Source organism: Xenopus tropicalis, chromosome 1 (genome assembly GCF_000004195.4).
Source record: "Xenopus tropicalis strain Nigerian chromosome 1, UCB_Xtro_10.0, whole genome shotgun sequence".
Lineage (NCBI taxonomy): Eukaryota > Metazoa > Chordata > Amphibia > Anura > Pipidae > Xenopus > Xenopus tropicalis.
This window is the reverse complement of record NC_030677.2, coordinates 51,502,588-51,612,248: the sequence shown is the minus strand read 5'-3', so window position 1 is coordinate 51,612,248 and position 109,661 is coordinate 51,502,588. Positions and strand designations below refer to the sequence as shown.

Here is a 109,661-nt window from a genome sequence, read left to right as displayed (position 1 = left end):
AACCATGTGTTGGAGGTAAAGGTGCTAATTGTGATGTCATATTGATATCATATTGATTTATAGCCTCTCTTTCTGTATGTGTCAAATTAGGGCTAGAAGTAATAACCTTAGGTGTCTGAACTTCATCTATGATGAGCCAGGTAAAGGCTTGAATTGATTTTGTAGTATTGGGATCAAACGTGCTTTTGTCCCTAAAGGGAGTAATCCCTGCTAATTTTCAGTACAAAAATATTCCCTTAGAGAGGACAGTCATGTTAGTATCAGTCAGCTCACAATCGCTGTTGTGTGGACTTTGTGGTGTGGGTGCTTAGTTTCCCCCAGCCTCTTGTGTGGTCATCCCTGCTTCTGAAGCAGGTAGTTGGTCCTAAAAGGAAGATTAGCATTAATGGTTGTGTGCGCCATAAATAATTGGCAGGGGTGTAATGAGGCTGTGACCACAAAATTCATTGCAGAAAATTCATGCAGAAAGCAACAAGAGGTCCCTATGTTGTTGATGTCTCTCTCTCTAGACATATATATATAGATATATTATATTACATATATATTTGCAATGGGGGTCATTTAGAGAGGTTAAACTTGATTAGCTTTTTATTGTTCTATATTTTTGTACAGGCAAAACATAACCTCTTTTTCAGCTTTAAACTTATTTCTCTTCATTGCTAATTTTACTTCTATAGCTTGTTATGTTTTGGAATTAAGGAATCTCTCAAGGGACCAATATGTATGATTTCTTTCAAGTAGTTATTTCTGTTCTTCCAGCAACGTTGATAGACACTCTAACTGGCAGTCACTCAGGACTTACTCTAAAACCACCTAGAGTATGCTATACACTATAATGGAACATTCACTTGCCAAGCGAAAGTCATTTGTTAAATTCTGAGAATGTTGTACTGCACCTATATATATATATATATATATATATACTCATTAATTCATTCAGCCACACTTTGACGGCATGTCAGGGCTCCCTTGAGATCACTTTAAGTGCATTTCTCTTTAGAACTATTGTAAAGAGGGTGGAGTGTATGAGAAAAATGGGCTTTGCATGTTCTGAGTATTATTTTGTACTGATATTAATACAAGGTATATGGGTAAGTCTTCCTAAGAGTGACTGCAGACCTGCAGAGTGCAGTATGCTAGTGCCAAAGCACAGGTTAGAACATTAAACATTACTAGTTGGTGTTAAGATGGTAGAATTGGGTTACATTGCCCTAGTAGAGTTTCAGACTCCACACAAAGGTATAAAGTATAATACACACAAAGGTGTTTTTGAATTTGTTCTGTTGGGGTACTATCATGTTTTTCCTCGAATCGTGAACAAATCTCAAAGTCCCTGAATAGTAATTTAACCACATAAAACACCTTTTGGTTTTATAATTTGCATATGCAAATTAGGATAAGGAAGGGTTAAAGATAACTGCAGTGAACATTTTTTAGCCTCCATGACAAAAAGTCACATGATTTTTAGGATTCAGATTTGGTTTGGCCAGAAGCATGGATTCGCTTGAATCCTGCAGAAAAGGGCTGAATCTTGGCCAAATCCTGGATTTGGTGCACCCCTAATAATGTTTATCCACACTATGATGTTTAGCAAATGATTATGGGTGCATCCACCAGTCTTGCTGTATGACACCTATTTTATAATTTATTGGGAATAAAGCTCTTACTTTTATGAAAGATCCAGGAGTGGCCGCTCATCTTCCTTTCTTGTATTCTTTGTTTATATTTACTATCTTAAAAGGCTATAGGACAATAAGCATAGGTGCTAAACAAAAGTCCAGTTACTAATAGCAACCAAATTGCTTTTTGCTTCATTTTTTAACTGCCCCTATATTAACTAATAACTTTCTTTAGTATATATTTCAGAATATTTAAACCTTTTATATGCAAATTGTTTTTTCTGTCTCTTTGTAAGCCTGAGGAAAAAAATATCCTAGCAGTTTTAGCCAATTATTTAGAAATGAATGCACCATCACGAAGAGCTTTATAAATACTGAAAAAGCCATTTCTGATTAGATTTATCAGCCCAGTTATTTTTAGTAGACACATATACCATGCTGCAAGTCTAGTTAGAAATTCATTTAGATGCATGTCACTGAAAGATTGCTGCTAGAACAACAATGGTAGGGTTTATACCATTCTGAAATTTTCTTAATGACTGGGGGACGGTGATATAAATGTGGCAGGGTCATGACGCAAGGGGCGGAATTAAGGGCCAATTAAGAGAAGAGAAAAAGTCAAATTGGGGCAGATCAGGGGCCTAAGTGGACGGGATAGTTTTGTCTTAAAGGAGAAGGAAAGGTAAAAATTAAGTAAGCTTTATCTATGTAAATACAGCCATAAGCACTTACAGTAATGCTGCACTTAGTCCTCTAGTGGGACTGCACTAGGCAAATCTATAATGGAGGGTTATGGGAGATAGCTCTCAGTACAAGTGAAGGAATACAGGGTTATGGGAGATAGCTCTTAGTACAAGTTGATCCAGGGACTGGTCCGATTGCCATCTTGGAGTCAGGAAGGAATTTTTTCCCCTCTGCGGCAAATTAGAGAGGCTTCAGATGGGGTTTTTTTGCCTTCCTCTGGATCAACTAGTAGTTAAGCAGGTTATATATAGGCATTATGGTTAAACGTGATGGACGTATGTCTTTTTTCAACCCAACTTACTATGTAAAAGAAACACAGGATTTCTTGTCTCTTTTTTTGTAAACATGATATTCCAGTGTCTGACTCTCTCAGAAACATCCTTAATTCCCGTGGCCAGAGTCAGCGCAGTTCTCTCCTCTCTCCCCTATCCTGCTCCCCCTCCCATAAGAATGCTAAGAACTCCCTCCTCCCTTCCTTAGAAATGTATGATCTGAGCTATAACAGCTAGACTGCAGGCAGGAATCTACTTAAAATGGCAGCTGCTATCTTAAGCAAACAGAGAAAGCTTCTAAAGCTGTTTACTCAGGTATGGTAATGATTTCTGCAGAATAAATATAGCGTTCTAGGTGGCACTAATGTGGCAAATCTATTGGCAGTAAAATGCCAAAATGACTTTTCCTTTTAAATAACATTCCAGCAGTTGTTATACCAACTGGGCCAGGAAAATACCGCCTGAGTGGCAACCCTCTATGCATGCTTAGTAGAGTATAAAGCCGGCGTTCCACAAATATGCATCTGGCCTGTGTCTACGAAGAGAAAAAAGATGGCTAATACTTAGTAGTTAGGGCCAATGCTTTTTTTTTTTTTTTTAAGCAAACTGGCCCACCTGCAGTGATGATGGATTGCCTTTTTAAGGTGTTCTCAAAATTACTAGATACATTTGTAGTCATGAATCCAAGTATTTTGTCTGTTTTTCTTTGTCTTGTTTTACTAGGGTTAGAACTTTTCTGCCTACACCCCATTGCAATCTTTTTTTTTTTTCAGCATACAGATATTTGATCTTCATTTCAACATTATTGATATATGTGATATAATATTTTGTTGGATGCAGATGCAGCACGAACTGTTCCCTTCTGACAGACATGTTGCTTGGAAAGTCTTGTAGTTTATACACCCCATAACTTTTTTACCCCATGCAACTACATCTGACTTGTAGGATGCAATCTGTTGATCTGACACCATTCTACAAATATCTCCAATGTATTGTACCCTAAGGTGTAATTTAATAAACATATATGCAAATTGTCTATGAAGATTTTCATTCATCCAGGTCATGGTATATCTAGTATAAATAAATTTAAAGCAACTGGACTTTCAATGATTACCAAACAAGTCCAGTTGCTTTAAATTTATTTATACTAGATATATATATTCACTTCTGGTGCCAGTATCTTTTTATATGCCTAATATGAGAATCCGGTGGTCCAGATCAGGTACAAATGTTTAAAAGAGAACCTTGCAATATGACAGTGAATGAAAAAATGGAGGGTTTTGAATTAACCCAGCCCTTCCATACATCCAGAGAACTTTGCGCCTTGTCAAACCTGTTTTAAAAGGCATGTAGCAAGCAATCTCACACAGACTAAATAAATGGCTAGAGTTGGTGTTAAATTTGTTTCTAATTTTTTTTTTTATAGAGCTTTAGAAATTTTCCACTAAAACACTTTGCCTCATTGTGTAGTAGTATTTGTTCAGGGAATTAACTGCAGGGTTGCATTTAGGTACCGGTAGATCCAGGGCAAAGATTTCATTGGTGTGCCCCCAGATCTGTTGTAGTACTACATACTACAATCAAGCACATAAACTTAAATATAGTAAAGCAGCTAATCAAGAATACCCCCCAGCAGAATATGTCTCCAATGGTATATGCTCCCCTTTCCCTCTTCTCCTTGTCTTTTTTACACCTATCTTCATCTCTTTCCCACCCTTCCATCCTCACACCCTTCCTCTTTCTTTCTCTTTCCTTTCTTTATCCTTCTTGGTGATAACCTATAATGCAAACAACTTGTTTATTTTATGGTTTTCCTACTCCTACTCTTGTAATACAAATTGAATGCTTATTGATTGTTTAAAAGAGGTTGTGTTTGACTTTTCTCAAACCTTGTAAAAAGTATTATGAAAAAGACTTTTTTTCCCCCACGACAAATTGTGACTATAACTATTCTGTACAGGTAATATATACTGGATGTACTCAACATTAAGGAATTGCTCCCTACGAGCAAAACCTTACAACCCACCTCTATAAGAAATAAGTATTTTTCTGTTAACATGGAAGAGCCCTTTCCATTGATTAAATTGAGGAGTGTGCAATTTCCGATGAAAGCTTAATGGAAAAGCTATAGCAGACAAAAGGTCTGATGGTAACTATCCCTGAGAATATGCCCATTTATTAAAATGCCCTGACGAAGTGGAACTGCATTTTGTTTCAGCTGGAAACTCCCCCTTGTTGAGCAGAAATGAATTACTTTGCGGAAATAATTCCTTTGTATGTATACTTAAATCTGTATATTATTTTTGATCTAGCGATTTTCCTCAGGTGAAATAACCTTTTTATCCAGGCTTTCGACACAGACATACCAATATTTATAGATTTCTGGTTAAGTCAGGGCAGTTTTGTTGTGAGATTTTTGTGAAGGCCCTTTTAATGTGAAGCTATGAACACAATGTTTCTTTAATGCCTGCCCACAGGATCAGTTGAGACAAAAAAATGTGACCTTTGAGGTGACTGGTCTTCTCGCTCCGTGTCAAGCAGAGGCAGCTAATTAGAAGAATTATAGTGAGTAAGTCATTGTTGAGAGTGGGATTCATTTTGTTCTCTAATGAGAGTATTCAAAGAGTTGCCTGCTCTGCTGTAGCATTCAGAACACAAAGTTTAAAAAGAATTGAATAGTTGCTCCATTGCAGGGAATCCTTTTACGTTATGGCGCTTATGGATACACTGCCTGTGTGGACCCATAAATGCAGATTCTGTGTGTTTGTTGCATTGTTTCCCATGGCTTGATAAAGGAGTGTTATTGCTCTGAAACATTGCAATTAGGGCTATGCACTTCATATAATATGTATTTTTTATTCTTTTTTTTATACCACAAAAGCTTTAGTTGGACACTTGCACCACAGAAGTTGCTTAGAAAAAAAAATATCAATATAGAAAGCAAAAACAACCTTGCCTTGATCCAGTGCATTGTTTACATCCTCATAAAAGTTAATCAGATTTATTTGGCACAAGTGATTCTTCATAAGACTGGCCTGATGTATTGCCTGTAATACATCCTTGAATAACAATACACTACTAGGACAATATCCCCACTATTAATGTAAGTCATTTCCAAGGTGATAATAAAGGTCAGAACATTATGCACTGGAATTCAGGTTTCAAGACTACATGCAGCACACTGAAGACTTTTAATGATACTGCATAAAAACAGCAATAGTTTATTAACCTGTAAATCACTTTTTTTAATAGAAGCACATTAGGGGTAAAATACAAAAGAAGCTCTGTTGCACTAAAATTGCCACAATTGTGTGTTTTCTTTAGTGGGCCTTTTGTCCAAACACGCTTCTTGCACTTTTGCATACCATGGGGTATATGTATTAACATTAGAGACAAACGTCATTGGCGATGTTGCCCATAGCAACCAATCAGATCTATACTAATTGTAGATTTTAGTATCACAATAGCCTTGGATATTATGCTTGTAGTAGATGCAACTCTCTGAATGGTGTCAATTTATGTATTTTTTCAAATATTTAGATTGCGTTTGTGAGTAGGCTTATAATGTTTTGGTGCACAACAAAACTTTCATTTAATTGCCTTAGAATTATATCATAACATTTTACATTTATAATATATGTTCTGTTTTTCAAACTCCACTTTGGAGTTTACAATGTTATCCAGTTGTTAGGGCCTTAGTGAGCCTAGCAACTGCGCAGAGGCATAAATATCAGGCTGGAAGATAAATAAGAAAATCTGAACAGAAAGAGACTTAATCAAAGAAAATAATATACTAAGTTAGAGGTAGAACAGTAAGGGCAATAATTTAAAACATAAAGGCCATACTAAAATTCATTGCTAAATGAACTTCTTAATGAATGAACATTTTGTCTATATTTATTCATCTTATGTTTGTGCTGGTATTTTATTTCCATTGCTCTGTGCTTTTATTTTAGATAGTTCTACTGATTTAACTTGATTCCTCTAGTTGCACACAATGACTTGTGCTGCTATATAGAATTCCTATATGCTTTAGGCAACTACAATTTAGATGAAAGAAGAAATACAATTTTATCGGATGGTTTTTTGAGCCTCCCATGACATAGAAAGTAGCCATATAACTGTTTGAGGCAAACATCTGACAGAAAACCAATATTAGGGCTTTACTTTGTGCACAAGTACCCCCTGACTTATGGGCACTTACATTTGAACTGCAGGTAATTTCATAGGAGAAAAGTGATCATCTTTTTCGAATTCTGTAATGATGCTGTCACTGAATCATAAAAAGAATCAAAAGACAATGTATTGTAAGAAACTAAAGCCATGTTGTACTGTGCTGAAGTGATCCGAAAAATACCAGATACTATTACCCCTTCTATCTTATCTAATCTAATATATACAGGTATGGGATCCCTTATTCGGAAACCTGTTATCCAGAAAGTTCTGAATTAGGCAAAGGCTATCGTCCATAGACTTCATTATAAGCAAACAATTCTAATTTTTATAAATGATTTCCTTTTTCTCTGTAATAATAAAACAGTACCTTGTATTTGATCCCAACTAATATATAATTAATCCTTATTGGGGCAAAATAAACCTATTGGGTTTATTCAATATTTAAGTAATGTTTAGCAGATTTAACTTATGGAGATCCAAATTACAGAAAGATCCCTTATTCAGAAAACCCCAGGTCCCGAGCATTCTGGATAATAGGTTCCATACTTGTACATTTTAAAATGTGCTTTATTTACCATAGTGCTCTATTGGTGAACAACTACTAAGACCAATGAATAAATCTAGGTAACCTTTAGCCTGAAGTCACACAGGAGCTCAGAAATCGTACGTAATTGCTCAGACTTTTTCACTAAATATGACCTTAATGGATCGAGTTACTATAACCTTAACTACTTGTCTGCTTTCTTTGCTAAATTACCATTTCAAATGCTGTGTCCTGCCCCATTGGTGACTAGGGTGAACCTTTTAAGACAAGACCTGTGAATATATAAAAGCAACCTCTGACCGGAAGTCACACTGGAGCTCAGATGTTATACATACAGTTGCATGATTTTTCATTTTCACTATATCTGGCTGGAATAAATGGTGTTGTATTAGCATAAAGTACTTGTTTGCTTGATTACCATGTTGAGTGCTTGCTCCCTGTCCCACCACGGACTGTAGGGTGAGCCTTTAAAAATCTGGTTGTTTGTAGTGAGTTGTTTGAGCTTAATGAGGCCATAAGCAATAACATGGAGGGACTCTAAAGAAGCAATAAACTAAAGGGGTCACTGGGTGCACTGCGGAGACCCTGGATAAATATACAATGTACTGGAGCTGAAACTTCCCCATAACACAGCATAACATAGAAACCACAATAGATAAAAATAAAATCTAAGTCCAGATTGGTAAAACAAATAATAATATATTTCAATCTTTTTTTGATATTAAGGCCTACAATACCTTATTTTTTGTACGGTGTAGACTATCATGAATATTTCTGTTTATGTCTATTCAGATTCTTTTCTATTCATTTTTTTGTCTGCTGTTCAAAACCACTACCTGTTCTGTAATATCAGGTAAAATGCCTCATTTGGAGGTAGGCTGGCCCTTTAATAGCTGTAAAGTGTCTGCACAAACTTGGTTTTACTCTTTCTAAAGGGATAAAGCTATATGAACAATAGGTGGCTGGTTTGGTTTTCCTACAGGGCCCAACAAAACCTACTTTTTTTAACATGTGTCTATAGTTTTTTGTTTTTTTTGCACACTGCGTGGGGCATTGTAAAAAATGCCCTAATTTGTAGCAATTCTAACATGTGTTTATTAAGCTTTATTTCCCCTTTAAATAAAGGGCATTCATTAAACAGTTTAAGCTTGCCATACACACCTCGTTTCGTACAATATTCGGTGCCTATATGGCGGATCGACGAGACGACCGATATCGCCAAGGCTGCGGCTATCGTTCGTCTTGTTGATCGGGCAGGTTAAAAGATTTTGATCAGCCAAGCAAAATCTACGTTTAAGACTGAATCAACAGATAGGGGTAGAATTCCTATTGTTTCTACCTCAATATCTGACGATTCAGCCCTGAACGTCAGTTGGGGGAAATGAAAGATCTATCATAATTGCCATGTGTATGGCCACCTTAACTCAGCTAATTTTACGCCAGGGATCTAAATTCTTAAAGCCATGTGGGCCTCTTGGGGTGAAAAAATATATAAAAAAGAAAAATGGAGATTTAGCTTTCTCTATTGATAGGAGCTCCTCTTCTCTAACTCTGCCCCTTATTTTACATTGTCTTTTTCCCCTTAAATAGCCACATCTGCTCTTCTGTACTTCTTTATACACTTTCCCTGGCCTAAGCCACCAGCCTAAAGAGACTGATTTGAACCAATTAATTTGCCTTTCTTGGCACTATATCACTGCAAATGTTATATTAATGTATTTTGTTGTTATTGATATTGCACAAGAAAAGAAATGGGGGGGGGAGGGTGAGATGCAGAAGCCTGCTCTGAAGTAATAAGTCATCTGTATGATAAAAAATAAAACAAAAAATCTAAATAAATTAGTTCATGTTAGAAAAGTGAGAAAATTATAGGCTATATTAGTCATTTCACTATACTTTATACTTATATGCTTCATACTTACACTTTGGGGAGAAATAAGAGCAATTTTTCTGTGTGTGTGTCACTATTCATTAGATTTCAATCTGAAATTTGTATAAATAACTTTTGTTTTTTTCCTAGTGTTCCTTTCATCACTTAAATTATCACACAATTACTGATAATTTATTTCTGCCTGAAATTAAAGTCTGTGAAAATCAAGGCGTAACACATGATGAATAATGAATTTTGTGTTCTTAGGCAGACAGATTTCATCTATCATATTGCACTTTAGGGAATAATATGAGAAACTCAAATATCTTCAGCCTTATAATAGAGTATTCGTTTTAATGTTACATCAACAGCAATTATTCTCGTCTCATTAGGAATCTCTTTGTGAGGCTTAACTACAGTATTGGCGTTTTTCCTCTACTGTGGACATAAATTTGTAGTATGTATATCTTTATTTATAAAACGCTACTTATGTACGCAGCGATGTACTGTAGAACAATAGATTAATATAACAGGGTTATTAAAATAATAATAGATAGATACAAAGTATACCAATAAATGCAAGGTACAATTGCAATAAGTTAAGAATCAAAGAGAGAAGAAGATAGAGGTCCCTGCCCCGTAGAGCTTACAATCTATATGGGAGGGTAACTTACAGACACAAATAGGCAAATATAAGTGCTGTAGGTTACAGTGGGTGCTAGTTTGTGCATTTATTGTGCTTTAATGTAAGTAGATTTTAAATGCGTATATATTTTCAAAATTTTTCTTGTATGTTGTGCTAAACCTTTCTTTGAAATCTTTATTTTGGGTTTTAAACCAAAGTAAAGATATGTAGCAGAATAATGGCAAGCTCCACACCAATGAAAATATTGTGCTAACTCCATCTACTCTTCCACATTCTTATAAACCTTTGGAATTCTCAGTCCTGTAGGAGTTATGGTGCACTTCAGAACTGCTGCACCTAAGCATCAAAGAGGCAAGTCAGAAGCTAAAGCTGGCAAATACAGGGCAAAGACCATACATTCATAGGTATCCTGTCACTTCTACCTGGGTTTGGATCATTCTTATGCAAGGTGTAAGTGGAGACCAGTTTGATGCCTATATTCCATAAGGAGAAAAACACAGAAAATAAGATTAGTGATGAGCAAAATTTTTAGCAAGGCATGAAATCGCTGTGAAATTGGCAATTTCTTTTTGCAAAATGGCCGTAAAAATTCACCAAAACAATAATTCGCAGAGTGAGGGAAAAAGTTGCGTCCCCTTCAAATAAATTGTGGGTGTGTCAAACAAGTTGCCATCATGTCAAATACATCACGTCAAAAAACATGTTGTGTGACTGTTACGCATTACGCTAATTTTTCATTGTTTTGCAAATTTTTTTTAGCAGTTTCACAAATTTTTCAGCAAGGCAAAACGGGACAGACTCGCCCATCACTAAATAAGATGGGAGATGGTTTATTAATTGAAATTATATAGAATGAAATAAGCATTATGTAAACCAAACTAATAACACAGTTACATGCAGTCCAATATAATTCTTTTAATATGCATAGTACAGCATGCCTGCGTCAGCACCACAATAAATCAAATCCAAAAAACTAGTCTGTGCTCATAACTCCTAGCAACTGTATTGAACTATCCAGTACAGGTACAGAATGTGTTATTTATATTGCTTGGGACTTGGGGTTTCTCTGTTATGATTAGAAACCTCGGATAACCTTTTCATGTTGTTCCTATACTGAGCAACATAAGGACGGTTCTCTGTTTTCCTTTGAACATATGCCTATCTGACCATACAGTCAGAGGAACTGACCAATAGGTGGAGCTGTTGTTACAAAATTCATGATATTAGCAGTTAATAAACAGCTTAATAGCTTTAAAACAAGAAAAAATACTGTACATGTAAACTGCAGAATGGCTCAGAAAAGCAACCTGTGCAATTCATTTTTTAAAGGTTTGCATATCCTTTAATAAATCTGCCCTGAGTATATTTTTAATGTGTCTGTTGTCAATTAATCTCGTTATTTGATTAATTGTAGCAATTAGGCATATTCACTACCTTTTATTTTTTATTTTGTTAAATCTCAGACGGAGTGATATTGATATTCATTGATATATTTTGTTATAAAACAAAAGTCGGAGATGCCTATTGAGTCTTTTTTGCAGCATTTCAACTCTTCCGACATTTCCATGGGAACAAGCAGCCCTGTGGAAATAAAGAAAAAACAGCACTGCAGACTACTGGCCTAGATTTCTTGACTTTTTTTAAACACTCAAATTAACATACTGTCGCTGTTATTTAACAGTTTTTAAAGCAAAGTAGTTTTATTCGCCAAAATTTGTTATGCATAAATGTATTATGATGGATTAGCTATGTGTTACATAATGCTACACATGAAATAACTGTCAGTGTCCAAAAATAAAAGTTAATTGGTTCATATTGATGACAAAAATGCTTTCAAGTGTTTTCACACGACAGGGATTTAACAACGGTCTATTTAAAGTAGTTTGCCTTTAAATTACCTTTTAGTATGGTGTAATGACTGATAATCGGAGACAGTGTGCAATTGTGGGTTTTGAATTATTTAGCTTTATGTTTAGCAGCTCTCCATCATTAAAATGTCCTGCTTTATATATTATGTTGTTTTGAAGCTAATACAGGTATGGGATGTGTTATCTACAATGCTTTAGACCTGGGGGGTGGGGTTATAATTTTTGTCACAATAAATTAAGACTGCTAAAAAACATTAAATCATTAAATAAACCCAATTAGATTTATACTGTCTTAGGTACAATCAAGCACATATTGAAATTTCTGTATATATAACTTTGGTTAAGATGGATTCTGCAAGAGATGGCCTTCCCGTAATTTGGAGATTTCTGGATATTTTGTTTCTTGACAAAAGATCTCATACCTACTACACTATAGGACCTGTTATCCAGAATGCTAGGGACCTGTGGTTTTCTGAATAAGGGGTATTACTATTATTTGGATCTCCATACCTCAAGTCTACTGAAAAGTAATTTAAACATTAGATAAACCTAATATGATAGTTTTGCCTCCAATAAGGATTCATTATATGTCTATGGGAGATGATCATCCCATAATTCTAAGCTTTCTGGATAATGGGATTCCATAATGGATCTCTTACCTGTGCCTAAAACTGGAGTCAGGTAATAAGAAATAGTGGATGGAGCAGGGAAGAGGTCACAGAGATCAAGGAAGGAACAGAGAGGAATGGGTGTGCTTTGCTCTAACCAGGTCATGTCACACCCAATAACATTGTGTTAGGTTGTCAGTATATAAATATAATGTATAATCTTATTGGTGTGTAACATGACCTGGAGTGAGCCAATACCTCCCTAGCACCTTGGTAATTTCTTAGCAATGTCAGACCTGCAAAAAACATATAATTAGAGTTGTGATCTCTTGCTCTAAAGTAGATGTGTTTCTTCCTATTTCCCATTGCAAAACACTGACACCTCTATAATATGTACAGGATATAGAGCAATGTGGAGACTGGATCCTGAAATACTGACTTTACCTCCATGTTTCATATGATTACATTGCTCAAGTCACTCAGCTCCACGATATAGGGGACATAATGACATTTTGATGGTATCAGAAACTGCATTGTGTCAATTTTCCTTTGCTAAAATGATGTGCTATGCATCACCCCTTTCCCCAAAAAGATGCTTTAGTTAAATGGCCTCGGCACTCAGCTTCACTTTAAAGCGTGAATTCCTAAAACTCTTTGAAGTGTTACTGTTTAGTAACTTGCTCTCAGTCACAAGTAGCCGTAAGTATTGTAAGAAAGTTGTGGTAATTTTTATAGGCTCATTGCCCATTGCAGCCAACTGTGTTCTACGCTTGGCACATGGGAAATGAAAATGACTTGCAAATTAAATGCGCACCCCGGGTGACTTTTAATAGCATAGCTACCTAATCTAACCCACTATGATAAAAGAAAATCAAATTAGTGCCATTCAAAGGTGAGCCCAGTGGCATTAAATTCTCTGACTCCCACTGAAGTGATTAACGTCACCATTCTGACTCACACCTGCCGACCACAAACTGACAGAGACATCTCTGCACTCCGAGCTGAGGTACATACCAGCGCAGCTGATTTGATTTGCTTCTTCCATACTAATAGGATATTTGACTTCTTATAGAACTAACCCTAGTGTGTGCATGCATTCCTATGACAGTGCTAAGGATAATAGGCTGCAAGCTCTGCTGGGGCACGTACTGATGGGAATGACCGAATCATACTATGTTATGGGCAGCATAAAAAAAGGGATAAAATCACAAATAGTTAAAAGTGAATTAAATTCATATGAAAGCTTTGCACTTTACAGTACAGTAACGATTAATAAGATTGGCATAAAGTCAATAAAATGACTATTACTGCCTCAGTTCCAACCGCCCAGTGTTTTATTGCTCCATTTTTTATTGCATTTGTTTTTCGTTGTTTACAGAAGAACAATACTACCGAATGTATTTTCACTTGCTCATTATGAGAAGGCCATTACTCCAGCTTATCCTGTGTAAACTCTTTGCTGAAAAGCTAAAATGAACTAATTTGCCATCAAAATCATTTAAAAGGATTCTGTCATGATTTTATGGTGTAGATTTTATTACTAGATTACACTGTGTACATTGTAAATAATTCATCCTACCATTTTAAATATAATCTTGAACCAATAAATGTATTTTTTTTATCTGTAATATCAGTGTGTAGGCATCCATCAGCACTACACAATAGAACAATAGAAAAGCTATTGTTTCTCCTACTCAATGTAACTATAGGAGTCATAACTGGACTTGGGTGTTTTACTATTAAGTGCTATTCTCATATTTACCACTATGTGGGGCATGGGAGCATTTTTATCAATGCAGGTTTCAGGAAGCTGTTATCTTGCTACCCTTCCATTGCTTTGCTGGGGGGTGGGGGGGGGGATGGAAAGGATGTTGATATCATTCCAGTGGAGAAGAAAGAGTGACTGACGTTTATCAGAGCACAAGTTGCAGGGTTAAGGGGACCTGGGAAACTAAGAATATGTCTAGCTCCACATCGAAGTTCAAAATTAAATGTATGTATGTATATCTTTAATTATAAAGCGCTACTTATGTACGCAGCGCTGTAAAGTAGAATAGATTAATAAAAACGGGGTTATTAAAATAATAATAACAATAAATACAAATAAATACACGGTACAGTTGCAATAAGTTAAGAATCAAAGAGACAAGAGGATAGAGGTCCCTGCCCTGTAGAGCTTACAATCTAAATGAATATAAAATATGTTTGCTCTTTTAAGAAATGGATTTCAATGCAGGATTCTGTAGGAGGATTGCTATTAACTGATGCTATTTGAAAAAAAAAATAAAGTTTTTCCATGACAGAATCTCTTTAACTTTTTAACTACAATGAGAAATAAGAATGGGATACAGTCTGCAAATCCAACAGTGGAGATTATGTTTTAATTCTGTACTTATAGCAGCCCTGTTAATACTTTTTACTGTAATACTTACTGTAAATTATGGCCAGGAGGCACTTTTATTAACCAAGCATCCTTTGTGCCTCAGGCACCTCATGGGCAAGGTGCGCGTTTCTTAAACTGATCCCAGTGGAGAGGGGGTGCAGAAGAGCTATCCTGTGGATGGATTGTCCTGTCCATCTGGTCTGCACTTTGAAATAACAATTATTTGCATTTTTTATTTGCCAATTCTTCCATTTACAAAATTGATTTTATTAGTTAAATTCTGTGGCTCCATGTACCAGAAGGATCAATACAACTGGAACCTTGCAAAACAAACCTTAAATATTATGTTGGTGGGGATGTTATGTTGATGTGGACATACCTGCAACAAGCACAACAGCCAGGAACATGGCATATCTTCTTTGACTTTTCTGTGATGTCAAAATGTCATTGATCTATTGATTTTGTGCTCTCTTTTATTTTTGTTGCACTGTAAGATTATACGCTAATTATTTCATTAGCCACTAAAAATTTGAGTTTAATACATAAAAAAACACCAACTCACCCTTGTTTTATTGATTCCTATGGGATTTTTAGAAGTGTATTTTTTATCAGTTGGTGAAAGTTAGAACTCACCATTTCATTAATACTCTTCTAAAAATGTTGATAAATTACCCTCTAAGTAAATGCGTCCTTAAGTGTTAAATATTTACCACTGGTCATGTTTTTCATAAACAGCTTGATTGCATTTCTTGGCAAAAGTATCTCTTGACCAAAGTTTTGGCCATAGGCTGATCTTCCCCTGCTGTAACATATAGGGATGAAATTTTGGGGTGCTACAACCACACAAGAGTTTGGCCTTCCTTTCTGCAGGCATACACTGCTAAAAAACAAAAAATACATGGCACTGAATAATAAAAACAAAACATTAACAAAATGTAAATCTTATTCTTTCTGAAGAAGAAATAATTGACACCAGTCTTGTTTCATATGTAGCAGCCATTTGGGAATTGTGGATCCTCTTGCTGTGAAATGAGAAACAGTCATTTAAGGGAGAATTCAGCTCTCGTGGCTAGTTCTGCTGCCTGAGTGTAATCAGCTGTGCGTACATTAGCCCTAATTCCCATGGCTCTAGAGTCCTCATTATAAAATCAGAAATATCCAATGGAGAATAAAGTTTGTACTGATTGCCTCCCAGAGGAGGTTGTAAATGCTTCTCTTTAAACAGGATTTAATGAAGAAGACAGCAGTCTTGAGAATAACACCCTTCTATTTTGAGGTGAGATACACATAGCAGTGATTGTAGCACGCAGTCAAACACGTGCAGCAACAACAAAGGAATAAATTGCTCTCTATGCAAATCCCATTACAGTGATCGTGCTGGAGTTGTTCAAATTGTTTGCAATCATCCAGCATTTTATCTCCATCATAGTCAAGGACAATGATTTGAGTGGTAGTTAGGTGGTAGAGGCAGTGTTGATACCATCCCTTAGGAAAACCTATTCTGAGAGCATACACATTCAGCTATGATAAATGTGTCACTTCATTAAAAACATTCCTGATTGTCAAGAAAGTTTTGATAAATCGGAAAAAAGATCGAACTTCTGGGAATCTTTCTGGGTTCTGCAAAATCCACAGATTTGCCCCTTTCTAGGTTATTGTTTTAATGCAATGGCTGTTATATCCAAAGAAACATTATCGTATGTAGACATTATTTGACACATAAAAGACATCAGAGCTGTGTTCTATTATTATCTCCTGCTGTTTTTAGATAGCTAGGCATTAGGGCAAAGACACACGGAGCTACTTAGTAGCAGCTACCTGTCACGGCTGCAAAATACAAAATAAGAAAATGCCCTGCCATAGACAAAACTGAGAAATGCCCCTGCAAAAACAGACGTAGAGACAATTATCAGTATTATACACATATGATACACTGTCTGTTTTAGCAGCTGTTTCAAGTAGCTGCTACTAGTAGCTCCATGTGTCTTCACCCTTAGTACTTTTTGGTGCTTATTAAAACAATATTATATACAAGCATAGACGACTACAAGAATAATGGCACTGTTGATAACTTGAAAACTAGCTCTATTACAAACACAAAATCAGCCATTGTTGCTATTATCATGAACAACTGCTGTGCAAACATAGTGGAAGCCTACATAGACTGCAGTACTTTTAAGGCATTTAGGCACTGCTGGAGTTCTCTGATCTGGGATATCTAAAACTATTGCTTTCCACAGACATAAAATAAATCAGCTTGATAAGACATACAAGACAAATTGATGAGATAGAGTTTATTTAATGTATATTTTCAATCCACAAGTACAGGGACAAAACCTTTACATTTTGGTTTGTGGAGAAGGGAAGGTTTTTGGAGAAAAGAAGTAGGGCAGAAATGTTGTACATTATGTTTGGGTCTCATGTACCAGCCCAAGGCAACCACAGCCCTTTAGCAGGAAGATCTGTGCCTCCAAAGATGCCCAGTAGCTCCCCGTCTTCTTTTCTGCTGATTCACTGAACATGCTCTGTGCTCAGAAACCAGTGCAATTAAGATCAGAATTTAATAATCAGACTTGTAGCATCAGCTTAAATGACAGACAAACCTCATTTTCTGCTTGATAATTAGCGATGACCCCTAAGCTCAGCTTCTCAGCAGCTGCTCAGAGCACAGTTCAGTATATAAAATTTGGCAATTTTAGCCAAATTCATTTTTAGGGATTAGGTGGGCATACAAGTGCCAATAAAAGCTCCCAACAGACTCAGATAAGTGGATAAGTGGATCTTTTATCTACATACAAGACAACCTGATGGATGATTGTAATTCAGCCTGTGATTAAGTACCCTTTTTGTACCCTATCTAAGGTACATCTGGGATGCACCCGGATGTGTCTGTGTCTGTGAACCAGTAGGTTCTGGCCTGGCTTTTTACTTGTAACAATTGAGGTTGGAGTTTTTTGGGGGTTATATTTTGGTTTTAAATAATTTTACTTTTATTACATACCTTTTTAATATGAATAATAAAGATGATAAAGATAATAACGATGATTAATTTTTGATTTGAGTGTACATACATACAGGTTCTTGGCTTAATTTCCAGCATTTTTCTTTGCATGTTGATGCTAATTTCTATTCAAGACATATCTTTTCACCCAGGTATTTTTTTTAATACAATAAGAAACATCTCTTCAATTTGTAATGTATTAAGCACTTTGAGTCCAATCAGTGAAAAGCACTATAAAAATGGTATTATTATTATTATTATTATTATTATTAACCTTATATTACATAAGCCTTTTAAGATTTGTATATTTATGCTTTCTTAGCTAGCTATCGGGTACATTTATCTGAATGCAGGAGGTATAAGTATGTATGCTGTGAGAAATGATATACCCCATACTGTAGATGTAAGCTTAAAATTCCATTTCCTGTATAAAGGCCTTGGGGTTTCCCCCACTACTACTGGGTGCATTGGCTGGGGGAGTCCAGCCTTAAGGCCACTTAGGTTGAGAGTTGAAGTAAAAGCCCAGATAGTACTGGATTATCTAGTCATTTAGAGTGAAAGTTGGGGTTATCGCTTATTTTCTCATTATAACTAATTCAAAAATGTCCAATAACCACTACTCTTAAAGAGAAAGAGATAAAGCAGGGCACGAGAGGCTTAAATATAACTTGAAGGCTTTAAATATTCCATTGGACCACTGTTGAGTAAACTAGAACTTTGAACAATATATATGTTGCCATACTTCCAGCAATGCAATGTTGTTCTGGTGCCACCCTAGGCACGGGGCTTCAGCGAGCCCCATTGGGCACTTCAATCTGCCATGAATCATACCAGTATAAAGGCTATTGCAGTACAGGTATGGGATCTGTAATTTTGAAACCCTTTATCCGAATTATGGGAAGGCCATTTTCATACACTCCATCTTAATCAAATTATTAGTATTTTTATAAATGATTTCCTTTTTCTGTGCAATAATAAAACATTATCTTGTACTTGATCCCAACTAAGATATAGTTAATCCTTAGTGGAGGCAAAACAACTCTATTGGGTTCATTAAATGTTTTAATTGTTTTTTTAGTTGACTTAAGGTATCAAGATCCAAATTACAGAACAAACCCTTATATGAAAAACCCCAGCAGGTCCCTAGCATTCTGGATAACAGATCCCATATCTGTAGCATGCTTTAGCCGAGGAAGGAAAAACTAAGAAGCCCTCTCATATTATCTGGGTTTCACACTCATTTTCAACTGATGAAAAGAACCAAGAGCTAAAATGTTGTATTTGGTGCTTGGTTGGACATTTTTTATTTATTCAAAAAAGACTGTGCAAAACATGTCATTTACCACATACTTTAAATTGCACTAGAATGTCCCCCTAAAGCTCTAATTATAAAAGACATATAAGAAATATATCGATTTGTGGGCCATTTTATTGGTTCAGGGAAAAGCTGATCACGTGCCAGTCTGTTTGTTCAGTGTTGCTCTTGTCTGAAAGTCATCCATTATTATGGTCTCCTCTCATTCACACTCTTCATCTACAGCCAAGGGAGTAACAGAGGGGACTGGGTAGAGGTGGTGGGGGTGGGCCAGACTGGAGGAAGAACAAATGTTTTGGGGGGCCCTAAATTTGTTTTGCTATGGTAGGACCCATTAATATCAAGTTCCACTGGTGGTCACATCAGCAACTATAAATACTGCTCCTGTAATTGTCATTGGTCTTTGATATCAACCAATCTTTGTTATGTTCAGGTTTAGACTTTTCTTTGGATATCACACAACTAATACCTCTTTTCATACCTTTTTCCCATTTTTGCATCATTGCTTTGTTCAATAACATGGTGACAGCAATTGAAAAACTGGCCTTTGTAAGAGGCAACACTGTATAATTCAGTTTAATCTGATATCTGTGATATCCAAAGTAAGAACTTTTATTCTTTCTTATTTTTATGCTTCCCTAAGAACACTGAATCCCATTAATGACAAGCTGAAAGCCCTTTCCTTTGCTCCTACTTGAAGTGTTAAAATAACTTTGCATCTATTAACACATTTGTGTAGTGTGTCAGCTGGGAACCAAAATAACTTACGATGCAGCATTTGGGCACCTATTTTGAAGTGAAATTACCCACAATACTCTCTCATCACACAGCCATACTGCCAGATGCAACTGCAGTGGAGCATGACTGCATGATAGCTGATGTCTGTAAAACAGGGACAGCCACAGACTCCTTAAGGTTTGTGTTCTGGTTGCTTGTAGAGTCTTTCTCTTCTAACTTTTTTGATGTGTTTGGGCAGTTCTGGACAAAAATAACCCTGTTGTAAGCTTTAAGTCTTCTCCACAACTGAATGTAGACTTTGCACTGAACATACATGAAGATCAAACCGCCAGTAAATCCAATAGCCACAACCACTAATTTTGTCCAAAAAGGCCATTCAAGAACACCTAGAAAAGAAAATATAAATCTGAATCACAATAAGGTACTAAAGAAAGAATGCAGACCAGCAGTCCAAATGGTTATAGACAGAACATTTTAACATAATACCTGTACTTAAGTATTGTGTTTAGGCAGTCTAAAGCTGGCCATACATTAAAATGTCTGCTTGTTTGGCAAGGTCGACAGGTTGGCAGTGACAGAGATACCGGCCATTGGGGCAAGGACTGCATCAATCAGCTGATATGGTCCTCAATGCCACAGGAAAATCAAACCTGAACAATCATCATCTGCCTGATTTTGGGTCATATATGGGCCAGGTAGGCCTGTTGGAGGGCCCCACTCAGGGGCAGGTGTGCTGCTAAATTGGTCTGATGGGCCCAAGTCAGCAGTTTAAATCTTCCCATGTATGGCCACCTTTACAGTGCTAACCACTTGTTTAAGATTTATTAACAATTACAAGGTTCTACTTGTATATGCATAACAGCAGTGATCCCCAACCAGTGGCTCGTCAGTAACATGTTGCTCACAACCCCTTGGATGTTGTATCCACTGGCCTCAAAGCAGGCACTTATTTTGCAGTTTCTGACCTGAAGGCAAGTTTTGGTTGCATATAAAGCAGGTGTAATGCCAAACAGAGCCTCATTTAGGCTACCAATCCACATAGGGAATACCAAATAACCAATCATAGCCCCAGGAACATTTTTCATGTTTGTGTTGCTCCCAAATCTTTTTACATTTGAATGTGGCTCACGGGTAAAAAAGGTTTGGGAACCCTGCATAACAGGATGAAAAATGTACTCTTGATGAAAAGGGAAAGTCATCTTGATTCCTATTTATTGTCATTGTGGAACATTATAATATATAGAAATGCATCCTTGACAGCTCCCATATGAACATTCTCATTAAAAAGACAGCATACTGGAAGCACAAGCTACTAAACGTGACCACTGTAAAGAAACTGAATGCTTAATGTTCTGAGCTGTTACATATATGGAATCACAGCAGAAAATACAAGGAGCTATCAGAGCAAAGAAAATAACCCAATATCTGAAACAAATGTTAGAACAAAAAAATCTATTTTTGTTATTTTTTCCAACAAACAGGGAGACCGAAGCTACCTTGCGAGGTAGATAATTAGAATACCAGTATACAACCCACTCCCTTTCCCTTTTGTTGTGACTGTTTTGTTAGCAGGAGCCCATTATGCCAGGGGATTATCTGTGCACTGTTAGTCTAATTATGCTTTCAAATGCAAAACTAGATGCTAACAGAACAAAAAAAGGTGAGCATGGGTAAACAGCTATTACATTTGTACTGTACTAAGGGACTAATGAAGAGCTGCCAATGTTTAGTAATTCTTCCAAAGAATTTTGTAACGGCAAAACATAAGTGAAGGATAAACCATAAATAATCAGAATCTTTTGGCCTGCATTTGGTGCCATGACCTGTAGTTCTGCTTTACACTGGCCATACATGGAACGATAAACGTTGCTGACTTGGTCCCTCCGGATTGAGTTGCTTGCTTACCAGTCTATTTATGTGGCCCCTACAAAAGCATGCCTGACAGATATATGACTGCAAATCATCCCAATATCTCTCTGGCAGGTTGTTCGTTGTTAATGAGGTCCTCGTCTGACAGGTATCCCTAGGCCTTTGTTATGATCCAATCATTTGGGGCTGAACAGTTGGGTCACTCCAAATTAGCCAAGCATGTTGCCAGCCAAACCAAATTAGGTGACCAAACAAGCAGGTCTTGCCCAGCATTAGTCTTAGCTGCTTACTTTCACAAGAAAGGAGTGCATTGCATATATACAAATGAATGTGACACTGGTATTGCTGATATTGCTATATATACAAAGTTTTCAAATTAAGGATTTTTGACCAAACCGGGATAATTAAAACTAAGGTATACTAATGTATAAATAAAGGAGAGTAATAAAAAAGAAAGTTTTGTTAGAGATGTGTATAGAAATGATTTTGCTTCTGTAATGCAGCAGAAAAAAAACCCCGATCCCATGCGACAATGGTGTTTTAATCTGCTGAATGCTCTAAACTGAAATAACACATAAATGCTCTGCGGATGACTGATATATTCAGAGCACATAAAACGAACTTCCTCAAGAGAAATGTTGTCCCTGCAATAGGACTGTGTTGGTGTCAAGCACAATTTGAAATGCGCCAGTAAAGATAATAGAGTTGTAGGAAATGTATTGTGCTGTAGAGAAATCATCGAAGATGGAAAATCTTTCTTTCGATGATCCTTGCTATTGTGCTTCAACTAATTATGCCACTGTGCACAAGAAGGATTACTAGCAAAATGACATTTTATCAATGAGTATTGAGTCAAGTTGCAAAAAAGTGTTTCTCACGAGAGCTGGCTATTAGACAATCTCAGAGGACTGGTGAATAAAAGGTTGTTAAAGAGCTTTTCCATCTGTATAACACTTTCCATCTCTTATCTACTTCTCTCCTTTTATCTTCTATATGTTCTTTTTTCTTGCACTTCATAATCTCATTTTATTTGCATGCAGAGCAAAAGAATGCTCCTGTATTATAATAATAATAATAATAATAAAGTTCCAGCATTCAAAACTCTTGCTTCCCCCCCGAGGGGATGCATTTTCAGCACTGCTTGAGGGTATAGTTACCATGAGTTCTCATTTTAGGATCTCTCTGAGGAAAAGTTGTTCTGGACTTGTCTCAAAATGGTGTAGACCAGCTTCTTAAGCTCCATTTTTGTTTTTATTACATATGCCCTAGTTTGTATCGAACTATGCGTTTGTGTTGGGATTTAAACATTGTGTTTTCGTAACCCATTTTCCAACCCCCTCAATATGCTTTCTACCATTGCATGTTTTATAGCACAAAAAGGAAAATCTTCAATGTACAGTAGTTAAATGAATGAATTCCTAAAAAAAAGACCTTGGCACAGAAACATAAATCTGCAACTGTATGTGAAACTTGTATTATGCTTTAGACTGGTGCAGCAAGGGCCACATCTGAACAAACTGCAGTGATAGGTGAAAATGAAACCAGCAATGTAAAATATATCAAAAAATCCATCCACTGGCCCTTCTATACATAGCTCAAGTCAGTTCTTTATTTTATTACCTTATTTACGTCACACAGCAAAACCAAATAGTTTCAACAGTTAGAAGCAAAGAAAGTGGAATATCAGAGAATTCTGTAACCTGGCTTTATGTTTATATAATGCACAAGAGCCATGAACATCCTGTAAATCATATGTTTATAAATGGTGCTTAGTGATATAGTTTGTTGCATGACTAACTGAAACTTGTCTATTATAATAAATAATGTACCACTCTTGTAAAATATGAGGATATTAGTAGTCACCTCAGCCTCATACCTATATATGGTGTGTGATTTAGAATATCCAATACAATAGGGGCTACATTATTCCCTAGATACTGTCTGTTTATAGATGTTGTTATCACTGGTATTCATTTGATTGTCATATAAATGCCAATATTTCTACCAACAGAATGAACATTTACAAGGAGCATTTGCTTCACCCAGTGCAGTTCTGCTCTGGTGCAAAGGAGTTATCTTGTGGGAGCTATTCAGTAAATCAGCACAATAAATTAAAATGATAGTTTATGGACACATTATCACCAAATAGGAGAGTCACCATGGGTTAAATTATGTCTCCTTGGTCCTTTTTACACATGACATCACAGGCAAAGGGGAAGTCCGCCTTACAGCACTTGCTGCAGTTCGTACATATTAGGTTTAATATAGGGCCCAGAGGGACCTAAAACGTTGCTTGGCTATGTACGTATTGGGCCAACTGGTAATCTATTAGTGTGCTACTGGTTTATTTTTGATGCTGTGTGTTGACCCCTATGCAAGGTAGGGTTCTTCCAGTATTGGCACCTGATATCTTTTCAGTTGAATTTATAGTGAATTGAGCTCTCCTTTTGTAGTTTAGATTTTTATTGCTTCTGTCCAAAAAGCAAAGTGCAACATAATGAAATAGTATTTTAGGCTTAAATGAGAGGACAAATCATACTTGAAAAGACTTTCTTTTCTCTGTGTTAAATGGAGATATGCATCAGAGTATCATCAGAGTATCATCAGAGTAAACAAAATGTCTGCCTCCATTTATAGAATAAACACACATGTGCAGGGAAATAAGGGTAATTCTGTATAATACTCTAAAATAATATATTTCATGAAATATGTGAAGATAAATAAATCTGCAGGGAATACTGCCAGTTTGAAGACATCAGTTCACCTGTCCTGGAATTAAAATCCCCTTTTATTGATTCTATTACTAAGCTGTCCTTCACAAATCACATGAAAATGGACTTCAGAAGCTCTATTAATCTTAGCCCTGTATGCAAATACTAATTAGCACATTATCCTCAGTTCTCTAGCCCTTTGAATCTTAATTTAGACAGTTTTGTTATTAAATATTATTGATCTTTATCTGCTGAGTTTATCCTTCACCTGGCACTTTGGCTTAAACAACATTCATCTGGCATTTGTTGAAGTCATGGTTACTAGACGAGCTACAAAACTCACTTTAATTGAAATGGTGCTATGACAGCAATACAAAGCAACTCATTTAGACACAGAAATCAAATTGTGTTCTTAAAAGCCATTTAGAGAACATTCGCAAAACCACCATGTTCATTTGAGAACCAAAAGCACGGAAAAGCACGGAACGGAACCAAAAGGAAGGCATTTCCTGCATTCTTTTTAGCAGATCTTACAGACACCATTTTTGTACTGTAAATAGTACCCAACTTCTGGTGTAAGACACATAGGGGCCTACTTATCATACTGTGTAAAACAACACCCGAACAAATATGTAAAGAGGTGTTAAATAAATGGCAAATTTATCATGGTGTGCGTTTTATTTTACACCACTTTTATTTTGCATTTGACACCACTTCAGACCTAGTAAAATTCATTAAAGTCAATGGAAAAAATTCAAGCATTAAGTAAGTTCCGATGGAATTTGCTGTGGAAAAAAATGCGTAGAAAACCGCAATGAATGCATCATATTCCCATAGCATTTTTAAGAGGCTGCTTACTTTTATGCTGGATTTTTACCCAGAGGTAATCAGTGGCTGAGGTAAGCAGGTAAGCAGCGGCTGAAAATCGATGCACAACTTGATAAATATGATAATTTTATGTGGCAATGCCTTGTGATGTGTGATCTATTTAGTTGCCAATTTTTTACACAACTTTTTACACACTACTTAGTGCTATTCTGATATCTACCAATAGGCAGGGCCAGACTGGGCCCCCATGCCCCACCTAGTGGTAGATATCACAATAGCACTAAGTAGTAAAAAATCTAAGTCCGGCTCAGTTACATGGAAGTAGAAGAAAGGCTGATGCCACACCAGGCGTAGGGCTGATTTTTTCGGCAAGCGGAAAAACGCTTGCCGAAAATTCAGCCCTACGCCTGCTACTTGTGCCTGCACCCGAATGAATGGGATACGCTCGGGTGCAGGCACATGTAGCCGATATACGCCCGAAAACGCGAGAGAATGCAAAGTCTCGCGTTTTCGGGCGTATATCGGCTACATGTGCCTGCACCCGAGCGTATCCCATTCATTCGGGTGCAGGCACAAGTAGCAGGCGTAGGGCTGAATTTTCGGCAAGCGTTTTTCCGCTTGCCGAAAAAATCAGCCCTACGCCTGGTGTGGCATCAGCCAAACAATAGTTCTAATGTGTAGCGCTGGCTCCTTCTGAAAGCTCAGACTCAGGCACAATGCACTGAGATGGCTGCCTACTCACCAAGTTTATAGCTAAAAAATACATTTATTGTTTCAAAAATAAAATTTCAAGGTGTAAAATTAATTATTTGCAGAGTGAACAGTGTAATATAGTAATAAAAACTATATCATAAAAATCATGACAGAATCCATGACTCACCAAGTGTAGGCACAGCCTCAGGCACAGCCCAAAGCTATGACATAGTTCAAAATTGATAGATATAATACAAATAAATTATCATACAACTAAAGGGCAAGATGAGTTAGAAGTTTAGTGTAAACTTGGTCTCTCCAAGTCTTGAATGGCACAGAGTGGGATAGGGGGATAGCAGGAACTAGTTAATCCTCTATGTCAGTGCTGTCCAACTTCTGTTGTACCGAGGGCCGGAATTTTTTCAGCCTCCGTGGTGGAGGGCCGATAATGGAGGCTAGTTTTGACCACTCCCCTTTTTAAAACCACACCCACTTGAAACCACACCCATGTTATCGCATGACCATAGCCATATTAATGGTGGTAGTACAGCAAAAACCTGCCATACATTTCCTCCCCTACCCTGCCTATGTGTGCCATACTCTGCCTGCCCTATGCTGCCTCTATGTGCCATACTCTGCCTGCCCTACCCTGCCTGTGTGTGCCATACTCTGCCTGCCCTACCCCGCCTGTGTGTGCCATACCCTGCCTGTGTGTGCCATACCCTGCCTGTGTGTGCCATACCCTGCGTGTGCCATACTCTGCCTTCCCTACCCTGCCTGTGTGTGCCATACTCTGCCTGCTCTACCCTGCCTGTGTGTGCCATACTTTGCCTTCCCTACCCTCCCTATGTGTGCCATACTCTGCCTGTCCTATGCTGCCTGTGTGTATGGCACAGAACAGAAGTCTTTGAATCATTTTCACTGGGACAGAAACACCTAACATCAGATAATAGTGGCCAAGGCAAAATCACAACAATTAATACTGCTTAATAAGTACAGCCATATACATTTTTCCAGAAAACTTTGTTGGAGAACAAGAAGATGTGCCAACATCACTCCTAGATTAGCGGTTGTGTCCATAGCCTACAGTAATGTACCTTTCTATTTCATGATGATGCCTCCTGTAACTCATTCATACAGGTGTTATATGGAGTAGAATGTGATTCAGCCTGGTTGATTTACATTGGCAGGCACATAGAATATGTCTGTTCTTTTTTTTTCTAATACCAGTTAAGTTAAGCCAATTCTAAATGTCACAGAATTTTGTGGTGACCATAATGCTCTGCAGGGATTCATGACCTTTTCTAGAACAGTGAGTTATTCCGTTTAGCTGCAAATCCCCTTTGGCCCTAGCTAATTAATAGGAGGTATTTAATTCACGCTGGATCTTTTGTAGACAGATAGCTATCTACAGTCACATTTGCAAGATAAAATATGAAGGTGTGTCATTAGTGGCTTATTTAAATTGGCTAAAAGGAGATAAGGACAAAGGCAAACTTAAAGCTTGTACTGCTGAACCAAATGACTTCTTTTAAATAAAATAATTTTTAAAAAATAAAAATAAATGAGTTTCTGCTCTGGCATCTGGGGGTCAAACTCCCTCTCCCTCCTACATGCATGCTTTATACAGTTATAGGACTTTGCCTTTGTATATTGTTTTGTGCTAGCTATGTGACCAAGAGAACAAAAAAGTACAATAAAAAGGTTAAAGGGGTTGTTCTTCTTTATATTTACTTTTAGGATGTGCAATTCTGAGACAATTTGCAAATAGTTTTCATTTTTTATTATTTGTGGTTTTTACATTATTTAGCTTATTGTTTAGTAGCTCTTCAGTTTAGAATTTCAAATTTTAAATTACCCTAGCAACCAGGTGTTGACTTGAATGAAAGACTGGAATATGACTAGGAGAGGGATAAAAAAGACGAGTAATAAAAAATTGAAGCTTTACAGAATATTTGTTTTTCAGATGTTGAGGTCAGTGACCCCCATTAAAAAGCTGGAAAAAGTCAGAACAAGAAGGCAAATAATGAAAAAAACGCTATTAAAAAATGAAAGAAAAATAAGGGCCAATTAAAAAGTAAATTAGCCATTCTATAACTTACCTGCCCATTTAAGTGTATCAGAGGGATCAGACTTTCTATTTCATAAACCCAGCTATTAAATATAAAAGGGTAAAACATAATGGATTGTATAACAATATAAAATACAGTAATGAAGATAACAGGAGCAAACGCTCTTTTCACCTGCAAATGAATACGTAAAATTAAGTTAAATGCTTTTAACTTATAATTGTTTCAGCTGAATAGCTGCAATAGTAATTACAAAAGTGCTTTTAATGCAAAATTGCCTTGAGAACACGGCATTCAGATATTAACTGCATGATCCCTCTATAGACAGTTTAAATGCAGTGATCAGGAGACGTACATACAGTGACACAGAAGGAAAGTGACAGGCTTTGTGCGTGCACAGCAGATGATGCATGTATCCGCTTCAATGTTTTAGAGTGATAGCATTTAATGGATCAGCAGTCTTCTGTATTTCTTGCATCACCCACCCACGTGCCTTGACACTACATTGCCCCAACACAAATGAGTATCCTGAGAGAATGTGATGTGACATTACTTTAAAGCAGTATGGGCAAGATTTGATTGCATCTGAAAAACTCATGGTTTAGCAACAATTAGCCTGAAAGACCTACTTGTATAGATAGCAATGGACGTTCTTATGATGCATTAATAGTACAGCTGGGCAAGTAAACATTACAAAAAATACAAAACAAAAATATACATAGGGGGCGCTGCTACCATGGGGTGAGTTGAGTTACTTGCCTCAGTCGGCAGCGTCCCCCAGATTGCCACCCCACAAAAGCCGTATTGCAGGCCACCCTAGGCCCTACTCCAGCTCTGTATAGGTAAGTGCAGGGGCGGCATAGCATAACCAGGAAGGCAATAAGTGCAGGCATATGGGCACAGGCCTAGAGCAGGGGTCCCCTACCCAAACTATGCTGCCAATTGTAGCTCAGGTACTGTTTCCGTAATATGTATGAGTGAAAATACCTGTAAAACAGACTTAATAAATTGCCCTTCTCGGGTTGGTGCAGACTGTCACTTGTTTGCAAATGACCTGAACTGCGCCAGTTTAGATCAGTGATTTGACAAGCTATTTGACAAGCTCATTAGTTGCTTTTTGCAGCCATTTCTCACCTTAGGTACACAAAGCCCCGCTTTCCTAATTAATCCAAATAATTTAACCAACTTTACATGCTGGCTAGACCCTTTTCTCATCCTTTGCTTGAAATTGTAGCACAAGGCAGCTCAGTGCTGTCAGTTTTGGGACAAATCTCACTGACTAACTAAATGCACATACACATCTAGCAGGCTCTTCCTTCAGCTGTCAGGATCACTTTGATCTACGCACCTTGATTTTACTGTAATACAGAAGAGACTCAAATATACAGTGATATAAATCCATATATTTGTCACTCTGACAAGTCTGAGAGTGACATATAATCATAATTTATCTCTGGCACACTGACATTCCTGGGGAGCACACATTAATGAACCTCCTGCTTATGGACAAACCAGTCAATGTTATGCAGAAGCAATGATATATCCATTAATGAACAGTATGGGGCATGCAGGGTTGGTTTAAACAATGGTGGGCCTAGGGCAAAGATCCCACTGTTGATCCCCTGCATGCCTCCTACAACTCCCCAGTAAATGATCCAGCGAATACATTTGTTTTACTAGTGTGACAACCAAAGCACTGAACACTTATATAGTATGTCAACAATTGGGTAATATCATATTCAGTTACAAGTATAGTACAGGTATGGGGATCTGTTATCTGGAAACCCATTATCCAGAACGTTCTGAATTATGGGAAGGACATCTTCTATTGACTCAATTTTAATCAAATAATTATCATTTTTAAAAATTATTTCCTTTTTGTCTGTAATAAAAAAACAGTTTCTGTACTTGATCCCAACTAAAATATAATGAATCATTATAGGAGACAATACAACCCTATTGGTTCCATGCATTCTGAATAACAGGTCTTATACCTGTTATCCAGAATGATTTTGTGAATATTTATTTCACAGTCATCATGTCTCTGCAGCATTTCAACTATGTCTTGTCTTTTATGCAGGAATGTTTTAAAAGTAAACAGGAAAATGATTGCATAAATAAGAAAACAATTTGCATTTTGCAATATATTATACTTTATTAGGCAGTTATTACTCAATGTAACAATTGATCTTTTTTTATTAAGAAGTGATCCCTGTGTATTGAGGCTGTAAATGCTGTGTATTATGTAATTGGTCCATGAATCCCATGTGTGCTATAGATTAATAATATGTGTTGCTGATTTACGTGTTAGTGTCTATATGTGTTGTGAGCATTTTTAAGTTTAAGGTTACTCCTAATCTCATATGCTTTTGTATTGTATAGCTCACATATTAGTATCATTGCATCTATTCACATATCTATACAGACATCAATATACTCATATATGTAAAAACATATATACCTATACTAAGTAATCGTAGATGTTAAGATCACAATAGCCTTGGATACTATGCTTGTTCAAGAACTCATCCAGGCCCCTCTTAAAGGCATTAACAGAATCTGCCATCACCACATCACTAGGAAGGGCATTCCCCAACCTCACTGCCCTCACCGTGAAAAACCACCTACGCTGCTTCAAATGGAAGCTCTGTTCCTCTAATCTAAAGGGGGGGCCTCTGGTGCGTTGATCGTTTTTATGGGAAAAATAACACCCCTTATCTGCATATAATCCCCTCTAATGTACTTGTACAGAGTAATCATGTCCCCTCGCAAGCGCCTCTTTTCCAGAGAAAACAACCCCACCATGACACTCTAACCTCATAGTTTAAATCTTCCATCCCCTTTACCAGTTTAGTTGCAGTCTCTGCACTCTCTCCAGCTCATTAATATCCTTCTTAAGGACTGGAGCCCAAAACTGCACTGCATACTCAAGGTGAGGCCTTACCAGGGACCTATAAAAGGGCAAAATTATGTTCTCATCCCTTGAGTCAATGCCCTTTAAAATGCAAATCAGAACTTTATTTGCTTTAGTAGCCACAGAATGACTTTAGTAGCCACTGACCAGTATGACAACAAATCATATATTCCTATAAAATAGAAATCAACTCCAGTTGGTTTGCCTTGTTGCTTAATGCTTTTAGTTATGGGAGCTGGTAGTATGTTTTAGAATCTTCCTTAGCAGAATAGTAAGTTGCTGTAGCTATTGTAATTCTGCATTTTGCAGACATTATAATCAGGAATTGTCTATCAATATTGATGAGCAAATTTTTTTTAGGAGGCATGGATTCAATGCAAAAAATTGCCTTTTGAACTTAATACATTTTGCATGAGAAAGAAAAATGTAGCAAAAGAAGTGCTCGTTGAATATGTAATTTGTGCAGTAAGAAAAAACCCTTCTCTAAAACATGTTGCTTGTTTTTCCAGTACTTTGCCATTAGTGGATAACCTGTCACAACTGCAGGGATATAACTGCATCTCTTGTCCTACTATACCAATTACATAGTTCTGACTGATGTCAGATGACAGAAGCAAGCAAATGATATGTATGTATCAAGGATTTATCAATGCAGGTGGATTAAGATTTGGCTGACACTTGCCAGCTGTTCCTCAGATAAGCTTATAAGTTTCCCTGGGATAGCACTGTGTGAGACATGTTCAGATAACTGTACAACTGACCTTGCAGAACAGATCATGTACAATTCAATTATTAACCTCAATATTGTCTACTGATTGATATGGGTCGCATATGGGTATCATTTGTGCCCTATAAAATAATAACATTACATTGCTATTCCACAAACCCTTCATATTATAGGTCATGCACCATTCTGCAAGATGTGGATTACACAGGTAATGGCAGTGGTTGCCTGATATGATTGAAGATGAATGGATAACAGCATTGTATCATATGGGATTGGCTTACATGTTTAAATGACTCTTCTTAGCATCTCTTGTGTACAAGTAAGAATCAAAATATTTATCTGGAAGATTGCCAGGTGAGCAAACAACTTTTTCACTAAGAAGGTTTATTACATACACTGCACCCTGTCGCAAACAATAAAATCTGCAAACTTTTTTCCAGTGGCAGGAGTGGTCACTAAACTGTTTCCGCATTCGCAAAAGCTACATTTAATTTACGCAATTTTCGTGTTGCAAATATATTAAGTGTTACCAACTTTTATTTCATTCCCCCCCAAAGTCTCTAAATAGCAGACACCAATCTTGCATAAACATTGCTCTTGGTCAATAAAAGCCAGCATTACAATATCAGTTATCAAACATTCAAACAAACTTACCGGTTATAATTTAATACTTATATATATCTCAATGTGTGTAATTATCTGAGGTTTGTTAAAAAAAAGTAGAAGATGCTCCCAGTATATGGTAGAAACTAGTGTAGTTAGTAAAATCACATATGTTCTTATATACAGTGTCTAGCCTACAAGAGTACTAGAGGATTGCCCAGTGGGCACATGCCTTAGTGGGCCTCATTTTTCCATGATGGGGCTATATAAAAACTGACATGATTTGGGACTATTAATATCTAATTGCTGTGAGAATGGGCCCAAGATGCCAGTTTCTCTTTGGACTCTAGGGGGCACATTTATTAAAGTAGGATCAGTCTGAATCTGACTTTTTCGTACCATGTGTATTTACGCCGTTTTTTTCGCTAATTTGCGCAACTTTTTTCCACTGTGCACAAATTACGCGTCAAAATCGTATTGCCACGCTGAAGTTTTGGATTCATTCAAGCTTCGGTATCATGACTATCTTTTGGCCAGGTTGGAGCTGCAGAGTGCCATTGAGTCCTATGGGAGACTTTCCTTGGGCCAGGTTGGAGCTGCAGAGTGCCATTGAGCCCTATGGGAGACTTTCCTTGGGCCAGGTTGGAGCTGCAGAGTGCCATTGAGCCCTATGGGAGACTTTCCTTGGGCCAGGTTGGAGCTGCAGAGTGCCATTGAGCCCTATGGGAGACTTTCCTTGGGCCAGGTTGGAGCTGCAGAGTGCCATTGAGTCCTATGGGAGACTTTCCTTGGGCCAGGTTGGAGCTGCAGAGTGCCATTGAGTCCTATGGGAGACTTTCCTTGGGCCAGGTTGGAGCTGCAGAGTGCCATTGAGCCCTATGGGAGACTTTCCTTGGGCCAGGTTGGAGCTGCAGAGTGCCATTGAGCCCTATGGGAGACTTTCCTTGGGCCAGGTTGGAGCTGCAGAGTGCCATTGAGCCCTATGGGAGACTTTCCTTGGGCCGGGTTGGAGCTGCAGAGTGCCATTGAGCCCTATGGGAGACTTTCCTTGGGCCGGGTTGGAGCTGCAGAGTGCCATTGAGTCCTATGGGAGACTTTCCTTGGGCCAGGTTGGAGCTGCAGAGTGCCATTGAGCCCTATGGGAGACTTTCCTTGGGCCGGGTTGGAGCTGCAGAGTGCCATTGAGCCCTATGGGAGACTTTCCTTGGGCCAGGTTGGAGCTGCAGAGTGCCATTGAGTCCTATGGGAGGCTTCCAAAATCATGCACTGAAGGATCAAAGTTAGAAAGGTTTTCCCGCCGTTTACAATCGTTCAATACAAAAATTTTGAGACTTTCGGATTGCCTTTACAATATTAACGTGACTAATACGATTTTTTCGTAAGAATTTTCGTGATATTGTAAATTATCGTATATAATCCGAATTTTTCCCATTTCGGGATTCAAACTCGTACTTTGATGATTGTGCCCCTAGGCCTTTGACTTTGTGCTTTTTTACTGTTTTGCATGGTGCACCTAGGCATTCTCTCCAAGTGTAGCTATTTTTTGCATTATATATACAGTATACAGTATAAGGAAATATTTTGCCAATAAAGAATGCTTGAACACTGCTGAGGCTATAAAGCCATATTTAAAAGACCTGATTTAAAACATGTAACACGTCAAATTAATTTGGATGAGTATTTAGATCCTAAGTATACTCCTGATTTTGGCAGTAATTTTCTCAACTTGCCTCATTGTAGCAGCTCCCCTCTTTCCACAGGGCAGGACAGCATATAAATGGTACAGCTGAAAGAGACTCTTTCTGTTTTGGGGTGGGAGATACAATCGGAGGCCTTGGATTTGGCACATGTTTTAGAGTTATTATACTGAATTGTTTTCCTTAACTACTCTTGAAACAAATGCACAGTGACATTGCACATCCACGAATAATAGACTTGTAATTTGTTGTGAAAAAGCATTTGAAAGAATAATGGAGAGAAAGCAAGTCCGTGACTTTTAAGAATTGCCATGTTTACTCGCGTAATTGTTAATCTTTTCTCTCTTTAAATGATGTAATTTAAGCCTAATGAAAGCAATTTCTACAAAACATAAATACAAAACATGCAGTTCATTAAACCCTGCCATTCAACCTATGAAAGAAATCCAGGTTACAGTAAAACAAGAGAGAATTGTCTTCCATTCACTCCTGTGCTATGGCACACGTAATTATCTCAACGCATCCTGCTGAGTAGCTTTGCTAGAATTAATGGAAGAATGGAACTATGTGTGTATACATGCACAAGCACAATTCCTTTGCAGCACTGGATCCCATTTGTTGTTTTAATTGCAGAAATAAATCACTGTCATTATTTTGACCCCCCATCTTTGTTCTAATTGTTTAATATGGGGCCCCTTCCTGCCATATGAAGTTCATGGATCTGTGGAGATTGGCTAGGGCAAGAAAATCTGAATCTGTCCCGTTATGCTTCGCCGAAAAATGTGCAAAACTGGTGAAAAAATAGCAAAACAGCAAAAAAGTCACAAAATGCAGCTATCGTGCAACTTATTTGATGTGACTGCAACTTTTTTTTGCTGCAACAACAATTTTTTCCCCCGTGGCAGTTTCCCCCGAAAAATTTGAAATGTGGAATTTCACAGCAAATCCATGCCAAAAAAATGTGCTTATGACTATTCATAAGACTGGGGAGAATTCAGTGTTAAAATGATATCGTTTACAAATGATATTAAATTCTGGTATTTCACCCTTACTTCTTTAATATATGGAGTTATCCTTATTTTGTGTGCCAGGGGTTTAATGGAGAGTGCAGGGTACAGTGGATCTCTGTCGGCTCAGACGATACAAAATCTGAGCTGATGAATTCTGAAATATTTGTTTCAGTTTGGGTCAGTATATTAATGCTTGGAAGAACCTAGAACATATACATCCAATGCCTTTTGGACATCCAAAGATAGAATCAAATTTGGTCAAGAGATGAATACATAAAGGAAATCTTAGTGATAACAGTGAACACTTTATCATGCATAATCTATCTCTACATCTAGGGATGTACTGTATATGCATCATAGCTTTTTTGTTGTTAATAGTAATGCTTGTTTGTGGTGGTTGAAGGTTGTCTGTAAAATGTTATTTGCAGGAAGTATAGCCATCTGAGTCACTTAATGCACTTGCAATAACAGGAAAACTACTTTGGGGAGTGCTTGCCCCATATACTTACAGACATTCCTGGCACAAACAGAACATTATTCATATTAAAGAATATAAGTTGTGTGAGTCAGATGCTTTTATAAGGGCTGCTCAACCTATAGCGAGGCCTCAGAAAGAGGATTAGTTTGTCCTGTACCTCCCATGTTACATCCGCTCTTCTTAATCATATGGCAGTTTTGCACCAAAGATAATCTTTATATAGGAGTTAGAAAGAGTGGAATAACTATAAAATACAAACAATATAAACCCTGCTTTGGGGAATCTGTGTGTATTAGCCAACTCCAGGCTCAGTCTCTCCCAGGACACAGTCCCACACTCCACTTCTGGAGGAAATACCCTTGCCCAGTTTAGTCTCTGGCAAAGTCCCTTCCCCAAGAGCTCTTTTAGTTTCCCCAGGTAGAGCTACCTGCCTCAAAGTACCTCTCCCTTTGGATAGGCAGTTCTCCCATGTAGCAGGCTCACGAATAACACCTGTCCTCACACAGGGGACACAGACAGCAGACTCACACAGAGGTAAATGCATCCACCAGCAACTAAGCAGACTTCTCTCTTTATAGTCTGGAGCTCAACACAAAGCAGAGCACACTCAGCTGCTTGCTCACTCCAGGTCTGGCCCTCTCTGGCTGGCACTGCAGCAGGGAGATCTTTATAACCTGCTGGTTTTGGTTCTAAAACCAGGCACTCCCTGGATTTTCCTTTTCCCTCAGAAGTGCACTGTGGCTCCCAGCTGATCGTGTTTCTCTCCAGCCTTTAACTGGGCTGGATGATGTCACAGACAGAAAAACATGGGAAAGAGTCCTCTGATCCCCTACAGTACATTAAAATGTACCTCATCATCATGTTGATCATTATTCTCTGATAGGGCTGCTTTTGTAAGTAATTGCTACTTGAAGTTCCTAAACCCGACTGTTTTGCCAACCTGACTGTCCCTTCTCAGCCTGTCAGTTATAGTTTCTAATGCAAACGGCCTACTGCTGCACAAATATGGCCGCCCGTCATAGAGGAACATGGGGGATCAGCGAGGTAATGTAAACGCATTGCAACTTCTTCTTGTCAAGCGGGCTGGCAAAAAAACAGGATTGACGTAGATATGCTGCTTAAAATATGCTATTTATTAAGAATTTAATACATCATAGTACATTTTAAGCCCTACGTGTTTTGTGCCTATTCTGGGCACTTAATCATAGGCCTATGATTAAGTGCCCTCCATAAGAAGCTTAAATGTACTATGATGCATTAAATTCTTAATAAATAGCATATTTTAAGCAGCATATCTACGTCAGTCCGGTTTTGTTGCCAGCCCTGTTTCGGTGCCAAGCCACTTGTCAAGAATAAGTTGTGATTATCCCCCTAAGCTGAGGGTCTGAGGCATGTTCTCCCGGACCCACCGTTCCAAGTGGTGAGTTCAACTCTATGGGACATATTTTGATTTAAATGTAAAAGCATCAGGCAAATACCTTTATGGCAAACATTATAAATATCATGCAAAGACAATGTTTTGATAAATGTAAAAAAAAAAAAAGTTTAATTTCTGGTGTCAGTATCTCTTTCATATGGAACATTAAAGCTATGAACATTCCTATACTTTCATATACAGTTTCCTATGCCTGTTCAAAATACATTTTTTTATTGACTTTCAATCTATCACCAACTTTATTCTGTTGAACCCAGAAGGAAACCATCTGTTTGACAGAGCAGACCTTCCTTTTTCTCTTTTGCTAGATAACCTCGTGCCAGTGGGAGGCTAAAACCCTTTTTGTATTTGACAATGCTATGTTCTTGGTCACGAACAGTAATTTAACATTTCAAAAGCTGCCAGCTTCTCTTTGTTCTCTGATAAACTGTGGGCTATTCACATCTTTTTCTACAATTTATTTTAATTCAAATAATTGTTTATGAGGCAAACATTTTATAAATCTTTAATTGGAAATGGAAGGCGGCAGAAAATATGGGTGTTTTGCTGTCCTCGTCTTTATGTGTATCCCATTACAGCTGCACAAGTCAGAAGATAAAAGAACATTTATGTTCATGCTCACTTGGCAGCCTTTGTGCCCGAGGGTGCTCCCATTTTGTGATTGTTATGGCCTCAGCAGCAGCTGCAGCACCATCTGTATTTTATGAGTAAAATAATCTAGCACATATTACAGTTACAGATTTCATATTCATTTCAAGGCTTCATTTATAAAATGCCTTATTTAATGGATAGAATATTTATAAACGGGAAGTATCATACACTAAGTTTGAATAGTGACTTGTGCAATACTAATTAGAGATGAGCCCGTGGGCTACCACTGGATATCAAACTCAGTCTGAAGCTTTAAATTTGGACTAAAGTGGGTCAAATAGAGCTGCGGAATGGCAGCGTGACACAAAGAAAGAAATCAGAAGGATTGGCAAGAGTCAAGAATTAGAATGCTCCCCTCTGATGTTAGTAGGTCTGATTTGGAACTACCAAAACTGCCCATGTTGCTTCCCATTCATTTTAAGGGTTATAGAACATGGTGGCGTTTGACTGCCAAATGGTTTTCAAAATATCACTGTTTTCATTCTCCATCTCACTGCCTGTCAAAGCAGCATGATAGGTGGTTTCAGGCATTCCTCTGCCAGCTCAGATATGCTGGAGAAAAACCTTTCCTCTGCATTCGTTACAAACTCTCTGAATCACCTTGCACACTCTATACATACCATGGTGTAATAATGGCACAGTGACTGCCAACAACAATATCCCCACATCTTAAATACATTATGCAGAGAGAGTCAGAGAGTTCTGACACCCCAAATACATTTAATAAAGTGAGAGGCAGTGGGAACTTTAGCCCCAAATACATAATACATAGTAAGAGGTAATAAATCCTAACTCCCCAGACACCCCCTTATCCTTTTCTTAAAAGCAGGTTACCTGAAGGCTGGAGTAGGTTTTAGCATTGTTCAGGGCAATTTGAATATGCATCAAAATGCCACCTAGAGGCAGCTGTGGGGATAGCATGCAGCTGGACAAACAGGAGGAAAAGCTCTGTATAAAGGACAGGGAGACACTATAATAACTGAACAGCTGAGGCAGTGCTGGGTACGTTTGAAAGCATAGGATCATGCATATGAACTGAGATTACTGCCTATACAACATTATAGGAAATAAACAATTGTTTGAAAATAACATTTTAAATGGTAGGATTATTTATTTTCAGCACACACTGTAAAATAATATTAAAAATGACACCATCAAAAACCACAAAAATAGGTTATATGTATATTTAGTTAGTGACAAGAACAAGTTCTGTTTTTGGCATTGTTTTACTGATTTCTGTGAGCTGTGTGAAGGATTTGCCTAAGGATTAACCTGGATCACCATCTCTGGAGGGTACACAGTTGCACACAATTGTACAGTGATGCAGAAATCCCATTCCACACTTGGCAGTATGACAAAGTAATAGCTCACACAGGCTGTTTGTAACGTGAGCACCGCCAGTTTTTTTTTTTGCTCATGCATTTTTAGTTTTACAAAAATAAATCTACTTGTCACTGCTACTAAAATAGACAATGCTGATCATTTATTGATAATTGTCTCTACATGTGTTTTAGCAGAGGCAGTTCTCATTATTGTCTATGGCAGGGTATTTTCTGGTGTTTAGTAGCCGTGACAAGAAGCTGCTACTAAGTAGCTCCGTGTGCCTTCACTCCAAAGGGAAACTGATATTTGTTAGCCTAATGGCACTCTACCAGTTGATTTCAGCTGCCTGAGAATTACCCAATACATGCCCTAGTCCAGTGATCCCCAACCAGTGGCTCAGGGGCAACATGTTGCTCGCCAACCCCTTGGATGTTGCTCTCGGTGCCCCCAAACCAGGTAGTTATTTTTGAATTCCTGACTTGGTGGCAAGTTTTGGTTGAATAAAACCACAATTTATTACCAAAAAAATAGCCTCCTGTAAGCTGATATTGTGCATAGCGGCTACCTAATAGCCAATCTTATACCTTATTTGGCACCTCCATGAAATTTTATGATGCTTGTATTACTTTCCAAGTCTTTTTACATTTGACTGTGGCTCACGAGTAAGAAAGGTTGGGGACCCCTGCCCTAGCCCATGCCTTCTGTCATTGCTCAAATGTGCAGTGTCAGGCTGAAAGTTGCTTGTTAAAAGCAGGCACAAATACACAGGAGAATGTTACACATGCCGTTAGCATCAGAGAGGACTCATACAGCCCAGGTCACTTGGAATTATCCAGGTGCCTGCAGATGGCATGGAGGAAGCCTTATGTAACCAACATGCATAAAACAAATACATACAGATGATAAACCAAGGATTTATTGTCATTAAAAATACACTCCATTCAGTATAAACATTAGTACAGTAAAATGATTTACAAGGAATAATGCCATGATGGTTTCCCTTTTAAGAGCTTAAAAGGCCCATAATTTTAACTAAAGCTCATTCAAGAGCCAATTTATGTCAGCACTGCTGGAAGGTTTTATATGAGCCTCCTATTCCAGGGAATGTTTGGCACTATGCCTCCTTATCTGATTGCAACTTAGGTTTGCATAAATTACACAGTGCTGTTGTTTCTTGACATGCTACGTGTTATACGTTTAATAATAACAGGCATTTGGGGAAATTGAGCAGAGAGTTTATTAGATTTATAATAATACTGGCTACCAATGAGACAATATATTATAAACCAGACAGAGAGAGAAATTGATGCATCTGGTCTCACACCACCAGTAAGAACTGTATGATGTGTAATTCAACATCATCATCATTATTATGTATATAAAATATATATGTATATACAATTTTAAAGACTGATAATTATTTTGAAGCGAGCTAGTAAATCAGCGTTCTGATAACACATGGTACAGACTGAAATAAGAACAAACACTAGAATAACATCTATAATATTGGCTAAAGGTTAAAAAATGGATAAAGATTATAAAAGGATAAACAGAACCAATTCACATCTAATACAATAGACTATCAGAGCTACAAATGGAGCAGATATAACAAGATGTTTGCAGGCAGTTGAAGAGCTAAATGCTCATTGCATGCCAAGCATACATTAATGAGATGTTTAATGGCTGCCACTAAAATAGGAGCACATGCAATTCCAGGCAATAACCAAGTCTCTGATGCATTTAGAGTGAAGTCAACTCTGATATCAAAATTTCACTCTAACAGTATAATTGCTTTTAAAGTAGCAACAGCATAAATACTAATGTACAAATAAGCTGCCACTGATGATAATGGTAATAAATGATCTATTCTGTTACGGGCAACTATTTTGCATGATATACATGCATCTTTCCAGAGACATTAATGTCCCTATATCCACTGGATACAATGACCAGAGACTGCAGAGAAGGATTGTTCCAAGTGTGGTGAAAGAACCAGAAAGGATTAGGCAGACCTTTAGACGATCCTTCGCAGTCGTATGAAGGTTTTCCTTTGCCTTTCTGGCCATCATACAAGTAGTTCTCTAAAGGCATTTGGGTCCTCACATCTTGCATTGACTTCTCCACAGTTCCCCTTAGCTGCCATTTATTAATTACATTACAGAGTGAAATTAACAGTTGGGAATTTTTTTATAGTCTTTCTCTGCTTTATAGACATCAGTTAGCTTCATTTTCAGATTTTCTCTCAGTTGCTTAAAGAAGCCCATGGTTGAGTGATAGCCCAAAGTTTGGAGTGCCAGGGATTTTATAACTGTCAACAGGTGACAACTCCTAAAGGATATTAAGATTTAATTGGATAATTAAGGTAATGGAACATCCACAAACAGCGTCACCGGACATGAGAAAGTTGTCCACACTTTTGCCCATGCAAAAAGTCCTGCATTGGGTGTTTTTTTTATACAGATTTCTACAGGAGTTGCTTACTGCTTTTCACTTGGAAAAATGAGCTTAATATATTATTTGCATTCAACTTTACACACATGTACTGTATATATGTGTGTGTGTGTATATATATATATATATATATATATATATACATTTTAAATACACCCCCTTGTATTGATAATACAATAGTAAGTCAGACTAGAATTCCTATTTATTGTACTGTAGTTGCACAGATCATTTTTACTTTATTGAAAGGGTGTTGTGCATTTAACATTATTTTGTATTGTCTGCATTGCTCAAAGTTGCTCTGTTTTGAATATAACAAGTGATCTAACTTTTATGTAAATCCAACCGATCACAGTCAGGCCCTTTGCTACATTATGACCAAACAGTGTTCTTAGTGTCTCTTATTTAAATAATCGGTACAGGCAATATTAAAGCAGCACTATCATTAAAACGTTTTGCTTGTGCTTGAGTTCAACTGATACAATTTTGGTTACGTTTTTGTGCTTGTATATGGAAATTAAATTGCGTAGAAAGAAAACACCCTTCTTTATGACTTTAAAGGAGAAGGAAAGACTAATAAAGAGTTAATCTCAAGCTGCAGGCATACCTTCAGTTCTCTCAATAGTGCCCTTAAGTCTCCCCATATTTCTCCCATTCAGATGATCAGAAGGCAAACAGGAAGAAAAAATGCTGAGCTGTGTAAAGAAAGTTCCCATAATGCCTCACTCCTGCACCAAGACCAAGACCGTGTACATGCTCAGTTAGTAAGACTTTGAGTCAACTTCCTGCTGATTGGCTCAGATCCACATTCCTAAGGGGGGGGAGGAAGTTCTTAGCATTCTTGAGGGAGGGGGGAGCAGGAGAAAGCAGACAGCAGAGAGCTGTGTGTCTGTGGCACATGAATTACAGACACAAGAAATCTTTTGACAGAGAAGTCAGTGCAGCGTTTCTGTGAGTGCTTATGGCTGTATTTACACAGACCTTTCTGATAAAGCTTACATAGTTTTTACCTTTCTTTCTCCTTTAACAAAGGATCCTTATTAAAACCCCTTCTGGTTTATACCTGGTTCTATGACAAACAAAGGATCCTCATGAAACCCACTCTGGTGTATATCACCAGAGACTGGCCAAGTAGTATTTGGTCCCCCGTCCTTCTTCCACCCTAGAAAGCTGCCTATCCCTTGTTCTGGTCCTGTATCTCTCTATTTCTATATCTCTATTTTCCTGTTTGAAAGCCAATATCTGATACTGGCTAGTGGCTACTGGTTATTAGACCTGAATCAAGCTGCACCAATTATTACATTGCCTCATTATTTCCTTGCAACAGTTGTCACTGTTGTTAGATTACAAACATGTCCTGTGTTCTGTTATTTACTCCCCACTTTTGTCCCAAATATTTATAGGAAATATGAACTAAGAGCCTGACAGACATAAACCCTGATATTTTAAAATGCACACTGTTATTTCACTGGGTAAGCAATTGCAGTTTTCACTACTTTTCCATTAAGGATTCAATCGATAAATTTAGAGGACAAAGTACAAATAAAGGACCTTGTATTGCTGGAGGGGAATCATAAGGCAACTCACCGTTTTCACTGCCTTGCTTGATTTCTTCTGCCGTTCGGTCTATGAGCACATACAGTGACCACATTACACACGTTAAAGCAATAATATGAAATGTTACAGAGCAAATTATCTTGCTTCGTTCACTTTTTGTCATCTGCAGCTTTTCCCACTAAAATAAGAAGATTAGAAAGAAATGATTGAAAAGCATAAGGTGACATTTACTAACACAGAACATATCAATAAGATTTCGCTTGAGTGACATTTTCTTTATCAACATAAATTCAGACTGACCACAGGCAGCAATTCTATTATTAATCTACGGAGGCACAATGTATAGGTCTCCAGCAGTTGTGAGGCTACTGTTCCTAACATTCTCTCACTCTCCGGACACCAGGAGTTATTGTGCAGCTGTAGATTGTACATGTTCTCTTTCAATGCAACGTAAATCAATCAGAAAATATTCTTACTTTTAAATATGAAAAATATGCGTACCTACCATGAGATATATATATATATAATTTATACACTGTATGTATCACTTGTGCGCCAGATATGGCTATAAAGTCTACAGATATTTTTACACGGAATAATATTAAATATGCATGTATGTAAATATGTATATATATATTTTTGTTCACCAATCATTTTGTGCTGTCGCTGTGGGGCAACCCAAACTATATGCAGTGAGGGCTTTCTTATCATCCGTTTACAACTGAGTAGATATGTATGCGGCTGATCAGCATGGCTGCCTAACATATGGTTGCAGGGAAATGAATGAAGTCCATCGGAACTAATGAGCCATACATCTGTTTTTATACTGTAGCTTCCTTGTTTTAAAATTATTTTATGGGATTCTTGGCTAAACTACAGCTCCCATCATGCCTTAGGCTAATGATGAATGAGTAAATGAGAAGATGGCATTTATCACTGACATGTCACTGGGTAGGCCACAAGTATAGTTTGCTTGTGGTTAGTTTTACATAGACTGAACATTATGCTTTGGTTATGTATAGGCATAATAATTCCTTATCTTGCTTCCCTGTGGGATATTTATTTGTTAGTCTGTTCAGGGACACAGAAAGGCAAAACGTGTGCAAAATACAAATTGCCAATTGCAACAGTTTTTTTGTACTTTGCACACACCCTCCAATATCCCAGCCAGGCTGAAAAGGAAATCCCAAAGAGACAGCCATGGTTTGTGGACATGTTACTGATATCTTTCATATAGGATGCTTCACGAGTCTACCTAGCTACCACTTAGGGGCACATTTACTAATCCACGAACGTCCGAAAAGCGTCCGAATGCGTTTTTTTCGTAATGATTGGTATTTTGCGATTTTTTCATAAATTGTCGCGACTTTTTTGTAGCTATTACGACTTGCTCGTAAATTGTCGCGACTTTTTCGTAGCCGTCGCGCCGAGTACGAAAGTTTCGGATTCATTCAAGCTTCAGTATCGTGACTTTCCTTGGGCCAGGTTGGAGCTGCAGAGTGCCATTGAGTCCTATGGGAGACTTCCAAAATCATGCAAAGTCGCAAAGGTTTGCCCGCCATTTACGAGCGCTCAATACGAAAAAGTCGCGACAATATACGAGCAAGTCATAATGGCTACGAAAAAGTCGCGACAATTTACGAGCAAGTCGTAATGGCTTCGAAAAAGTCACGACAATTTACGAGCAAGTCGTAATGGCTACGAAAAAGTGGCAAAATGTTCGTTTCCAATCCGTTTTTTTCCCATTCGGGATTCGGATTTGTGGATTAGTAAATCAGCCCCTTAGAGTAAGGCCCCACAAGGCAGATTGTCAGCCTGCATATATGCAACAATTTGCCTCTTGGGGCCTTACCCTTAGACTGTAAGCTCTGTGGGGCATGTTGTCTCTTTGGTACAAAGTTCTTAGTCTTTAATGCAAATGTACTATCAATTTATATATATTTATTATTGTAAGAACTATTATTGTAAGAAGCTACTTAGAATTACATTTTCTTACATCATGAAAAAAGAGAAACCATTTGAAAGACTCCCAGTTTTATAGTAGTTTCAGGTTTCTACCTATTTAGGTTTCAATAAGGAAAATTAGCTTTCTAAGGGGCTGATTTACTAACCCACGAATCCGACCCGAATTGGAAAAGTTCCGACTTGAAAACGAACATTTTGCGACTTTTTCGTATGTTTTGCGATTTTTTCGGATTCTTTACGAATTTTTCGTTACCAATACGATTTTTGCGTAAAAACGCGAGTTTTTCGTATCCATTACGAAAGTTGCGTAAAAAGTTGCGCATTTTTCGTAGCGTTAAAACTTACGCGAAAAGTTGCGCATTTTTCGTAGCGTTAAAACTTAAAAGGTGCAAAGTTTCGCGTAAGTTTTAACGCTACGAAAAATGCGCAACTTTTCGCGTAAGTTTTAACGCTACGAAAAATGCGCAACTTTTTACGCAACTTTCGTAATGGATACGAAAAACTCGCGTTTTTACGCAAAAATCGTATTGGTAACGAAAAATTCGTAAAGAATCCGAAAAAATCGCAAAACATACGAAAAAATCGCAAAATACCGATCATTACGAAAAAAACGCAATCGGACTCATTTCAACCCGTTCGTGGGTAAGTAAATCAGCCCCTAAGTGTAATGAGGAATCATTGGATGAGCAGTATGTTTACTACTATATCGACCACTAGGTGGGGCATGGGAGCATTATCAAATGCTGGTGTCAGGGAGCTGCTATCTTGTTACCTTCCCATTGTTCTGCTGATTGGCTGCTGGGGGGGTGGGGGGGGTATCACTCAAACTTGCAGCTCAGCAGTAAAGTGTGACTGAAGTTTATGAGAGGTCACATGGCTGTGGCACCCTGGGAAATGAAGAATATGGCTCATGTGAAATTTCAAAATAAAATATTAAAAATATGTTTGCTCTTTTTAAAATGGATTTCAATGTAGGATTCTATTAACTGATGAAAAAAAAGCATGTTTTCCCATGACAGAATCCCTTTAAACTCTTATATTTCACAGTAGAAGGTATATAATTTCTTATACTTTCTTCAATACCTAAGTTACTGTGCAGATTTTGTTGCTGAGACAGTGGTATTAGCAACAAGACTTGCAATATAAATGAAATAGGTGGTTCATTATTCTTTATATTTATCTCTACATTTAAATAGCTTTACTGTATATTTTTGGAGGCATTCTTGATTGTCTTGTTTTGGGGTTTAAGAAAATTGTTTTATGAGGCTGTCACTTGTTCTTCAACTAAATGTGCAAGTTCTCCCATAAACATAGGCTTTATAATTCCGCAGAAACTGGATCTGTAGACTGGATATCCCCTTGTAACAGAGTTCAGTAAAACAAAGCACCGAGCGCAGCGATACAGGTTCTGTGCCTTTTCATGGTGAGCCCTTTGATTGCAGAGAAGGCTGATTTCTAGCAAATATTTGACATTGCTAAAATCACATGTTAAGCGTTATAGAAGAACAAAATATGCAGCAATATTCTCATCATGTATAAATTCTAATTAGAATCTGTCATTGGAAAAGAAAGCTCTTGCTTTTATTCCCCAGTCTTACATGTACAGTTGCTGCCATCTAACTTAGACTTGTGTTATTGCAGGCCAAAAAAGAGAAAACACAGCCGGCTTCCTAGAATTCCTTATTTTGGGAGAGCGAGACATGATCCTGTTTCAAAGGAAAGTCAAGCAGCCACTATTCGAAAGCATTCATGTTAATGCCTTTAATCTTAATAGTAGTACCTAATAGGTGGTTTATTATTCTTTATATTTATCTCTCTTATATTTAATGTAAATTTTTGTGTGGTTTTGAACTGGACAGCCCGGTTTTTAGGCGTCTGAACACTGAGCAGGACTGGCCTCAGATTGATACAAAATTCGGGCAATCACAGGCTGCTACATCATATCCCGCCCTTACATGTCATTGATACACCCCTTTATGTCACCACAACCTCTCATTTCAAGTCAAAAACAGCCTGGAAAGTGCAAAACAAGGCCATTTGTGGCTTTTTTTTTTTTCACTTTACACACTGCGTTATGTGTGCTAAATGACCCCTAATATTTTCTGGCAACGGAGCACATTGGGGTTTGCTGTAAAGCTACAAGGGATCAATAGTTACGTGCCACTTTGTTTTTCTGTATTCACCTGAAGTTGGGAGGGAAAAGCATTTTCAGGAAATTAGTTGCCCGCAATAGTGAAGATTTATTGTAAATAATCTCCTGGTGTGCCAGTTCCCTAAGTGTGTATTTTTATTCAGGTTTGTTTCAAATTTGTGCAAAAGGAAGAAAGAGTGCCAGTGCACAGTTTGCTTTAAAGGAGAAGGAAAGGCTAAGTCACTTGGGGGTGCCAAAATGTTAGGCACCCCCAAGTGACTTTAATTGCTTACCTTGTACCCCGGGCTGGTGCCCCTGTTAGGGGAAAACTGCACCAGCCCGGGTACCTGAAGCGAGCGCTTTCTTCTTCCACGTTTCTTCTGCCGGCGAAATCCCTGGGCCGGCACATGCGCATTACAGTGAAAAGCTGACTTTTTTGTTAAAGTTTGGGTATTTCACTCTACTGCGAACAGGAAGGAAGAAGTGCTACAGGTACCCCGGGCTGGTGCTGTTTTCTCCTAACAGGGAAACCAGCCCGGGGTACAAGGTAAGCGATTAAAGTCACTTGAGGTTGCCTAACATTTTGGCACCCCCAAGTGACGTAGCCTTTCCTTCTCCTTTAATAAATAATCGTTACAAAACATGAGGTGTACCACACTTTGCCCAAAAAATGTAAGCTCACTATCCACGACAAGACCCCTCATTGTACATAAGCCCTACACTGCCTATGTCTGTAGTGCAATTAAAATGATGCCCCCAATCAACCAGTGTGACTGAGTAGTAAGAGCATGTTGTACTTACCCTTAACTCAGGAGCTCTAGTGAGAAGACAGGGGACTTTTAAGCCCTGACTCATTAACATACACCTGTAAGTAGTTTCATGTTCTAAAGGCTGAATGGTAGCATATGGATGTCTGTATGGCATTTGGAGGTGCCTGAACAGTTCCAGAGCTAAGCTGGCTGTAGCAATTATCCCATATTGACAGCAGTTAATTGCTAAGAGAACAATTGATTTAATTCTGTAATTTCTGTTTGCCAGCAGTAATCCACATACTGTATCTTTCTTCCCTTTAGCTTCATGCACAGTAAGGGGTCTGCCAGACATGGTGGATTTTTGATCTGCATTTATCTGTAATGCAGGCAAAAAATCCGCCCCTATGCTCCACAAACCTTCTTGATTTGCCATGTGTCGTGGCAAGTAACTGTTTAAGTATATAGTTTCACACCGAAATCCACTCTTTGTGCCTGCACCAATGCAATAGCTCCAGGAACGCATGGCACATCAAGAAGCTTTTTGGACCATAGGGGTGGATTCATTTATCTGCCAGACAAGAATATGCCATGTGTGGTAGGAGCCTAACAGGATTAAGAGATTGATGGCATGGTTTAGCAAGTCAGACTTCCCTTTGGAACGGTTGAGATGTCTACAAGTAATTAGTGTTGTGCATCCCTGATCCAGCAGCTCACCCACAAGTTATAGTGCCTGTGATGGTGGCAACCATTTGAGAAAAAAATGCATTAAGCAAAGTATATGCTAAAATGAGAATTATTTTTTTATTGAAGCACATTTTAGTTGATGGGGTAAATGCATCAGAAAACATATATTCAATTAGTACTTAATACTTCTGAAGGATATCCCTGTGGCTAGGGGAGTACGGCATGTGTCAGCTGTTTCTGGGGGGTTTCACTTTCTTCTTTTCTTGATGTAAAAATTCTGGAATTTCACAGACCTTTCAAATGCCTCTGGGGAAAGTCTATATTTTTACATTAACTGTATGAGAAAGTGGACGTGCAATTTCAAAAATATATAAGAAACTGGAAGAAAGTGAATTTGGAAAGCAAGTGAGGGTGAAGTAAGGGAGTAATTGCTTATCATACAGGACTCTTATGCCAGATGATATTTCCAAGCAGGAGGTTTATGAGTTCAGGATCCAGGTGTCGTTAGAGAAGATGAGAGAGTCAGTGATGCGGAAAGGAACAAAAGAAATCTGATATAATCACCTTAGTTGGGTTATATCTGTTTCATGTATTTTTTAGCATCTCGCAGCTTTTTTTGTGAGATTTCTTTCTTTTTCTCAACGGTAAAAAGCCGCACTGGCAATCAAAGGAGGAAATAAAGAACAAGAAATGTGATGGAGGTTTGCAGAATTCAGTCGGCATTTTGTCAAAGGCACAGTGTATAAAAAGATGTTAAGAGGTAACAAAAACAAGTTTATCATAGAAATAACACTATTGTTTCTCTGTGCAGGAAAATATTATTGAGTCTTATTCTGAATTTCCACTTTGTTATGTGGCATTGACTGGCTTGCTTGGAGCTATCTATGACATTGTTTCTGCCTCACCAAAGAGATGATGTTAAAATGAAGGTTATGCAATGCAAGAAAATAACTGATTATGAAATGGAGATTACTGAATGCACCAGCATTAAACAATTAGCAATCATGAATTCATTCATTTTGCCATGTTAGAAAGCAGCAGGACTAATGAGCTTGTGATAGGATTTGGGGTTCCTACTAGATGCAAAAGATCATTAACCTAATAGGTGGTATATGAGAATAATGTGTCTAATGGCTGCATAGGAATTAGCACTAAATATTATAATACTATGCAACTTGTTGATATTTTATTAAGAAATATGACTAAAATTAAGATGAATAAGTAGTGGAAAAATTCCTGTATAATATAATAATCATTTTCCACATCAGTAGAAATGATTTATTCAAAAAATGCTTATGTTTCTAGAATATGAATCATTAATATTGTAAAACACATGTACAGGTATATTAGAAGTTACTGAATGTATAATGGCAGGAGGCTGCAGGCCAAGTGCTTCTGTAAAAGTCATAGAACGCTGAGGTGACTTCTGATATCCTTAGAGTTTGCAGCATAATACACAACTTTGTTTGACCTAATGCTTTCAGTATAAACTGATGTCATACATGGCAGAATATAGGGCAGATTTACTAATATGTGACATTAGAGCTCAATAAAAGAAAAATTCACCCACTTTCTATTCATTCCTATCAAATTTTTAGAATTGTATTGATGGGGTGAAAGTTAGAGTTCACCATTTGATAAATACGCTTCAGAAATCTGAGAGAATGAATAGAAAGCGGGTAAATTTCTTGTATTGTAACAAAGTGGTAATCCACTACTAGCAATTGATGTGCCTGGAGCATTATATATTGTAAAGGACAACATATAGGTTTTTGAGTTACCTTTACTAAAAGCTATGTGTGCTGTAAAGAATTCTTTCTGCACTGAGCATAGTATGGGGGAATAACTGTGCTGGCATAGATTTAACTGAGACTCTCTCTACTGGCTACAAGCAAGTGTAACCAAGTGTTCCTGTTACTGTTACAGGACGAAGTCTCCATTGCCAGGCACTTTTGACATCATACCCTTGGCTATAACACTATACTGTAAACTGTAAACACCGTTACAAGGTTAGACTATTATATTTGTCTCAGTAACTGCTTTGCCTTCTCATCTAAAATGTAATGTACAGCCACAGTATATGCCACCATTTTGCAGATTAATTTCTGCCACTCAAATTGAAAAGACTTGAGATGGAAATTTGATCCTTCCAATCCACCAACTAGGAGTGAAGGAGGTTTTATTTAGCCCAAAAGGTGGAACTCAATTGACATGTGGCTTTTTTCAACCTAAATTACTATATTACAGCTTAAGAATCTATATACAGGTATGGGTTCCATTATTTAAAAACCTTTTATTCCAAAAGTTCTGACCTGTAGGAAGGCCTTTTTCCATAGACAATTTTAAGCAAATAATTTGAAATTTTCAAAATGATTTCCTTATTGGAAACAAAATAATCCTGTTGGGTTTGTTTAATCTTTAAATTATTTTTTAGTAGACATAGGGGCAGATTTATCAAAAATGCTTACGAAAAAATCGTATTACTCACGATAATATCGTATTGGCGATCCGAAAGTCATGGAATTTTCTTACCGAACCATTGTAATCAGCGGCAGGGCCTTTCCGAATCTTTTGCGCGGGGCGCGAGCACGAAAAAATCGGCAAGAATACGCTCGGAGCGTTCGGGTCTTGGTAAATCTCCCCCTTAAAGTATGGTGATCCCAATTATGGAAACCCCCCAGATCCCAAGCAGTTTGGATAACAGGTCCCATACCTGCATACATTTCAGATGTTTAAACCTCAGAATTGAATACAAAGGGTTAATATTTTGAAATATGTTCTAAGTTCAAAGTTCATATCCTTTCAAGAAGGCCTTCCCGTATTATTATCCCAGGTCTATAATCTTCCTACTGAAATCTTTTTGCAATTATTTCCTAGCTCAGTGTTTCTTAGAATGTCAAAAGAAATAGAGCTGAAATGGCTTGGGAACGTGCAGAGACCCAATATTTCTTTCAGCTGTGACATATTTTGTAAAAACAATTACAGACATTTAAAAAGACCTGGTATCAAATTATATTGCCAATTTGGGTTTGAAAAAACACAGTCATCCGCTTTATCTCATGGGTTTAACTTTTTGTTTTAGTTTTAAGGAATTACTGCTTCTTGACTTGAATAAGAAGACAATGGACCTTTTTTGTTTCCTTGCTCAACCTTGGAAATGTTTTTTTTTTTTTTTTTCTTGCAATAGATTATGTGTTAAGCTTCCCATTTTAGTTTTAAGAGATATATAGAGATATTGTTGATAAGAAATGAAAAATGGATGCAAAGATATTGCTTTCTTTCTGCTAGCACCCTTATCTCATATGACGACTGTGCCAATACGATGCGAGACAATTGTGCCTATTCTGCTGCCATTTTTATTCTCTGCTAGACCCAAAAGGTTTTCCTATTATTTTCCTTTTGGTCAGGCTTTCTAAAAGCAGCATTCTATCAAACTGTATGGTTGTGATTCTATCAATTAACAGAGCCTTCAAACCAAAGCGGGTCCAAGGTCCTAAAGCATTTAACCACTGGGGTCAAAGGGCCTATATAAAACCCACTGTTTAGATCACTGCTTGATTTTAGCCCTTAAAAAGACACATTACTAGAGGAATTGGAGGAGAAAAAAAGCTTAATAGGGTAAATTAAACAACTTTAAAACAGGTTTAAAATATTTGATTTCTTAAAAGCAGGATATGTTTAGCAACCAAGAACTGTCCAGCAGTAATTGGAAGTGCAGCCAAAGAGGTAAAAGACATAATTAAAATATCTCATATCTTTAGTATCTTTTTATTCATTACTAGGTCAGCACATTTCCTCTTGGTTTCAAAACTGTTTTGCTTAAATCAAAGAGGCATTTGGTAGTCCTGACAAGAAGCAGATAGATCAGTCACAGGCAATGCCCCGAAATGTACAGTATGGTTTTGATCACAGAGGTAATTGTGGTTACTGAGAAAAGGAAAAGCAGGATCATGTAATATGTTAGTGCAATGAAAAGGAAAAACAGAAGGTGGGAGGAAGATTGAATCTCAAGGCTGCTGCATAAAGTCAGAGGTCGCTGATGCACCAGCAATCACATACATGTTAACCACCGCGCAAAGAATTCATATTCAGTAATAGGGAACATTCTGTAACATAAAAGAAGTTGCCTAGGTAATTCATCAACTTGCAGCATAAATTTAATATAACTGCTAAAAATGTACTTTTATTAAAAGGGCAGTAAATACCTTTCTTTAATGTAAACCATGTGAATAGGGCTTGTAATGAAAATGTGCATTTTTTTACATTTTGGTAATGGCCAATTATAGCCAAAGATAGTTAAAGGTGTTATTTACCAAACCCCTGGGTGCAAGTGCAAGAACACTAGGGGGTATATTTATCATGCTGTGTAAAAAGTGGAGTGGCACATTACCGATGATGTTGCCCAGGGCAACCAATCAGCAATTATATTTCCACAGTTAGAAAATCAAAGCAAAGTATCTGATTGGTTGCCCTGGGCAACATCACTGGTAATGTTTTACTCCACTTTTTACACAGCATGATAAATATACCCCTAAGGGTACAAAAGCATGCCCCTTAACATTAGTCTAAGGGGCATTGGGTCCAGGGGTATGTTGCTCTCTGCCCCCCCACCCCTTTGAAATGGGGTGCTGCCTAATCCTCTGCTCAATTCAAGGCATATGCCACCTGTCTCTGTGCTCCACATGCCTGCAGCTATTTGCACAATGGCCCATGCAGCGGGCAAAGTGCAAAAAAACAGCCAATTGCAGGCATTTTTTGCACTTTGGACACTGTGTGAGGCATTGTAAATGACCCCTGAAGAGTGTTATGTAAAAGGGAGGCACAATGAACAGCATTTCTGCCTTGCAGCGCTAGGTTCCAGCTTCTGACCATGGCACTATCTGCATTGAGTTTGCATGTTCACTAGGGATGAGCAAGTCTTTTCACCTGATTCTACAATATTTGCCTTTTCTCAAGTGGCGAAAATGTTCAAATCTGTGCTAGTATTTCACAGTGCATTTTGTTTTGCCGGGAAAAACATGTGTTTTTTTACTTCAGTGTATTTGGCACAAGAAAAGAAATATGAGAAAAGATACCAATTGACTCCAATGCATTTGCTGCAAGAAAAAAAAATGTGGTGAAAAAACACTGACTGACTTTAATGCATTTGATGAAACGTTTTGCAAAATGGGTAGTTTTGCTCATCCACCATATGTAATAAAATACACTACGTTTGCCCAGTATGAGTAACCCATAGCAACCAATAAAATGTTTGCTTTTAAACAGGTGACCAGTAATTTCTTCCTGCTGATTGGTTGCTGTGGGTTACTGCTCCTGGGAAAACTTTTATTACATAACCCCCATTAATGTTACTCCACGTCTGGGTTTTCACTGGGCACTCTGGTTCCCTCCCACACGCCAAAGACCCTAGTGTATGTAGGAGCTTAGATTGCAAGCTCCACTGGGGCAGGGAATGAATGTAAAAAAAGTTCTGTTTTGTAGACTATGCTGGTGCTATATAATTGCTTGCTGTTAAAGATGGACAATTTAGCAATGTATGTTTCAAGTACTTTTCTGAGACTTTTTCTAATAAAACACGGCTAGTTTTCTAACATTTAATGAATGGGAGTAGTTAATTCAGGCTCGTGCTAGTACTCAGCTCTGCTGATGAATACTTTAATGCCACTGCCAAATGTGCCAAAGAGACAGAGCATAGATTTGGGTTTAAATTACTAAGTATGGAGATCAGCAACCTCATCTAGGATTCAAGATCAATTTAAACAGTGGGTTAAAGTGGCTTATGTGAGCTGGCCCCGCCAGTAGGCTAATTGGCCAAGGGCATGTAGAATTTTTCCTTTCATTTGGGCTGAAGCCCAGAGGGGCATTAAGGAGAAATGGTTTCATGTGGCCAAACCAACTGCAATCCAATAAGATAAGATAAGAATAAGAAATAAGCTCCATTGGCTTCTAAAACTGCCCCAGATGTACTATATATAGGCCCAGACAGTTAGACAATTTTGTCAAAATCTTTTTTGCTTAAATCTTGCTGACAGGTTACTAGGTTTAAGTCTGTTGGTAAGGAGTTTATCTATAAATTCCATTCACCTGTACATTTAAAAATAATCTAAAAGTTGCCGCCCATACAGACTCCATTAGAGGCAGCCTCTTGCTGTATAGCTTATACAGCACATATAAATGTTATATATTAATTGATATAATATGGTATGGTATGTACAATATGAGGTATTAAAACATGCATGCTTATTTCCAGACTGACCACCATGAAAATGCAGAACAGATACAGTCACTTTTCACATCTGATTGTCAGAATGAATCATAATGAAACATAATGTCTAATAAAACAAACTATTGCTTCAGGCATACCAGTTGCCATTGCCACAGTACCATTAATGACACACTGCACAAAAACATGCCTGTGGCGTATATTCTAATGGTTCATTGGTTGATTTACAATGTCATTTAAAAGCTAATTACATATTCTATAATTAAATGATCACAGTAGTAGTTACACTGGTTTGTCATTACCCCATTACCCACCAAGAGACAGAGAGAATGCCCTGCTGAACTGAAAGTTTTCATTACATCCATAATAGGGGGGTTGGAACAGTTTCTAGATCATTAAGTAGGGCTAGTTAGCCATTCAGGGTGGTGAAGAGAGTAAAGAAATTTACACAGGAACAAGGTTTGCAGTTGCAGTTGCTCAACATTGATGTGATAATTACATAGTTAAGTTGGGTTGAAAAAAGAATGAAGTCCATGAACTTCAACCCTTCTGTATGAACCCAGCACATACGTAAACCTATACTGACTATCTATATACTCACATACTGTGCATAAACTATATATACAAACATTAATACTAACTGTAGATATTAGTATCTCAATAGCCTTGGATATTCTGCTTGTTCAAGAACTCATCCAGGCCCCTCTTAAAGGCATTAACAGAATCTGCCATTACCACATCACTAGGAAGGGCATTCCCCAACCTCACTGCCCTCACCGTGAAAAACCACCTACGCTGCTTCAAATGGAAGCTCCGTTCCTCTAATCTAAAGGGGTGGCCACTGGTGCGTTGATCGTTTTTATGGGAAAAAAGAACATCCCCTATCTGTCTATAATCCCCTCTAACAAACTTGTAATTATCCTACCCCCAATTCTATTTTTGGGCCTATGTATTTGTATGTTGTGCTGGGTTAGTTAAAGAAGTGGAGTGCTTGCAAGACCAGCAAAAACAAATAGAATTACTAACTAAATGGAACTATATGGCATTGCCAAGTAGGTTTATTTCTTACTAAGCCTCAATCCAGCCCCGTACTGAAATTTAAAATGGCATTTCAAGTACATGGAGGCCCAAATAGCGCATCACCAGCCCAATAAATAGAGACTGTCTATGGCATCTTACAGCATTTGCCAGAATCCACAGATGGTCAATCTGGGACTGCCCCAATAATATATCAGGAGATGGATAGAGGGTATTATTATGGTCAGTAACCAATTACTTATGATTACTATATACTGTGTATATATATATACACATATATAGTTATCAAGCTAACTATTAATTTATATTTCCAATGCTTATTTATCCTAAAATCCCATGAGCAACTTCATAGAGAAATCACACATTGAACAGTAAACGTAAGATGAAATCTCAGATGTAAATGTGCTGAGGGTTCTCATGCATATGTAATGCAGACTCCATAGCAAATCTCATTAGCGTTTGCACTCAAGGGCAGTGCTGCATATGATTTGCTTTCATGAGTTTTATGCTTTGGTTAATACAAAAAGTACATTAGGACTGCCCTGCTAAATAATGCTGACAATAACTGAAATGAGTAAAATGCATAAATCCTTGCATGCCTATCTCTAGAGAAATTAAAGCCTATATAACCCCCTTCAAACATTATTTCCACATATATATATATATATTGCTTTGTCTCTCCAGTGGCCTCGGTCTTTGCTTTGTTTCCTTCCCTAAACTTCCAGTATAACTTTCTTATGTGCAAGCTTAAAAGACCAGGGGCCTGATTCACTAAAGGGCAATAAAATGTGCGCTATTTTTATTGTGCGCTAAAATTTTTACCGCGGCTTAATTTTGGCATGATTCACTATAAGCATACTCGCGCTTTTTTACGCACGATATTGCATGCGTTATTCAACTCGCGAAGACTATTTCAATGCGGTATTTACTGGTACATGTGCTAAATTACGCCCGCGAATAGTCACTGCATATGAATGGTAGCTTAGAAATAGTGTATAAAAATTGTCGCCGCATATAAATGGTGTATATAAATATTAGCCACATATAAATGGTAGCATATAAATGGTATCATATAAATAGTAGATGCTTATAAATAGTAGCCACTAGTGATGAGCAAATGTGTTCTGGTTATCTTTAGTGAAAATTAGCAAATCTTTCAAAAGATCCACGAAACGGCAAAAATGTTGTGCGGGCAAAAAAATTGTTGCTGTGACTATTATTTTTTGACGCTTGTATAAATTTTTGTATGTGCGGTGAATTTTTGCGTGGCGAATTTTTTCAGGCGTTTTGCCATTGGCGGATTGTTTTGAGAAACGCATGAAAAAATCCGCCGCAAAAAAATTCAACGCACGTCCAAAAATTTGCTGCGAATCCATGCCTGGCAAAACATTTCATCACTTGTAGCCAAATATAATACTATGGTGAATCGTGCGCAAATTATTTTGCTTTTTTTAACGCAAAAAAGCGTGCGATAATTTTTATAGCCCTTTAGTGAATCAGGCCCCAGATCCTTTATCACTCACATCCCTATAGATACCAACTATATTCAACCGACAGGTTTATATCTCCATTTTATTTACTGCCATGATCACTCAGCTATATCTCTCTTGTAAGTCTCCCTATATGGCTGGATCTTGTGTCTTACATATCCCCCTTGAGATTAGAGTGCAAGTCCTTGTATGCAGGGTTCTATTTACTTCCAGTCTTGGTTTGTCTGTATGTCAGCAGTTACCCTTACATACAGAGGTGCCCATATGCTGCCACTCTAAATAATTCTCACTTCAGTGTTGATACTGATCCATTTGGGTTTGTCAGATTCTTCCACCCCTTGCAGAACTGCAGAATGTATTACAAACTCCGCAAAGAGGGAAATGTGCAAATAGATTGAAAATAATTTCAGTGAATTTGACTACTGGTTTTGGGTTTCTACATTCTTTGTTTACTGACGCAGGATTTTCCATTAAGATGAAATATTTTTTGTTCCCACGAGCACGGATAAGCCAGCGTGTTAAATTTCTGTGCTATGGAGGCTTATACAGATATCTAAAAATGTTAGCCTGTGCGTGGCCAGAACAATATTCATAGAGAATGAAAGTATACAGTACTGACCAGTGATGATAAAAATACTTGTTAATACTAGTGATGGGCAAAATAATTCGGCAGGCATAGATCCGCAGCAAAAAAAAAAAAATTTGTGGGCAACATTTTTGCAATTTTGCAAATTTTTTTCCATTATGCAAATCTTTTCAACAATTTGTACATTTTTCGCCAAAGCGAAACGGGACAGATTCGCTAATTAACACTTAAGTATTGATTAGTGAATCTGTCCCGTTTAAGTTCAGAAACTGGCAATTTACTAGGTGGGAAACTTCCCATAGCCTTACCTTTCTTAATGGTTTGAGCTTGGTTTCCATTACAAAGTCATACTTGCAGAGCTCACAGCATCGCGTGTCTGAGCTTTTGATCCACTGATGCAGACACGTCTGATGTACAAATCTCAGAGTACCAGTGCATAGACATGGAGTAATGAGGGGATTCTCTTCATCTCCCTCACAGTGACAGATTCTGAAAAAAGTATTGACAGAGAGAAGCAATGCTGATCAGGCAAGTGAGAAATCAGAATGATGTTGCCAACATGTTCTTTAGAGGAATCACAGAAGTGCTTTAGAGGTTTGATACATTCAGCCTTGGGGAGCAGACATTTTCATTTCCTATCAGTTACAGTTGTGTTTCTGAATTCTTCTGAAGGTTCTTTCAAATAATATAAAATGTAACAAGTAGATCGATAATCATCACAATAAACACAGTAAACAAGTAATTGTTTTAAAAGATGTAAAAATATCACACAATATGTATGAACAAAGAATATTATAGCTCAAGTGCCATTCAAAAAGAATAATATCTGTGCATACAGTATGTGTTCTTAGTCGCGACAAAAATGTAAAGGGGAATTTAACATTAAAAGTATTCTATTAATTGATTTCAGAATTGTCAGAAGATGAATGTCTGGTTGAAGCACTGGGGGGAAGGCAGGGCCGCTGTCAGGTGGGTTAATAGGTAGTGACAGGGGCATGGCTTGTGGTGAGTGGATAGGGCTTGGGAGGCCAACCTGAATGGGCAGGATGAGAGTATAATTTATTGATGGGCTGGAGATGAAATTACCAAAGAAGGGATTTATTCAAGGCATACTGTTGTATTAAATGTTTGTAAGTACCCACTCACTACCCGCCAAGGTGTGTACTATTCTCTGCTAGGGCAACATAACTCAATTGGATGTGGTGAAAAACACTCTTAACCATCCTTTTAATTATAGTGTGGTATCACAAAAGGGTGTTTCACAAGATTAAGAAGTTACTACACAATATTATTTAATGGGGAGGGGGGTGTTACTGTCTACTCCTTGGAACATTGGCTCATTTTTTTTTAGGTTTTTTGTATGTTGTACCTGGAGTAGAACAGGTTTTTCTAACTAAAGAGAGAACTACAGGGATCCTGAGGGATCATTTTGAGGGCTTGGGAGGATCATGGCCACAGTTTGGCATAATTAAGCAGAGGCAGATCCCTTGGGGCCCCATTTTACTTCTTCCCTTGGGGCCCCATTTTACTTCTTCCCTTGGGACCCACATATACTTGTTGGCATGGCCCACCATCCAAGAGGCCCTGGTAACCATAAGGCTAATAATTGGGGTCCCCTGGAGGAAAGGACCATGATAATTTAGTATTATAGCCTGATAGCAGCCTGGTGGAGGGGGTGAGGAGTTAGTCTTAAAAGTGGGAGACTTTGTTTTCTTCTGGAACATAAATTAAATGAATTCTCATTTTATCCAGTAATGTGTTTCCTTCTATAAATGTTTAACCTCAAAGGCCTGGGTTAATAAATAAAGTGGAGCCGTTTAAATAGTTAAAGTAAGTGAAGAAGGATGTGAAGGGGATGACAGAGAAGGAGGATGAAGGAATATTGCATTAAGAGTAAGAAAGACAGAACACTAAGCAGACATAAGAATAATTTATGAGACGGGAGCAGCTGTATAGGTGTAATGTTGTACTGGTGTGTAAGCTTATGGTATCTGAGGCAACCCAAATCCAATATGCAGCAGAAGAATGAAATAGCTACAATTCCCAAATAAAATTAGTTACAATTCCTGAAAACACTGCCTGGTGCTAAAAGTGGGTGTAGTGAATCAAAAACATGCATATTTTCTTTATCATTGCAGTTGACTGATCTCTACCTTCTCATAGCAGCATTCTACCATTACTATGTAAAGAGCAAGTTCTGAAAAGTTCTTTCCTCAACACAGAAGAGCAGGGCTAACTTTTACATTTGACATCAGAACAAACAAAGAAATGTATTGGTTTAAGAAAGCGCTGGACACTTTTAGATTATTTTCTGTGCTGCATAATTCAAACAGAAAGGCAAGCCATAATGACTATGCCTCTATTGAGTTCTTTGTCATAATATTTGGCACAGCTGTTTGCTTGCTGAATTCTTTTGCCTGACACGTTGACATATAACTGTCACTTTTCCATGGATTTGTCAGACATTATAAAAGCTCTTTCCTTATCTCTCTCCATTTCTTTTCCATTTAATCTCGCATTGGGTGCTGTGAAGCTTAATAAGGTTTAGACTTATCTAAGACATAAATTTTTTTTTAACCCTGTGATTCGAAGTGGGATAAGTTAAGAAAAAATTGTATCTAATTTTGAATCCTTATATGACAAATGCACAGCAAATATATTTGCAAGGCACAGTAAGCAGTCCAAAGTAGTGGAAAGAGGGGGGCCAAGGTGAAATAAGAGCTTATTTATTTGGATATCTCGGGAATATTATCAAAATAACTACATTTTCTAATCACTAAGAGTTAAGAGGAGCCTGACCAAATGTTTCACCACAAAGATGCCAAAGCACAACAGAACTCCCCACCATGGCAGTAATTAGCAGCTTTTGGGCTTTTAGGGAAATGAAATACTCTGTCACTTTATACCTTTAACAATTTTATTGCTGGATCAGAGTGAGTCTATTTGTCTTGCTGTTATGGAAGCAATGAATCTAGGATTCTATCCATTATTCAGCACCCTTTGCAGGATTTGGATTTGACCGAAATCAAGTGAGAAAGTTCTGGTCAACTGAATGTTTCACAGTTTGTTTCATCATGAATGCAGTTTTTTTCTTATATTTTGAATAAGCAAATAAAGGTTCAGATTTGGTTTGGGATTTGGCTAAACCTTTTGTAGAGGATGCAACTACAAGACACTGCATAATAATAATAAGAGACATATTTATCCCCACACTTGACTGGCTAGCATCACAAATAAATGACACTTTAGCAACAGGAGAAACTGCATGTGGCTCTTTCTCTGTGTGTTGGAAAGAGAATGACTTCTCCCAACCTGCACAACATGGCAGTGACGTTGTCTGCTAGCACTGTGTATTACTGCCTGCACATGTAACTGCCCGTTTCCTTTCTGCCAGGATTAAAATAAGATGGGAAAGCTCTACCATCTTTGCAGTTACAACAATTTTTTTCTGATAGTTGTCAACTCTGGTATAATCAGTGAGCTTGATAAGCCATTCACATTTCTGTGAGACCGCTAGTTACACAGATGCAATAACAGCAGTTGCTCTGGTGACTTATTGCATTACTACACTCAGACACTAGATGGCATTAATAACTTACAGACTATATATTTATTTTAATGGAAAGGTGTGTACGTGTCTGAAAATATATTTAGCAAATTTCAATCATACTTAACAAAGCAATAGCATGATCCACTCCCCAAAGTTAAAGGCTAAATGCTCTCACACACCCTCTCTCCTGATCACTCTATATATATGTAGCTTATGCATACAAGAAAGAAAATAGAACCCATTTTCGGACATAGGTGCTAAATTGTCCAAGTAGCCAATACTAACCAATCAGACCTTCGCTTTTATTTTTTCAATTCTAGTAGACTGATCGAAATGAGTACTTGCAACTGGCAACTGTACCTGAAACCTTATAACATACTAAATACTAGGATGGCTAAATGCACCTCTAAGTTCCCTCACCTGTATGAAGAACACAACTTTATATACAGTCCAAGGACACCTCAGTGGCTCAATGTCTACAGAGGAGAAGAGGTAGTGGACAGCCCCACACTTATTAGAAGAGAGGGGGAAGGATACAAAGGAAATCCCAATATGCCAGTGTGAAGAGGCAGGACAAAGAAGTCTCAGCTACCAAATAAGTATAAAAGTGGTTAAAAACCTTTTATGAACTGCAGTTTAACTGCACACAGACAGAGAATTATGTTTAATTTCAAATCTGAATTCTATTCCTTCTGTACCCATTCTGTACCCATTTCCATCAGCTGCAAGCAGAAGGTTACACTGACTGTGTCATTCATGCTTTTTTATAATGTGCAATTTATATGGATATTTTACTTTACTTTGTTTACCAACTGGGGTTCATTTGCTCCTTCCCTTTGCCAGTGGGGTTCAATTTCGTACTGTCCCACTGATACTATTCTTCAAAGAAATATGGGACTGAAGTTTTTTAAATCATTTTTAGCAGTTTCTACACAAAAATTCATACCTGGGGATTTCAGGACAAGGTGTCTTATAATTTCGATCTCTATACCTTAAGTCTGTTATAAATTATATAAATGTTAAATAAACTCAATAGGATTATTTTGCCACCAGTCTGGATTCATGCAGCATAGTTACAATCACATACAAGGTACTGTTTTATTATTACAGAGAAAAGGGAATTTTTTTTTTTTTTTTTTTAAACAGAGCTTTCTAGATAATGGGTTTCTGTATAAGTGGTCCCATACCTGTTCATTAAGTTAGAGGGATATGTCTATCCTGCTATAAAGTTCCCATGTGAAATACATTTGATTGGACAAATAACTAGTGTATCACATCCCAGTTGAAGAATTTTCCCAAGCTTGTAATCTGGCTGGCCCAGATTTGTGGTGAGGCAACAAAGGCCCAGGCCTAGGGGGAAACATATTTAGGGGCGCCATGCCACCCTGGAACTTTGCCCACATACCGAGCAATGGGGACAGGACATGCAGAAATGTCACAGCGTCCTCTCCCCACTGCTCCGTATATGAGCTAAATGGGCACGTATGTGTATGTGCGGGGAAATGGCAGGTGGGCGGGCTGGGAAAGGGGGTGGCCTTGGGGCGCCATCTTATCAAACCTGGCCCTGAATCTGGAACTTGAAAAAATAATATAATGTTCGGTATCATTTAGGTATGATTTGTTTAGCACTTAAATGTGTTTAGCCATATGCAGTTTCCGGATAAGTGATCTTTCTGTAATTTAGAGCACCATGCCTAAAGTCTACTAAAAATCATTAAATAAACACAATACGATTGATTATTCTGTTTCCAATAAGAAGTAATTATATCTTAGCTGGGATCGACTACAAGGTACTGTTTTGTTATTATAGAGGAAAAGGATAATGGGTCCTACCTGTACATGAAAAAATAATCCTTTCAGCTGGCTCTTTGGCACAGAATAGCCAAGCACTAAGAAAACGTGCTATTAGCTTACTGTTTTGGAACACTCCCTAATAATTTCTGGTGACTATTTCCGCTTGTCCTATTTAGCTCAAGAATTTACAAAAAAAACATAGATCTTTTATGATTAAAACAATAGGCAAAAAGTATGTTCAGCCCAAGCCCTCCAAACTGAACTCAAGTTGAACAAGGGGGTATACTGCCCCTTTAATAATTGGAGGCTGTGAAATCTACAGCATATATTATCTACAACTACTGCACAACATTTAACTAACCTGCATACATCTAAATCCTCAGACACATCATTAGAATTAACGGGTGAAGGAGCCCGCGCTAGGGGCACTGTGATGACTGGCGCCTGAACGTCTGCCCCTGCTCCTTCTTCTCTTATGTTCTTCTTGATGATGTTTCCCTCTCTGCAGAAACACTGGCACTTTACAGAATCTTTGCAGCAATTCTCTTTTCTTTTTGGTTTTCTGTTAGCAATATGTTTTGTTTCAGCTGGTGCATTGCATTTTAACTCTTTCCTTCTTCTTCGATAGGAGGTGGAGTTGTTAACACTGGTGGGATACTGGGAGTATGTGTTTGGTTCAGTTGAGTTTTTACAGGGCAAAGAAGCCATTTCAATGGTATTAGTATCTGAGAATCCTTCATAAACTTGACGTGACTTTTCCCGTCTTCTTCCTTTCTTGAATACTTTAACCTTTTCACTTCTTCTCATTCTAGCCGTGGCCCAATGTTGGTCATCAGATGAGGAATCTGTGTCAGTTGGGCCAAACCTCTGAGCTTCCATACCAGGTTTCAGGTTTCTTTCATATCCAGAATGCATGCAAGTCTCACAAGAGGTTTTTTTACGCCTACGCCTCCTCTTCACCTGCTTTTTACCATGTTCTCTAACAGCTGCCATTATTGTCATCACAGGGGTGGTATGTGTAATGTCATCTTCTGTAACGTCATGCAAAGTCATAGAAGTTCTTAAACAAAAAACAATGGAAAAGAAAATGGAAAAGGGTACAGAGATGAAAGAAATTATGGGGAACAAAAAACAGACTTTTACATGGAAAAAAGGGGACAATGTGGAATGAGAAAACAAACAAAACACACACACACACATGTAACTAGTTTGTGACATTAGCACAAGAATTAATCACCACATACCTACAAATATCCTGAGTTGATGGGCATACTGATGATTGAGAATGTCTTCTTTGTGTTGTGCCTGTTGCCTGGCTCCTAGCCTGAAAAAACACATTCATATATTTTTACATTTTTTTCTACATAAGATTATGGTAGGCAGTTGTTCAAGTCATGTGTTTTTAATACAGGGCTGCATTGCTCCTGCCAGTGCTGCTCTCTATACCTCATACCAGAGGTACAGTGGAATTTATGGCCCAGACTCAAGTGCTGAGAGATTGAGCACTTCGTGCCCCTTAGTTCTCTTGCACTTGAATCTGCCTAGGCAGAGGCAGGGTTGGACTGGCCCACCGGGTTATAGGAAAATATCCAGTGGGCCTTGGTCCTGCTGGGTCCCGCTAACTGCCTACTAGTCCCCACCATTGACAGTCCACTTTTGCCACTACCTTTCTTCTTCTCTTTTCTTCGTTATCGGCCACCAACCTGAGCCACCTGTGCACCTTTTTTGGTGGCACCCCACTGTCTGCGCACCTGCCATATCCAATATGAATACAATTAATTTCACTGTTGAATGCATGGCCATCTTTAATTTTAATTCTGAACAAAGTTCAAAGTCTGCCTCCCTTCCAGCCTCCATCCCTTCCTTCTGGCCTGCTGACCATACGCCCCACTGCTAGCCCTTTGGGCCACATCGAATGTGCTCTGTCAAGCTGACTTCTCTACCCTGGAATGAGCTGTGTGTTCCACTGTGGAACATGGCTGGCTTTTGAGGCTTTTCATTTTAATGCAGGAGGCAAAGTGGGACAAGCAACAAGGAAAAAATGTAGCATACTGCTTGAGCAAGGTAAGGTTATGCTTTTAGTCTAATTAGCATGTCTGAGGTTAATGTGTTTATAATCTGTTTCTGCAATAATCTTACATGTTTAAATGTTCATAGTCCATTTCTGCAGCAATCTTACTAGTATGTCTGGGGTTAATATGCGAGGTATCCATTTTCTGCAGGGAAATTACTGACATGTCTGGATTTAATGGGTTTTTAATCCATTTCTGCAGCAATCTTACTTGTATACAAAGAGAAAGAAAGTTTGCCAGCGCTTAGTTTGCCTTTAAAAATAATTTTTACAAAAAATGAGGTGTTAGTACCACACTTTGACCAAAATATGTAAGCTCAAGTGCCACGTCAAGGCCCCTCATTGTACGTGAGTCCTACACTGTCTAATGACTTTCAGTCTGTGATGCAATTAAAATAAAGTCCCCCAGCAAACAATGTGACTGAGTAGTAAGACCTATTGCACCTACCTTTAGCTCAAAAAGGCTCTACTTGAAAAGCAGGGAGCTTTTAAGCCCCAGCTCATTAGCAAACACATGAATCACTGCCTGTGTGAGGAACTCCCAGAGGGGCTGGGGGTGCTGCCTGCCTGTGTGAGGAACTCCCAAAGGGGCTGGGGGTGCTGCCTGCCTGTGTGAGGAACTCCCAGAGGGGCTGGGGGTGCTGCCTGCCTGTGTGAGGAACTCCCAGAGGGGCTGGGGGTGCTGCCTGCCTGTGTGAGCACGTGAGCTTACATATTTTGGCCAAAGTGTGGTACTAACACCTCATTTTTTGTAAAAATTATTTTTAAAGGCAAACTAAGCGCTGGCAAACTTTCTTTCTCTTTGTGTATAATTAATGGCTTTTTATCGTTTATAGCAGCTGGTCAACTCCAGATTGTGGGTTAGACCGAGTGCTGGCACAATAGTGTGTTTCTAGCAGCTGGTCAACGCTACAGCGTGGGTTAGACCGAGCACTGGCGATTTCTTTCTATGTTTTGTGTACAAATCTTACTTGTATGTCTGGGGTTAATACTGTATACTAATTATCCATTTTTGCAGCAATTTTACTGGCATGTCTAGGGTTAATGTGCTTATAATTCTATATAAAAGCCAATAAAAATGTGTTCTGTGTAAATTAATCATTCTAACTCTTAAATTTGCCGCCCCTCTATTTAGTTATTCTTAAAAAGTTCCCCCAATAGAAAGTGCCCCCATACACAGTGCCCCCATAAACAGTGCCCCCAATTGCCCCATACAAAGTGCCCCCAATAGGAAGTGCCCCCATACACAGTGCCCCAATTGCCCCATACACAGTGTCCCCATAGACAATACCCCCCAAAGACCTTGCCCCCCAATAGAAAGTGCCCTCATACACAGAGCCCCAATTGCCCCATACACAGTGCCCCCAATAGGAAGTGCCCCCATACACAATACCCCACAAAGACCTGGCCCCCCCCATGGAAAGTGCCCCAATTTCCCCATAGACAGTAGCCCCCACACAGTGCCCCCAATTTCCCCCATAGTACATACCCCCAACAGACCATCGGCGGCGGCTCCTTCTCTCTTACAGGCAACAGGCGCTTCTATAAGGTTGCGCCTTGTCGCTGACGTGTGATGTCATACGCACGGGCGCAACCTTATAAAAGCGCCTGTTGCCGCGCCATAAGAGAGAAGGAACCGCCGCCGATGGTCTGTTGGGGGTACATTAAATATCATGGTGATTGCCGCCGCCCCTTCTGATACGCCGCCCGGGGCCATGGCCCCCTCGGCACCCCCCTCGCTACGCCACTGAGTGCACAGATAATCCGGGTTGGGTGGAAGCAAATCTGCCACTGGCGTATCTATGGCCACTATGGGGATCTGTATATTATACAGGTATAGGACCCGTTATCCAGAATGCTTGGGACCAAGGGTATTCTGGATAAGGGGTCTTTCCGTAATTTGGATCTTCATATCTTAAGTCTACTGAAAAATCAATAAAACATAAATTAAATCCAATAGGATTGTTTTGTATCCAATAAGGATTATTTATATCTTAGTTGGGATCAAATACAAGGTACTGTTTTATCATTACAGAGAAAAAGTAAATCAATTTAAAAATCTGAATTTCTTGATTAAAATGGAGTCTATGGGAGACAGGCTTTCCGTAATTTGGAGCTTTTTGGATAATGGGTTTCCGGATAAGGGGTCTGACACCTGTATACATATAGTCATTGCTGAATACCTTGCAATTATATGTCACGTGAAATAATTGTCATATTAATTGGATTGGATCTTGGATTGGAGCCTGGCAGCAGCTATAATGGAGAAGGAATTAATGGACTGCCGATAAACACTCTATGGAATAGAAGAGACAGTTACACAAACCTTTGATATATTGTTTGATTGACTCGCTGAGCACCCTGGAGATTTGTCATTCTGCAAAATAAAACGAGATTACCCAAATTGGTTTGAGCACACGTGACTTTCCTTCCGCGCTTCTCTCAGTCACGCTGTGGAAATGAGTTTTATTTCCAGCCAGAAAACGACTATTTCAGCTGATTCCGCTAAATGCTGTAATTATCGGATACATTGATGTGCATATTGGGCACAGTTTTAAATCCAGGTTTTGGAGCTGCGGGAAAGCAAAACTCAATTTAACTTCCATAAAAATAATGTCAAGAACTTTGTGGTTCAGGAGAGCCTTTCAGTCTACAGCCCTTCCCTTTAGGCTTCTGTGGCAGTGAGTAGTTATTAATATAAATATACCGTTCTACTGTGATGGTCCTTTTAATCTTTTCACCAACTTACAGGATTGTTTAAAAGCCAAAATCACAATTATTACCCACAGTTTGCATTCACCTTCTAATGCCTCTACATTAATGCAAAGAATATCGAGACTTCAAGGGGGAGATTTATGAAACTTTAGAGTTTGATTTTTTTTCACAATTCAAGTTTTTTAGCACAAAAAAACTTGAATTCAAATTATGGTACAAAAACTCAAATATCTGGTATTTATTACGTGCAAAAGAACCCGAAAACTTGAATACAAAAATTCGCCATCTAAAAGCCTGCTAGTTTCTATAGAAATCAATGGCGACAATTCACCAGCTAAATCTTGCCAAGACCATGTAGGAGCCAATGGCAGGTTTCCCTGGAGGATTCTTCTTTTTGCTGGATTTTTGACGCTGTTTTATTGGGCAACAATTCGAAAGTCTAAAAATGTGGACTTTTTGCAACTCTTCCCACTCTGTAAGACATTCATGTAAATGAGTTTATTTGTATTTTAAATTAAATAAATGAGAAATGTGAGAATCTGCCCCATAGTGTGTAGATATTGTAAACTTGCGGGATCCACAACAGACACTTTCTTCACTTTAAGGCAATTTGTTTAACACAGGGGTGCCCATTTCAGCATACAAAACATAATCATAAAAATAAACCCTGCCCTCTGGGCGCTACCTTCACCCATTAGATGAGTTGTCTCACTAAACTGGGCCTTTGTCGACAACCAAAACCAGAAATGTTTAAGGTCACCCCTGTACTCACAATACTTCTTTGGGGGAATTTCTCAGCCTCCTGGCTTTCCTCTCAGTTCAGACACTCAGTCTCAGTTGCTTAATCAAGGCTCCTGCTGCTCCTTGCAGTGACAGGCAGCACCCCAGCCCCTCTGGGAGTTCCTCACACAGGCAGGCAGCACCCCCAGCCCCTCTGGGAGTTCCTCACACAGGCAGGCAGCGCCCCCAGCCCCTCTGGGAGTTCCTCACACAGGCAGGCAGCACCCCCAGCCCCTCTGGGAGTTCCTCACACAGACAGGCAGCACCCCCAGCCCCTCTGGGAGTTCCTCACACAGACAGGCAGCACCCCCAGCCCCTCTGGGAGTTCCTCACCCAGGCAGGCAGCACCCCCAGCCCCTCTGGGAGTTCCTCACACAGACAGGCAGCACCCCCAGCCCCCCTGGAAGTTCCTCACACAGGCAGGCAGCACCCCCAGTCCCTCTGGGAGTTCCTCACACAGGCAGGCAGCACCCCCAGCCCCTCTGGGAGTTCCTCACATAGGCAGGCAGCACCCCCAGCCCCTCTGGGAGTTCCTCACACAGGCAGGCAGCACCCCCAGCCCCTCTGTGAGTTCCTCACACAGGCAGGCAGCACCCCCAGTCCCTCTGGGAGTTCCTCACACAGGCAGGCAGCACCCCCAGCCCCTCTGGGAGTTCCTCACACAGGCAGGCAGCACCCCAGCCCCTCTGGGAGTTCCTCACACAGGCAGGCAGCACCCCAGCCCCTCTGGGAGTTCCTCACACAGGCAGGCAGCCTTCCTGCTCTGTGCCCTGCTCTAAGAGACCCTTACTCACCATTAGATACCTTTCCACAGGACTGCCTTCCTGTGGAAACTGAGCTCCAGTATGTGAGCCGAACTAGTGTAATGGATCGCCTGGTATATAGCATGCCTCAAAACATTTTAAGCTGGAAGTCTCAGTACCCTCAAGAGGCTTATTTAGCTTATGAGTTACAATTGTATCTAAGTGCAGGTGTTGCTTGTTAAGTTTTCTGGGCTGTCTGCCTAAAGCTACTTATTTAATTAAGTTTGAGAAACTTTGTATCTTTGTAAGCGTTCAGTGCAGGAAATCAAGGACTTTTCAGTAAGAATCTGGGACTGTGGTCTGAGCTTTTGAAATTGGGACTGTCTCACCAAAATCAGGAAAGCAGAGACAACAGAAAGACCTCTAATCTTGAAAACCCCAGGTCCTGAGCATTCTGGATAATAGGTCCCATACCTGTACAATGATCAGCTATATGTTTTACAAAAATTGTATAGAAAATCTAGTTTACACATGGAGTGTTTTTTTCTTTACTTTTTTAGATTTTGGAACAATTCTTTGCCTACATAATGTATCTTGTATACAGGCCAAGCTTGATCATTATCACCTGCTTCATTTTCACAGTATCCGTAGCTGCTTTGTGCCTTTCAAATGGCATTATTTGAAATAGCACTAGATTTTCACACAGTTTACACTGAATATATCACGGGTATGTGAAGTCTAATGTGAAAAAAAAAATCTATTTTAAAAGAAATCACATGTTTTTATGATATCAGTCTAAACTTTCACTAAAGCTGGCCATACACGAGCAAATTTTAGCTGGTAATTTTGTTCCTTTCAGAGTCGACAGCTTAATGGACAATAGGACCTCCCTGGTGGCTTTTCTGATCAGACAAATATTTATCAGACAGGTTTAAAAATTCCATCAGGGCAAGAACTGCATTGGCTCATTGATGTTGTCCTCTTACAACAACCTGCATTACCTTTGTTACGATCTGATAGTTGGCCTGAACACAAGGTAGCCATTTGGAGAAAGCTTTGCCCGTTAGCCTAATAAGTGGATCTTTAAATGTTCTGAACCTTAAGTAGTACTGGTGGCAGTTCTTCCAAGATGATCTGTTTTACCACAGAAATGCCAGGTAAGGGACAGTATACACCTAAAAACACCAAAAATTGGGCAGATGTCGATTAGGCAGGCTTTATTTTTTTGTCAGATAAAGTGCTGCATCAGCTTATTGATGTGGTCCTCGCTCCTACTTCTTGCATCCCCTTCATTGTAATGCGATTGTTTGGCCCTACAGCATTAGCACAATATCACCCACCCAAGGTGGGCATAATGGGGGAAAGATTTGCTCTTTTGGTTACCAAATCATACCATGCATGGTGGCAATAAGAAGTTGCTCTGCGGAAAGTGCTAAAGTTAAACTGGCTTATATTCTTCTATAGTGCCAGAACAAAAACCATAGATATTCCTTAATTAAAACAATAGATAAGTATGCTTAGCACAAGCCCTATTCATTCAGCTCATGTTAAAAAGAAGTATATATTGTCACTTTACGTTGGTTATACATGGTAAGATCTACTCAATTGGTAAGGTCACCAAAGAAGCAGATATTTACCCACATTTGACAACATACGTGGTGGGCCAGACTGGAATGATACAAACATTTAACCACCAGGCCAACTATCAGTTAAGATTTGGGCCTATGGAGAGTAGGGATGAGTGAATGGATTCACTGCAAAACTCTAAATTTTTCCATTAGCAAATTTTTCTGTGAAACGGAAAAATAATCGCAGTTGCGTCAAAAAAGTTGTGGTTGTGTCAACAAAAGTCGTGCATTCAAAAAGTCTGCAGTAGCTGCATTTCACTCATTTTTTGCCATTTTGCCAGTTTTTCAGCAGTTTTGTAACAAATTCGCACATCACTAATGGAGAGCCATCTGAAGAGGCCTGCATCAAGGCGCTATAGTGGTTCTCATCTGGTGGCACTTTCAAAACTGCTCGCAGTACCTAAAGCGGATCCCAGCAGTCCAATATATATAGAAGATTGCATCATTTGTGCACTATAAAAACACTATTGAACCTTAAATGCAACTCTACAACAACATTGACCCCATATACATTATTTTAAAAGGGGCCTGATACAAATATTCATTTTACGTTGAAAGAAAACTGTATGTTTGTTGCTGTCTCTCATCTTAGTAATGAGTTGTAAGCAATTCATTGTAAGTAACGTTACTCTTGTATCTTGGTTTTCCATGAACTTCTGAAGTGTGTAATGTGAGAGGCAAAGAAACAGGATCTTCTGGGTATATGATGTTGTTACAGTTAGTAATTAGCATCAAGTAAGCTTAGTACATTTACACTCACACAGTGCTTAGTTCGTGTACGACCCAGAGCTTATTTCAGGTTGCCTACCCCTCTGTACATCAGTATGGGTTGACCCGTGGGAAACTTTGATGGGCAAGAGCCAATGGCTAGTGCAGGTTCTTTATAGAATGTGGTCCCTGGGAAAAGACCATTCAAATTTATTTTCATGACTTCATACTTTGCCATTATTTATGGAGTACTGTTTAAAAACATTAAGTTCCATATTTAGCATAACTGTGATTTGATTTGGCCAGGAATTTAATCCTGTCAGTTTGTTTCCCCAGATGTGCACATTGTTCACAGCCTTACATAAAAGCTTAAATCTGAACAATTCAGAATATTATAATGTGTTTTTAGATTATTTAGACTACTCCACTTGGTTTTTAACATGGTACTATAAAGTCTACCTTTCATTTTATCTTGTCTAGTGAATAAATAACATCCTAGTGAAATAATTTTTTTAGTCTGACTGCAAAGCAATAACGTATTAGTGTTGGCAATTAGTAGGATGGGGTGACAATATCTTAACCTCTCTGGAGCTATATAAACCAGTATTTATAGTTACTGTATAGCAAATCAATGGCCAGTCTGATTGATTCAATAAATATTTATCCTCATTGATTTGGGATTCAGGAAAAGAATGGTTTGAATCACATAAGGGGTACCCGTTAGCCCTTCTTGCCCTAACTGTGATGGTTTCTTTACCTATTTTGGTCAAATCTACTTTCCTGAAAATGCACTTTTCGTTCCCTATACAATGCCAATAATTGATATGGAGAAGCCCCACCACAGAGGCATAGAAAAAAGCGCAACAATAGAAAAATTCCTGGGCAAACCACTTACATACTTCCATAGGGTGCTTCGATTCCTCGGCTGCTCCCAATCCAATCCATTCCATGTACTTTACAAATGGAAGAAGCTCATCAATATACCGGCCATGCATTTTAACACATTTATTGCAGAAAATAAATGGCACAAGCTTTCTGGGGTTACGCCCTTCTTCTAGTGGGAGAAACCCCCGAAAGCTTGTGCCATTTATTTTCTGCAATAAATTTGTTAAAAGGCATGGCCGGTATATTGGTGTGCTTCTTCCCTTTGTAAAGTACAAAGAAAAAAGCGCACCTTCCCACTAATTGATCCTGGTTGTCACAAGGACAGAAAGTTAAAACAGAACTTTTACTTCTACATGTAAAACAACAAATTATTTAAAAACTCATTACCCTGGGTATAATATATGTACTACATATTTGTAGTACAGTACATCTCTTGAAAGATTCCTCTGTTTCTGTTAATTTTGCCAACAAAAAAGGCAGGTTGCAAACAGAAAAGTGGCCAAATCACATAATCATGAACCATGAACTAGTTGCTACAACCAACTATGTCCCAATTGCAGCCATTGTGTTTATTACCCACCCACTGTCCCTATCTAACATACGGTATCAAGGAATGGGCAGTAACCTCAGGAGACACCGGATACTACTGATACTATGGATACTACAGTGTAAAGCGGCTCTATCCTCGTGTCACCTTGCGCATATTGTCACCAGTTGGTCAGGATATCTGAATGATTCCCGCATGTAGAGCAAAGCATGGATACTGAATAGAAGTGAGAGCTGTGTCAGTTCCCACTTACGGATCATGTGCCAAGATGAAGCATCAGTGTATAACTCATGCCAGGGAGTTTTGCCCAAACTGCCTACAGAAGCACTAATAATAGGCCATGAAGCAAGTATAGATCAAATTCCCCAGTCATATGAGTGCTCAGTTATGTCACAATTACGTTACAACTTCCCTGCAGTCAGTTGCATGTAAAATGACTTTCATGAAAGGTACTTGCGTCAAAATTCTCCTTGTACTTCCGTATAGTTGCACTCTGCTCAGCTCTTCCTTTCTGCCATTTTAAATTGGGCATTGCTGCACTATTAATGCATGTGGACCCTGGAGCTACAGCCACCTCCTGACCAGGCAGGAACTCCAGGGTTCCCACAGTGCCCTGTGTCAATAGGCACAGCATGCAAGCAAACAGAAAGAATAGGGAGCATATGTCACTTGTACACCAAACACCAACAATAATGCCAGTAAAATGATGCCAGGCAGTCTATTAAAGTATTCAGCACAATTAAACCTCATTTGTGACAAAGCGCACATGCAGTTGCATGCATTTTGGGGAATCAGACACAATTGCAGTGGTGCAGCACAATTAGAGAGAGAATCACCTGTTTGATGAGAGAAAAGGTGTATTGTGCTTAAGATTACACTTTACTCACTGCACTTGCGGATGTAAATGGGCCGTATTGTGCATACACCTTTCTAAAAATAAATCTGAATATGTAAATATATAAGGTAATTTGCAGTTTGGTAAATGCTAAAATTACACATCAATTTTTCATCGGTGCACTAAATTCCATTGTGTACAGACCATCAGGGTCACACTGGAGTGTTACCAGATCATCAGACTGGGGCTGCCACCCCAAGGCCCCCCACTCCAGACACACACACAATTTATTACACTTGTGCCAGCACCCCTTCACATGCATGCACGTCACATCTCCGTACTTTTATTTGTCACGCAAGTTCAAGGCAGGTAGAGGATCTGGGCCGAACCTGCAGATAATAAATGCATTAAAAAATCCAAGCTGTCAATCATTTCTTGCCTGTTCTGCCTCTATGCCTCAGGCAGTTACTTTCACTTTCCTTCCTTTACTTCCTAGATGTCACTGAGCTCCTTTTATTCCCCCTGCCTCCTCACATTCTATAATCAAGTATCCAGAGCATGGGCATGGGGATTAAACCCCCATTCTGGTGTATACGCAAGATTTGTGGGGTTATAAAAAGCTTGCAATAATAACTGTGCCCACAAAATGGCGCCTGCCTGATTGTGAATTTTAAGACTGAAGGAAACAAAATGTATATAATTTATAGAGTGTAAATAAAGTTTATTTGCTCATTTAACATAATAGAAAAGGATTTGGCATTATTTCTTACGATGACAGGTCCGCTTTAAGAGCAAAAAGTTTAATAAATGACTTATAGACACCCTTGCAGAGCTCTGTCAATAAGTCATTGAATAAACTTTTTTGGTTATTTATATTTTTTAAGGCTTTATAAGTGATCAAGTATGTGATCAGCACTGATTGGGCCTAGGACAAACTTTAATTTAATTACAATTACAAGAATAAGGGGATAATTAAAGCATCATCTTGTATCTGATGTAGAGACATAGACAAGAGGATGAGAAAGTGACATAACATGATTGGTGTTGCTAAGCTATCAATAACTGTCTCATGATTAATGCAGTGAGAATTGCAGTTACCCCATTACACATCGTGCAGCTCTGCCCCTGGGTACAACAGGTTCTGTCCCACACCAATAGGCCATAGGAAGTGAAATCTCAAAGGGCCCAGCAGTCACACTTCTTTTAAAGATTATGGGCTTATTGAATACAAATGAATCAAACAAGGAATGTCCCCGTTTATGATTCATGTAGCTAGGGCGATTAGCCTTCAGCATTGAAGGTCTACAAAACTACCTCAGATTGGAGATGGAAGAACTAATGGGCACTTACAATGGCAGTTTAAAAACACACATTTAAACATGGGCTGTATAGCTAGTCTACGTTGAATCCATTGGTCACAAGATTTACTATTTTATAAAATCTGCCATTGATGATTATGTGACGATGACCACCCTTTATTATAGAAACCATTATCTGTGTAACACTGAACTGCTTTGCATTTGTAGGCACTTGTCTATAGGAATTGTGCTAATATTTGAACTACACCCATAACCCCCTCCAGCCTCTTTCTGTATTCTGGTCTTCCTTCCCTCACCCATTTTGGTATTGTATTTATTTAAAACCTGACTTAATAAAGGGTACATATGAATAATTATATTATACATATACAGTATACAGTTTGACCAAGAAGAACATAAAATAAGCCTTAGAAACGAGAAATTATCCCGGTTTGTCAGTATATGCTTTATTTATTTTAACACTAATATTAAGGGCCTGAAGCTTCTCTGACCTTTAAGATGGGGTTATACCACCATCTTAATTCTGGCAGTTACATGTTGTGATCAGGCAATCCTGGTGGTATTGGAAGAGCATGGGAAATCTGATTCTTCCTTGTGCAGTGCCACCACCTAAAGGGGTTCAGTGGAGTGATATTGTACTTTACTAAAATATAGTACAAACATACATCTAACTGATATCACTTCCGTCACAGAAGGGATTGTGCTGCAAACATTGCTAGGGGTGGTAAGTGACAAATGCACACTTTCCCCTACATCTCATTTATAGTATTTGGTATCGCTATATCATATTGAACTATAACACTATTAAGAATGAAAGAAAAGGCTATTATTCGGAATTACATGCATTGTGAAGATGTAAAAAAAATGTCTGAATTATGGATGTAATAAGACAGAATTCAGGAAAAAATAACAAAAGAAAATCTGACCTTTGTAAGTTGCTGTATCAATTACCCAGTTTCATAGATATACATATGCAGTCAAGCAGTAAAATTACATTTCAGATTCATATTTTGTTTGAGGCATAGCTAAAGATTTGCTGTCTTTAAATCATAGACTTTTACATTTATCTAAAATATTTTGGGATTCAAGTTGAGTTTTCCATTGTATATCACAGATATAAAGGTTCTTCCTCTCTCCATAAGACTAGTGCAACACAGGGATGATTCTTGGCCTGCAAAAATCAGCCAATCCACTGGCCTCACAGCCTGCATTGGCCTAGGTAGACACACAGAGAAGATTCCAGTGCGGAAAAGTGTGAGTATGGATTTTTGCACCAAAATTCACTCCATGTATCTGCACCCAGGCCCACATAGAGCCTATGAGTGGAGACACAGAAGTGGGCAGATGCCAGCAGATAGGCTGATTTTCTGCTGGCTGAGAATTAGCCCTGTGTGGCACTTGTCAAAAACAACCTTATGGTGTCTTGTGTTTCTTCAGAAAGTTATATATGTGACAGTATTTTTGAACTTGCCATCCTCTCTGTACTACATGTTGTTAGCAATAAAAATTTAAATCTGCATATCAAAAAACACTAGCAGTGGTTACATAGCTAAGATGGGTTAAAAAAAGTCCAAAGTCCATCAAGTTTAACCTCTCCAAATGAACCCCAGTGCACATATATACAGACTCTTACCAACCTATCTATACACTTGCACATATAAACTATATACACCAATATCTATACTAACTGTAGATTTCAGTATCACAATAGCCTTGGATACTATGCTTGTTCAAGAACTCATCCAAGCTCCTCAGAATCTGCCATTACAACATCACTAGGAAGGGCATTCCCCAACCTCACTGTCCTCATAGTTAAAAATCACCTACGCTGCTTCAACTGAAAGTTCTATTCCTCTAATAATCCAATAGCGTGCCCTCTGGTTCTGTCCCTTCTATGGACAATAGGCTACATCCCGAAAGAAAGAAAAACAGGCAAGAAGTTGCACACAAGATACTACAAAAAAGAACCATATTTATTGCAACCAATGGTGCATCAACATATTGGGGTCGGGCACACCCTCCCTTAGTCATTACTGCTAGATATGGTAAAATTCACAGTTTTTTTAATAAATGTTCTATTAAAGGTGTAAATTGATATTTTATACATATCTCTACTCATTAGTCACACAAATAAAAAACTGTAACACTTGAAATTCACAACACTATAAATCCACAAAGACAAAAAAGAGAATACAGAACTGTAAATGCAAAAAAACCCCACACCTAAAAATTCTTTTGTTTTAGTGTAATCTGAGCCAGTCAACTATACTGCTTTGAAAAGATAAAATATTAAGTATGTTCTGAATTTCTACATCTCCTGGGGTAACAAGGGTTTCATTAAAATGACACAAAACATACCCTACTGCAAAGTTTATGGCCAAAAGTCCTCTTCAATCAGCCCATATTTGGATGCAAAGGGAAATTTCATGGTAAATGTAATAACAGAGGCAAAGTTTGCACAATTTCTAGTTACCAATCATCACACAGCATATACTGGCATTGACCTAATATTATGCTTTGCTAGTGCATAAGTTAAAGGACCAAAAATAAAGTACTCTATATGCATTTAAATATAATGTACTGTTACACTTAAGTGGCTGAAAACATTACCGTAATTTATATAAATAAGCTGCTGTATAGCCATGGGGGCAGCCATTAAAGCTGAATAGGGCAAAAAGGTTCGTGTTTACTCAGCAGATAACAGATAAGCTCTGTAAAATACAACAGATTCAAGTCTTAAGCTGGCCATACACGTGGCGATCTGACGATGTTTCGTGCGACCATCGGTCGCACGAAACATCGTCAGATGTGCCACACACCATTCAGGGCTGAATCGGCAGGTAAGGAGGTAGAAACAATAGGATTTCTACCTCCTTCTGCCGATTCAGCGCTGAAGGGAGATTTTGATCAGGCGCCTTCTATGGCGCCCGATCAAAATTTTCCAACTGGTCCGATCGGCGAGTTGGCCGATATCAGCAGCCTCCTGCGATATCGGTCGACTCGCCGACATACCATACACGCACCGAATATCGTACGAAACGAGGTTTCGTACGATATTATCGGTGCGTGTATGGCCACCTTTACACAAGGGTGAAATGCCATTCATGGCTCTCTACTAAGCTATTAAATGAAACGTTTCTCATATAAAATAGGACAATACTTGACAAGAAATAGTAGGTGCTGGATGAACAGTTACACATTTCAAATGTAAGAATAATATTTTCCATGTTCCAATGTTGGTCTTTAAATACACAAAAAATATAATAATCAAGAAACGGAAAAATATTAGCTAATTTATTGTTTACCCAACATGATCTTTTGCTCATAAAAAAACTGAAAGAGATGCTATGGAACAATGTAATGCCTTCACAGCTAGCAAGTTAGTGCCATTATAACTAATTAACTAAATGACACAGAAAGTTATTCAGCAGACCTTCTCCCTCACCTCTGACTGTATCACATACTTCTAGTGTTGCTACATAAGCTAAAGATTGCTTTTCTCTTCCTTTGATAATCAAATCAAGATGGAGAATGAAAGATAGAAAAGGAGAAGGTCACCTGCAAACTTGGCTGAGGGACAGGATCCACACAAACCTCTGTGCTGCTGTCACATTCTCCTTCTGTCTGCATCCAGCTCTCTCCTCCTGTACTAGCAACAATTACTTTCCCATAGCAGTTTTAAAAAAATAACTTTAATATTCTTGATTCATATAAGTCCACTTATTTCAGTTTTTAGTGAGTAATGAAGAAGGCTGAAGTTACCCCTCCCAGCCACCAACACCGAAGCAGAGTAACCCAGCCAAGGCAGAATGTTGCATATTTCATGAAAGCAGATGACACCTTGCCTGCCCTGTTTTTGACATTCATGAAAATAGTAGAGCATTTTAACTATTCTCTGACATTCTCCCTTTGTTCTATGTGCTCTACAATAATGTACTGTAACATAGGTCTGAACTGTAGTTTCCCCATACAGTTAATAAAGGTATGGGATCCATTACTTGGAAACTGTTATGTAGAAAGCTCCAAGTTATGGGATGGCTATCTCCTATAGATTTCATTTTAATTATATGTTTCTAGTTGTTAAAATTATTTCCCTTTCCCTCTAATAATAAAACAGTGCCTTGTACTTGATCCCAATTAAGATATAATTAATCCTTATTGGAGACAAAATAATCCCACTGGGTTATTTTATTGTTTGAATTATATTTAGTAGACTTAAGGTCTGGGTAGTGATGGGTGAAATAATTCGGCAGGCATGGATTTGTGTCAAATTTCCTCATTTCACCATTTTTCTGGGAAATTTGCCACGGAAAGTGACGCCGCATCAAAAATTTGTCACCCGTGTCAAAAAATTGTTGTGTGTGTAAAAAAAATGACGCGTGTCAAAAAAAGTTGCGTGCGGCAATTTTTTTTACACTTAATATTTGCAAATTTTTTGCCATTTCGCTAATCTTTTCAAAGTTTTGCGATTTTTCTGCAAAGCGAAATGGGACAGATTTTCTCATCACTAGGTATGGGAATCCAAGTTATGCAAAGACCTCTTATCCAAAAAATTCCAGGTTCCAAGCATTCTGGATAACAGGTCCTCTACATAGTAGCAAACAAAAGGTAATGGCTTACCTCTTCTTTGTAATTACTTTCAGTATTGCTAAACATTTTATCCTTTCAATTCATGTGAAATGGTGCTGAAATGATGACGTGCTTTGGAAGGCACCAATTTACCTTTAGTGGTCTCATCAATAAAGGTCAACAAAGCAGAAGATAAACAAACACCTGCTTGAGTCATATTTTTCTCATGTATTGCCTTATGTGTTGTGCACTTGCATTATATAAAAAGTGAGCAAATTTATCATATTTTTGTTAAAATTTGAATTTTTGTTACATACATGTAAAGAGGAATTATCTCCAGGGGTTACTTCCTTGAATGTTATGATAGATGGATGCACTATTTATATTGAATACAGTTATTTTGTTGCATATTAATGGGGTTTATTGGAGATCTTATTGTAAATGAGCTGTAGTGCTTTTACAATAAAACAATGAATATTATACAAATAAACATTTTTATAACCTAGTTATTTGCAGTTATAGCACTCACAATTTGTATTTAACTCAGACCAGATTTAATTCAGTGAGAAAAGTTATCTCATGGTTTATCACATAAAAACGTATGGACAAGATTCAATTAAAGAAGAAAAAACTTTTCTCCTTATTTAGTTCCAGTTTTTTTCCCATAGACTTCAATATAGTTTTCATAGGATAAACCGTGAGATAGCTTTTTATGAATTGAATTGCATCTCTAATTGAATCTTGTTCATGAGGTTTCATGTAATAAAGCTTTTTCTCACTGAATTTATATACTGAGAGATGTCCTGGTATGTCCATTGTATGTCCTCTTCTACATCATACTAAGGTGCATATTTATTGAAAGGCGAACCATAGTTTGCCACCTATTTTTGAAACTATTCTTTAGGGCTCTGGCACACGGGGAGATTAGTCGCCCGCGACAAATCTCCCTGTTCCCGGGCGACTAATCTCCCCGAAATGCCATCCCACCAGCGAAAATGTAAATTACTGGTGGGATGGCATACGTGGCGCCGCAATTTTCCTGAAATTGCGCAAGTTGCCTTGAGAGGAAACTTCCCTTTCAGGGAAATCACAGCGCCACGTATGCCATCCCACCGGTGATTTACATTTTCGCTGGTGGGATGGCATTTCGGGGAGATTAGTCGCACGCGAACAGGGGGATTTGTCACAGGCGACTAATCTCCCCGTGTGCCAGAGCCCTTAAAGGACATGTGCCTACAATGTATATCAGTCATTATTTGTACTGCATATGTCCCCTCCGCTTGCCAGCACCATCACATTCTCCTAAAGCAAATAGCAGCTTTCACACAGTGGCCATTTTTCCTCTGATACATAATCAGATACATTTAAATCTGCAAACTGCATACACACAGACAGACCCTTATTCAGCATACATTTCATCAAGAATACAGGCTCACACAGGCACAACAACTGTCTCTGATAAAAGTTCTGCTTTGTTTGAGCTGAGCTCAGGAGAGGAGGTTAGGAGAAAAAAATTGAAGCAGACAGTTACAGCTGAGTTTCTATGGGAACCAGCAATGCCATCTCTTCACTGGCTGCTAGACTGGGGGGCGTGTTTAGTAATCTGAGCTTAGAACAACTAAGCATGCCCACAAACCAGAAATCAAAGCAAGTTCCTGAGGGAGGGGGGCGAGTGGGTTACAGGAGGAGAAGGAAATCTAAGTGATTAAGGAGATGTTGCAGCCTTACTATTAACCTCTGGACAACCAGGTATCAAAAAGGCTGTTTACTGATTAAATTTTTGTGTGTATATAAAGCAATTGTTTCTTTGGAATAACCCAACCTTGCTATCATAATATATTTACTCAATTCATTAAATACATAACCATAAAGCATATTGTATTTGTATCCCTTGTGGACCACTGTTTTTTCTTTGTAGAAATAGGAATATAGGGAGGGGGGTAAGAGATGGGAGGGAAGGGAGAGAAAATGAATTGGGTATGGAGGGTTCAGGAAGTAACATAGTAACATAGTAACATAGTAAGTTGGGTTGAAAAAAGACATACGTCCATCAAGTTCAACCATAATGCCTATATATAACCTGCCTAACTACTAGTTGATCCAGAGGAAGGCAAAAAACCCCATCTGAAGCCTCTCTAATTTGCCACAGAGGGGAAAAAATTCCTTCCTGACTCCAAGATGGCAATCGGACCAGTCCCTGGATCAACTTGTACTAAGAGCTATCTCCCATAACCCTGTATTCCCTCACTTGTACTGAGAGCTATCTCCCATACCCCTGTATTCCCTCACTTGTACTGAGAGCTATCTCCCATAACCCTGTATTCCCTCACTTGTACTGAGAGCTATCTCCCATAACCCTGTATTCCCTCACTTGTACTGAGAGCTATCTCCCATACCCCTGTATTCCCTCACTTGTACTGAGAGCTATCTCCCATACCCCTGTATTCCCTCACTTGTACTGAGAGTTATCTCCCATAACCCTGTATTCCCTCACTTGTACTGAGAGCTATCTCCCATAACCCTGTATTCCCTCACTTGTACTGAGAGCTATCTCCCATACCCCTGTATTCCCTCACTTGTACTGAGAGCTATCTCCCCTACCCCTGTATTTCCTCACTTGTACTGAGAGCTATCCCCCCTACCCCTGTATTCCCTCACTTGTACTGAGAGCTATCTCCCATAACCCTGTATTCCCTCACTTGTACTGAGAGCTATCTCCCATAACCCTGTATTCCCTCACTTGTACTGAGAGCTATCTCCCATAACCCTGTATTCCCTCACTTGTACTGAGAGCTATCTCCCATAACCCTGTATTCCCTCACTTGCTAAGAATCCATCCAGCCCCTTCTTAAAGTTATATAATGTATCAGCCAGCACGACTGATTCGGGGAGGGAATTCCAGAACCTCACAGCTCTCACTGTAAAAAATCTTTTCCGAATATTTAAATGGAACCTCCCTTCTTCTAAACGGAGTGGGTGCCCTCGTGTCCGTTGGAAGGACCTACTGGTAAATAAAACATTAGAAAGGTTATTATATGATCCCTTTATATATTTATACATAGTTATCATGTCACCTCTTAAGCGCCTCTTCTCCAGTGTAAACAGACCCAACTTGGCCAGTCTTTCTTCATAACTGAGACTTTCCATACCCTTTACCAGCTTAGTTGCCCTTCTCTGGACCCTCTCTAACTCAATAATGTCCCGTTTGAGCACTGGAGACCAAAACTGAACAAAGTAGGGGCCATGTAATCTATTATTTAGGGAATTGTCAAACATGTTAATCTAGACTAGAGTGATTCTGGAAATGTTTCTTCATTTAACAACTGGCTAAAAAAACCTATACAACTGTTGGGACCAATAGTGTTAATAACCCCCATGGCTTAAAATCTCTACTAGTCTAATTTCCCTTAGTTACTAGGCAGAAGCCTGTGTATCTACGTTACTTCATTTATAATGATGAGCAAATTTTTTCGCCAGGCATGGATTCGCAGCGAATTTCCACATTTTGCCATTGGCGAAATTGTTTAGCGAAACTTCTGTGAAAATTTGTCGCGGAAAAATTCAGCATGCGTAAAATTTTTTTGTTGCACGTCAAATTGGCCGCGGCCACATCAAATTGCCTGTGGTCATGTCTAAAAACGGCGCGGTCGCGTCAAATTGGGTGCGGTCATGTAAAAAAAGACGCAGGTGACCAAAAAGTTTGCGCAACAAATGCATTTTGCAAATTTTTGTCTAAACGAAACGGGACAGATTCGCTCATCTCTATTCATTTAGATATCTATGTTATCTATGTCTAGGTTAGGGACGATTTCCTTTCACTCTTTAATGTAGTAATTGCAAAGGGTTGGTTCTTCCTCTTTGCACTTCTGTCTGCTAACCCAGTGTGGGGAGCCTGGTGTCAACCAGGCCTAGTAAGAGTTCTGCCTAAAGGGGAAAACCCTTCTAGTTAAAACTGGGGAACAGGGTTCCTATGAATGAGGAATGAGGCTAGTCATTTACAGGACTAGCATTTGTCATAGTATGTACTAGGAATCTAACATAATTAGGAAAAACTAGAGAGTACAGCTTTGTGCTCCAACAAGGATTGATAGCTGGAAATAGTTCTAGCCTAAAGTGAGTACTAAAAGGGATTTAGGTTATAATTACTTTGTTAATAATTTCCACTGTGGCAGATCAGGGCAACATTGCTATAAACACATTGGTGTCACAGAACTCTACCTCATTGGCTTGCAAGAACCTCTGGCATCCTATATTTTGTTTCTACACAGCAGTAGAGAGGTGTAATTTCACAACACACTCTTACTTCTTTAATACCACTAATCTAGGTGCCTATCCATAAAATTTTGTGTTTTGACCAAGTTTTATATATGTATGTATTTAGCAAAAGCCTGGCAGTAATCACTGAACTTAGACAGCATATTACAAGTTACACATGAACACTGTTCTCACTCTACAAATTACATTTTAAATATTAAGCATTATATCCACTAATGTAATATCTGCAAATCTATATTTGATGTATCATTTCTCTCTCTCTCTGATCTAACAGAACTTTTCAATTCTGTAAAGTGCTAGTATTGCACCCAGCGCTGTACAGGGGAATAATACTTTAATAGAAGTTTAATACACTAATATAATTACAGATAAAAACAAAATAAAGGTACATTTAAGTTTAAGTGCTGAGTGTTAAGGAGACAAGAGGAAGGATATCCTGTAGAGTTTACAAAGTGGCAGTACTGTATCAAATGGTTTAGCTAAGTAGATGACATTTTTAATACAGATGCTGAGGGCCAACTTGGGCCATGCAGTCTGCCAATGACCGGCCGGAATTTCTCTTACATACATGGTGGAGGGCCGCTAATGGAAGCCAGTTTTGACCACTCCCCTTTTTTAAACCACACCCACTTCAAACCACACCTATTTTATCACAATGGTGGTAGCACAGCAAAATCCCAAATGATTGGTCCTTACTGTGGGGATATCAACCATCATTCATATGTGAAAGAATTATGTCATATTAAGATATACCCTTAAATTCCATATGCCTCCTCCTCCCCTGAGGATAGCAGAGCAACCCCCAGTACATAATTACACACCTTAGGGACCATTTAATGGCTATTTCCAACTGCTAACAAACTCCCACAACAAACCCCTGCCAGGTTCACCTCCCACAAGCAGCATAGGGCAAGCAGAGTATGGCACACACAGGCAGCACTCTGCCTGTCCTATGCTGTCTGTATGTGCCATACTCTGCCTGTCCTACCCTGCCTGTGTGTGCCATACTCTGCCTTCCCTATGCTGCCTCTGTGTGCCATACTCTGCCTGCCCTGCCTGTGTGTGCCATACTCTGCCTGCCCTACCCTGACTGTGTGTGCCATACTCTGCCTTCCCTATGCTGCCTCTGTGTGCCATACTCTGCCTGCCCTACCCTGACTGTGTGTGCCATACTCTGCCTTCCCTATGCTGCCTCTGTGTGCCATACTCTGCCTGCCCTACCCTTTCTGTGTGTGCCATACCCTCCCTGACCTATGCTGCCTGTGTGTGCCTACTCTACCTGCCCTATGCTGGCTGTATGTGCCATACTCTGCCTACAGTACCTATGTCTGAGGTGTGAAGAAATGAACAATGGGAGTGATTACAGCCTGAGCCTGAGGTGTGAACACTGCAGGGGGTGAACAATGCAGGTATTAAAAGGTGTGAAAAACACAGGGGATTACATTTTTAAACAATACAGAGGGATTACAGCCTGAATCTGAGGTGAGAACCATGCAGGGGGGCAGTTAATCACAGTACTGATACCATTTAATGCTTACTCAAAGGTAAGCCATCAAAGCAGCCAGACAGGTGGGGGGCCACACAGAGGGGGGTCCCGCGGGCCGCCAGTTGGACAGCACTGCTCTAGTAAGATGCCCTGCAGGTAAGTGACACACAACTTGACTTTAAAAAATGCTTTTTTTGGATACTAGAGATACAAATGTCTCTACTAAAAAAAGTATGTGATATAAAATATCATAAACCCATTATTCCATATGTATAAGGAATAATGGGTTTCAGCTTTGAAGTACATTATAATACAATATATAGTTAAAAGCATAACCAAATGGAAAATAGTTTCTAGTGGTGAGCGTTAATGTGATCAGTAAATTCATGTACTGAAACCTCTGAAACAGACCAGAAATATCATACCTCTTCATTTGGTAGGAGTACATAGTAAAATATAAGCTGAGAGAATAACTCTGTACAACCATAATAACTAAAAACTAATATCTTAATTCAAATACAGACAACCCCAGGGTTTGGGCTGCTTGGTGTGGTGCTGGCAATAATAATTTTGAAGGAACCTCAACGAGGAGGCATGGAGGAGGCAGAAAATGGAAATGAAGAACCTAAATTAAAATGTTTCTGTCTTTCAAAAAGAGCAGAGGATTGTATCGCATAAGCAATAAAAGGAAAGACAATGTGCTTTAGAGAACTAATAAAGAATGTATGATGACTTTCAAAGATGCCCCCACTGTAGTATTCTGTACATGACCCTGGATGCTATCTCTTTGTGAGCAGTGTAGAACGCACACTGAAATAAAAATCAAAGCTTTAGATTGATAGAAATAATGGGTATTTTACTACTTACTATTTTTTTATTTGGCCTTATACTTACTGGTCCTTATGGTCCTATTATTTACTTAAGGTAAATAATCAACCAGGGAGATCTATGAAATGTTGCCACTAACTTCAGTTCTCTTGTTTCAGTAGTTTTTTCATCTTCACAGTGGGAATACTATGCTATGCTTTCAAGCTTGGTACAAAGTTTATCAGAGTCCCTAAATTAATTAGGCAAGCCCAGAAAGATGTACCTATTGAGGTGGATTGCTTGACTATTAACTGCAATTATGATGATGATGAAGTACGTTACTGTCCAGACTGCTCTACGTATGTATGTATGTATGTAACTTTATTTATAAAGCACCACAAGGGTACGCAGCACTGTACAATCTCACAGAATACAAAATTATACACAGGGAGGACAAGTGTTATAATAAATAAATACAGTAACTATATATAAATGCACAGGGAATAAGTACCATGTGGTATGAGACACAGTAGGAAGGAGGTCCCTGCCCGGTAGAGCTTACAATCTAAGTAATCTACATTAGTGATGAGTTAATATTTTCGGCAGGCATGGATTTTCCTCATTTCGCCATTGGCAAATTGTTTTGCGAAACTTCTGTGAAAATTCGTCGCTCGGATTTTTTTTTGTTGCGTGTCAAATTGGGCACAGTCGTGTCAATTCTGGCGTGGTAGCGTCAAATTGGGCGCGGTTGCGTCAAAAAAGGGCGTGGCCACGTCAAAAAAGTGCGGGGACAAAAAAATTGCCGCTGGTGACAGAGAATAGACAAATGCGTTTCGCAAATTTTTCACCATTTTGTGAATTTTCTTGCCGTTTCGCAAATTTTATGGCGAAGTGAAATGGGACAGATTCGCCCATCACTAATCTACATATTACATATAGATGCTTTATGTGTATAACAACACCAACAGAGACATTTCTCTCCACCAAAGGTACAGACAAACCATTTTTGTAGACCATATAACAATTTAGCTGTCGCCGATTTGCCAAAGACTTGTGCTGGATTTTCTTCTCTACTTTCTGACACCTTATTCATATGCTGTTTCCATTTCTAGCCTTATTTTTGGAGTCATCAAATGTGATACTGACCTACTGACCTAATTGGCATTTTTTGGCACGGAACTCAGCAAGCACTAGCAGAAGAGGAATGCTAATGCAGAGCTAGTGTTGTGTGGAATAGGGCTTTTCTTTGGTGCCCCTTTCTTCTCACTTATATACTATATACTTTGTAGAGATCAGTCTGCCCACTGCCTAGCTAAGTATTATCCATTAGGGATGCACCGAATCCAGAATTCGGTTTAGGATTTGGACAAGATTTTGGCTTTTTCAGCAGGATTGGGATTTGGCCGAATCCACGTTCTTGGCAGAACTGAATCCTTAAAATCAAGTGACTTTTTGTCACATAAACACGGACGTTGAAAATTTGGTTCTCTTTAACCCTTCCTTGTCTTAATTTGCATGTGCATATTAGGGTTCAGATTCAGTTTGTTATTTGGCCGAATCTTTCACAGAGGATTAAGGGTTTGCTGAACCCATAAATAGTGGATTCTGTGCATCCCTATTATCCATCTAGCACACAACATAATTATTAGTGGTTTTTGTAGAATAGATTTGCAACCTATAATTATAATGTAGAGGTATATTCTTCAAAACTATGTTGAACAGCCAGTGTTATTCAGATGCTCTTTGTTAAGCTGATAGGAAAAATAGGGAGTGTATGCTGTATGATGTTGGTAAGTAGTATCTCTTATCCTTTCTATTGTCATGTCTAATGAATATGACATTTATTTTCTATTTTTAACAAGACCTTATCCTTTGAATGGGGGGGGGTGTTGATTTATTAATGTTAGAACATTCTGTTCCTAAAACCACGTGAGTTCCTAAACTCACGGTGGTTTCTGAATGTGTATACCTCAGCTAGCTGCTTTAAAATAATTGGTCTCTTTATTTTAAATATTCCCACATAATCTGCAGCAAAATTGTATCCCTGCCTCATTTTTTTTGTCTGACAGGTTTCTGAAGAAATGATAAAAAAACGGTTATACTCAGCTCAGGAGTATGCACTTTGCTATAACATTTGCTCCATTAGTAGCAGTAATTGGAGGGGTATTTTTTCTTTACTGTATATCTCCTAAGCAAATCCAGGTTCTAAAGTTTTCATCAGCCAGAAATAACTCCCATCCCATGGTGCAGGTAGGGGTGTGCTTGAACTACTGATACTATATCAGTGATATTTTTACTGTTTTGATATATATTAGACATATAACTACTGTACATCTATTTATACTTAGACACATACATATTTTTATACATAGTTCTGTATCTCTGAGGCTTTGTTCTATGTGCCCTGTATGCTTTATAGTTAAAGCAATACCATTTTACTTTTTCTGCAGGCAGCTGGACAAAACACACAGGACTAGACATGCAAAGTGTTGATTTTCTCTACTTTGGGAGCCTATTAAAATGCTTCTACCTGCCATGGATAAAGGCAGGGCATCAGGAACCTGAGTAATTATATACAGGTATAGGATCCATTATCCAGAAACCCGTTATCCAGAAAGTTCTGAATTACGGGAAGGCCAGCTCCCATAGACTCCATTATAAGCAAATAATTCTAATTTTCCTTTTTCTCTGTAATAATAAAACATTATGTTGTAATTGATCCCAACTAAGATATAATTAATCCTTATTGGAAGCAACAATCCTATTGGGTTTATTTAATATTTAAATAATCTTTTAGTAGACTTAAGATATGGAGATCCAAATTACAGAAAGATCCTGAGCATACTGGATAATGGGTCCCATACCTGTATAGCTAATATTTTATCTTAAAATATATGTTTTATATAAATATATTTCTATTTTTACATTTTATATGTATAAATATTTTTATGTTATGTTTTATATATACAATTTTATATTTTTGATTTGCAGATTTTATATTCAAACTTTAGAATCTTATTTTTTATATACAATATATAGGTTTGTATTTTTGTTTTTTATATAAAAATGTTATTTTTATTCTGTATATCATTTTTTATATTTGTGTCTATATCTTATAATGTTTTATATAGTTTTATATTATTTCTTTATATTTTTTATTTTTTGTAACTAATTATCTATGATAACATTTTATACCTATAATTTTATTTTTTTATATAAAATTTCATTTTTTATTTCATGTATTTTTATTATATTTATAAAAAATGATATAGATATATATTTTTGTATAAAATGTACAATTTAAACTATATCTTATTATTAATATAATGATCATCATATTATTATTTCATATATGGTTTTATATATTTGTTATTATTTATATATACCTGTAGATTTTTTTTTATTTTATGTATTTTTCATTATATTATTTGTAAAAAATGAAATAGATATTTTTATATTCTATTTTTGTATACAATTTACTACATAAAATAAAATGATACAAATCATTTGTGTGAAACTAATTATATACTCACTGACCACAGCAGAAATGCTATTATTAATCATAGGACTAGGGTTTATATTCTGTTACAACAATGACTTATGAATAGAAATTTTGAGTTTCTAAACTTTACTGGAAGGTTAAAGTTTAAAATGCATTTTATGTATAATCCTAATCATGGGCTGAATGATACAGAAGTTCATCAAGTTTTTAAGAAGCCTAGTACATCTATCCCAGACATACTACATTTGAGTAGTGATGACAGAATCTGTCCAGTTTTGCTTCATTTGTAAAATTCACGAATCTTTCAAAAGATTTGCGAATTTTACAGCGAAAATGTCAGACATCAAAAAAAAATTGCCGCCCGCGACAATTCTTTTGAAGTGGGCAGCAATTCTTTTGCCGCACAACAATTCTTTTGATGCGGGCGACAATTTTTGGACACGCACCAAATTTTTCCACTGCAAATTTTTTAATCCGTTTCGCGAAAAAATCAGGCAATAGTGAAACGCGGAAATTCACTGCGAATCCATGCCTGGCAAAACATTTCGCCCATACATTTGAGTATTTAGTAATTAGACAAATAGCCATAATATGGGACATAAGTGCTAGACACCAACTGCATTACAATCTTACTCTAAAGATAAATAACCAAAACACCCTGCATTATTTATGCTGCAGTCACCAGGTCAGTAGGAAACCTCCACAACATTTCCCAAAATAGTCCAATTGTAATTTGCAAAAATTTACTGACACATTCTGGATTTAATATAAAAAATGTATCTTATGTTTATTATTCAATGTTCCGACTTCCCTTTTTATATGTACAGCCACATATGTATATGTACATATGATCCAGAATTAAATTTAAAGGGTAGAGTGAATTATTTGCTATTTATACAGTGTAATTTAACAGTATCCCTTTAAGGATGAGATTAGAATGGGTAGGGAGGTCAATCCTGTTAAATAAGTAATTACTGTAATTGCTGCTCAGAAGTGCTTCTACAATAACAGCCTCTTCACCTTCAAGCTCTCCAGCCATTCAATACACTAGGGGCAATTTAGATAATCACAGACCACTTTATGTTTTATTTGAGAAGGAGGAGATTGATTATTAATAATGGGCGGCACAGTGGTAAGCATATATTCCTATTAGCACTGGGGTCCTGAGTTTGATTCCAGCTTGGGCACTATCTGCAAGGAGTTTGTATGTTCTCCTTGTGTCTGTGGGTTTCCACTGTGTACTCCACTTTCCTTCTACACTCTAAAAACATACAGGCAGATTAATTAGATCCTGGTAAAAATTGTGCCCTCTGTGCATGAATATGATAGGGACCTGAGATTGTACGCTCCACTGGGGCAGGGACTAGTGATGAGCGAATCTGTCCTGTTTCAGTTTGCAGAAGAATTAGTGAAGCGGTGAAAAATTGGCAAAACGCTTTTGTCGCGCAACTATTTTGTCGCACGTAACTTTTGACGCCCGACTAATTTTTCCGCAGAGAATTTTCACAGAAGTGACACAGTTCACTAATGGCGAAATGCGGAAATTCGCTGTGAATCCATGCAGGGCAAAAAAATGTGCTCATTGCTAGTAGGGACTAATGTAAAGGATGTATAAAAGTACTGTGAAAAATGTGTGGCGCTATATAAATACAGGAAATAAATAAAATGTATTTTATGCAAGTTTATAGAGTTTTCAAAAGCAGGGGTTTTTAGGTACAAGTTTATGATAATAAAATTGCCCCTGGTCCCATGCATTCTGCATTATAGGTCCCATACCTATAATCATATAAATTTTTCTCTGTAATAATAAAGCAGTTGCTTGTACTTGATCCCAACTAAGATATAATTAATCCTTATTGGAGGCAAAACAACCCTTTTGGGTTTATAAAATGTTTCAATTATTTTTTAGTAGACTTAAGGTATTGAAAGATGCCTTAACTGGAAAACCCCAGGTCCCAAGCATTCTGGATAAAAGATCCTATACTTGTACATACTTGCGATTCAGTATAAAGTGCTATACTATATACAGTAAGGTTCACATCTGCACAGTTTCAGGACCTTAGTCTCAGGAGAAAACTGTCCCCAAGAAATGTCCCCACCCTCCCCCATCATATCTTAAAAGTTACCACTAATAGCTTATATATCCCTGTCCTAAGCGGAATTAGTGGTATTAATAAAAGGATTCAAACAACCACTTATAGGGGTGGCTGTGCAGTTCTAGTAAACTTTTATTACAGATTTCTTCTCTACTAGTTTGAGGTTTCTACTCTACTAGTCTCAGCACAGGCACACCAGATTAGTGACTGCAACATTTTCAAGTCTTTGCCTACTAATGTTATTTTTACCAATCCCTGCAGAGAAAAGGGGAAAGGACATTCTGTATGTGTTCATATGTGCACAAAGCCAAACAAACATAAATGAAGGGTGCAAACTGTTTACACTGTGACTCTATATTTTCTGTATACCCATGGCTTTCCAACACCAACCCTTCAAATGTTTGATTGTCTAATAGACAGCATGCCAGGAGCTGTCATGACTAGAACATTCACTTTGTGGTGATGTATCTCCCACATGTGTCATATTATGACTATGAAGAATATTAATGACTGGTTGGCTTGACAAATATTCCAACACAAGAACTTTGTTCAAAATGTTATACGCTGTCAACTTATCTTTTCACAAAAAGACTGAATGGAAGGGCATCCTTAATAGCCTAATATAAGATCCTGCCTGGATTTAAACCAGTGGCCTACATGTTGTATGTAGTCTATTATACCTCTGCTGTACATCATTCCTGTTTCACTGCCTTTGGTATCTTTGAGTTTTTAGGTAGTCGTGGCATGTTTATCTCTTGTTACTCTGGCCACAAATGCTCCCTGTGGGAGTCACTGTAAGTCCCGATTGCACTTAAGTAGCTGAAGGCCAGGCCCAAAATCAAAGGTGGCTGTTATAGGCATAAAAGCAAGCCTAAACAAGTATACTCTACTGGGGTTTGGAATTGCTATACCTGACCCCTAAGCCTAGCTCGGGCTCAGCAAGCCAAGACACAGACACAGATTTTTTCCTACTGTTACAAATTAATATATATGATATATATGTGTGGATGTATATACACATTTATTACCCTTTATACATAATTATGCATCGATAACCCTAAGAGAAATTACATAGATTGTTCATCAGTTCCATCAGTCCCTGCCCCATGGAGCTTACAATCCATTCACACACTCATCAGGACCCACTTACCTGCCTGTATGTTTTTGTACAGTGAGTTTGTGGAATGCCCTTCCTAGAGATGTGGTAATGGCAGATTCTGTTAATGGGGGCCTGGATGAGTTCTTGAACAATCAGAATAACCAAGGCTATTGTGATACTAATATCTACAGTTAGTATTAGTGGTTGTATATATAGTTTATGTATGTGAGTATATAGATTGGTAGGTGTGGGTTGTGTGTGCTGGGTTTACTTGGAAGGGTTGAACTTGATGGGCTCTGGTCTTTTTTCAAACCTATGTAACTATGTAACTATCTACTGTGGGATGAAACTCACGCAGACAGAGGAGAATAAATAAACTCCTTGCCAATAGTGCCTAGATCAGATTTAAACTTGTCAGTCCAACATTGCAACTTTGCTTTAGGACCAACCACTAAGCCACCAGTGAGAGTCTCTCTCTCTCTCTCTCTCTATATATATATATATGAATAGGACGTAGGTAACATTTAGGCTGATCATATTTTTTACAAGTTCAAGTATTATGCAGCCAATAGGTACATTTTCTTCTGAGTTTATCGTTAATATGCGTGCTCATGCAACTGTATTTTATAATACCTTTTATTTGTTTTTAGACTGATAGAATTATTATAAAAGTGGAGAAAAAGTCATAAAGGCTCGTTTTACATCTGCCCCTGTTGCAAGTACAGGAAGGCAAATTTCACAGGGGCAGTTTTCCAAACTGCACCTCATGCCAAATTGATCCAGTGCAAGCTTCAGAACACAGCGCCCGTGGTGGAACAACTCAACGTCATATGAATAAAGCCTTGCTGAACGAAGGCAACACTGTATTCATGGGGCACCCACAGGCCTCTGGGCACCATTTCAGAGCACACAGACCTGTGGCGATTCATTTAACGTGCAGGGCAGTGTGCAAAGAACAAAAAACATAGTGGATTGTGCTTGCCCTATTAATTCAAAATATTTGTTTATGATAAGCAAAGGAATGCATTTAACGAATTACCAATAATTTACAGGTGGTAAAATACCCTTTTGGTTACTTTCATTGTTGGACATTAATAAAGCCACATATTTAAGTATTTTAATGTATTTTCTTCTTTCGTTCATTGTGCAAGTCATAACTTAACGAGACATGCATACATGCCAATTAACTAAGCAGAACTTTTACTGTGAATGCCAACTGCACCGATATATGGCTTTATACTGAATGCAGATGTCATTAACCCTTATAGACTTTACATTACTGAGAGCTGATGACCTACATTATAATATTCTTTACATGGCTGCTGTTAATCTAATAGCCCAGATATGCCAAACTAGCAATAAAAGTTTGATATGCAGATCAGCAGCAGTACAATAAACAGGCCTTAGTGAAAATTAAGGAGATAATCTTTTTTTTCTTAGCCAACAGTGGGCAAAAGCTCAAAAGAACTGTTTATATGTACAGAATAGTTCTTACCTCTCCTTCCTTACTCTTCTCTTTATTTCTTCCCACTGAACTTCTCCCATTGCCAGTGCTCTCCCGTGCAGGGACTACAGAGATTTGTTGCAGGGGCATAGCGCAGATGCTGCAGGTAGCCAATACCAGATTGGATGCCTTAATTCTTCACCCCTCCTTTGTAGCCCACCTGTGTAATAGCTCATAGCCTTGATTGCCAAAGCTTAATTCTAAAAAAATCAAAACAATATATAGGTACAGACTACTGGAAAAAACCGAATCCATAAAAGCAGGAGATTCCTGAAAAAGAAGCAAATGCCTCCCAGTTTTCAGGAGAAAAAAAAACAACAGTATTCCAGTTTTGCTTGCAAAGCGATGATGGTTAAGTTCTAAGTAATCTGCTCAGTCATTTGTACACCCTTTCACTCCCCCAGGAGCAGTGAGCAATTCAATTTCTATGATACCTAATAGCTGTCATGGAAACCAAGGAAACCAGGGTTCTCACAGGCCATTATTAGCGAGTATTCTCTCTAATGACACTTCCACATTGGCAGGGGCTGCCACTTGTGCTTCTGTTTCCCAGCTGATTCCCCAGGAGGCGGCTGAGCATGCTGACTAGGTAAATAGGCATAAGGCTGAAAAGCTTAGTGTCCTATTTTGGACCCAAATCTCTTCCTTGATAGCCGGCTGCGTCGTTCATGCGTTTAATCTGCTTAGGTCAAACGATCTGCCTTCAAGGAGGGAATCACAGTAAAGGGATCAGGTACAGAAAGGAATATGACTGAAAAACAGAGATCCATGCATTTACTCAGCTTGTGCTACTGTCAGTTGCTTCCACTCTCTGCATCCAGCACTTACACAGCAAGCACCGTGGCTGAGACTCCAGCATCAGCCGCACAAAGGGATACATATATGCAAGGAAAAGGCTGAGTGCAAACAATTATTCCTTTTTTATAGGAATTCTTTTGTCATTTTAATAAAAGTTACATCTCTAATTCTGTTCTTTTTATAGTAATCTGTAAACTGTGACTAATAATTATGTATTTGCTTAACTTACATTCAACTTGTCATTAAACTCTGTGACATACATTTCAGATTTATGAATTTCAACTTTAAATAAACTCTTAGGAGTCTGTTTACTAATATAGATATGGGACCTGTTATCCAGAATGCTCAGGACCTGGGGTTTTCCAGATAAGGGGTCTTTCCATAATTTGGATGCATACTTTGAGTCTACTTAAAAATCATTTCAACATTAAATAAACCCAATAGGAATTTTCTGCCTCCCTTTATTATATCTTAGTTGGGATTAAGTACAAGGTACTGTTTTATTATTATGGCAAAAAAGCCAAAATGGTCTCTTTTTCTTACTAGTGTTACCAAGCTTTGCTTTGCTGTCCAATGGAATTCACTTGAGCTATAACTATTACCTACCCCAGGAGGATGCCAAAAGAAGTATCCTACAAATGTGAGGAGCAATGGATTATGGGACTTGTAGTACCTCTATTTTGTACAGGTATAGGACCCATTATCCAGAATGCTTAGGACCAAGTGTATTCCAGATAAGGGGTCTTTCCGTAATTTGGATCTTCATACCTTAAGTCTACTAAAAAATCAATAAAACATTAATTAAACCCAATAGGATTGGTTTGCCTCCAATAAGGATTAATTATATCTTAGTTGGGAACAATTACAAGGTGCTGTTTTATTACTACAGAGAAAAAGAAAATCAAGTTTTAAAATTCTGAATTATTTGATTAAAATGGAGTCTATGGGAGACAGGCTTTCCGTAATTCGGAGCTTTCTGGATAACGGGTTTCTGGATAAGGGATCGCATACCTGTACTACTTGATAAACAGACCGAAGTGCTTCCATGCCTCACTCTCACATCCTTTGGATTATTTGTTTCTGTCCAAAACATTGGACCTGGTGCAAAATAGTTTCATGTATAGAGCTACCTGCCCAGGGATGTGCCGTATTCAGGCAATCTCTCATTTGAGCTCATGTGAATTTGAAACATGGAACACTGGGCATTGGGCACAAAGAGAATGGAAGCTGTGACTAACAATTTGGGAGTTGGGATTGTGTCACTTCCAGCACTTGGCATTAAAAAGATGTTAAATTGGGATTCTTTTGGTGCAAATCTGCTGTGCCTTTTGACACAACCCGCTGTTGGAACCTTGGCATTACCACCACGTTCTAGGAAGAGGTAGCTCCATGGTTCGCTAGTTTCAGTCGGTGCATGATTGTGCATGATTCTGCAGAAGGAGAATGCCGGATGTGATGGCACTTGGCACAGCTATACAGAAGTGCTGAAGAAGGAGTGTTTGGAACAAGTCCCTTATCTGGCATATTTGTACTTAAAACTGAGCCATAGTCCCCATACCCATGACAAGCACTCCCCCCTGCTATGACAAATAAACTTGATGTCTTTAAATGTACCCCCACCCACTGATCCTGTTAAAAAGAGGACCAGGTTTGCCTTTGGCTCTCCACCAGAACAGTATTATCCCCTCTTTCTGACCATTTATTTCCTTTGCCCCCTGCCACACTTTTGTATTTACCAGGCTAAAACTCCACCCTAACTAAACGCTTTCTTCTTCTGCCCACCCTTAACACAGCCAGGCCCTTTACTTTTATTCATTTAGTCTGAGCTTCATTGTTACTCTATGGTTTTTTTTTCTCTGTTTGCATATTTTAAGATATTCTACTCCGAAATTGCACTTTTTAGAGCAAAGTAGAGAGAGCGAGCGAGCGACTTCTCTATATATCTTGTATTACATACTGCCCTTTGTTTCTTTTGAAGTGAGCTTATCCTAAAGTTCCGTGTAAAGCAAAGGGAGTATCCTCACTTCTGCACATGTTTTATTAACAGCAGCTGTTGCTAAATCATAAGATAACCTGGGTGGCTTTACCAAATGTCTGTAGGGGAATAAAAGCACATGGACTCAGGGAATAAAAGGCAGGCAAGCCCTGCTTTGTTTAATACATGTGATGGAGGCTGGGACTGCTATTGTGCTTTGCTGAGTTGCACTGTCTGACCTTTCTTGGGAATTATAGAACAAAATCTGTGAATCCTCAAACTATTTGTTTCTGTCCATTTCTGTTCACTGAATTATTTATCTTATTTTGTAAATGTTTTACAGTGTGGAGAAATGTGTCATATCGCAAGTGAAAATAATTTGTTCATATTAAATAATGCAGGGTTCTATTCCAACTTTGTAAACATCATTACTAGGGGCAGATAAGGAGCAGTACACCTGGGGCTTTTGGGCAATACACATGCAAGAGTGCAGGGAAGAGCAGAATTAATGTATCTTGTGTATGCTGCGCTTCTTTGCAGCACAGGCATCTATACACAGCCCCTCTTTGTCCAATATGCAGCAAGTCTTAGAAATGCCCACTAGGTGGCAATGTGTTTGCATATAAAAGGGGAGAGCTCACGTGCTCAGGGTCTTCACATTACTGAGAGGTGTCTACAGCAGTGCTGTCCAACTTCTGTGGTACCGAGGGCCTACACGGTGGAAGGCCGATAATGGAAGCCAGTTTTGACCACTCCCCCTTTTTAAACTACACCCACTTGAAAACACACTTGTGTTATCACATACCCATATTAATGGTGGTAATACAGCATAAACCTGCCATACTCCTCCTTCCCTACCCTGCCTGTGTGTGCCATACTCTGCCTGCTCTATGCTGCCTGTGTGTGCCATACTCTGCCTGATCTATGCTGCCTGTGTCTGCCATACTTTGCTGCCCTACCCTGCCTGTGTGTGCCATACTCTGCCTGCCCTTTGCTGCCTGTGTACGCCATACTCTGCCTGCCCTATCCTGCCTGTGTGTGCCATACTCTACCTGCCCTATGCTGCCTGTGTGTGCTATACTCTGCTTTCCCTACCCTGCCTGTGTGTGCCATACTCTGCCTGCCCTATGCTGCCTGTGTGTGCCATACTCTGCCTGCCCTACCCTGCCTGTGTGTGCCATACTCTGCCTGCCCTATGCTGCCTGTGTGTGCTATACTCTGCTTTCCCTACCCTGCCTGTGTGTGCCATACTCTGCCTGCCCTATGCTGCCTGTGTGTGCCATACTCTGCCTGCCCTATGCTGCCTGTGTACGCCATACTCTGTCTACCCTACCCTACCCTGCCTGTGTGTGCCATACTCTGTCTGCCCTACCATGCCTGTGTGTGCCATACTCTGTCTGCCCTATGCTGTCTATGTGTGCCATACTCTGCCTGCCCTATGCTGCCTGTGTGTGCTATACTCTGCTTTCCCTACCCTGCCTGTGTGTGCCATACTCTGCCTGCCCTATGCTGCCTGTGTGTGCCATACTCTGCCTGCCCTATGCTGCCTGTGTGCCATACTCTGCCTGCCCTACCCTGCCTGTGTGTGCCATACTTTGCCTGCCCTTTGCTGCCTGTGTACGCCATACTCTGTCTACCCTACCCTGCCTGTGTGCCATACTCTGCCTGCCCTATGCTGCCTGTGTGTGCCATACTCTGCCTGCCCTATGCTGCCTGTGTGCCATACTCTGCCTGCCCTACCCTGCCTGTGTGTGCCATACTTTGCCTGCCCTTTGCTGCCTGTGTACGCCATACTCTGTCTACCCTACCCTGCCTGTGTGTGCCATACTCTGTCTGCTCTATGCTGCCTGTGTGTATGGCACACACAGGCAGCATACAGTGACAAAATGTTGGCACTGATCCTACGGTCTGCACAATAACTATATATTAAAAAACTTTTTAATTGCAGTACCACCTCAGTATATGTTCTTTTTGTAGTGTGCAGGGTTTATTTGTGGGTTTCTACTGCTCCTACAGTCTACAGTCAGAGGTGTGAACAGGTGAACAATGTGGGTGATTACAGGCTGAGCCTGAGGTATGAACAATGCAGATGGTGAACAATGCAGGGATTAAAAGGTGTGAACAACACAGGGGATTACATATTTAAACAATACAGGGGTTTACAGCCTGAATCTGAGGTGTGAGCAATGCAGGGGGGCAGTTAATCACAGTACTGATATAATTTAAAGCTTACACAAAGGTAAGCCATCAAAGCAGCCAGACAGGTGGGGGGTCACACAGAGGGGGGTCGTAGGCCACCAGTTGGACAGCACGGGTCTACAGGATTTAGTTTAGTATAGCCGTCACAGTTAGCGAGATAGGGATATTTAGATGAGCAGTCCAAGGTCCCAATGAGGAGATTAGAGGGATTAGTACCCTGCGGCACTGCTTAGTTGCTAGCTTTCAGGAAACACAGTGTTTAAGATCAGAGTATAGATAGGACCCGGAGAAGGAAGATCCCCCATGTATGAAAGAGACTTCTAAGTTGGAAACTGGTGAGAAATGTTTATACCCACTTATAACACTGCTAATTGATTTATTTAAAGTTTCAATAAAAGAAGTTTGTGTTTGCAAAAGCTCCATGTGGACATCTCACTGGTGGTCCTTCCCTACGGCTCAGCTGGAGCTTGCTTGAGGCACAAGACTCACGGAGTGTCCAGGTGTCTACTCGATCTGTATACAGCTCAAATATACACACACGCTTAACACTCACGGGTGTGCTACATTAGTGATAGTTCCACACTAGGCAACTGAAGGGCAATAGTGTTACAGAGGAGAATCATCAGTGACAGACAATGATGGGATGATGATCACATTCTAACTGCATTTAGAGCAGGCAACAGATGAATGTTGTCATTTCTGCTGACTTAAATACTGCTCTGTCTGACTTTAAGGCAAAGAATTAATTTGTAACACCCTTTGACTCCCAAACTGAGGACACAAATGTCCCCTGAAGATCTCAAATGTCCCGTGTAACTAAGGAGTGAGGTGCTGAGGAAAGGTGAACCATCAAAACAGAGGATCAGCTGATATTCATGAAGTCAGATACTCAACAAGATGCTCAGACACACAAGTGGTACCTAACTTGCCAATTCTTTACCCCCACTGTACAGAATTTTTAAAGAGTAGTTCTCTTTTAAATTAATTTCTAGCATGATGTAGTCATTTGTAATTGGTCTTCATTTTTTTAACGTTTTATTTAGCTTTTTGTTGGCAGCTATCTGGTTGCTAGGATCCAGTTTAACCAAGCAACCAGTCAGTTATTTCAGTAGAATATGTATACAAGAAGGCCTAAATAGAAAGATAAATAATAAAAAGTAATGATAACAATTATTTTTTTTAAAGCTGCCAGGTCAGTCACCCCTATAGATCAGATAATTTAATCAATAAGCTAAAAAGGCAGAAGGGAAAAGGCAAATAAAGAAAACTGAAAAGTTAAGTAAGGGGTGTACTATCCCATTTAGTACCCCCCAGAAAAAAAACAGTTCTACTAAAATCATGTTACTGCTAAAATGTTAATTATGATGAATGACATGGGTTTATTCATGTACAGAATCTATGAAATACAAATTTATTTGGGAAATAGCCCATCTCACCCTTGGATAGATTGGCAGTAGAATAATATATAAGGAAGGACTTAGAATTCGATTTCACTGGACTGAGACATCTCATTCCAAAGTCAGGAAATCTCATTTGATTTCAACCTTATCTAGCTCTAACCTCAGGCAATTAATCTTATCTCTCTGCGCCACTGTCAACACATACAATTTCAAGATCTATAAGGCATGGATCAACTGCTAAATTTAATCACTGCTAAATTTAGCCTGTATATTTCTTAAACTGCATTGTCTGGGTGCATGGAATATACTGCGCAGCTGCAGGCATGACCCGCTGACACTACACATGGAAAGCAGTTGATGGAACCTCTCTAAAAATAAGCATAATTACCTGTGAAGTTGTTATCATGCCAGGAGTGTATAGGGCTGCACAGGGAGAAGCATTAGTAGTAGAAATACAATGTTTTTATTCCATCTCCATAGGGCTGTAAATGTAAGCATCATTAAACCATGTCTTTTAAAAAGGTTCAGAAACTGGCTTCAAGAAAAACACTTAACATTTCATAAAGATAGGTTGTAAGACAATATTTTATTTGGTAGACATGGGGCTGATAGAAACAAAAAGCATATAAAAAACCTTCCTACGAAGCAGTTATGTCAGGAAGGGCTGTTTGTCCTACTGAAAGCGTAATGAACGCTTTGAATTCACTTTCAACATTTGTCAAACATAGAACTATAAAATAATTATAAAAGGAAATAATAGATGTATCCAATTATATTTGTGTTGACCATGTGTCTAAGCTTCTGGACAAGTAAAAGATTGTATGTACAAAAAGGCTTGAAAGGAATGCTCACTAGTAATGTGAGATTTTATACATCTTAAAGTAAGTGAATTGTTTCCATCCACAGTTGCTGTTTGGCCCATGGCATTATGGTTAAAGTGTGGGGTATATATTTAATTTTAATAGTAAGAGCTGAAGGAACCACAGGCTGACTACATACAAACATTTTGTGTAGAGCATTATTCAGTAGTGTACATACCTGGTGTTTTTGTCTAGTCTCTATATCACTGCTGATCAGCTGAATCACTCAACTCTGTTATTAATATTGAGGATGATAGTTCAAAAGCTCATCTAATCCTTGGGTTATTAGATATCATGCAAATGCAATCCTCCATTTACTAAAGTGGGCTTTGCTGTACTGCTGTTACACAGTTACATATATTTTGGGATGAAAAAAAAAATAATAATGCATCAAGTTCCACCCCTCCAAATGTACATATATATACAGGTATTATTGATACACTTGCATAAGAAAAAATATATATAAACTTATGAAAAAGGAGATGAATCAATGCACATACCCTGGTCCCTTGATTAGTAATTTTGTAACAATACAAGTGCATACAGAGGTTTTAGTTACAATCATAAATTTGTCAAGCCACTAAACCATGTCAAGGTAAACCCCACACAAAAAAATATATATATATACAAAATAATTCTTAACTAACTGTCGAGCTTGAGATCACTGCAGCCTAGGATAAGCCAAGCTACCCTTAAAGTCAGTGATCCCCAACCAGTGGCTCAGAAGCAACATGTTGCTCACCAACCTTGGATGTTGCTCCCAGTGGCCTCAAAGCAGGTGCTTATTTTTAAATTCCTGGCTAAAATGCAATCTTTATTTGCATCAAAACCATGAGTAGTACCAAACAAAGCCTTCTGTATGGTATAAGTTCATATAGAAGCTACCTATAGGAACCTATAGGAACCTTTTGCAAGTTTGTGTTGCTCTCCAACTCTTTTATGCTTGAATGTGGCTCAGGAGTAAAAAAGGTTGGGGACTCTTGCTTAAAGTGAACCTGCCATCTGAACATCATTCAGCAAGGCATTCCATATCCTCACTCACCATTTCCACCATTTTCAGTGTTTCAAATGAGAGTTCAGTTCCTAAAGCCTAATAGCAATGGCCTCTAGTTTGTTGATCTTTTCTATGTTCAAAAAAGATCCCACCATTATCTGTCTATAATGTTCTCAAACAACAACCCCAACTGTGACAATCTACTGTCCTAGTTTAAAGGAGAAGGAAAAGCTAAGTCACTTGGGGGTGCCAAAATGTTAGGCATTACCTTTTACCCCGGGCTGGTGCCCCTGTTCAGAGAGAACAGCACCAGCCCGGGGTAGCTGCATCGCTTCCTCCTTCCTTCTTCGCCGCACGCATGCGCAGTAGAGTAAGAAGCCAAAAAGTCGGCTTTTTCACTCTACTGCGCATGCGCTGGACTCGGAGTTGCAGCGAAGGCGGAAGGAGAAAGCGCATCGCCCCAGGTGCCCCGGGCTGGTGCGGTTTTCTCCTAACAGGGGCACCAGCCCGGGGTACGAGGTAAGCGATTCAAGTCACTTGGGGGTGCCTAACATTTTGGCACCCCCAAGTGACTTAGCCTTTCCTTCCCCTTTAAATCCTCACAAACTCATAGAATTGTGTTCTGTGTAACCCATTGTCTGTGTGGTAGGGGAATAACCTGGGATTTGCTCCCAAGTGTGGGCTGTAAGGATCAACCAAAGCCTTTTCCTATGACTTTTGTACCTGTTATAGCATAAAATTCTAGTCTTGCTACAGTATATACATCAAATGTTGTATATATAATGTTGTAGTTATATATATCATCTGCTAATATAATATTTATAGAAACATCTTGTTTTCTACCATTTTCTTTTCACCCAGTAACAGAAGTGATTCTTTCCACTTAACCTAGAATCTGACAAATATGTCAAAAATAGTTATCCTGTTTCTTTGTCTGAAAGTGAGCGAGCCATTTCCAGAACTCTCCTGAACTGCTTGCTCGCTAAAAGCTATTCTACCATCATTTTATTGACCAAACTAAGGTCATATGAAACAACAGCACCGGCTTCATGTTTTAGCAATGCACAGGGCCCCCAGTGCTTTTAAGACAATAATTCATGTTGATCCAGTAAATGTAAAGTACAGAGTTTTATAGAAGTAAGAAAGAAGCTTCTCTTACTTCTCTGTTACTTTAGGTGATTATATTTTTCTCCTTTGCCCTGATACCCTGGGATCCCATATTACGAGTTACAGAGAAAAAAACTGAAAAATCTGAATTATTTGATTAAAGTGGAGTCTATGGGAGATGGCCTTCCCTTAATTTGGATAACGGGTTTCTAGGTAACAGATCCCATACCTATATTAGAGATTTCCATTATATGCAAAAGAATGTCCTACCTGTTCCCATCAGTCTGTTGATAAAGTGTAGCCTATACCATACACCAAGTTTGATCAACTGCAATGTTAATATGTATGAGGCCCAAATGATTTTAAGCAGAAATGAAAAGATAATGATATCCTTTCTTTAAAATGTATAACATAAGAATTGAAGTACTCTGTAATTAGAATTAATAATAAGGCTGTATGAATTCATTTGGAGCAAAGCTGTTATGGCGCGGAGTACAGCAGCGTCCAAATCTTGTAACCTTTGATGGTAGCGCGTGTTTTTGTAAAGCAGCCTTGGCAGCAGACACAGTCATTAGAAGTGAACAGTTCCAATTACCAGCTTGCAGCAAGATGAAAATGGCAACGCTACCAGGAAAATGACAGCTAGCAATGTTACTGAATTATAAATTGGCTAATCCTAATTGCTTTTTAAGCAGTGATATGTTGGGAAGTTTGATGTATTTCAGACCTTATTGTTATAATTAGAGACTTGGAAAACCAAACTAGTTGAAATTGTATTTATAGTTCAAACATGATCCTAATACCTAAAGAATGTAGATAAGCAGAAAAGCATCATTAAAACTGTATAGGAAAAAGTGAAAACATAATTGCAAATTATTGAATAAGGGATACACTGGCCAATGCAATGAGACTTTACTGTTCAATCATGTCACATAGATGCAAATTCCATTGTGTGCAGAATTGTCTTATTTACTCCCTTCTAGAACCATGTATGAAATAAGTTCTAGAAAGTTTTACTGTTATTAACAAGATAAACCATTTTCAAACCACTTTCAATGTCTTTGCTATTGTAACCCTTTCTTGGCACATCCTTGTAGAAATTAATTACACCCTTCTCACAATCCCTTTGCTTATTTGTGAAAGGTACTGGGGAACTGGGATGTAGCCACAAGGAGAATAAAGTATTAGTTTAATATTCATCACCATGTGCCATGAAATTGGAGACTTGTTAGCTGCCAGCTATGAGGTGCCATTTATAATCTAGCAAGAGCACTGGGTCCCATTTGCCTTGTGGTGCAAAGAGCAAAAGAGTGCAATTTGTGCCTATAAGTGTGTCACACAAACAATATTGGTGCTATTGGTTCTGCAGAGAGGTGCGCCCTGCCAAGGTAGCATAATATACAAAAATCTCCTGATTAGCATGGAATGTAAATTAAGAAACCAAGTGCTGATTTTTAGGGATCACTAGTTTGTTTATGTTTTGTCACAGACATCATCATGAAATGTGGACAGAGCAGACCAAGTTGAAAGCATAAACTACTGCTTTGTATACATTCTATGGTGACCAGGATTGGGTCAAGTAAGGACCATGGCAGACAAAATCTCCCTTGTCGCGGGCGACTAATCTCACCGAAATGCCATCCCACCGGCTAGAATGTAAATCGGAGGTGGGATGGCATACGTTGCACTGCGATCGCTGAAGTTGCCTCTCAAGGCATTTCGGCAAATCGGCATGCCGTGTATACCATCCCACCGGTGATTTACCACCCACAACAAGGGAGATTTGTTGTACGGCAGCTAATCTCTCCGTGTGCCACAGCCCTTAGAGGCAACTTGTCCACAATTGTGCAGGAAGGAAGGACGAGGAGTGGTGAGCACAGAGAATTTTGAAACAACCGGCATCAGTGATTTTTCAAGGCCATAAACTAAAAGTAGGCTACCTACCCCTAACATGTGTAAAAACATTTATAAACACTCATCAAATTTGCACCTGGGCAGTAACCCATGGCAACCAATGAGAATGGTTTCATTGTTCAATTAGCAGCTGGTTGAAAAAAGCTAATTACTGATAAGAATCAATAAGATCATTTTGTATCCCACTCAGTCAGCCTTGCTTTTCAACTTTATTATATGTAAGCAAATGACTTGCATATTAACTTGCACAGACACAGAGGAGCACCAAAATAGAACTGATTTTTTGTTGTAAATTATTATTTGAATGCATGTTGTCAGGGCGGCTTCCCTTTCCACGAATAGCCGGTGATGTGAGGGTTACAACATTATCACTTGTAATTCTGGGAACAATTGCTGAACATGTTGGCAGTTTGTGCAGTCAGCTCTTAAGTGGTGATGCCTTAGGCTGGAGAGCAATAAATTACACTCTAAAGCGCTGTAAATCAAGGCAGTTAGCGGCAGCGTGCCGATAATGACAAGGCACATGATTTCCCATTTAAGTAAAAGCAGCATGACTTTAGGGATATCATGTATTGTAATGCACTTTGTCATAACAATGTTTACCATCTGATCCCTAACCAATGTAAAACAATTAAAGCCCTGGTATTTGCACAGCTCTTCAGCCATTTCATTAAGCCAAATCAAATCACACACTCACTCATTTCTGTAAAACCCACAGGAGCAAACAATTAAAAAAAAGTGATTTTGCCTAACCACCACATTGTAGCTGTCTCTGTCTGTGGGTATTATTTTCCTCATGGGAAAGCTGTCTGTTTCTCTGAGATTACTTTGATTTTTCTTTTATTGGAGGTAGCAGTGGTTTAACACTCTAGCAGGTATTTTTAGGGGACATTTTGTTCTTTGCAGTAGGCTAGAATAAGTGTAGTTTAGCTTCAATGAATAAATGAAAATACTTTAAAGGAATACTGTCATGGGAATACAAGTTTTTTTTTCAAAACACATCAGTTAAAATAGGGTCTCCAGCAGAATCCTGCAATAAAATCCATTTTTCAAAAACACAAACAGATTTTTTTATATTTAATTTTAAAATGTTGCATGGGGCTAGCCATATTCTTCATTTCCCAGGGTGCCACAACCAGCGTTGGACTGGGAACCCAGGGGCCCACCAGAAAACCTTAGACCCTAGGCCCGCTTTCCAAATTATCTTTCCTCCTTTGCTCACCAAACCTCTTTATTCTCCTAGTTTCTTTTATTTTCATGTTAGAATCTATTCTTCCATCTATTTCTCCTCTTTCTTCCCATTTAGAAATAGGGAATGACCATGAAACAGGCCAAATGGTCAGGAGCAGGAGGGCCCACCTTGAGTTTTCCTGGTATCCTAGTGGACTAGTCCAACACTGGGCACAGCCATGTGACCTGTGCTCTGCTAAACTTCACAATTTACTGCTGAGCTGCAAATGTGATATTAGCCCCCTACCTTTCCTCCTCCAGCATTCGATCAGCAGAACAATGGGAAGGGAGCAAGATAGCAGCTCCCAGTAGATATCATAATAGCACTCAATAGTACGAAATCCAAGTCTGGCTTGGGACTCCTCCAGTTACATGGGAGTAGGGAATTATTTCCTATGTAAACAGTGTCATTTAGAAATAAAATGTGCACCATAAAAATCACGACAGAATATCTTTAATGTTTATATTTTTTATCATATTGTCATTCAGACTGATTTGACTTTAGGGCCTTCACCCCATATGCTACTTTATGTGTAGCTGTACATTGTAGGTTCATCAGGAGTGGATGACTACACCATGGGGGACATTTACTGAAGTTCGGATTTTTTTTGTTTCCCCGTAAGTCCCGAAAAAAAAGTCATAACTTTTCCAAGATTTAGGTCAAAGAAACGTGGGACGATTAGTTGCCGCGATTTTTAAAAAAGCCGCGTGACTAATCGCATAGGGCAATATGTAAGTCTCTGCAACTAATTGCATGCGGTTTTCCTCTGTGCACATTAGTCACCGCAGCTTTTTAAAAAGTTGCGGCCACTAATTGCCGCGTGTGTCTTCACCCTTACTATGTGTACCATTTGTCCAATAAAGAAGTTCATCTGTTTTAAAGAACCACTGGTGCCCAAGTAATTTCAAAGATCTGTGTTTGTAGTGGAATACAGTGTGGTTAACCCTTCCTCCAACAGCACCGTCTATTTATTATACAACATGCAACAGCCATCTGCATAGGTAAGGTCTAGCATTGTGTGTTTATTGAAGGTTTAAGGCTGTTTCTATATATATATATATATATATATATAGAAAACTGTATTTATACCTTGTATATATATATATATATATATATATATATATATATATATATATATATTGGATATAGATTTTGCTTAGAACTATGTGGTACTGCCTCAATATAATTTATACAGCTTGGAAAATGCTGTAGGCCATTTAGCAATAACATACCACATATTATATAGCTATAGTGGAATATAATAGGCATTGTCTATGTTCTTTATGTCAGTATGAATATAAACCCAAAACATAATGTATGTAAATTTACTCAGGGTGCTTCTCTGAGCACAATTTTCATCTTTTCTATTTTTCACAGTTTTTGAGATATTTGCATTTTTCTCAGCAACCCTAGGGTTAAATGCAATGTATAGACAGTGTATAGACAGTTAGGGTCACTGACACCCTTCAAAAAGAGCTGCTGATTTGAAGCCTGCCTAGTAGTATAAAGCTGCTAATATGTTAGAGACCAAAAAAATGAATGTAAACTGCTTAGAGGACCACACTGAATAAATTTGCATCATTCATTTTTTTTGGGGGGGGGGGCGTTAAATACCCTTTAATACATTGATACACGTAGTATTTTATTTATATAATCTCAGGCTTTCTATGAAATGTCCAGACATCTGGTTTGGTTGTTTCTAGGGTGCCCCTGTATGTAGTGCAGTGTTACATTATCAAAGTGACATTGATCTGGTACTTTTCATCGCAATACCAATATTTCGCCAGTAGATGGCATAATGTGTACTGTGTGGCTTGTTTAGTTGACAACTCTCTTAAACACTTTACTAATTTCATCATGGGTAAGCATAACTACTATAGGGCTCCTGTGCAAAAGTAGTGTAAAAGTATTCAAAATGCATTACGTTACTATTATTAATGCTTAGGTCTCTAAGTAAAAACAAAATGATTTGAAAAAAGGGTGGCTATTAATATTATTATTAATGGCTGCACAGTGGAACTAGGTGACTGTAAGAGGACTGTCCATTGGCAAATGGGTGACTATGAAGGAGGTAATAACACACTGCAATAAAAAAATAATAATAAATGGATTGGTTATCAATAAAGAGTTTAACACAGAATAATAATCTCCAGTGTTATATGTCCTTTTAAATAGTCTCTTACCCAAATGTAGTACCAAAAACAACCACCAAGTGGAATAATGCACTGGGAGCTGAACTCTGAGCCTCTATTTTGTTGATTAGCACTTTAACCTGCAGATGGAGAGCGGCAGAATAGGTTGGCAAATACTGTATTTTAAAAAAACTGTCTGTAGTGTCTAACAGCAAATGTTCCAAAAATAGACTTGTTCCTAAATTTTGTTCTGCAGCAAGTTGGTATCAGGGATGTATTTGCTGTTAGTAGCAGCACACTGCAGCATGACAAGCACAAACAAGACTTCATTATTAATGAGTGCTACATGACAGCAACTGTGATGCTCAACATGTTGTAAAGCTGCTTTCCCCTGTCATCTGCAGAGTAAAACAAGCCCTTTTGGCCTTCTATTTGCTGCTACAAATCTCAGCAGCCCCATGCCAATTTTTGT

At 38.5% G+C, this 109,661-nt stretch overlaps 1 protein-coding gene across 3 annotated transcripts; it reads right to left on the bottom strand.

Annotated features, from left to right (window-relative positions):
- Positions 1-19,006: 19,006 nt before the first annotated feature.
- Positions 19,007-95,389, bottom strand: marchf1 (membrane associated ring-CH-type finger 1). Of its 3 annotated transcripts, XM_031895466.1 has the most exons (7): positions 94,571-95,389; positions 67,408-67,458; positions 64,255-64,334; positions 63,372-64,070; positions 57,975-58,155; positions 42,828-42,975; positions 19,007-20,170 (listed from the first exon to the last, which is right to left on the bottom strand). In XM_031895466.1, exons 1-7 carry the CDS (start codon positions 94,667-94,669, stop codon positions 19,869-19,871), a joined length of 1,560 nt encoding a protein of 519 aa, XP_031751326.1. In that variant the 5' UTR covers positions 94,670-95,389; the 3' UTR covers positions 19,007-19,868. The 3 variants fall into 3 exon arrangements, with proteins under 3 accessions (XP_031751326.1, XP_012811092.2, XP_031751327.1); XM_012955638.3 differs by lacking the exon at positions 67,408-67,458; XM_031895467.1 differs by lacking the exon at positions 63,372-64,070 and having other exon boundaries at positions 94,571-95,383.
- Between the last annotated feature and the right edge of the window lie 14,272 nt (positions 95,390-109,661).

Bases quoted from the DNA above. Each gene is read 5' to 3' on its own strand.
- marchf1 (XM_031895466.1), bottom strand. From the start codon at position 94,669: ATGCCCCTGCAACAAATCTCTGTAGTCCCTGCACGGGAGAGCACTGGC. The intron at 64,335-67,407 runs GTTTGTGTAACT...GTGTTTTTTCAG, and splicing joins AATCAAACAATATATCAAAG to GCTAGGAGCCAGGCAACAGG. The intron at 42,976-57,974 runs GTAAGGCTATGG...TTCTTATTTTAG, and splicing joins AGCTCAAACCATTAAGAAAG to TGGGAAAAGCTGCAGATGAC.